The sequence below is a fragment of the Macrobrachium rosenbergii genome, chromosome 42 (assembly GCF_040412425.1).
Source record: "Macrobrachium rosenbergii isolate ZJJX-2024 chromosome 42, ASM4041242v1, whole genome shotgun sequence".
Taxonomy (NCBI): Eukaryota; Metazoa; Arthropoda; class Malacostraca; order Decapoda; family Palaemonidae; genus Macrobrachium; species Macrobrachium rosenbergii.
This window is the reverse complement of record NC_089782.1, coordinates 15,811,341-15,955,519: the sequence shown is the minus strand read 5'-3', so window position 1 is coordinate 15,955,519 and position 144,179 is coordinate 15,811,341. Positions and strand designations below refer to the sequence as shown.

The window sequence follows — 144,179 nt, the reverse complement described above, 5'->3', positions numbered from 1 at the left end:
AGGACTCCCACACTCCACAAAACCATTTCTAAGTGTTTATGAGTTAAGCAGTGTTACCAACCACTGGAACGGGTTTTTTTTAATTTTTTAAAATTTATATACAGTCAAACCCCACCTATTCACGGTTCAGCATTTGCGGCTTCAATTAATAGCAGATTTTTCTGTGGAACGTATCTCCAAATTATTCACGGAAAATTCGCCTATTTGCGGATTTTTCCAAGGAGCAATATTCACTTATTACTATATTTTCATATTTTCGTGACTAAATATACATTTTTATGATAAAATTTACAGTACTAATTTTCAAATATTAAGATTAATAAGATAAAATAATAATAATAATAATAATAATAATAATAATAATAATAATAATAATAATAATAATAATAATAATAATACTGTACCTGCAATAATAATAATAATAATAATAATAATAATAATAATAATAATAATAATAATAATAATAATAATAATATGATTAAATCACAGGTTACTCACCAGTGATGAGTGTTGATTAAAGATGATGATGAATTAGCTATGTAGTCTGACGAATGACAATGAATATATGGCTGCACAGCAAAGCAGAGGAGTTACATCTCCTCTAGGGGTGCCCCTTCCCCTTCTTCAGGCACTTCTTCAGGGGTTTTGGGAGGCAGCATCATGTTGATGTTTTTCCTCATGATGACTAACAGTTTATTATAGGGCTCCATGGCAGCATTAAGGGCATTAGAAAAATTAGTGGAGCATTCCATATAAGGATCCCATTCCTCTACCATCTGCTGAAGCTGCCTGCCTTTCCTTATAATTCCATACAGACATTCCATATCTTCCAAATCCTGGTCCATGGGGGGTGGGGTAGGGTCAAAGAGTAAATGAATGAGGGTAGCAACTTCTTCTCCACCAAGGGGCCCCGCAAGGATTCTCCCCTTCTGTATTCCTTCTCGATGAAGTAGATGGTGCTCTTGTTCAGGCCATAATGGGCTACTTCGTCATAATTTTTCCCCTTCACTCAACATTATGATAACTTCTACCTTCTCTTGGTGTGTCACAACCTTCCTCTAGCACTTAGACTCTTGTCCAGATGCCGTAGAAGAGGCAGGGCATTTAGGAGGCATCTTAGGGCACAATTCAAAAAGATATACACTGATTAAAACTACGCAGCGAAACGAACAGTAGCAGCCTACACAGTGAAGCTGGGTCATTTGAGCGCCGTATACTTTGTGCACCATGTACGGCGCATACTGTACATTTTATTGAAATTTTGCTGTGTTGTAAGATGATTTTGAAATGATATCAAAGTGTTTTAGGATGATAGTAGAGCATATCTATAATACGTGGGTAGTTTGTAGAATGATGGGACTACCTCCAAATGAAACGTTAGGTTTGTTTACTTCTGCCGAACCTGTCACGTCGTTCTACAATATTTTAATTCTACCATATTTTCGTGACTACATTTTTTATGATAAATAAATTATTTATGTACTAATTTTCAAATATAACAGTAATATTAATGTAAACACAGCAAAATATCCATTTTTTTTTAAATTATTCACCCCAAGCTAAACACAAAGCTTGTGAACCAAACATGCCTCTTGGGTAGGTTAAATACTTATATGCAATGCTACTTGACACACTATTGGCTGGCTTTTGCAAAGCTGCCAATCCAGGAGCACCAATCATTTTGCTCGGCATTCTTGTGGCAATGTACTGCATGATCCTGCATCTCTACCAGTTCAGCGCGCATCCTTATGCTGTTCAGTGATTCACGTATTTGTTCGCTATTTTCATCTGTCCAACTGGCGAGGATGCTTGATGGAGAGGGCTTCAATAAGATCACCCTGGATGAAGTTGGCTCCCTCACTGATGCCTGCTCTGACCCCAAGATGGACAAGGATTTGGAAGAGCTAAAGAAGTCTGCCAGCGAGGAAGAAGACACGGCAGGTTCAGGGGACGAGCAGGAGGAGGAGGATGAGATCCTGTCTTTGGAACATCTGTCCAGACTTTTGAGGACACTCAAGGTGGTGCAGGAGAATTCTTTGGCATGGGATCCTTATATGGAATGCCCCCTAAGGTTTAATAGTAATGGCCTTGATGGATTAATGAGGCCTTATAACAGTCAGCATAAAGATGCAGCAACAGCAGTTGCCTATCACCATGTATTTCGTGGTGGTGAAGGACCCTCGAAAGCCTCTCAAAACCCCTGAAGAAGTATCTGAAGAAGTGCCTGAAGAAGCACCTGAAGTAGGGGAAGAGGCACCCCCAGAGGAGATGTAACTCCTCTGCTTTGCTGTGCAGTCATATATATCTTCAATGTTATTCATCAGAATGCACAGCTAATTCATCGTCATCACCTTTAAACATTCATCACTGGTGAGTACCCATACGATTTAATCATAATCTTAAACTTTGAAATGATATTACAGGCAGTCCCCAGTTAACCCTTAAACACCGACTGGACGTATCGTAAGTCGACTAAAATTGTCTGTCGGGTGACGAGCAGACGTACCGTACGTCGACTACAAAAATTCAACCTTCAGTCAACTTTGACACGACCGAAATGGTCGAAAAGTGCAATTGTAAGCTAAAACTCTTACATTCTAGTAATATTCAATCATTTACCTTCATTTTGCAACAAATTGGAAGTCTCTAGCACAATATTTTGATTTATGGTGAATTTTTGAAAAAAACTTTTTCCTTACGCCCGCGCGGTAACTCGGCCGAAAATTTTAGAAATTCTTTCGTCATTTTGTCGTAATTTTTCCACCGTTTTATATTAGCCGTTACATAAAGTTTTATATATGAAAATGTGTGCAATTTCATTTAAAATCCAACAAGAAACAACCCATGGTTGTAGCTTTTATCAGTTTGGAAATATTTTCATATAAATCACAATAAGTGCCAAAATTTCAACCTTCGGTCAACTTTGACTCGACAGAAATGGTTGAAAAACGCAATTGTAAGGTAAAACTCTTACATTCTAGTAATATTCAATCATTTACTTCATTTTGCAACAAATTGGATGTCTCTAGCACAACATTTCGATTTATGGTGAATTTTTGAAAAAAAACTTTTTCCTTATGTCCGCTCGCAGTAACTCGGCCGAACATCTCAGAAATTCTTTCGTCACTTTGTTGTAATTTTTGCACCATTTTATATTAGTTGTTACATAAAGTTTTATATATGAAAATGTGCACAATTTCATGTAGAATACAACAAAAAATAACTCATGGTGTTAGCTTTTATCAGTTTTGAAATATTTTCATATAATTCACAATAAATATAAAAAATTCGACTTTCGGTCAACTTTAACTCGACCGAAATGGTTGAAAACTGCAATTGTAAGCTAAAACACTTACAGTCTAGTAATATTCAATCAATTACCTTCATTTTGCAACAAACGAGAAGTCTCTAGCACAATATTTCGAGTTATGGTGAATTTTTGAGAAAAACTTTTTTTACGTTCGTGTGTTACGAATTCATGAATCATTTTGTGATAATATTTTCTCTGTGTTGCTTTGATCGTTTTACAATTTGTTATATACCAAAATCATCGCAATTTAGCGTACAATACAAAGAAAAAAAAATAACCCATTAGCTTTAACTGTTTTGCTCACAGCGCGATTTGTATACAATTATATATGAAATATTTTTTTCGCGCTGTCATATATTTCAATATTTATATATGATAATGATATTTTTTGTCATTTCTGATGGTTGCATACTAAACTTCAGGCAATGTCAAAAAAGGAGCCAAAAATGAACTCTTAATCTTAAAAACTAAGCGTACTGTGATTTTTTTAAAAAAACTTTTTTTCCGCTTCAGCGCTAACTCCCAAACGCCACCGGCATACGGCAGACACTTTCGTAAATAGAAGCTCGGCGTTTAAGGGTTAATGGCGGGCTCGCTTAACAGCGATCCAGTTTAATGGCGCTTGTCTAGCGACAAAAATTGGCAATTTTCAGCGCCAAAAATCGCCGATTTCCGCTTTTCGGCGCCAATAATTGGGTATTGGCGATACATACCTAAAAGAGGTGCCGATAACCAAAAATCAACGCTTTTTGGCACCAATAACCTCTGAAAATCACTGAAAAAGCGCCGAAATCGCCGATTTTCGGTTAGCGGCAATTTTCGGTTATCACCACATCCTCAGAAACGGAACCCCGCCGATAACCGGGGAATACCTGTAAAGTGTTTTAGGGTAACAGTTTAAGGTATATTTTTGTTTGAACTATTAAAATAGACAGTTGTAAGCATTTTAGTTTAGGTATACTGTAAGTACTGTTGTTTGGTGTTTGAACTATTAAAATAGGCAGTTATAAGCGTTTTAAGAAGAGGTCTCAAGTATTCGCGGATTTTTGGCATTCATGGGTGGTTGTGGTCCCTAACCCCCATAAATACCAGGGTTCTACTGTTCTATCAAATATTTCTGGGGCCTTGGTCCTTGGTCCTTGGTCCGGGTGTGTGTTGGATAACAAGTTCCGGATAATGGCGACTCGGATAGCTGAAGGATTACTATACCAATTAATCGCATTCAGTTTTATTTCCAAGTTGATAACCTTTCTTGTGGTTTTGGCTGGCTGAAGTGTTGACGATGGTCTTCTTGTCAACATACTGCAGCTTAGTACAAACTTTTTTTAAATACTCAATGAAGTATATATGAAAGCTATACAGCTATTATTCTCAGGACTTACTGTAGTGTTGAGAGAGAGAGAGAGAGAGAGAGAGAGAGAGAGAGAGAGAGAGAGAGAGAGAGAGAGAGAGAGATCAGATGTTTGTATGGTCACACATTATGCTCACTACCAGGACCACTACTAGTGACTGCTGCCCGCTGTACATGTAAACTTTTTTAGAATTTTTGTTTTATCTTTAATTTCTTTATTTTTGGCTACTGTTGTCAGTGTGGATTGTCATAGATTGCATGTCTTGTAAGACGATGCTAAGCTGTAAGCACAACAGTTCACCAAATCAGGGTCCTCTTAACCCTAAAACGCCGACTGGACGTATCATACATCGACTAAAATTGTCTGTTGGGTGCCAAGTGGACGTACCGTACGTCGACTACAAAAAATTTCAACCTTCGGTCAACTTTGACTCGACCAAAATGGTCGAAAAACACAATTGTAAGCTAAAACTCTTACATTCTAGTAATATTCAATCATTTACCTTCATTTTGCAACAAATTGGAAGTCTCTAGCACAATATTTTGATTTATGGTGAATTTTTTAAAAAAACTTTTTCCTTACGCCCGCTGTAACTTCGGCCGAAAATTTCAGAAATTCTTTCATTTTGTCGTAAGTTTTGCACTGTTTTATATTAGCCGTTACATAAAGTTTTATATATGAAAATGTGTGCAATTTCATGTAAAATACAGCAAAATACAACCCATGGTTGTAGCTTTTATCAGTTTTGAAATATTTTCATATAAACCAGGATAACTGCAAAATTTCAACCTTCTTCAACTTTGACTCAACGAAATGGTCAAAAAACGCAATTGTAAGCTAAAACTCTTGCATTATAGTAATATTCAATCATTTACCTTCATTTTGCAACAAATTGGAAGTCTCTAGCACAATATTTCGATTTATGGTGAATTTTTGAAAAAACTTTTTCCTTATGTCCGCGCCAGAAATTCTTTCGTCACATTGTCGTAATGTTTGCACCGTTTTATATTAGTCGTTACATAAAGTTTTATATATGGAAATGTGCGCAATTTCATGTACAATACAAAAAAAATAACTCATGGCTGTAGCTTTTATCAGTTTTGAAATATTTTCATATAAATCACGATAACTGCCAAAATTTCAACCTTCGGTCAACTTTAACTCGACCGAAATGGTAAAAAAACGCAATTAAAAGCTAAAACTCTTAAATTCTAGTAATATTCAATCATGTACCTTCATTTTGCAACAAACTGGAAGTCTCTAGCACAATATTTCGATTTATGGTGAATTTCTGAAAATAAAAAAACTTTTTTCCTTACGTCTGCGCTGCTGTAACTTTCGGCCGAACATCTCAGAAATTCTTTTCGTCATGTTGTCGTAATGTTTGCATCATTTTGAATTAGTCGTTACATAAACTTTTATATATGAAAATGTGCGCAATTTCATGTAGAATACAACAGAAAAGAGCTCATGGTTGTAGCTTTTATCAGTTTTGAAATATTTTCACATAAATCACGATAAGTGCAAAATTTCAACCTTCTGTCAACTTTAACTCTTCGAAATGGTTGAAAAAACGCAATTGTAAGCTAAAACTCTTATATTCTAGTAATATTCAATAATTTACCTTCATTTTGCAATAAATTGGAAGTCTCTAGCACAATATTTCGATTTATGGTCAATTTTGAAAAAACATTTTCCTTATGTCCACGCTGGTAACTTCGGCGAACATCTCAGAAATTCTTTAAATCACGTTATCGTAATGTTTGCACCGTTTTACATTTAGTCGTTACATAAACTTTTATATATGAAAATGTGCGCAATTTCATGTAGAATACAACAGAAAATAACTCATGGTTGTAGCTTTTATCAGTTTTGAAATATTTTCATATAAATCACAATAAATAGAAAAAATTCGACTTTCGGTCAACTTTAACTCGACCGAAATGGTCGGAAACTGCAATTGTAAGCTAAAACACTTACAGTCTAGTAATATTCAATCAATTACCTTCATTTTTCAACAAACGGGAAGTCTCTAGCACAATATTTCGATTTATGGTGAATTTTTGAAAAAAACATTTTTTTACGTCCATGGCGTTAAAATTCATGCATCATTTTGTGATAATATTTTCGCTGTGTTGCTTTGATTGTTTTACAATTTGTTATATACCAAAATCATCGCAATTTAGTGTACAATACAAAAAAAAAAAAATAACCCTTTAGCTTTAACCGTTTTGCTCACAGCGCGATTTGTATAAAATTATATATGAAAATTTTTTTGTGCTGTCATATATTTCAATATTTATATATAATATTTTTTCATTTCTGATGGTTGCATACTAAACTTCAGGCAATGACAAAAAGGAGCCAAAAATGAACTCTTAATCTTAAAAACTAAGCGTGCTGTGATTTTTGAAAAAAAACTTTTTTAAACAGCGCTAACTCCCGAACGCCGCCGGCATGTGGGAGACGTTTTTGTAAATAGAGGCTCGGCGTTTAAGGGTTAACTTCTGTTTGATTTACAAGGAACCTTAAGATTTCAGCTATCCAAAGAGTAGGGACATGGAAGTGTCCGTCTACATTTACTATCCTCTACCTAAGAGATGTTACACATAAATATTTATGTGTACAGTACTCGTTCAGGAATCTAGTCGCAGCAAGACAGATGGAAGAAGTGGTGCACTCTTCATTCTTCTCCTCATTTTAATCTCTTCATCCTTCATCCATCTTGGAGAAGCTGATTTCTGAATTAAAAGTACTGTAGTTATGTCTCACTTGAATGATATTCCATTTTTCTGCATTTGTTGAAGTATTCATGATATAAGCCAATTCTACACTTGAAAGCTGTTTTGGGACAACTTTGTTTCTGACCTTTTTCTGTCCCCACATGATCCTGAAACATCTGAATCTCACTATAACTTGGAATAATTTTCTCTTGCCTTCCCACGTAAATAGTACTTCAATTATGGCTGATGGGTTTGTAAGAAACACTGAAGTGTTTAGAAAATAAAACCAACATTTCTAATAGAAACCCTCCTCCCAGTCACATAATTCTGGCTGTTTTATAAGTTGCACAAGAAAGAGTGAGGCAGGCTATTTCTCACTACAGGTAGGTCAAAGATGCACAGGCTCATGTCACTCAGTGGTTGCTTTTCTAACTATTCTTCTCCATCTTCAAGAGTTCAGAAGCTACATGTCCAAAGAATTCAACACTGCTAATTTAATGCTAAGGATAAGTGATGTGTTTGCACAGAAAAATTCTGTTCAATTTTATAAAGGCTGCAAATGCATGCTAAGTTCATGAATGCAAACATAGCTATGCATGAGAAGTTATTGTTGAGGCCTTAAATAGGATACAGTATAGACACACTACGATTACCAAAGAAGTTGAAATCTTTCAATTAAGGCTAAGCAAGAGCAAAAATTCCTCTAAACAGCCATACAAAAAAGCAACAGAACAATCAAGCAAAAGATACAAATGGAATTAAGAGTAAAAGAAGAACTTATGAATACCCAAAGAGAAATTTCAAATACTGTATTCACAAAAGCATGTAAACAATGGGATGTCATTGACAAAGTGCAAAAAACACATATAAAACCATAAAATTATTCAAGTTAACTATGTAAGAACACAGGTGGATACAAATACGCACATAAGATGAAATGTATGACACAACATTCATTTCATCTTGGAAAGCACAGCACTCACTGACTATGGAGTCAAATAGAAGAAAGAGACACACTGATTCCTAGCATCTGGCTCATGGTCAGTTGAATGTTACCTGGGCAAGCATAATAAGACTTTTCTTTCGACCCTAAATCAGTATAACTAGGTCTGTTTTACATGGAGTGAAGACTAAATATGACTGATGGGTTCATATAACAATCAGTATTGCACATTATCTTCTTCAATCTCCAAACGCTTTATCATTTGTAATCAAAATCACCAAACAATATTATACAAGATATTACAAAATTAATACCACATACAGTTCAAAGGAATCTGTCGGGCACAGTGATCAAAGAACTTAGTATTTGAGCTGTATATTCCTCCACAGTTTGGGCATCCAACACGTTTCTCCTGAGTATGACTTCTTACGTGGTCAGACAGCCTTGTAGGGTTCTTGAATGTGCAGGAACAGCCTGCAAACAACATTTTCTTAATCAAAATATGTTTCTAATAAATCTAAAGTCTGCCATAAGCAGCATAATGCACTCATCTGCATTACTATTATAAACTAACCTAATCAAACCCTAAGACAAAAATTATATTTTCATAATAAAATTAAGTTTCATATATACTTACCAAGTGATTACATAGCCATAGTTCCTAACTTGCACGCCAGCCTTTTATTTTAAAAATCGCAGTAGCACTTTGATTGTTTAGCGTCAGTGACACACTCCACCCACTAACAGGAGGACTGGAAACGACTTAGCAGATAACCTCATTCTGTTTGCGCCCTTATGTCCATCAGAGGGGAGGAGGGCGGGCTCTGATTCCGTAATTATTTGGTAAGTATATATGAAACTTAATTTTATTATGAAAATATCATTCTCATATTAGTAACTTACCAAGTAATTACATAGCTGAATCCCACACTAAATAAGGGGTGAGATACATGGACATATTCTACTTCAAAACATTAAGACATGGTAATACCTTTGAAAAAGAAAAAATGGCTAGCTTTGAAACAATGCTTGTCATTTCCTTACCTGGTAAGAGAGCTACTGCAGGTGAATACTACCTCTGGCTGGTACTCATCTTAAACTGTAGTGGCATGGCAGTTGAGCCGTGGGTCACTCATACATAAGTGGGAGCCTTGCAGCAGAGGATAGGCCTGATTGCTGACAAGGCATACACAAGCCCCCTTGCCCTGGCTGCAGTACCAATATAAAAAACAACCAGACAATGCTGTCACCTACACTGAAAAAACCACAACCCATCCACTGACTGATGGGTACTTCAGGTACATTGTACCCCCTGGCTCCCCAAAACTCAACACCTTACTTCAAGGCAGAGAGATCAGAGAAATTCCTATGCTTCCTCCCCTAATACCATGCAAGCCACTGATAATGGCCCCAAGGTACTGCAATTTCAAACGCTGTTTCAACTTTTTTTTAAGTAGTGAGACACAAAGATCAATTTGCATTTCCAGTAGGTCGATTAAAGAATGGAAGGGACATATTGTGCCTGAAAGCTAATGAGGTAGAGATTGCCCTGACATCATGAGCTTTCACTTTAAAAGTAAGCAAAACGTCCTCCTGAATCTGACAATGCACCTCAGAAATTAAGTCCCTCAGGAAGAAGGACAATGCATTCTTAGTCAAAGGGCAAGACGGGCTCTTGACAGAACACCAGAGGTTACTGGAAGGCCCTTTGATCTTCTTGGTCCTGCTCACGTTATACCTGAAAGCCCTAATAGGACAAAGAACTCTCCCATCTACCTCAGAGCCAAGGATGTCTGTTAATCTCTTAATGGAGTAAGAATGGGCCCAGGGCTTGGATGGATGCTCGTCCTTGGCTAAAAAAATCCAAGGGTGAAGGAGCAAACCGCATCTCCTTGTGAATAACCTACCCTTTAATCCATGGCTTGGATCTCGCTAATACGTTCAGCAGTAGCCAAGGCCACAAGGGAGAGAGTCTTCCACGCACGGTTTTTCAGAAAAGAAGAACGTAGGGATTCAAAAGCGGGACCTATCAGCCACTTCAACACTACGTCCAGGTTCCAGGAGACCAGATCTTCCTTCCTTTGCTTGGACATACCAAAGGACTTCATGAGGTCATTAAGATTTGGGTTTAACGAAAGATTTAGGTCCCTGTGCTTAAACACTGAGCTAAGCATAGCTCGATACCCCTTAATGGCGGAGGATGAGAGATTTCTAGATCTCCTCAGATAAAGGAGGAAATCCACAATTAGGGTCACAGATGTCTCAGAAGAAGAGACATTGTGTCTGTGACACCAGCTTCAGAAAATTGCCGACTTAGCCTGGTAGATGCAGCTAGCAGACTGACACCTGCATCTTGCAATAGCCTCTGCAGCACGTCTAGAAAAAACTTTTGCTCTGACAAGCTTCCAGACAGCCTTAAGCCTTTCCAGGCAAGAGCAAACCACCCTTGATGGTATCTCTAGAAGTGAGGTTGTCTGAGTAGACCTGGCTTTTTGGGGAATGAGTCTCAGAGAGTCCACCAACAACTGTAGCAGGTCCAGGAACCATTCTTTCACAGGTCAGAACAGAACTATGAGGGTCATCATACCAATGCAATGAGCCTGAAACTTGTTCAGCACTTCCCTGACCATGTTGAAATGCAGAAAGGCGTAGAGGTCCAAGTTGGACCAATCTTGCAGCATGGCGTTTGTTACCCATGCTAGAGGGTCCAGGACCAGAGAACAAAAGAGGAAGGCAATGGTTACTTGAGGTGGCAAACAAGTCCAATGTCAGCCTGCCCCATAGATTCCACAGATTTCGACAGACCAGGGTATCCAAGGTCCACTCAGTGGGAAGGACCTGCTTCCAACAGTTTAGTTCGTCTGCCAGAACCTTTAGTTTGCCCTGAATAAATCGAGTGACTAGAATCACTCGATTTTGATCTGCCCACAGTTGAAGGTCTCTTGGTGTCTGGCAGAGAAAGTGAGTGAGTGCCTCCTTGCTTTCATATGTACATTAAGGCTGTGGTACTGTCTGAATGGACTACCACAGTCTTGTTATGAACTAGTGTCGAGAAGCACTGAAGCCCTACATGAATCGCTCTCAACTCTCTGATGTTGATGTGAAGGTACTGTTCTTCCAGGGACCACATCCCAGAAACTCCCCAGTTCCCCTAGAGGGCTCCCCAACCTAGATCTGAGGAGTCTGAGTAGAGGTCTAGGTCTGGGCTCAGTGGATGAAGGGACTTTCCTTCCGAAAGTCTTTGTTCGGATAGCCACCACTGCAGGTCCGACTTGATCTCTGAGGTTATGGGAAACACGTAAGTAACTGGCTGTGTTTTCCTGTCCCAGTTGGCCTTGAGGTAGAATTGCAAAACTCTCATATGAAGTCTGCCTAACTTGATGAATGTCTCAATGGATGACAGAGTCCCCAGTAGGCTCATCCACTGATGGGCTGAGCAAGATGAAAGGGCTAGAAACTTGTGGACCGCCTGAAGGCACCTGGCGATTCCCTTGGCAGACAGAAAATCCAAAAAAATTCCGAGAGTTGAGACTGATCCCCAAACAGAGGCTCTCTTGCGACATGGTCAACTGGGACTTCTGAAGATTGGCGATAATGCCCAGTTCCTGAGTGAAAAGAAGAATTGTTCTAGTCACACTTTTCATTAAAAGGTGACCAAAGAAGTCCAGATATAGACTGATGTTTATGCCTATTAAATGAAGCCATTTTGCTAGGGGAGCAAGGACTCAAGTGAAAACTTGAGGTGCCGTAGAGAGGTCAAAACAATGAGCCCGAAACTGGAAGATTTTGTTCTGGAGGAGGAATTTTGGATACCTCCTGGAGTTTGCACTGATGGGGATATGAAGTATGCATCCTGCATATCCAAGGTTATCATCCAATCACCCTGGTGAATGGATAATGGGACTGCCTTGTTCATCTCCATTTTGAACTTCGTCTTCCGGACAAACAGATTGAGGGTGCTTCCATCGAGGACTGGTCTCCAACTCCCCAATGTTTTGGGGACCAAAAAGAGACAATTGTAGAAGCCCTCTGAGCTGGTGTCCTCGACCTCTTCTATGGCTCTCTTTTGGATGAGGGAGGATACTTCCCCCAAAGTGCCGAATGTTTCTATGAGCCTCTTGAGTAGGCTGTCAAGGCAATGGGAGAAGTAACCAAAGGAGGGCTCTTCACGAACGGGATGGCAAAGCCCTCCTTCAGAACCTTGACAATCCATGGCTCTGCCCCTCAAATCCTCCACCTCTCCTAAAACTCGAGGGGCCTGGCTCCTATTGGCGCACGAAGGACTTCCTTCTCATTTCTTAGGCAAGGACTTGATTGAACCATTTTTGATGGCTCTGGAAGAGAGTGGATATAAGAGCGGGTTCTAGGCTGTGACCTTGGTTTACTTCCTCGAAAGGGCTGCTGCTGAAGAGGAGAGGGTGTCTTGGGCACAAACGCAGAAGAATCATTAGGGCATTTGGAAGGCTGTGACAGTAGATCCTGAGTGGACTTCTTTTGGAGGTCCGAAGCAATTTCCTTCAGTGTCATGCGGGAAAGGTGATGGGGCCAAAGGCAAAAACAAAAGGGCCGATTTCTGGGTCTGTGTAACCCTTTTAGTTGTAAAGGAGTACCATAACTCCCTCTTCTTCAACATTCCCGAGGAGAAAAGAGCCGCAAGCTCAACAGAGCCATCCCTGATGGCCTTGTCTGCTCAAGACAATACTCCTAGCCAGTCTGAGGCAATGTCTTTCTCTAACCCCTTGAAACCCTCAGTTTTCTTGGCCAGAGCTCTGACTGTCCAGTCCAAGAAACTGAAGACCTCAAACACCTTGAAATGGTCCTTAACAAGGCGGTCAAGTTCAGCCAACGGAAACATAACCTTCGCTGACAAAAACGCAGAGCGTCGGGGAGTTGATGAGGCCGGAGAAGTCCCCTTCGGAGGGGGCAGCGACTCCCAAAGAAGGAACTTCCCAGGTGACAAAATACAACAGATACCTCCTACGGACTAAGTGCGAGGGAGGAATGGCAAAGGACTCTTTATCTTGCTCCCTCTTAACCGGAAGCCAATCATCAACTTCCTTCAGAACTTTCTTGGGTGACAAAGAGAGCACCATCTTGGAGGGAATTTTCTTGAGAAATCCCATAATTTCAGCTAACTGCTGTTTAATGGGTGCCAAGGATGGCTCATCATGGTCTAAAAGGGGAGACCCACATCTGGAAGCAGGAGCCTGAAGCTCAGAAGACAGAGGCAGGTACTGAAGAGCTGGTGTAAGGTGCTCAGGAGCTGGAGCTGGGCGTTTGGGAGCTGGAGCTGGTGCCAGGTGCTCGGGAGCTGGAGCCAGATGCTTGGGGGCTGGCGTCAGGTGCTCGGAAGCTGGCACCAGGTGCTCGGGAAGCAGCACCAGGCACTCAGGAAGCAGCGCCGAGTGCTTGAATGATAACGATGGGTGCCTGAGAGGGTTTGTTGGGCACTTTGGGGCCAAGTAAGGGCACTCAAGAGAGGTCCTCGGGCTGCCCAATGTACCTTACTCCCCGAAGCGTAGTGCTGGACAAAAGCAGAGACAGAGGGATCCACAGCGAAGCTGAAGGAAGGCTGTGGGATGCAGCTAGCCTCCTTATAATGCTTGACAAGAAGCAGAGAACGGCAACCATCATCTGCGTGTATTTTCAATGGCCATGAAGAATCAAGAAAGCATTTAAAGAGCCTCCTGTCTGTGCCAGAATCCTGGGAACTGGATGATAACTGGTGCACATCCATCAAGATGCCTTTTTCAGTGGCTGTCTGTCAATACCCATGAACGTGCAACGGGCTCGGCTGTGGGGGCAACTACCCAGGGGCCAACCCCATTAGCCTCCCTTGGACTTCTAGTATGTTTCCTCCCAGGTTTAGGGGAGTATGACAGTGACTTTGATCTAAGAGAACCAATGGGCCAGATAGTCACCTCCTTCACTTGCACAACACTTTCACCTGCTACGAGGTTGATTTCCCTGTCAACCCACACCAAAGACTAGCAATGGCATCAGGATTTATTTCTGGTGATAGAAATTCATTTCTCGCTTTAATGTGGTTCAGATTCCACAATAAGCTGTAGGTCCTGTTGCTAAGTAACCAATTGGTTCTTAGCCACATAAAATAAGTCTAATCCTTCGGGCCAGCCCTAGGAGAGCTGTTAATCAGCTCAGTGGTCTGGTAAAACTAAGGTATACTTAAACTTTTGGAAGCAAGGGAGCCAGGCACAGGAGAAGGTGGATTAAAAGTAGGAGGGCTAGTAGCAGGAGAGAAAGAGGAATGAGGGAAGAGTTGGCACCGGGTGCTCGGGAGCTGCTGCCGTGCTCGGAGCACGTTTCTCAGCTCTAGAGGCCGCATACTTCTTCTTATTTTTACTCTTCCCAATCATTACATTCAGCACAGGTTCTCTCCTTCCTACATTCCTGCCTTTACACTTACTGCAAATTGTATGAGAGTCATATGAAGTTTTGATCAATCTGGTTTTGCAACCTTCGCTACAGTAGCAAAAACTAGATGAACTTGAATCAGACATAATAATACCAAAAACTAGAAAAACTGATTCAGAAAGCTATCAGAGCTTGAAGGCTACTAGAAATAAGCAATAATATTTCACTGAAATCCAGTTATTCAACCAAAAACCAATGGACAAAAGCTGCCGCAAACACCCAATGTTTACTCGAAAGCCGGCAGAAACAGAATGAGGTTATCTGCTAAGTTGTTTCCAGTACTCCAGTTAGTGGGCGGTGCTTGTCACCTACACTAAACTATCGAAGTGCTACCGCAATTTTTTAAATAAACGGATGGTGCACAAGTTAGAAACTATAGCTATGTAATTCCTTGGTAAGTTACTTATATGAAACCCTTAAATCTCATGCAGCTAATCCCAATGAATTCCTTTTTCCAGTGGTAAATCTTACCACTGAAATGATGTAACCAATTATTGCCCTACCTCAAATTTCAATATTTACTATAAATTCAGTGAAGTAAAGAGGGTACCAGAAAATATCAGGAACATGTCAACAGTGAAACAGTGATTACTGCGTTCTCCAAAGAGGAAAACGAAATGCCTTACCTTGCCAGTAACACAAATACTGTTTATTGTCATCTGGATCAACACATAGAATGTGACTCTGGACATGCCAGTAAAACACTTGGGCAGAAGCAAATCTTTCATCACACTCAACCCACATGCACTGGAATGGCTCAGGAATCTCGGGAATCATGTTGCGCCCTGATGAATCTACAACACACTGAAATGGCCCAAGAGTAATCACTGTCTCAACATGGCTGTAATAATTCGTTATTACTTTATTTTCAAACATTTTCTCATTTAATTTGCTACATTGCTCTGTAACTTAGCTTGTGCAAACTGAATAAACATCCAAAACTAGCAATAATAATACAAACAAACCTTGCACTAACAGACAAAACATAGTTTGAGGCAAATATACATTTTTGACAATAAGCTTCTTCTGCTGTACTTTGAGAAAAAAATGAAGAATGAATGAATGGGTGAATCATTAAACTTTGGCTACAAAACTAAGCAACTTCACCCATTCAGTGCTAAAAATGCCAAAATTAAGGAATTGCCATAGTTAGGCAGCAAGATACAGTTAACTAAAACAAATGAGATGAAACAACAAAACAAAGGAGACAAAGTAAAATGGATCTAAAGGTGGCTATGGGAGAAAATCCCACATCTGCACGATCATTGGATGTCTAATCTGATAGTAACAACCTGATATACAAAATTCAGTCACAACGATAGCATTATTCCTTGCACACTAATGCGTAAAATTTTGTTTATTTGACTCGAGATGGCTTCTTTTACAAACACTGAAACTATTTGATGTACTAACTCCAATTTTTGGTATTTCCTCTTCCTGGTTACACATGCAAAATGAAAAATTTAAATAATTTGTATTTTTCCTAATATACAAACCTGAGGTCTTCACATATAAGATTAACTTTCAGCGAGCTGGAAGTCTGGCCGTTAAACTTTTTGCAAGGTGGTTATGGTAACAGTTACCAAAGGTAGGAGTGGAAGTACCGCACATCTAATCAGAGTACACTCAAATCTACGCAGTTTACCTTTTGGCCCAGGTAAGAAAATGTGGCGTGGTAAGAGGTGGACCCTTTATGTAAAGACCTCAGGCTTGTATGTTAGGAAAACTACAAATTACTTTCAAAATCTGTCATTTGTTCCTACACGAATACAAACTCTCGGTCTTTAAATATGGGAAACTTACTTTTGGAGGGAGGATTCTGAGTAAATCTCTGAACTGACTGGTAGTTTGGCTCACCTGGGTACTCTCTTCCTGGTCATGAAAGAGCAAAGGAAGGAGACCGTACCTCTGATCTATTGAACAAGAGATGTTCAATCGTCAGACTTCTGGGCATTTTGAATTAAGGAAATGTAATATTCTTGATTCAAAGAGGTTTGGATGAACCCACAGTGTCGGAGAATATAAAGTTAAGAATAACCTACTGGCTTGCTCATAGTTAGTCTCTCTCTCCCCTTGCTAGAGAGGATTAAGGATCTGAATCTATTAATCCACATAGAACTACATTATAGATAGAAACTCAGTCATCTAGGTCACCTACATGCACACCAGTCCAGCACGTGACAGCTCGTTCACTGTTCCTCTGTCACTGGAAGAGGAAGGAAGACAGGAGAAAAGGAGGGGGTCAGTCCCACAGAAACCTTCTTCTTGCAGCCGCAAACCTTAGGTGAGATGCAACCTGTCCCTCATGAGCTGGGTGAACTAAACGGCTGAGTATCCACCATAGGATCCAAGGGAAAGGAGTCCACGGACCTATGGGCAAAGTCCCAAGGTAAAAGGAGATGAATGTGATCTGCATGATCACATTCCACCCTAGTACTTGACCAACAGATTCTTCCTGAGTGCGATGGACAGGTGGATGATCCTGGCCTCAAGAGATCTTGTCCAAAATGTACTGATGTCCACCAGAAAGTTGTGGGGTACACTTGTTTGATCATCTCACAGGTCTGAGAAATGACAATCTGTACACCATTCCTCGGGCAACTCGGACCTAAAAAACGAATAATTGGCATTGGGGTGAAAGACTAGTTTATGGAGACAACACAGATGTCATACTGTCATTGGTGCCAAAGAACCATAGAAGGAGAATGATCCATCTCACTGGTCACCATCAAAACATGTAGAACGAGTGGGCAGATCAGACCAAAGCCAACTTCAGGGAGTCGGAAAAAAACGACTATGACCAAGCTTCTTCAGAAGTTGACTGAATTTCCAGAAGTCAAGGTGCCAAGATCAACTGTCCTTATCTCCTGACCACATAGAAAAGTTGTTGTAATTACATCGATCTTGCTTGTGATGTCTGGTTGACTACTGTACTGACTGTACTTCTGTCTGCTCATGTCCTTGCATTGCCATAGAGTACAATATGTCGGCCGTAATCACGTTAAGCAAAAATCCACGTTACGAATTAGGATAATAATTTTTTAGTTGCTAAAAGAAACGAATCAAGTCAATATTCGAATGTGAACAATGAAACAAGAGATTTCTTCCTACCTGAAAAGAGTTGAAGTCTCTGACTGAACACAATGGAAAGACTGTCAATTCCTGTAATGAAGGCCGTATGGGTCTGATTGAACAAATTCATTTGATCATGAGAAAGACCCCGTCAACTTACATTATGAAGGATGTAAAAGTTGGCAGAACAATCCCGTTCACGTGTATGTAGATGATAAGGAAAGGTCCGTTGGCTCTTACCTATGTGATTGGAAGGCATTGCACAGACGTGTTGTTGATGACTTGCACATGCTTGTCACCACCTCACTGTTTCTGCTTCACATTCTCCTAGGAGAAACCGCGACCACCAATCGAATACAGGCGGCCCGAACAAGACTCGGACAGCCATGGATGTGACTCACACGGCCGTGGTCATGACCTGCAGGGCCATGTGAGTGACTCTCAAGGTCGTGGACAATATGTGCATAGCTGTGGGCGTGATTTGGATGACTGTGGGCGTGATTTGGATGACTGTGGACGTGACTCGGGGGGCCTGGGTGTGATTCAGTGCCATTCTCTATGTCCACTGAAATTCTATCAATGCTCTTCGCTCGACAGAATGAACGAGGCAGTGATCGGAGGGGAATTGATGCTTCAACGTGGCATGGCCGTAGGCCATCCCATTCTCTTTTCAACCCTTCAAATGTGTGAGGTCAATGGTCCATCCCAAGACACACCATCTTGAAACAACTTCAACACCCCACTCTGCGATGGCTGTGTCAATACACGGGTGTACGTCCATGCTGTCACGTCCAGGCCGTATGAACTTAAACGACGAACCCAATATCTCCAATGAGAGCAAGAACGTGAGAGACCAAGTGACTGGGATGAACTAACTGCAAGTACATGCGAGTCTTCACGGACTGGGATGTGCAACAGGACACAGTCTTGAAAGCTGGAATGATGATCAGAGGGCCTTCTGAAAGAGCATGAACAGGAAGGAGTTCTGGAGAGACGGTGACTAATGTCACGGATGTGTAAGCGACGAAGCAACATGAGCCTAGGTTGGAAACACATCCGCTGTCATGCAGAATCTCTCATGTCTGTCATATGAATGTGGGACCCCAAAGAAATCGGCTGAACTTCCAAAGCCTTCATTAACCCAGACTCTAACAGAAGCCTTGCCATCCTTCTCATGAACACGAACAGGGGAATTGGGGGAAGATGACGCTGCTGTAGATTTTCCAATCACCGATCTCTGCTTGAAGTGAAATACCAATGGACGAGAAATGGCTGGATGTGACACCCCCTCCTCAGCAAGATGGCAGCGCTGAAGCAGGAGAGCCACTGGCGTGGTTGGACGCAGGGAAGATGATGGAGAAGAAGACAGAGACAAAGATCTGCGACGCTTCTTCTTCACAACACAGGTAATCTCTCTAGAAAAACAGTGTTGACTCTATCATACACTGTTTCACGATAGCCTCAGAAGACGGAATGTGAGGCCACCATTTCAGAAGGGGCTCCAAAGCTCTGAGATGGATACTCTGTCGACAGAGCGGGAGAAAAAGCCACCACCACGGAAGGGGTACCAAAGATCTGAGAGGGATATGCTTCCAATGGAACAGGGGTAGAAGCAAGGCCACTGAAGAGGTTCCAAAGCTGTGAGAGGTATACGCTGCAGCCATTGACTCCACCACGGAAGGGGTTCCAAAGCTCTGTGAGGTATATACTGCCGACAGAGCAGGGGTAGAGGCGAGACCACTAAAGAGGTTCCAAGCTGTGAGAAGTATACGCTGCAGCCATCAACTCACACTGGTCAGGGTACACCATAAACTGAAGTGATAACCAGGAACAGCCAAGGGGAGAGGAGAAAGGCTGGCACCTGTCGAGGTGGACGACATAGTAAGCGAGAGGACAGGAAATGAACTAAAAGGCCACCGAAGGTTGGTACTCCTGGAAGGCCTAGGTAAGTCCAGATGCCAGCCAACTTTTGAGTCTTCAAAACTGAAATAGAACAAGGTGACACTGCCTCTTCCCTCACAGGGGGAGGGGAAGAAACTCCCCACCCTGAGAGAGCAGGGGTACCCAGAAAGAAAATATCTCCTGATCCCTCTCCCAAAACCTCCAAAGTTGAAGCTATGGAAGAATGGGAAGGGGTAAAAACTTCCAAGAAAGAAGAAGCAAATGGAGGAAGAATGTATAAAAGGAAACAGAAGGAGACTGAGAAGTGGCCATCAAAGGAGGAGAAAACCCCTTCCAAGATGGCACCTTCTCAATCCTCTGACATTTCCTCCTGCCAAAAAACCTCCACTACTCAGGAGTCCAAGAATGACAATCTGAGAGGGGAGGGGAGTGAGCTATTGACTTAAACCTCCCCCCCCCCCAAACTCAAGGTAGGGCAAGAAAGAAGACAGGAACTGTAGACAGGAACTCCCACTAGTCCTAGCGAGCAAGTCGGGATTAACGCACTGTCAAAGATCTTGCAATATGAACTTCTGTGTCGAGGGAGAGGGGTAAAAACTTGCTAATCAAAGCAAGAAGTATCTTTGTACATACGAAATCCTCTCCTGGAAACATGAAAAACCCATCTTATGTTGATCTTCTCCATCTACACCACATCTAAAAGACTAAAACATTACAACATTCCAAGAAATTGTGTACTCTAAAATAAAAAAACATTGTATGTTCAAGAAAATAGAAGACACAAATCAAGTTAAAATGATATATAAGGAGAAAGGCTCCAAAACTTATGCAAGAATAAGTGAATATATCACTAAAGAGACAGAAAAACATGTTGAAATGTTTTAATATATCAATATACGCAAAGTATAAACAACAAAATCCAAACACAGAAGAGAAAGCCAAGTGGCAGGACAGAGAAGGAACACAAATCTACTCATTGAGACTGCAGCCAAAAGTAAAACTGCATAGATTTAAGTGCACTCCAACTAGGTGGGTGGAACTTCCACCCTACCTTCAGTAACTGTTACCATAACCACCTTGCAAAAAGTTTAACGGCCAAACTTCCAGCTCACTGAAAGTTAATCCCATATGTAAAGACCGAGGGTTTGTATATGTGTAGGAACAAATATTAGCTTACCTATCTGGTGATGCATGTTATGGATATTATTATTATTATTATTATTATTAGAAGGAAGTAGACCCTCTCTTATACATGTCCTGTTAAAAAGGATGGCCGCATCATTCAAGTTAACTTTACTGTCGTTCAAAGTCAATCGTCATCATCATCAAATACATTAACATTTTTCACTGGATTTCACATTTACATAGTTGGAAATGAAAAGAGCACTTTATTTTTCCTGCCTTCTGTTTTTTGCCCTTTCTACTGGCCTAAAACTTCATTTATACCCTTATTCCAAGATGTTCAGGGCCTTCTACTTGATCTTTATCCTTACACTTCCATATTAGCAACTTTTCTGACAAACTATTACTAGCTCATTCATGCCCATCACATGCCCAAACCATTTAAAGCTTTAGATCTCAATCTTGTTTCTTGCTCCAGGGTATCACATCTTCCTGAACTTTCTTCATTCATAACATTCAGTCACAAAGCTATTAATAATCCTCATGCACAGATATACGCTCCAATTTTACTTAGCCCATTAACTTACCTCTCCTGAATTATGCTTCAAGAGGACACTGCCAATTGCCTTGAGTTTAGTGTGAAAAGCATGGAAACAAACATGACGATTAAGCTCTTCTTTCGAGTCACAGAAATAGCCACACTCCCTCCAGATGCACAGATAGCCGTCTTCTGTAATTGCTCCTGTGGGATAAAATAAAAATGGTGTCTAAGCATCGCCATAACAAGAGAACTATAGGGACTCACCAAATAAAACATTTTAAATGGCAGTAACCCCTGCTACCCAACTGGTTGACTGACTTGACAATACAAAGCATACTAATACTGTAGCACATTGTCAAATACTTTTCCCGCTGACTCTGAAAAATAGTACGTAGAGTAGATACAAAAGCCTTCCAAAAACCAATGAGAAAACACAAGAAACTGTGAAGACAGATCTTATACAAAGACCTGGACCAGATGGGAATTTCTGTGAACAAGACAGACTCATGTCTAATCCTATACAGGAAAACCTGATGTAAAAATGTTAATAATGATGATAACTTTGGTGGTATTTCAATTTCCAAGAAGCTGCATCAACCCATTAGAATCTGACATAATACAAACCCAGTAGAGCATTCTTATACAGGTTGACCATCACTAATCCGGCATCATTGGGACCTGGAGGGTGCCGGATTAGCCATTTATTAGGCTAGAATACAAGAAACCCAGTAGCTAAGCACCTCATCTTAGAATTTAAATATCCCATAAATCAGTACAAGTTGGTTAATAAAGAAAAGACAATTATCAAATACAGGTAGTGCTCGAGTTACGATAATTCGACATACGATATTTCGAGTTTCCGATGGGGTTAGCCATTAATACCGGTACGAAAATATTTAGGAAATATTTTTAGTTTTCACGCAGGCAGCGAGGGAGACCAACTCACAATAGAAAAACTTCTTTTCCTCCATCTCTTTATTCCATCTGCTAGTTAAAAAAGTAAAAGAGAATGATAAAAGTATTGTTAGTAACGTTATACTCTTGCGTAAATGCGTACAACCATAAACAACCGAATGGGAAACTGTTGTTTTGCTAATAATCATATCGGATAACAACCGTTTTGCTTGTATTTCAACTATCGTACGGTAATACACAATTACTGTAGTTGTGTTACAAATGACGTTAAGTACTGTACAATAGGACTGATATATTTTTTACACTATACCCTTATTCGTTTTGGAGAAAAGATTGGCAGGGAAATATACTGCTACAGTAACTTTAAGCTGCAAGTTGTAGCTGAAGCTGAGAAAACAATGTTCAAGCTGCTAATGACTATAAATTATCGTGCATCGGCAACATGGATGAAACTCGACCGTAAATAAAACTGGTGAGAATGTATTTTAATCAAAACTACTGGGCATAAAAGAATACAAATTACTACTGTTTTCACGCCGATAAAAGATAACTACGTAAAGCTTGTATTATGATGAAATCAAGAAAAATAGCGAACGGAATCTTGATTTTTACACAAAACAAACATGCCCCAAAAAGGCCAGCCACGATTCCATAAACGTCATATATTAACGAAAAAACAGCTAAATTAATTTCACAACGAGATGTATTTAAGTTATATTTCAACTTAATAACACTTCGTATAACGAAAAATATCCTTGTCCCAAATAAATAAAGTATCCATATTCATTTACGCTAACTAGAAGCAAGAAAAGCGCTTTGAACTTAGTTAAATGCAGCGAAATAAACACCGCGATATCGATTCCCAAAACAAAACATTGACCGCAATTTATTAAATGCGGCGAAATAAACACCGCGATATCGATTCCCAAAACAAAACATTGATCGCAATTTATAATACAAAGGCAATATGAGAATATACGCAATTGGAAACAATGTAGTAAAGCATAACTTGTTAAAAGATCCATGAAAAAGATGCACATTGGTTATGTTGATATTTGTATAATACTGTTAATATGTGAAGAGTTCAGTATAATGTAGGCTAGGCTACCAGTTTGTTGATGCAGCACACTGCGCCACCAAATTGAAGCGGCCGGCAAGCGAGTTATCGCAGCAATCCGGGGAATTTGAAAATTAGTGCGGAAACATGAGAAATTACTCTTGCCGAAATTAGTGCCGGATTACTGATTGTTCCAGACTACTGATTGCCGGATTAGTGATGGTCAACCTGTACATACATGTAATACAGTGGACACCCCTCATATCATGGTTCAGCATTCGCGGCTTCAGTTAAGCATGGATTTTTCTGTGGAACATATTTCCACTAATTTGCAGATTTTTTCGTAGAGTAACATTCACTAATTACTGTATTTTCATGTTATTTTCGTGACTAAATATATTTTTATAATAAAAATAATGATTTACTAATTTTCAAATATTAACACTGTACCAATGTAAACACAGCAAAATATCAATTCATTAAGGAATATAGTGTAAATTAGGTAAGATTTTAGCACAATTCTTTGCTTGTCCCAGTCTTTTACTGTTACATAGTCTCCCACTTAGGGGCAGGGGTGTAAGCCTGACTGTTAATCATCTTGACATACTGACCGTGTGAAGGGTACCACCTGGGCAAACAGACACACACACACTCTCTCTCTCTCTCTCTCTCTCTCTCTCTCTCTCTCTCTCTCTCTCAGTATACATATCCTTTAATGAAAAAACACTGGAAAATATCAATAAAATGTTATTTCACTTACAGAATTCATTTACACTACCATTATAATGATCTATTATCATCGTAATGTATACAAAGAAACTGATCATCCCGAGATTTGTCATTTTTTTTACCGATGTAAACATAATATCAGTTCTCTCTCTCTCTCTCTCTCTCTCCATGACAACATGCTATAGGCTGGAAGGGTTGGAAGTAGCCAATCGCACTGCAGGGTACCAGCTTTTCTCGATGCTTGGCATGTAGCACAATACGCTATTGGCTGGAAGGGTTGGAAGTTGTTGTTGTGGTTCCCCAGACTCTGTTATGCCAGGAAGCCTGCACCGCGCAAGAAGGACACCATGCTTACTGGATCTGACCATAACCGTGTGGTAGTGTGGATGTTGTGTTGTTGTCTAAGGCTGCCAAGTTAGGGCAATCTACTAAGAGATGTGTAATTGTGTGGGGACTAACTTGGCAGAGTGGACATATGTCTGTTTGGGTGTTGTCTATCTCGGTGTTTGTAGGTGTTTAGTGATTGGTGATGACCACAGCGAAGTCGAAGTCAGGTGTACTCTCTCCAATCTTGAGAGCTGTGTTTCTGTGCTGCTTATGTTGGGTGGGGGGTGCCGAGTATTTTGTTGTTGGGAAGGTTATTAAGTGCTTGTCTGGTGAGGTGAGTATGGATGTGCTTTTTGTTTTGTGTAATGTTTGTGGGTGGTGGTATAGAATTCAAGATATTTGTATAGTGTCTGTGTGGTGTATTCGCTATTTGCCTGTGTGTTGGAGGGTGGTCATGAAGGTAATAGCATGGGCTGTTTGTGTTGTTTATGACCGATGCCAAGAATTGTGTGCCTCTCATGTCTAAGTGTTGCCTGATGGTGAGAATCTTGGTTTCGGCGTGTAAGTGTTCTATTGGTGTGGATTGTGTACTGCTAAGGATGATTCTAAGAGCTGTGTTTTGTATTATTTGTAGTTTGTTTAGTTGTGTGTTGGATATGGCAGGGTGCCAGGCTGGGCTGGCGTAGTTTATTATGGAGCGGATGTATTGTTTGTATACTGTGATGAGCGTTTCTTTTTGTTGTCCAAATGTTGTGCCTGTTAGTGATCTTAGTGCATTTAGTATAGGTCTGCATTTCTTGATGATGTTACTGACATGTGGAGCAAATGACACTGAAGTGTTGTATGTGACTCCTAGGATTTTTGTTTCGTGTGTGTGGAATTGTGGTGTTGTTCAGCGTTGCTGTGGGTCTGTACTGATGTTCTTTGTTGTAACTAGTGAGTAGTGTACTTGTGGATTTTGTTGGTGCTACCTGTAATCTGCTTTGTGTGAGCCAGTTTTCAAGTTGTGTTATGTAAGTCTGTGCTTGTGTGGAGTATACGTTTTTGTCTGCATGTATTGATATGATTGTTAGATCGTCTGCATATGAGGAGATGTATATGTTGTTAGGTGGTGTTGGTATGTCATGCATGAATAGGTTAAAAAGTGTTGGGCTTAGGACGGAGCCTTGTGGGGCGCCGTTCGGGAAGTTTCTGATTTTGGATGACTCGCCATTGTAGTGTACAAATGCTTGTCTGTCTGTTAAGTAATTGGCGAGCCAGCGTTTGGTGTTGTTGTGTAGTGTGGTGTTGTAAACTTTGTTGATGAGAAGTGGTCTAGAGATGGCGTCAAAGGCTTTACTAATGTCTATTGTGATTAGCAGTGTTCTTTGTGGTGGGCGTCTGGAGTTAATGCCATCTTGTATTTTTTGTGTAAGGTTGGTGAGTAGTGGTGTTGTGGAGTGGTGTGGTCTGTAGCCATGTTGAGTGGGTGACAGTGGTATGTGTGATGTGGTTTTGCGTAAGATGAAGCGTTCTACTACTTTTGATGGTGTGCAGAGTAAAGTTATAGGTCTGTATGAAGCTGCTTGTGTAGGTGTTTTGTTTGGTTTTAGAAGTGCTATTATTTTCCCCAGTTTCCAAATGTGTGGTATAATGCAGTGTGCGTATGTATGAATAATTGGCTATGTTTGACAGTGTTTGTGTGCCATGGGGACCTAGATGTTTTAAATGAATGTTTGAAATGTTATCGATGCCCATGGCTGCAGAGTTTTTAAGTTGTTTAATGATTCTAGCAGTGTCTTCGGATGTGACTAGTATTACTGTGTAATCTAATGGGAACTGTTGTTTGCGTCTGTAGATGTGTCTGTCTTCTTTGTATTTGCGTAGGTGGCTGATTTTTGCGTAGTGGTTTATTAAGATGTTGGCTTGTTGTTTGCGTGAAGGGATCTTGTCAGATGTGGTGATTGAGGCGTAACTTTGAGTGTTCCCACTGTTTGAATTGATGAGACTGTTGATAGTTTTGTGTAGTTTGGATGGGTTGGTTCTGTAGTCTAGTGTACCTTGAAAGGTTTGCCAGTTCTCTGTCTGTTTTTGAGTTAATTTGGTGTTTATTTCTGTGTTTAAATCATGTATGCGATTTGTTGTGATTTGTGTGTGTGGGGTTCATGTATTTCTTAAATTGTTTCGTTCTGTTATGAGTCTGTTTATGTCAGGCGTGAAGTTTGGGTTGTAGTGTTTTCTGTTGCCTTTAGGAACGTTTCTTTTGTCTGCATTGTTTATTATGTCGTTGAATTGTATTGTTGTATTGTTTAGTGTCTGTGATGATGTTATGTGTGTGTGGTTTAACTCCTGGAAATGAGCCTCAGTGGTTTCCAAGTACTCATCCCAGGCAGCGCGCTTGTAGTTAGGGATGGTGTGTCTTGTATGTGAGAAAGTGTCATGTGTGGTTCGGAGTGTTATTAAAATAGGAAGGTGGTCTGATGATAGGTCTGTTTGTGTTTTCCATGTGATTGATGGAAGTAGCCAAAAATATAGGGGTAATCTGATTAGTTTTCACAGGGGTAACTTTATTAGTTTTCACATATAGCTGTAAGCCATATATTTTTAATGATAATGTTATAAGATGACTTTGAAATGATATGTTATTTTCATAATAAAATAAATTTTTGAACATACTTACCTGGTAGTTATATATATAGCTTAAGTTCCTGACGTGACGGCAGAATTTCAAAAACTCGCGGCAATCGCCGATTGGGTAGTCAGGTGGTCCACCTGTGCGCCCTCTACCCAGGTAACTGGAACCATTCTACATTTTCCTCAGATCTTCCATGCCCCTAGTCTCTAGAGGGGAGGAGGGAGGGAATTTAATTATATATAACTACCAGGTAAGTATGTTCAAAAATTTATTTTATTATGAAAATAACATTTTCAAACATCTAACTGACCTGGTAGTTATATATATATAACTGATTGACACCTTTGGTGGAGGGTCAGAGACAGCCAACATCGTTGGAATTGAAATACTAAAACTTTGCAAAACCAACTAAAGGTTCCTACCTGTTAAGGAAGCTGACTTCATTGTTTTCCTGCCTCATTATGTCTGCATTCCTTAAGAGATCCAGCGATCCACCCAGGGGCTGAAAAAATCTCTAGGGGCTGTCAACCGTGTATAACCTCTATGTGACTAGACCTCCTTTTAATACCCTTATTCCGGGCGCTACCAAGGAACAAATGACCACCTGACTAAGAGAACTGAAGTAAATGATATTATTTAAAAAACTGTCTGCTAATGATTGCGGAAGACTGCGTCCAGACTTCGCAAACAACCAAAAACAACATCTTAGTTCCAAGGGATAAAAGAAAAAGGGTATTGGGTTATGGGACTGTAGGGGTAGCTATTTTCTCACTACTGAATTTGCAGCTACAAAAGGACCCAGCGTGTAACAGTCTTCATAAACAGTCTGTACTTGTTTAAGGTAATGTGAGGCAAAAACAGACTTGCTCCTCCAGAAGGTCGTATCCAAGATACTCTGGAGGGACCTATTTTGTTTAAAAGCCACAGAGGTTGCTACCGCTCTGACCTCGTGTGCTTTAACTTTTAGAATATTGTGTTCTGATTCCCTACATCCCACATGAGCATCTTTTATTAATTGTCTGATAAAAAAGGACAGAGCATTCTTAGACATTTGTACAGAGGGTTTTTTGACAGAGCACCAAAGCCCTTCTGAATCCCCAGTAAATCTTTTGTCTTTTCTAGATAATATTTTAGAGCTCTTACTGGACACAGAGTTCTTTCTATTTCCTCACCTGTGACATCCGTCAGGTTAGGAATCTCGAATGCTTTGGGCCAAGGTTGAGATGGACGTTCATTTTTTGCCAGAAAATCTAGTCGAAGTGAGCAAACTGCTTTGCCTTGTCTAAAACCTATAGCTTTGTTAAAGGCATGAATTTCACTTACTCGTTTTGCAGTAGCTAAACTGACTAGAAAAAGCGTTTTCATAGTGAGATCTTTTAAGGATGCCTTTTGTAAAGGTTCGAATCTATCACTCGTGAGGAACCTTAGGACCACATCTAGGTTCCAAGCCGGTGATTCTTGTACCCTCTCCTTAGATGTATCGAAGGATCTGAGAAGGTCTTGGAGGTCCTTATTGTTAGAAAGGTCTAAGTTTCTGTGTCTAAAGACCGATGCTAACATACTTCTATAACCTTTAATGGTTGAAGTTGAAAATTTAAGGTTATTCCTAAGATGAAGAAGGAAGTCTGCTACCTGAGTCACAGAGGTACTGGTAGAGGATACAGAGTTGTTTCTACACCATCCTCTAAAAATTTCCCACTTGGATTGGTATACCTTAATGGTGGAAGACCTCCTTGCTCTTGCGATCGCGCTAGCTGCCTCCTTCGAAAAGCCTCTAGCTCTTGCGAGTTTTTCGATAGTCTGAAGGCAGTCATGTGTAGCGCTTGGAGGTTTTGGTGATACCTTTCCAAGTGGGGTTGTTTGAGTAGATCTACTCTTAGCGGAAGTTCTCTCGGAGTGTCTACTATCCATTCCAGTACCTCTGTGAACCAATCTCTTGTTGGCCAGTAGGGAGCGACTAGAGTCATTCTGGTACCCTCTCGTGCGACCACGAACTTCTGTATTACTTTGTGGATAATTTTGAAAGGTGGGAATGCGTAAACGTCCAAGTTTGACCAGTCCATGAGAAACGCATCTATGTAAGCAGCCTCTGGATCCGGAATGGGGGAACAATAAGTTTCTATCCTTTTCGTCCGTGCTGTGGCAAAAAGATCTATGCACGGTCGCCCCCAAATCAGCCACATGCTCTTGCAGACGTCCTGATGTAGCATCCATTCTGTGGACAGGACTTGATTCTTCCTGCTCAGCATGTCCGCTCTTACATTTCTCTGCCCTTGAATAAAGCGGGTTAGTAGTCTCACATTCTTTGCCTTCGCCCAGAGAAGAAGCTTTCTTGTTGTCTCGTATAGAGATTTGGAGTGAGTGCCCCCTTGTTTGCTGATGTAGGCCAGCGCTGTTGTGTTGTCGGAGTTGACCTGCACCACTTTGTTCTTTACTACCTGTTCGTATTCTTTGAGAGCTAGAAGGATCGCTGTTAGTTCCTTCTGATTGATATGCCAAGACTCTTGCTGTTTGGTCCAAGAGCCTGAAACTTCGTTGATTCCCAGAGTCGCTCCCCATCCTGAGTCCGATGCGTCGGAGAACAACACTAGGTCTGGGTTCCTCTGTTTTAGGGAAAGGCCCTCTTGTAGCTTGATGGGGTCGTTCCACCATTTTAGATATTGCCTCACGGGACTCGAGATGGGGATACACTTCGTCTCCAATTCTTTTCCCTTGTCCCAGTTCCGATTGAGATGGAACTGTAACGGGCGAAGATTCAGTCTCCCAAGGAGACAAACTGCTCTAGAGAGGAAAGGGTCCCTAGCAGACTCATCCATTCCCTTACCGAGCAAGTCTTCCTCCCTAAGAAGCTCTGAATCTTTTCTAAGGCTTGTTCCATTCTTGACAACAACGGAAAAGCCCGAAAAGTCTGACTCTGAATCCTCATCCCAAGGTATAGAATCTCTTGGGATGGGATCAGTTGTGATTTTTTCTTGTTTATAAGTAGGCCCAGTTCTTCTGATAACTGGACTGTCGTCTGAAGATCCTTCAGGCAGCGTGTGTGGGAAGGGGCTCTGAGAAGCCAGTCGTCTAGGTATAAGGAGATTCTGATGCCTCTCGTGTGCAACATTCCTGCTACATTGTTCATCAATCTCGTGAAAACTTGAGGAGCGGTGCTTAGGCCGAAACAAAGAGCTCGAAATTGGAACACTTCTTCCTCGTGGACGAATCTCAGATATTTCTTGGAGCTTGGGTGGATAGGGATGTGGAAATAAGCATCCTGCAGATCCAATGATACCATCCAGTCGTTCTGTCTGACCGCTGCTAGGACAGACTTCGTAGTCTCCATTGTGAACTTTGTCTTTTGAATAAAAACGTTGAGAGCACTCACGTCCAACACTGGTCTCCATCCCCCCGAGTTCTTGGGAACCAGGAATAAGCGATTGTAAAATCCTGGGGAATCCACTTCTTGAACTCTTTCTATGGCTTTCTTTTGCAACAGAAGAGAAATTTGTTGTTGCAGAGCCTCCGCCTTCGTTTTCTTCTTGTATTTGGCCGAAAGGTCTATTGGTCTTGATGCCAGAGGGGGTTTCCTGAGGAAAGGGATCTTGTACCCCTCTTTGATCAACTGGATGGACCAAGGATCCGATCCTCTCCTTTCCCACACTTGCCAGAAATTGTTCAGTCTGGCTCCTACCGCTGTCTGAAGGAGACTCCCATCAGACTCTGTGTCTTCCTTGTCTGTAACCTCTTTTCGTTGATCTTCTCCCAGCAGATCTTGAGTTCCCTCTACTGAGGGATTTGAAACGAAAGGGCTGAGAGACAGGAGCTTCTCCCCTATTCTTTTAGTGTGTAAGCTCGTTGGCATTACTTTTTAGCTGATTTCAGTAATCAAGTCCTGCGTAGCTTTTTGTGATAAGGCCGCTGTGACTTCTTTTACTAGCTCTTGAGGAAACAGGTGAGCAGAACGAGGAGCATAAAGGAGTTCTGATTTTTGAGTAGTGGTTACTCCAGCAGACAGAAAAGAGCAAAGATGTGCCCTTTTCTTTAAGATCCCTGCAGAAAAAAGCGCCGCCAGCTCGTTGGCACCGTCTCTGAGAGCCTTATCCATGCAAGCCATTATGTGCACCAGGTCCTCTGTGTCTGCATTCTTGCTGGCTTCCATCTTCTTACCCAAGGCTCCCAGGGTCCAGTCAAGGAAATTAAAAACCTCAAAGGCCCTAAAAATTCCTTTGAGAAGATGGTCCATTTCAGAAGCGGACCAAAACACCTTTGACTTCATCATAGCTGTGCGGCGGGAAGCCTCTACTAGTCTCGAGAAATCCCCCTGGGAAGAAGAGGGAACTCCTATGCCAAGAGATTCTCCGGTTTCATACCACACGCTAGATCTAGAAGCTAGCTTGGCTGGGGGAAAGGAGAACACCGTCCGGCCCAGATCTCTCTTAGTATTCATCCACTCTTCCATCAATTTTAAAGCCCGTTTGGATGAGCGAGACATAACCATTTTCATAAAGAAGTTCGTTGAAGACGTCTTTCTTAAAGTAAATTCCGATGGAGGAGAACGAGGAGAGGCTGGAATGAAGTTATCAGGAAAAAGTTCCGTGAAAACTTTCATTAATTTCTTTAAGTCCGAAGAGGGACGTTGGTCTTTTCGCTCTTCCTCGTCCGATATGTCATCCACCGGATTGTCTAGTGAGTGAGGAAGATCGTCTTCCACGCATCCAACTGTTGTTCTGTTATCGGTCGGTAAAGTCCTCCCTTGTATAATGGAATTCAGTTTCATGTATGCCATCTTGACGTTTGGCGTCCTGGCGTCCTGTTAGAGTATATTGACGTACAGTTTCTTGAGGCCTGATGTCTTGTGGGTTATCTTCCAAAAGATTAACTTCCCGTGGTACAGTATCATGACGCTTGACGTCCGGGCGTCCAAATTCTTGACGCCTGGCGTCATGTAGCCCAATCTCTTGACGCCTAGCGTCTTGGAGTTCACCTTCTAAATGACTAGCCTCTTGATATTCAGTCTCATGACGTCTGACGTCCTGGCGTCCAACCTCTTGGCCGCCGGCGTCCTGTTGACCAGTCTGCAGACGCCTAGAGTCTTGGAGTCTCTCCTCTAAGAAATTAACTTCTTGGCGTCCAGTTTCATGACGCTTGGAGTCCTGGCGCCGAACTCCTTGACGCCTGGTGTCCTGACGCCTGGCGTCCTGACTCCTGTCTTCCTGTAGATCAACATCTTTGCGTCCAGCCAAATGACGCTTGGCCCCTTGTTGTTCAACTTCTTGGGCGTCCTGGCGTCCAGCTTTCTGGCGTTCACTATCCCGCCAAACCTTGAGGTCACTTGAGAACTGGCCGCCTGTGCGACATCTGTCAAAAGCTTCCTCAGGTTGACGTACAGCGATAGTAACTTTTTGAGCAGGACCAATCTTCTTTCTGCGTTCGCTGTACTGCCGATCCTTTAAGTCACTTGAGAACTGGCCGCCCGTGCGACATCTGTCCCGATTAACTTCCGGATGGCCAACAGCAATCGGAAGAACAGTATCCTTCTTTCCTGCAGGCTGCAAGACTTGAACTAAGGACGAGAGTTTCTGCTGCATGTCTTTAATTAATTGTAATTGTGGAGGTCCCTGCTGCTGGGGACAGACCGGGGAAGACACAACTTTCTCTGTTGACTTTTTCTCAACGTCCCGTAAGGATTGTGGAGAGTGTTCTGGGGACGAATACCAATCCGAGGGAAGGGGAGGGGCATGTACAGAGGGTAGTAATGCGTCCACCTTTTTGCTGTCAGGCGTCGTTATCGAACCTGCCAGTTTACGTCTATTCTTGGCGGGTGAGCTGCCTTCGGAGTTGGAAGGAAAACGCTCTGGACTGCTCCAGTGGCTACACCCTGGAGCTTGACTTGTATCTCTATGACGCCCTTCACCATCGGGAAGTTTTCTCTTCAAAGGTCTCGATTCTGATTTAAGACGCCAGCCCCGTCTGGGGACTGCATCGTCCGAAGACGAAGAACACGAATTAACCTCGCCTTTTCTATGTCGAGGGTGAGCGTCCTGGGAAGCGTCAACAGGTACGCTCGAGGGGACGACCGCTCGGTAACTAAAGCCTCTCGCCTCCCTTCGTCTTTCGACATTCCTTCTCACAGGGGTTGGTGAGCTTGGAAGAGGTCCAGGACTAGGAGCGCAACAGGACCGAGCGGCCGCACCCTCCACTGCACTTGCACTAACTTTTTCACTTTTTAGATCTCTAAAATCGGACCATAATTTTTCCCTGTCTTCTGCAAGGGATTCTACCCGTTTTCCTAGGGTTTGAATGGCCGCCATCATATCCTGAAGAGTTGGTTCTTTATTACCTGTATTAGAAGGGGAGTTAGAAATTACCGCTACTGCGGAAGGGTCAATTGGGTTGTTAGAACGAGGCAATGAAATATCTAACCCTTGACTGTCCCTTGAAGAGTGAGATATAGAACTCTTGGCTCTTCTGAGCCGGTCTCTTTCAAGTTTTCTCACATACCTGTTGTAGTCTAACCATTCTCTTTCAGACAGACCAAAACATTCCTCACATCTATCGTCCAATTCACAACTCTTACCTCTACATTTTACACATATTTGATGGGGATCAATGAGGCTTTAGGAAGTCTAGTCTTACATCCCCCACACACATTCTTACACTCGATGAAGAGTCAGACATGTTGAAAAATCAAAGAGAGATCCAAAAACAAGCAGAGGTTCAAACCAATCAGTATCTAAAAGGTCTAAGAATAATCCAAAAGAAAAATCCAAAAAGCGGCGAAAGCCAAAGCCAAAAAGTGTACTTCACCAAAAAACTTGAAAAACACAGGCTGCGAAAGAAATTCTAACGATGTCACCGTTATGGCGGCAGGGAAGATCTGAGGAAAATGTAGAATGGTTCCAGTTACCTGGGTAGAGGGCGCACAGGTGGACCACCTGACTACCCGATCGGCGATTGCCGCGAGTTTTGAAATTCTGCCGTCACGTCAGGGACTTAAGCTATATATATAACTACCAGGTCAGTTAGATGTTTGAAAATTAAAGTGTTTTAGGATGATAATTTAAGGTATCCAGTATTTGCTGTCTGAACTACTAAAATAGGCAGTGAACTATTAAAATAGGCAGTTATAACCATTTTATTTTAAGGTATATTTGGTATTTGAACATATTAAAATAGACAGTTGTAAGTGTTTTTAGAGGGGAGGGGTACCAACTTATCGCGGGTTTTCACTTATTGCTGGTGGTTGTGGTCCCTAACTCCCACAAATACTGGGGGTTCACTGTACCAAGCTAACCCCACTACCCACAATACACAAGGAAAACTGAGTAGCATCCAGACCCTTGATTGGACAACATACACTAAATCCTGACTGGAAAATCATTTACCATCAGAACTCTCTTTTCATAAACAAAAGTGCAATATTTTTTTACACAAAATCAATGATAGGTCACCATGACAGTAGTTACTCTTGATAGTAATGAACATGCAACAAAGATATTATGAGGATGCTTTTAACTTGTCTCAGTTCTCTTAAAATGTATAAAAAAAAGGGAGCCGTAGATAAAACTAGGGAAAACTTAAGACTTACTGCTATCAGCTGACAAATGCTCGTCGACATGCTGACAAAATGTCTCCACCTTCTTGAATGTGTCTGTGCATTCATTCCACTCACATTCCAGGGTAATCAGCTTCATACAATCCTCAAACTTGAGATTTTTCCTCTTTGATGAAGTTCCCCGTGAACTGCTTGAACCCTCATTCTTTAAAAAAAAAAAAAAATTTCTAAAAAACAAAAATGCAAGACATTATATTAATGGGTAATATTTGAAGGTGTGCAAAACTTCCTCAGAATAATTTTATTATTTGAATTAATTTATGTTTACAATATATTACTACACTATTGATGGTTAACATTTTATTTTTTAAAACTGTTTTATATAAATGCGTTACCCTCTTGATGGTTGCTCGGATAATCTAGCATGACAGATATTCCTCACTTAACAACAACCTATCTAACAACCACAAGGACTTCAAATCAGCTCTCAAGGCAGTTGGCTGACAAAGACAAGCATGCTAATGTCATAAAGAAAAAAACTGTGGAACAGTTAACGAGCTTAGTTTGTATGTTGAGGTGGAACATATTGAGAAATTGGTGGAATATGTTGAGGGATCTACCTAAAAGCAATTTAACAGATTAGGATGTGCAGCAGCACTTGGAAGAGGAAGAAGAGAAAAGAATCGAAGAAGTAGAAAAGTTCACTGTAAAGGAGTTAGCTACTCATGAGTCCTCCCTATCTCACTTTCCTCCATCTCTTCCTCCTTTGATCTCCGACAGTGACAAATTTATCACTACTACATTTAAATTTGCAAACAAAATGAAAACAAAAAGCAATACTGTAGCTTAAAATATAAGAAATTATTTAAAAATTGTAAAACAGAATGAGATCCCGGATAAGTTTAATTAAATACAGTTGCATAAATGATTGTTTTTGTTGTTTAAAGTCAATGTGTAATCCTAGCCTATATGCAAGCCTGCATGTGCATAGGGGCATGTTTGCATCACATTAAGGTAAACTGTTCATTTACTGTGATGCCCATCTCTCTCTCTCTCTCTCTCTCTCTCTCTCTCTCTCTCTCTCTCTCTCTCTCTCTCTCTCTCTCTCTCTCTCTCTAGGTTATTCTATTAAAAAATATTCAAATTATACCCTGTAATACATCAATGTGTGTGTCTGTTATCTGCCAGACTGATATATCATTTTAGTAAAACTGTGAAAATGGGTACAGTACTGTTTAATGGTAATGAATGACAAAATGACAATTCAAGATACATGTATGGCATTTTAGGACATCTCCATTGCAATCAGCAAATTCAAATAACCAGCAACCCTTTGGCTTCCTCAATTCAATTTGTTACAATATACAGCACACTACTGTTTAAGCACTTAAAAATATGATTAAAAAGCTATAAACAGTACAAAGGTGACATTAATATTAAGGTTGAGAGAAACCCACTACCAGTAAATAATTTAAGAACAGCGATTCCAGGATGAAAACCCATGAGAATGTGCAGAACTGAATTTGAAATGACTTCTGCAGAAAGAATTCTTTGCCAGTAACAGTACAAAGATCTTGAGTGATTAGGGAGCTATGATTAGTAGAGTGCTTGATATGTATTTCCTTATCCATGAATAACTAAAAACTTTCATTTTAAAATATGTACATATTCTAAAATGAAAGTTTTTTGTTATTAATAGATAATCATAGCTCCCTAATCACTCAATATCTTTGTACCGTTACTGGCTAAGAATTCTTTCTGCAGAGTTCACTTCAAACTCAATTCTGCCCATTCTCATGGGTTGTCATCCTGGAATCGCTTAGACCCATAACCACTCAAGATCTTTCCACTGTTACTGGCCAAGAATTCTCTCTACAGAGTTCAGTTCAAACTCATCAAGTTGGAGAGTTGCGACTTTCCATTACCCCCTAGAGCAACACTGAACATCTGTCACTGGAAAACCATTTATATTGTTGGTACTCAATTCTGCACCTTCTCAAGGGTTGTCAGCCTGTAATCACTGTTCTGAAATCATGGATTAAATGTTAGCTTAAAGGATTTAGTCAACAGACCCCTGTAAGAACTGCAGGCAGGAGTATCTCCATGGCTACTAAATATCTAAGTTAAGGAAGGTCTTCTGCTATGCACCACAGACTAGAATCAGGAAGTAGACTAACATGAGGGACTGCTTGATTTTTCAGAAACTAGCTTGTTAATATGTTTTCTGTAATCCTCGTGATTACGACAGTTGAGTTTCAAATGCAACCTCTCTACATGTATACTTTTGTTTCAAATACAACCTTTCTACATGTGTATTTTTCATGTTTGGTTTCTGTAATACCCATTTTCATGTGCCTTCCTAGCTCTTCAGCAATTTCAGGAGAGGGTGATGGGCCAGTCTGTGGTGCTCATGCCAAACAACACCACGGTGGTGGCCTATGTAATATGAACAAGAAGGGGGGGGGCTGGTGTCACACCAACTACACTCCCTGACAGCGCTCCTTCATCAATGGGCAACAGATTATTCAGTGGATCTCTCTGCCAGGTATATCCCGGGCAGGAGGAACGTAGTGGTGGACAATATGAGTCATCGAAGTCAGATCATAGGAACAGAGCGGTCTCTGCACCAGGACATTGCAAACAGGCCCTTTCATTTGTGGGGAAGATCCTCAATGGACCTGTTCACAACGAGGTTCATCAGAAAAATAGAGGTCTTCTGTTCTGTGGTTCCAGATCCATTTGGAGTGGCAGAGAATGCCCTGCAACATTTCTGGGACAATCTAGAGGTCTATGCCTTCCCTCCATTTTGCCTAATCCATTAAGTTCTGAACAGGGTAATAACCTCTCAGAACCTCAAATTGACCCTAGTTGCTCCCATGTGGCCCCAAGTGGAATGGTTCCCGATCTACTAACCCTGCTGTCAGAAGCTCCAAGAGAGATTCCTCCGTGGCACAACCTTCTGTGTCAACCCAACTTCCAGAGATTCCACCAATAGGTATAGAGTCCCCATCTCTTCACGGCTGGAGACTATCCAGTATCTCCTCCGAGCGAGAGGTTTTTCTTGCAGAGCAACATCGGAGATGTCTGGCTATCTCAGATCTTCCTCAGCTGTGTAAAAAGGCAAGTGGGCTATTTTCTGTGATTGGTGTCATTAATGGGGTATCTCTCCAATCGGAACTTCTGTTCAGCAGGTAGCAGACTTCCTTCTTTTTCTCTGCAGAGAGAAACAACTTTCTGTGTCTTTCATCAAGGGCTACAGAGTTTCCTGAGTGCAGTTTTGCATATGAAGGATGTCAATCTTTCTTCTTCATGGATGATCTCGATGCTCCTCAAGAGATTTGAGCAGTCTTGTCCTCCAAAAGAGTTTAGACCACCCAGTTGGGATCTGACTTTGGTACTGGGCAGCCTCACCTGTGCCCCATTTGAGCCTCTACGTCGTAAGTCAGATAAGAACCTGACTCTTAAGACGGTTTTCCTGCTGGCCCTGGCTCCTCAAAGGGGGTTAGTGAACTCAATGGCCTACCCTATGATGTCAAGCATACAAGGGGTTGAATGTTCATAGCCTTCGAATCTGTCCCGGAATTTGTGGCTAAGACCCAAAACACCACTTGTCATGACAACAGATTTGATTCCTTCTCCATTCCGTCTCTTAATGACCTTGTTGATAACAATCCTTAGCACAGGTCAGAACAAGAAAGAAGTGTCCAAGTATACAATCTCCTTTTGGCTAAGTAAGACTATCAGACAAGCCTATGGTTCGATCAAGTTTTATAGGGTCTTATCGTCCCCCTAAACAATTTGAGCCTTTTCACTCAAAAGTTAAATTCAAACATCGCAAAGGAGACAGCTTGTCCCTCGTCCAACCATTCATTCAAGCCTCCAATTAAAAGACTACTGACTATGCTACCTTATGCTTCAAATTATGCCTTGGACCCTTTAAATAAATCAGTGGGCAGGCTAGACTTTATAACTAATTCACACAGACATGTTTTTGATAAACAGGCGGAGACAAAATTTGCTGAACTTCCTTCTAAGCGCATCTCAAACTATTTAAAAAATAAATAACACTCAAAAATAAAAATTAACTTCAATTTTACTTATATAAACATTTTAACTGCCACTTAATCAATAAATGACATTTCCCGCGTAAGACTATCAGACAAGCCTATGGTTCGACTTCATGCTCCAATCCTAACAGTGTATGCAAGACCACATGATGTTAGGGAGCTAGGCCATTCTTAGGCATTTAGAAAGAACTTGTCTGTCCAAAGCATTTTGAAGGCTAGCCATAGCTTCGTCAGACCACCTTCACTTCCTTCGATCTGCGGGACGTTACCCACAGGTCCTTGGATACTTTTTCCTTGGGTCCAGTGGTGGCTGCTCCGCAGGTTGTTTAACTCATCCAGTGCCCTAAGCAGGACAGTTTGTATCTTACCTAAGATGATGGTATGAAAGTGAGAATGAATGGGATGACTGGTCTCTTTCAGTTTCCTTTCTTTTCTTCTCTACCTGGTGGATGAAGAAATCATTCCATCATGTGCTCGATCAGGTTTGACACAGGTGAGACTGCGGCCTTTTTGTTTGCGTTTTGCTTATTCCTAAATGAATATAAAACTTTCGCAAAACCAATTCCATCCTCTCTCTAGCAAGGGCAGAGAGGATTGATGACAAACTATTGGTGGCTATGAAAGTTTGTTATCTACAGATACAGTTCTTCAACTTCTTCCTTCATGGTCTTGTCACATTGTACAAAATCCCAGAAGTCTCACTGTTAAATAATCATCACTTATTTATTATGTCAGAGGCTTTGGTTCCCTTCCACAGGCTTCTATAAACCAGGAAGAGTTACCAGGTGTGCTGAACCTCCAGTCAGCTCCAGACTTTCTTTCCTCCCTCCAAAAGTGAGTCTAACCATAAGTTAAGACCCAGCTTTGTTCTGCATATGAACAAATGACAAATATTTTAATCAATTTGTATTTTTCATAGCTAACAAACCTGTAGTCTTAACTTATAAGGCCCACCTCTAGCCATCCATCAATCAAGTTTCCTGGGATGGAAGAAACCAAGGCATCATTCCTTCCCTGCATGTGTGAAGGAACTTGACAGTTGCCACCTAGGCCTATCAGCCTAACTTGTTGCCACCAATTCCTTGTTTGTTACTTTTACTGGTTTCCAGCTGGTGCTACCACTAGAAGAATTATCCACGAGTTAAGACCCAGGTTTGTTCCACATATGAACAAATCTTAATTCAAACTTATTGCTTCTCTTGTTAAGACAATTCCTATTCTTGTGTCCTTTTTGTACGAGTTTCGTCCTTTTTAGTACAAGGCCATTAACTGATATTTCTGTTATAAAACATACTGCATTTCAGGTGTGATAAAATTTGTGCAAAAAAGTACATTGCATTCTGGCATTTTTTTACGTCCATTTTTCTTTGAGCAGCCGAGGCTATTTAGTCCAAGTATCAGGATAGTCAAAAAAGTCATACAGCAAGAGCCCACTAATATTTTAGGATAGACTACATTTTCAGTTTTAAGAATTACTTATGCTAATTGTAAATTTAAAGTACACCATACTGTAATTATAATTACTGTTGTGTTTTTGCTTTGAGTTTGTCTTGATTTTTATACTTTGTGTTTGAAATTCCTGAACAGTGGGTACTACATGTCAGCTGCACTATTTCATTCCAAGATACAAATGCACTCATATGCCATGCAAGGTTAAGACAAACACGTCAAAATAAAAATTTCTTGGAATCAGTGGCTTACTGAATTCATCTCAAAAAAAGCTTATTTTTCCCCTACAATTATCCTTTAAACATACCTGTAATCCATTATTGCTATTCAGGAAGTAAGAATCATTTTCCAATCTGTAGCAATGATAACCCTGTGAATTATTATTACCAAGGAATAGTTTAACCAGTGGCTGAACATCATTGTTATTAATAATTCAGTAAAATATTCTAGAAATGGCTGTGTCCATGACTACATCAAAAAACACCCTCCATTTTTTCATGGAAAGCTTCATGGCACCTGGGATTAGTTAATGCATTGTGATAGTTTCCTATTTTTTGTTTGCAAGCTTTTCTCCCATTACTGTTTTCTAATATTTGTCTAATTTTTAAGGAATGTTGCTGTGATGTTTGCTTAAAAGTTTTGGAAGATTTTTGTGAAGCTGATTGATGAACTTGAGCTGTTATATTTACATACATGTCTGATAAAAGTGACAAGTAGATCCTATATAATTTTTAAGTGTAGTTTTGGGAATTGCTGGTCTTGTGGCTTTGAATTTGTGACTTTTGAAATGCAAATCATGGTGATAGTGGTTACCATTTATTATCATTAGTTTAGCCTGACCACTACCTACTCGCCCAGTTCTCCTCGCTGCTGGGAGAAAGGGAGCTGGGGATTTGGTAACATGTACACATTCGCTACCGGGGTCTAAGCGATGTCAGGCAGGGTAGCCGATCGAGGCTACGGCCTACCCAACCGCCAAATCAAAGTCCTTCAAAAGAAGGCATTGTGCTTACCCCATATAATAATGGGAAAAATGCACGTTAAAGACGAAGAAAAAAAAGAAGTTTAGCCTGACCACTGAGCTAATTTATTTAGCTCTCACAGGGCTGGCCTGAAGGATTTGTCTGTATTTATGATAAAGTTTGGATTGTATTTTTTAAATAATAGTGCTTTAAAAATTTTATAAAGTACTGTAATTGGGTTAAATGAAAATGATAGAGAATATGACAATCTATTTAAGTGACTTGCTTCCAAAGCTTGACATTTGTTGTTGATTACAATCTGAACATTCAAAACAAAAAATATTCAACTGTTACCAACTTTACAATTATAGTGTATAGAATCTACTGGTCACTGACCAATTCTATGACAAGTCAAAATTATTTGTGCACCTCGTTCCATTTGACATGATGAATTCCAACAGTGGGCTTGATCTCTTTTAATTTATTATTATTGTGTTCTTTATTCCACATCTCCTGCCATTTACTGATTAAAATCAGTTTTAAGGATGTTATTTACTTTAACCACTAATGAGAATATCAACATGTGATCTTGTCAGTATTCAAAGCCATGGCCGTTTCATTGCCTCCTCCATTTCCTTGAATGCCTACATGAAAATGAATCCAGCATATTTCTACATTTTCACCATAATTATAAAATTTGTGAATTTAAAATTTAATTTGTTATGCAACAGTGTTTTTGGATTATAATTCTGAATGGTTCCTAGAGCATTTCTATGAGCTACTATAAATTACAAATTTTTTCAATGGTACATCTAACAAGTGCAATGGCTGATACTATTGCACACAATTCTGATGTGAAAACAGAAGCATCATTTGGGAAAGAAAATTGGCTTGTTCTTCTGGGTAAAATGGCCAAAAATCCCACACCTAAGAAAGATTTGGACCCATCAGCGTAAACTGCACAGTGTGAACCTTTACGTTTTATATGTTCTATTGCATGTTTTTATGATGTTCTGGGGTATATGTAAAGTTTTTACATAAATGTTTCAAACATATGGACTCAAAGGGCCTCTTGGCTCTAACTGGAAAGATTGTGAGTGATTTTTTAAAAATTTAACTCTTTAATTTAACATTTTTTGTTGGTGAATCACTTGCCTGTACTTTATTGCACAAGTCATCAATAAGTCATGATGAAGGGTTAGAGGCAGTTTACCACTTTTCAACTTTGATAGAAGAGTTTGGGAGATTTAAAAGCTCCAGTGCATATTCTGAGTCCCTCTTATAAACTGTATCTAAACTTTCCAAATTTGTATCAGAGGCTGTATTGTACTTCTGACATCCTTTTCTAGCAATGTCAGGGTTGGTCTGTCAACTCCCAATTTGTGTGAGGTATATAACTTCTCTACCAAATATAATGCATTTTTGCACTGAAATGATTGCAGCTATTGGTGATTAAATGTTGGCATCCTGTTAGGACATAAGACCTTCTACACAACCCATGTGAAATCATCCTACTCATGTGAAATAACTTAGTTGTAACTAATGCATTTTCATATTCTGTTAGCCAAAGACTGTGATATGCTTCAGATAAACTCTTGTTAACAAGGAGTGTTGTGCCCTTCCTAATACACTGTCTTGGAAATGACAAGTCAGAAGATATTCTAGCAAGTGAATATACCTTAGTGCATTGATATGACATCCCTTAAGATTACAAAAACATGACTGATCTTGATGTGTCTCTCTCTCTCTCTCTCTCTCTCTCTCTCTCTCTCTCTCTCTCTCTCTCTCTCTCTCTCTCTCTCTCTCTCTCTCTCTCTCTCAAAAGTGTGAATTCTAATTGAAAGCTGAAACATTCTTTAAAGGTAGCATTTTTTTTATGCAACATTATTTGTTTCATTATTAAACACCTTGATAATATGTAGCTAGTACAGTATAGGTTAAGTTTTGTGTTATGTTAGTTACAAGTAAATGTATATGAATGTCACAAGTGTGTTTATATTTATTTTTATGAATAAAAACGATAAGGGTGAAGCCTGACAAATATTAGGTATCCAATGCTGCACAGGTTCTTAAAAAAATGGTGTTTTCATGATAAAATTAAACTTACCAAGTAATTACAGATCTATACTTTTCTACTCGTGTGGCAGCAAGAATTTTAAATTCGCAGGGATTCATTTGTTTTTAGTGTAGGTAAATGCCCCACCCTCTACTGGGGAACAATTGGCACAACAAAACAGAGAAAGTCACTTAAATGTCCATTAGAGGGGAGGAGGGAGGGCTCTGATTTGTAATAACTTGGTAAGTATATGTGAAAATGACATTTTTATAATAAAAAAAGTATACTGGTATCTTAGTTTAACCAGACCACTGAGCTGGTTAATAGCTCTCCTAGGCCTGGCCCGAAGGATTAGATTTATTTTATGCGGCTAAGAACCAACTGGTTACCTAGCAACGGGACCTACAGCTTATTGTGGAATCCGAACCACATTATGACGAGAAATGAATTTCTGTCACCAGAAATAAATTCCTCTAATTCTTCATTGGTAAAAAATAAAGTTTTATACATACTTACCAAGTAATTACATAGCTACTAGTTTCTATTAGCCTGCAGCTAGAATTTCGAAATTCACGGTAGTGCTACTTTTGTTTTGGCTAGGAGAGTGACCCCACCCACTTTCAGGGTAAGAGAGGAACCAGCTCAGCAAACGAGATCAATATGTTTATGCCTTCCTAACCATGCAAGGGAAGGAGGGAGGGCTCTAATTATGTAATTACTTGGTAAGTATACATAGAACTTTATTTTATACAAGCTACTTACCAAGTAATTACAGAGCTAAATCCCACACTGCAGGAGGTGGGATGCATGGATTATCTACTCCAATTCATTAAAAATTGTAATGTAAAAAATTGTAATGTACAAGAAATAGAAGTATTGCTAACATTGGTAAAATGCTTGCTGGTTCCTTACCTGTTGAGAAACCTGCTACAGGAAAGTACTGCCTCTGGATGGCACTCATCGCAACACGTATAGCCAGTGTCGCCTACTACACCAGTGGGATTCTTTGTTCCTCATTGGGCGGGTGGGTACCGTTCTCAGCTAGCACTCTGCTGGCCCCCCATTCGATTGTCCGACCGGCTGATAGAAATTCATTTCTCGCTACAATGTGGTTCGGATTCCACAACAAGCTGTAGGTCCCATTGCTAGGTAACCAATTGGTTCTTAGCCACGTAAAATAAATCTACTCCTTCGGGCCAGCCCTAGGAGAGCTGATAATCAGCTCAGTGGTCTGGTTAAACTAAGGTATACTTAACTTAGTGGGATTCTTTGCAAAGGTGTATCCGATTGCACGCAAAGAATTTGTAAACAAAGTTGCCCCTGCCCTGGGCATAGTACCATATAACAAAGTCAGAGAATAAAAAACAGTTGTCTATTGCCAAAAGTTAAAAAGCACCATTATCCAACCAATAAAAGATAAAACTGGTGAGCACTCTAAATACATGGTACCCCCAGGCTCCCCTACAACTGGAAACCATTAATCAAGGCGAAAAAATAGGAAGGATTGAAGGAAGACTTCCTACACTCCTTCTCCCAACACCATACCAACAACCGAAATAAGACCCTAGGTACTGCAATTTTCATAACCAGTCTCAACTTCACGCAAATAATGAGACGCAAACACCAATTTGCATTTCCAAAACGTTGTTTGGATAATAGAGGTAACAGATTAATTACCGTATGTATGAAAGCCTGGGATGTGGCTACCACCCTCACTTAATGCACTTTTACCTTCACTAAAGGTAATGCATCCTCCTCAATCCGTGAGTGAGCCTCTAGAATAAGATCTCTCATAAAAAATGCCAAAGCATTTTTTGAAAGAGGGTGAGAGGGATTCTTTCCTGAGAACCAAAGGTTGCTCGAAGCCCCACATATCTTCTCTGTTCTAAGTAAATAGTATTTCAATGCCCTTACAGAGCAAAGAGTCCTTTCTACGTCCTCAGGACCTAGAATATCTACCAAACTTTTAATAATGAATGAGCAAGGCCAGGGGCTGGAAGGGTCGCATTTTTAGCTAAGAATCCTAGGGTAAATGAGCAAATCGTGTTACCCTGAGAGAATCCAATCTTCTTGTCAATAGCGTGCTTACCTGCTTGGCAGTAGCTAACGGAGTCTTCCTAGTGAGGTCCCTCAAAGAGATAGATTGCAGAGGTTCAAAACGTGGTTGCGACAGCCACTTAAGAAACACGTCTAGATTCCAGGCTACTAGTCTCTCTTCTTTCTGTTTAGTCATGTCGAACGACTTGATGAGATCAGATAGATATTTATTGGAAGAGAGATCTATACCTTAATGTCTAAAAACAGAGCTCAACATTGCTCTGTAGCCTTTAATAGTTGAGGTAGACAGATTCCAGGAAGATTTTATGTAGAGCAGGAAATCACCTATCTCCGCTACAGATATCTTAGAAGATGAGATGTTGCGTCTCTTGCACCAGTCACGGAAGACTGTACATTTGGCCTGATATACTTTGCTCAAGGACTGCTTTATCTGCACAGGATAACACACCTAGCCAATCCAATGACAAGTCAGTCGCTAACGTTTTGTATTCTTCAATCTCCCTGGCTAGTGCTCCGATAGTCCAATCAAGAAAGCTAAAAACTTCTAGGACTTTAAATAAGTGTAACACCTTTGCTGACGAAAAAGCTGAAAGTCGAGTTGAGTCTATCAAACCTGAGAAGTTACCTTGGGAAGAGGCAGTACCTCCCATGGATGGAGCTTCTCCTGTCAAGTAAGAGAGATATCTCCTGGCTGTCAGTCTTGCTGGAGGAAGGCACTGGCAGCCTTCCTTTGCTCCCTTTCACGGACAACCAATCCTCCACTTCATGGACAACCAATCCTACACCTCCTTCAATGCCTTCCTAGCAGAGGATGAGAGAACCATCTTTGGAAGACGATTGCTTGAATCGGGCTGGTTTCTCATGAGAAATGTAGAAGCAGGCAAAACTTGAGCTGCTGGCTGGAAGTGTGAGGGGATGGATGCTAAAAAATACTTTAAAAAAGAAGAATACACTGAAAGAGTAGGCTCCTGGACGACTTCTTCCTCTGCTGAAGAGACAGGAGACACTGAACCATGACGAGACGGCTTAGGCAAAGGGAGAGCCTTCTGTAGCAGGCCCAGTACATCATCTAATTGCTTCTTGATACGAGCAAAAGAGGGATCCTCCGACACGAGTGCAGGCGAAGAAGTAAAAGGCGGGCGCTGGGTTGGTGCTGGGTGCTCAGATGGCACCAAGCGCTTAGAAGTTGGCACCAAACTGGGCTGAGGCAGGTGCTCAAGAGAATGAGACGGGCTGGGCGCTCTAGAGCCCAAGACGGGTGCTCTGGAGTCCAAGACGGGCGCTCAGGAGTCTGCAACAGGTGCTCAGAGACTGGATGGTGCCCTGGCGAATAATCTGGTAGCTCATGTGGGTGCCCAGAAGATGAGCATTTCCTAGAGGAGCGCTTAGGTGCTGAAGACTGACATTCTGTATGGGAATGCTCGGGCGAATGACAAACCAGGCTGTGCCACATAATGCAACTTAGTTGCGGGTTGAGTGAAGGGTCTCTAGTACGATTCGCAGAAATGGGAGAGGCTTCTCTACCATGACGTCTCTTTAAAGGACGAGGTTCTCCTGGAAAACACCAAAAATGTCTCCTATCTGGGCTGGAGAGATGAGAGTCAGATGATAACTGGTGAGCACTCACAGTTACACCTTTCCAATGGCTGTCAGAACCACAAACCATTGAATCTGATGAGGGGGTGACTACCCATGGGCAAACCCCGCTGACCTCCTTTGGACCTTCAATATGTCTACTCCCAGGTTCAGGGGAGTGTGACAGTGACCTTCATCTAGGAGAATCAGCGGGACGGACCGCCACCTCCTCCACTGGCACTGACATTAGCACTGGCACTTGCTTAACACTATGCACTTCATCCATAAGGACCTTAAGCAATTCACCTAATTTGGACACAATGTTGACCACAAGATCAAATTTACGGTCAAACTTACAGTCGAGGCTGGCTACGGCATTGTCTTCTGAAGCATGGGAGCTAGCAACAGGAGTTGATGGCAAAAAATTTGGAGGACTAAGGATGGGGGATAATGCAAGGGCAGGAGAAGAAGGAATATTACAATCCATGACTGGAATATTAGTGATAGGTTCTGATCTCTGAGCCCTACCTTTGGCTCTAGCAGCCACCTTCCTCTTCCTATCTCTATCCAATTTATCCAAATGAGACCTCAAAACTTTCCATTGCTTCTCATCCCATCCAACACATTCAGCACAAGAAAGAGCTTACAAACACTCTTGTCCTCTACACTTTGAACAGATCGTATGACTATCGTAGGTCACTTTCATCATCCGGGTCTTGCAACCCTCCCTACAATACCTAATACTTGATGAACTAGAATCAGACATCATGAATCATAAACTGTCAGTAATCCTGACTAAACTGAGCTGAAAAAATACCAAAACAATCAGTACATCACCAAATCCTTTGAAAAAGTGATGAAAAAACTTCAGACCAAACCACCAAAACATTTGATGTTGTGTTTGAACGCCAGCAGAAAAGAAGTGACTTTCCTGTTTTGTTGTACCTATTGTTCCGCAATAGAGGGCGGGGTAGTTACCTACACTAAAAATAAATGAATCGCTACCGTGAACTTCAAATTTTTACGGCTGCACAAGTAGAAAAGTACATATCTGTAATACTTGGTAAGTTACTTACATGAAATGAAGAAATAGAGATAGGTACAGACAACATATCATACTTAGTTCTAGAAGCTTATGTCAAAAGTGGCATCATGAATAGGAGACACTTTCTACTAAGTGTTACTCAAGGTTGATGACCCCATTATCTGCCAACACCTCACTGCTCTATTCAGTACAGCACTGTATGGACACATAAACCTTACCTCGGGAGAAGAATCTTCCTGTATTTGGAGGTCACATTCTTTTATTTCCAGTGGGTCAGTTTCAGTTGTTATCTCAGATTTCTCTGAAAATACTTCCATGTGATCATTCTCTTCAGGTTTTGGGTTCTCGTTGGCATACACTTCTTCCCATTTCCTCTTCAGCATCTTGCAATTACACTTACTGCATTCCCTGAAACAGCAACCAAGTCTAAGCACTTGAAAATGTAAAAAGCTCTTCTATCACACCAAAAACTCTTAATTGCACAAGCACTGCAATACTGAACCATCCCCAGTACTGAACATTAACAAAATGAACGACCTACAATAAGAAATATGATTTTTCATAATAAAATTAAGTTTCCTATATACTTACCAAGTAATTACACAGCTGTAGTTTTAACCTCGCGCGGCAGCCTTTTGTTTAAAAATCGCGGTAGCACTCCAATAGTTAGTGTAGATGACAAGCCCCACCTACTTAACGGGAGTGATGGAACGACTTAGCCAGCAGCATCATTCTGTTTGTGCCCTTATGAACAAGGGTGTTAGCCTATCCTTCATTGCCATGTGCCCTGGCAGTGACTTTTCCTCTTGGGTGATACAGATCCTGTTTGGCATTCTCTTCCAAAACAGGCCAGTCTCACGACAATTAGACACTTGTTGGGGAACTAAAACTTCAGCCTTTACATAGTGCTAGAACTCTTTATATAATTTTTAGCATCATCTTTGTCAGCCCTGGCAGCCTTCTCATGCCTCAGCATAGTGTGCATGCCACTTCTCTTGAATTTCTAAAAAACCCATGGTTGGCTATGAACTCTTGAATGCTGCCTTTATCAGCACCCATTCCAGGAATGGTTTACAAGAGATCAGCATGCAATTGTCTTGCCTTTTCAAAAAAGATGGCCTCAGAAACACTACAAGCTGTTTTCCCTTGATCCAAATTAACAAAAATTTCCCAACCTCTTCAACTGTCTGATAACTTGTTTCATAACAAATTTCCCTCCCTTAGCAATGTTAGCTCCTCTGATGGCCTCTTTACGTTTTCCCAGTGTAGATTTTGTTTATTTGGCCATTACATACTCCTTCATCAGACCAACAACTTGGACACCGTTAACCAAATTGTCTGTTAAGCGAGGAATCCACTAACCAAGGAATAAACCAAGATATGACTATTTCCGGCAAATACATTTCTAGGTTTCTCTTTCCATATAAATTTCCTGAGGACCAGCTCCTACACCATTTTTTCATATTACTAAGTCAGCTGTACCCTCCTCTGTCTGAGACTCAGCAGCCTTCAATGCCCAGTTAATAACAAGGCCAGTGTGAAGATGTTAATCCCAATGATAATTCTAATTCTCATTTACGCGAGTTTATGAAATGTTTTGAAAGTAATAACGGGCACTAGGGTAAGGGCCTAGCACCCTAAATTAGGTTAGGTTTGGTACAGTTGGTTTGGTCACATCCCTATTATTTTTATTTCATAGTGTCCCAAATTAGGTTAGGTGAAGGGTTCTTGTGGGAAAAGCCCTCCCTTTGGCTAGGTAAGGACCTGGCACCCTGTGTTAGATTAAGTTAGTTATAGAGCCCAATGAGGCAAAACCTCTGGCTAGGTAAAGACCCAGCCTCCCAGGTTAGGTTAGGCGAGGAGGCCCAGAAGGGCAAAGCTCCAAGCTAGATAAGGACCTAGTGCCCTGGGTTAAGTTATTATGGAGGTGTGGTGGCATTTAGAAGTTTGGGTTTATGTGGGTTTATGTTTTTTTTTTCTTTATGTTTTCGTTTGAAAATGCTTGAAGGGTTTAAGTTCATTTTTTTTTTTTTTTTACTGGCAGTTTGCTCAGTGTGTAAAATGTGCAGAAGCTGATGGTGGATTTACTCAGAGAACAAGGGATTAGATTATTATAAATGAGGACAATTACTGTACAGAGTGACAGAGCTGGAACATAGGTGGAGATCCAAGAGCCCTTCAACCCAACGTGTATCCCACTGTTGACGGTGACACAAAACTTGTTGATCTTGAGAAGTTAGGATACTTCCTTAACAGAAGCTATTTGGGAGTACTTATCTACTGACTGGAACTGGTGAACAGTCTGTGTTGGAGTGTTGTTGGCCTACCTCGTGGCTGTAGCATCTGATGAAACAATAAAATGTGCAGAAGCTGATGCAGTGGATTTACTTCAGAGAACAAGGGATTAGATTATTATAAATGAGGACAATTACTGTAGAAGAGCTGTTGCAAACAGAGGAGGGGATAAAACAGAGAAGAGATAAGGAACATAGGTGGAGAATGGTATGGTCACATACAACATTGTGTCTAAGACTGATAAAAAGAAAAGAAGAGAAATATTGAGCAACTAATCTATGCCAGATGGCAGAAACAAAAACACTTGGTCAATATATAACGTATACAACACTAAATCCCAAAAGGTGCTGATCTCGACACACCTGCAGCAAATAAAGTTTGACAGCAGTTGGACAGTGACAAAACTAGGTGTTGATCTCTCCAGTAGGAAGAAGGATAGCAATAAAATCCTAAACTGGCTGATGTCGAGCAAGCTAACTCCCAATCTGAAGGAAAAGTCTCAGAGACCACACTGTAGTTGGGGGAACATTATAGTATTAAGATTTATTGACAGTGAGGTTCAAATATGTTAAGGTTCTTTTGATAGTGGAGGAGGGGGACATAGGATTAAGACTGAGTAAAATAAGGTTTGATGAATTATAGTATTACGTTAGGCATAGGAGGATAAGTTTATCAGATTAAGGTTTTTTTGATGACCATTGTAGTATTAAGGTAATAAATTAGGTTAAGGAAAGAATGTCAAGTTACCTCTTTTGTTTAATAACTTTGTTTTTCTAAATCTGTTGGCATCACATCATACTGCCCCAAAAGCACACATTCCTGTACAATAAACCTAGCCCGATCATTCATCCAGCCCCTCCGGGTACAGGGGATACTGCCCCTGGCTAGGTAAAGACCCAGCCTCCTAGGTTAGGTTAGATGGGAGGTTGGCAACACTGAGTTACACAGGTGGGGGTGTGCAGACATACACTCTTTACATTTATTAATTTTCCTTCAAAATTGATGAGTTAAAGACACCCAGGCTAAAACCACAGAAACCAAGATCCATGCTTAAAACGAAAGATCCCACACCCTAGGTTAGGGTCAGATAGGGAGTCCAGCAAGGGCAAAGTCTCCCAGGCTAGATAAGGACCTGGACCCCTAGGTTAAGGTTAGGTGGGAGGGCCCAGGGGAGACTAAGCCCCAACAGCTAGGTAAGGAACTTGCCACTATGGTTACGTCAGGTTAAATCCATCCTTGTACTTCACATATTTTGTATTTTCCCCCACCCGAAAATTTGGTTTTCCCACTTTCATCTCCCAAATTTTAGGATATGGGGGGGTCCAGAGTCTCTTAACCTACTCATTAGCTAATGAAATAAATTTTAGAGAAGTTCAAAGCACATATTAAAGCATATGAAAAGCATATTTTCAACTCTGGAATGTGATTATAGTATAAAGTACAAAACATTTTTTATGAACTTGGGAGTGGGGCTCTTCACTAGATTTTTTACTTCCTTGTGCACTGAGGGTACAGATGGCTAGCATATTTTCGACATCTTTGTTATTTTCATCTGGAAATCTGGGTATGTGGATAAATACTGAATCCTGATTGGTTCTTTTGATGTAAGTTTGACCAATTACTGTAATTGGAATTTTCAAATTCACTTGTTCATGTAAAAAACTTCAATTCTTAGTCATGGCTCCTTAGGTGCAGATATGTAACTCAGTTAGGCTATTTCAGCAGTAAAGCAAAATTTCAGAAGAAATTTTTTGATGTTATATATGTTTTGAACATTTCTGACACTCATTATGGTAGTGAATTAGAACTTTATCTTACAATTTGACGGACCACAGTGGTATACCAGGTTTTTCATTAGGGAAAATACAAAATGAGTGAATACAGGGATGTATTCTAATATTTCTATGATAGTTCTGAAAGTTCAGATTCTGATCAGGTAAGGTTCATTGATCATTTTCAAAGTGACACCATGCACTGGATGATAATGACCTGATGACCTAGTTTATGTTAGGTATGGGGGGGGGGTGAACTTGGTCTAGTAAGGACATGGCATCCTAGGTTAGGTGTGGTTGAGTTGGGCTGCCACTATAGGCTAACTGTTTTTACCCTAGCTAGGTTAGTTGGGGGAGGTCTGAGAGGAGGTCTAAAGCCCACTTCCTGACCATGTTAGGACCCAGCGCCCTAAGTTACATTACAATAGAATACATTGTGACTCACCATAACTGTAGGGCCTGAAGGGGTTCATTAGGCTATCCCCAAAACTGCTGACTTGCTACCAAAACTAGCCTAATGTCAAACATTCAAAAGACACAAAAAATTAGGAAGATCATACTTTCAACAGTAAAAGTTCATTTCCAGTCCAAACTCCAGTTCCACATGACAAACATTTTTTTTCAACAGTTTTCTTGCTGTTTCCAATTGTCCTATTCAAAATTTCAACCGGAAATCATTTGTTGTAAGGTTTCCAAACCTCAGGCCATGAGCACAGTAATGTGCAAAATGGGCCCTGTGTTTGGTACCAGCCCCTTGGGGATGTACATAAAACATAAAATAATGACATTAAATACCATAAACATAACAGTAAATACCATAAACATAACGTCTTACGTTATTTTGGATGTTACAGCCTATATGACCAGAACTGGAGTACTTGACGGTACAGAGTACTTGACAGAGTACTTGACGGAAGTTCAGCCCGTAAACGAACATTATCCCTTTCAGTAAAACTTTACTCTAGTTGCGTGGCCTGATTCCCGCCAGTCACCAACCAGGACAGGTTACCGCCTTTTTGGGCTTCATTAACAAAATGAGCCATAGGAAACTGCCATATGAACTAAAATAAGCATGTGAAGTCCTCATAAAATATATGTTGAAGGCAATTTGGTATCCAATATGGTATCCCCAAAATACTGTGACAAAATGAATGGTGACTGGACACTTCCTTCCCAGCACTCATTTAACAGTGCACTGAACACTAATTGCGTATATATGTAATGTTTATAGATATTACTCAAGATTTTAGCTGTAGTCAGCATGATAAAACAACATTTTGTTGCCTATATTGGTGAAAATATGAGACATGGAATTCAGGTCTGTCATGTGGTTGAAATGAAATGCATTTTTACCTTTAATCCGTACTTTTATCGCTACTGACATCACAACTGAAGCTCCACAGTGCTTATTTGATTGTAATTACACACATTTTGTTCTTAATTCACTCAAAATACCACTTAAAATATGTGAGAATGTTTGTTTACAGTACTTTGCTCCATCAAAGTAGCGAAACTGTGGTGGGAACAATTTTCCAGTGTTATTGTACCTGGCTGCCACAAACATCTGAGAGCGGACGACGCATGTGAATTGTTTACGATAAAAATGTAGTATTTTGTTGTTAGGGCTTTTCATTTATTTAAGTCCATATTACTATGTATACTTCTGAGACATGTAATGTGTGCATATGAATGTTACCACACTGGCAAAAACGTAAGAAAGTTGAGTATGACAATTTATCTACAATTGGTTGGAGAGTCAAGATGCCATGTTAAAATACAGGACTGAAATAAAGGTTTTAAATCCAAATTTATTACTTAAAACAGCACTATATTTGGCAAAACATACAGTGTATGTGATGTATATATATTACACTGTATGTAATATATAATAAATAAAAAAAACCGATAGGAAAATGCAAAAAATAGCTACATCATAATGTTCACAAGTGTTTAAATTTGTCTCAGGAATCTGGTTTGTTCCAAGAATGAATACTTTCAAATAATTATAATGAACATGTAATACATTTACTCAATTTATAACCTTATTTTGGTGTTTAGCTACCTAATTATTTAAATATTATCTAGAACTCTGGCGTCCTGAAAATTTGCTAGAGTTCCCCATCCAATCCCCAAAGGCGGCAGTGTTTACCACTGATGTTAAGGAAATGGTGTCAGCATCTATGGGTACAAATATTTTGCAGATTTAACCCAGGTAATGGGCAGTTTGTTTACACAAGTGACTGCAAATATCGAGATGGCGTCACTCGTCCACTTTTAAGAGTTTTAAGTAAAAGTTTCGAGTGTCATGGCCGGTAAGTTAGCACCGCGCACACCTATCTTAACAGACCTCTGTTTAATCGGAAATATGCCATTATTTCGTAATTTGAGAGAAAACTGTTATTTTGATAGGAATGTAGAGGTCTCAGCATGTTGTGGAGAGGGGGGGGGCCACAAGTCTCACTGATACTGATGGGGGCACGTTCAAATGCATTTTCTGGAAGTGTCCAAACAACAGAGGGGTGACACATTGTGCCACGGCTCGAGTGTTTACCCTAGGCTATAAGAAAGGTTATGTCTATTTATGTATGAGGAACCTGTCCCTGTCGACGACTGACGGGAATCAGGCCGCGCAACTAAAGTAAAGTTTTACCTCCCTTTCAACTCCAGAATACGATAATGGGTTTGCCTAAAGTAAAAATTTAATAGAGCTTCAACACGACGTCTCATCCAACCAAGACCGAAGGTGTAAGCCTGGGCTGACGCAATCTAGTCAAACACCAGCAGTTAACCACCTTGTTAAGTTTTCACCACAGATTCCAGATCGTGCTGTGAAATACTCCTACTGTAACCTACATAAAAGGCGATGATTTGTGTTCCTACCGAACTAAAACCAGACCACCAAGTCAGTCCGGAATAACCTATATGAAAGGCGATGATTTGTGTTGCTACCGGACTAAAACCAGAACACCAAGTTAGTCCGGAATAACCAATACGATACAGTTCACATAGGTTATTTTGCTAGGAATTAAACTGTTATGGTATTACAGTGAGTTGCCATATACCTATCATCCCGTTATGCATCAGTTTAACTGCATAAGAGTCAATTAACTGTTGCCGCACTTACCATACAACGACTACAATGAATTGATGTCAGGACTTTGTTGTTACCTGACAACAGATTATAGAAAACAGACTTTAATATCTAGAGTGCATACTTTTTTGTTCTCAATTTCTCTCACCCATTAACATGGAATTTAATTCCCTTGTTTCATAAGAATATCATTAGACTCACTATTATTAGCTAAATGAAATTATAACGGGCGATTTGATATACATTGAAACGAGTAAGGAAGGAATGAAAGAATAAACGAAAGGGTTTTCTGGCACTTTTTCTGATGGTAGAGACTGCTTAATCCTTGCATCTTAAGTAGTGTATTTATGATTTCGCAAATATATTTAAAAATTTATCGTGGGCTAATGAGGAATAGCTTTTATTTACTAGTCCTGCTCTCTCTCTCTCTCTCTCTCTCTCTCTCTCTCTCTCTCTCTCTCTCTCTCTCTCTCTCTCTCTCTCTCTCTCTCTCTCTCTCTCCCGTGCTCAAGATTACTGGGCGAAACAGAGAAATTGCCAACATGCATTTTTGTTTTACATGATCATGACAGTTTTTTTTGTGATTCTAATGGTTTGTTAAGTAAAGGGTCCACTATTTTTTGTAATGAAATAAAGAGGCGTCTTTTATAATTTTTTTTTATATTTCTAATCATTTACATATCACAGATGTAAAAAAAAAAATTTTGTTGATCAAGCCCTTAGCTTTCGCGAAGCACTCCCAACTTGAAAGTGGGTTTGGTGGTTGCCTGAGATTGAGTATAGGCTTTGTGCCACACCGGCCTTTTCCTACAGTATTTAAAAGGATATGACTTATGAGCACCTCAGGACTTCTTTTACCAACAGAGACTATATCTGTGATATTAATCCTGTTGATCATAGAGCCACCATGACCAGCCTTCAAGAATGCAGAGGTCAACATCAGATCTCTTATCACATTCTAATTTTTAATTAAAAGTTGCAAAATATACTTGGTAACGCTGCAAGACTAATGACTGTCCCAGTAGTGTTTGAGGCAGACTCGCTGACTAACAAAACTAAAATAATGTTAAAACATGTTATAACTCATCAAGCAATCAAAATTGGATGTTCATAGTTTTAAAAGGTGTATTGTGCATAATACAGCCAACGAAGTTTCAACACAGATGTCTACTCTTCAAGTTACCCGAGCCAAGATGCTGTCCGAATGTTAGTTTGAAGGTCTTTTGCCGCCATAAAATCGTACAATAAGCTCCCACTTTCTATTAGGAGGACTGAGGATATTGTCGTTCACGAAAAAATTAAAACTTTCCAATTTTCTGAGTTTTATGATAGTGTGGCTTTGACCATTCAAATGGAGCAGACCTCGGCGAATGAAAATACGGAGACCATAGAGCAGGTTTAGTGTGGTGGCGTGATTCTCAATTTTGTTTAAGATTAGGCTGGCTTTAGGCAATCATGAGTTCTTGCTCATAGAGAACCCGTAAAAGTCGTTCTGATGATATGGACATGAATGAGGTTTTTATAAATGGGCGTGAAGGTGATGGCTATGGTCATACGAGTAAGTGAAATTTTGAACAGGCAAGACTGCAATTTCTTTTAATGCGAAGGTACCCGATAGCGGGCGATAGAGATGTATAGCGGCGAATAATCCTGGTAGTGACCAAGGTTGAAACACGACAATTAGTTGAACGAACATGCAAAGGGAAAATAACTGTGTGACGTATAAGTCACGTGCCTGTGAGGTCGCATCGTTTTTGGCTGCAGGATCTGGAGGCTCAAGGTCTATATAGAGAGTATACTCTCTAGACCTTGTGGAGGCTAAACCTGGACTCGACAACGAAGCTTCAGTGCTTTACAGTTGGAACAGCAAGGGATCTAAGTATGGAAGGTCAGTGGACATTATGAGAGAGTTTCTGGAAAAAGATTAGTCACAACATAAAAAAAATAAAAGGGTTTCTCTTTATACGTTGTGAAAAAGAAAAAAAAGTCTGTATTTTGCTTCGTTATTGTTATTATACTATACTGGAAAGTGTTATTATTAGCTCTCCTTCTCTAATGTAGATGACTTGAAATGAAAGGATCCTGGGGTTTGGTGATGAATTCCACTAAATATTTTTGTTTCCTTCATGCTATTGTTGAAATTCTAGCGTTAATCTAACGGCCAAAGTCTTGTAAGAGCCCCGACGCTGTCTCTTCCAAACACGTGTGTGTTCGTCAATCGTCATCATCGGAATGGACACGATAAAACAGGAGCGTCTCGTTTTCTTTCTCCACAGGAACGCGATTTCAACCATACAATATTTCCGTCTGTTTCTCCCTAAGCATTGTTGTCTTAATGTATGTACAATCACCACTACTTGCATTGCCATGCAAGCATTCTAATCATGTACTCATAATGTTCCAACGAATCTTCTGTATCAAACTGTATGTGTGTTTCTGTTTGTGAAGACGCCAAATGTCTCTCCATTTCACATATACAGTATTATGCTACTGCATTGTATCCATTAATCTGTCTTGAATCTCAAGCAATTGGCCATATGTAGAATTTCCTGGCCTTTCCACTGATGTATGTTTCATCACTGTATGTTAATCATGTCTCTTGATGTCGCCATCTGTTTGTCTGCCGACAAACACAGATGTCTGAACCTTTTATCTCTGTTTTACCTGTCTGCGTGTAGACGCTACATTACCGCCCGCACGCGTCAATAACATCTTCGAGTAAACGGGCTGCTCTAGGAGCAAGAGCCCGTGCTGGCACAAGGCCAGCTAAATCTAGAACAACAACAATGTACATCTCTCAGTAAGGAACAACCAATAAACCAGTTAACACCCAGACAGTATGTCGCTCAGTCCCCAGTCTTTACAGTCTAAGCGTTTTCCTCTGGCTCCTGAAACTATGGCAGCTAGAGCTAGGTCCCTATCTTCAGTCTTCATTGCTATGACTTACAACCCCCAGTTGGTTAAAAAAATAAAAGTCACGTTTTTTACGTCTGTGAAGCCAATGATTCTTGCAGTCACTGTTATTTACATTTATTTTCATGAGAGTGAAATAAAATATTTATCATAATTGATGACTTCCAAATTCCCGTATGCTGAAAAAGTAGCACATCCACTTGCGTAAAAACAAGAGTAGCTGTTTGTTTTGAAAGTGAAATTACTGTGTTAAAAAAGAAAATACGATAATCATATCTTAGAGAGACATTGTTGTAAGTAGAATGACCATTGTTAAAAAATAAAGTGATCGTATACATGAAAAATAGAATACCTGTATATGAAAAAATAAAATGTCCTCATGAAAAATTGTCCATCTGTATATTAGCTCAATTGAATGACCGTATTTAAAAAAAAAAAAGCCTTTACGTTAAAAAAATAATGGCTGTCTATCTTAAACAACAGAATGTCTGTAATTTGAAGAAAAAGATTGTCTGTTAGTTAAAAAAAGAAAAAAATAGTTACCACATGTTAACAATAAAATGACCTTATGTTAAAAAAAAAATAGAATGTTGTATATTAAGAAGACCACATGTAAGGAATAGAAATAATGAAAAACGAAATTTAGGAATAGAGATAGAATAAAGAACAGAAATTAAATAAAAGATAGAGAATGGCCATGCCTAAAACAATAGAAAGGATAATGTTAAAAAACAGAATGGGTTCGTGCAGAAATAGAGTGGTTCTATGTTTAAAAGAATAGTCTACCGTGTTAAATAAAATGCTTGCTTGTAAAAGAAAACTAGAAATACCTTATGCTAAAAATGTAAAATCTATATATAAAAAAACAGAAAAAATGTAATATCTATATATAAAAAACAGAATTCCCATATGTTAAAATCTATAATGTCTGTATTTAAAATGAGAGAGATCGCTTACGCTAAAAATAGAATGCTCACATATTACAAGCACAATGCTCTCGTGCCTCTATTTCCACAGCAGAATGATCTTAAGTTTTATCTGAAAAGATGAAAAAGTTCTCACAAGTTTTTCATTTTCAGTGACTCTAGAAGTGCCATGGAAAGATTTTTGGCCTTGCGCTTTATTATAACTGCCAACTACCGTGGTGGTTGATTAGACCGAACTGGATTCCTGGTCACGTGACTATTAAGGGGAACTGAGGTGCAGATAACGTTGGGCAATACGCTACTGCTACTATCACGTGACTTCGCTAAATCTCATTACAACGAATGAACGAGAGGATTTTGTTATTCCGTCTGAAAACTGGGCATGCCCTTGCCCGTGGGAGCATAACGTACAAGGAATTATTGACAAGGATACATTAGAAGGTCCAGTCTGCGTATGTGTTAGATTGCTGTGCTCTGTTTTCTTGTACACGTATCTTCATCACACCATCTAAGGCAGCATAAGGTCACTGTTTAGTTTTATCTTCAGCCCAACTTTGTTGAAACGAGTGAGAAAAAGCAACAACTTTCTTAATTTTCAATTGATTTTGTCCATTGCATATATTACAAGGAAAAATCATATTCGTTTATATAAATACGTTTAAAAAGACCACACTTCCTTCGATGGTATGATTAGTTTGCACGTATGCCTGAAAATTTAGCATACGGTCATTTGGCTAATCGAACTGTCTTTTACACTTACTAATGCATATGTGTCCGGTATCCTTAAGAAGTGTACATGTAGACGGAAACTGTCATCGAAGCTGATGAATTTTAATTATAATTATTAGGAAGTAATGAAGAAAAAACATATTTTATTAAATTAAGGGCAAAATGCAAAAAAAAAAAAAAAGAGTAGGTAAAGTTGTAAAGTCCCGGCTCAACGCGTTCTCTGTAGAGAACATCCTATTTTCTGCGGTGCTTTCACATCGACCTAAGGTTGATCGGAATATATATTTATCATCATAATTGTAAATTGTATATATGTTGTCTTTCTAAACAATCATGCTTTATGTACAAGTAACGAGTTATTTATGTTATGTGTCAGACATTATTGATCACTATGTTTTCTGTATGAACTTGTCCTGTTTTTGTAAGAAATTAGTTTGACCTCAGGTCACCTGTAAATCTTTGTACCAGCGGTCTCTGCGAGCTACGCACACGTCCACATCCCGTTTTATAAGCAGCTCGCTTTCATCAGTAAATTAACGGGCTGCTCTAGGAGCAAGAGCCCGTGCTGGCACAAGGCCAGCTAAATCTAAAACAACAACAACATCAGTAAACCAGCAGTACTTGTCTTCCTGCTCATTATTTTGCACCTCTCTCACAGTGGTGACCCCCGGAGTGGTTCCTGGAAGCCACTAAAGGACCCAAACGGCGACTAAGTCTTGGCCCAATGAACCTAATCCACGCCCTTAATGGACTAACTACAGTGCTCTAACAAAGCATTCGGGAGTTAACTGACCCTTGTCGGCAGGTCCCCAGCATCATTAGCGGACCCAGTACCAACACGGCATGCTCCCCCAGCGTGTATTGGCACGAGTATTCCCTCACATTCAAAGTGAGAGCACGAAATGAGCATGGACACAGACATTCCCAACCACGTACAAATTACCGCGTACCTCTCGGAGGCAGACACCTCCCTCTCGCAACCCCCTCCCGCACACACCTCCACACCAGTACGACCGCCCCACACAATGACCCTCCTGATGGACCAACCAAAGCCGGTCCTTAACATAAGGCTGCTGCCATTCGCCAGGGAGAATGCAGTGTCTTGGTTCTACAGGGTCGAGGGGCAATTTAGAATAGCAGGCCTGACAGACGAGGTGTTGAAGGCGGACATTGCCATTAACACCCTCCTGGAGGAGATATATAAGTAGATCGCCCCTTGGTTGATGATGACGACGTCGGGCCCTGCCACCTTCCAAGAACTGAAATCCACTCTTTTCGAGACCTGCTCCTTACCGGTCTCCAAGAGAGCTGCCCGTGCCCTCGACCTCGCCCTCAACCCCCGACTGGAGGGAAATCTCTTGGAAGGGTGGCACGACCTCCAGGACCTCCTCCTCCTCCTCCCCGAGACTGACAGCAGAGGCAGGCGCAAAGAAATCAGTCTGTCGAGGGAGATCTTCCTGCGGCAGCTACTGCCAGAGGTCCATGGGCAGATCACGGGCACTTACACCCTGCAGGTCGAGGACCTAATCAGGTTGGCATAGCAGCTGACAGACTCCACGAAGGTGACCAATTGGGCGACCACGCCCACACACTCCGCCAACTGCCTCCTGCCGGAGGACCCCACTGCAGAGCCCGTCAACTCCATCGAGCAGAAAAGGCCATCCCACCAGCAGAAGAGGGAGGGGCCGGGGCTGTGTTCTTCCACCGGAGGTTTGGGAGAGCTGCCCGGAGGTGCGAAGCCCCCTGCCCTTTCTTCCCTTCAAAGAACGGAGGAGGCGGTGGCCAACCCCACAGGCCGCCGTGGCAGCAGCAACAAAAACACCCAGGGGACCACTACCATTAGGGTTCTACTTCCGCGACGCGATCTCCGGCAGGATGATGTTGGTCAACACTGGAGCATGCGTTTGGTGTTTCCGCCTTCAGGGGAGGATCGCAGATGCCCGCCGGACCCAATTGGCTGCCTGACAGCCGCAAACAGGTCCCCCATCCTCTCCTACGGCACCAAGCTCTTGTCAATCTCCATCCTTGGCTGGAGTTCAGCATCATCGCAGACGTCAGGACTCTACTCCTGGGGGTGGATTTCCTTGCCCACTTCAGTCTAGCAGTCGACATCAGCCACAAACGCCTGCTGGATACTGCCTCCTGCCAGTTCCTGCCTTTGTAGCCAGGCCCAAGGAGCCCGCCATCTGTTCCATCGCGCCCCACCAATACTGTTCCCTCCTGAAGGAGTATCCGGCGGTCTTCAAACCCGAGTTCCGCCAAATGCCCGGGACTCCTGCCAAACACGGGATATACCACTATAGCAAAATGAAAGGCCTCCGACGCACGTGAAGTTCTGACAGCTTCCCCGCAGCGCCTTCAGGAGGCCAAAAAGGCCTTCGCAGAGATGGAAAGGATGGGCATATGCAAAAAGGCTCCCAGACTGTGGGCCTCCCCTCTTCACGTGGTGCAGAAAGCGGATGGCACCTGGAGGCCCTGCGGTGACTACAGGCGGCTGAACCTGATAACAGAGCCGGACCACTACCCCCTGCCGAACATGCAGGACCTGATGGCCTCTTTCCACGGGGCCAGGATATTCTCAAAAATGGACCTACTAAAGTCTTATTTTCAGGTCCCAGTAGCACTGGAGGACATCCCCAAAACCACCGTCATCACGCCCTTCGGGTCCTACGCCTTTGCCTTCTCCACCTTCAGCCTGAGGAAGGCGGGCGCGACCTTCCAGAGATTGATGGACAGCATCCTGGTGGACCTGAACTTCTGCGTCTGCTATGTCAACGATATCCTAATCTTTTCCAGATCCCGGGAGGAACACCTGCGACACATCTGGAAGGTCCTGCAGCACCTGCAGGAGAGTGGCCTCATTGTCAGGTTTGACAAAATGCACCTTCGGCGTCGAGAAGGTGGAGTTCCTGGGCCCTGAGATATCCCCCAAAGGGGTTCGCCCAATGTTGTCGAAGGTTGAAGCTGTCGAGACATTCCCCACCCCTACCTCCATCAGGGCCATACAATAATTCCTCAGGATGGTCAACTACTACAGAAGATTCATCCCGGGGATTGCTCACACCATGGGCCCCCCTGACAGAGGTCCTGAAGGGACGTCCAAAGACCTTAGTGGGGGGCCCTGACCAGTAGAAGGCTTTCCTCCTGATGAAGGCCGCCCTCGCCAAAGCAACATCTTTGGCCCACCAGGACCCCAGCGCTCCCCTCCAGCTGACGACGGACGCCAGCAACGTCGTCTGCAGAGCAGTTCTGGAGCAGGTCATCAGAGGGACCCCTCAGCCCATCACCTTCTTCAATAGGAGGCTAAAACCTGCCGAGTCCTGCTACAGCACCTTTGACCGGGAACTCTTCGCAGCATACCAGGTGATATGGCACTTCAAGTTCCTCCTGGAGGGGACACCCTTCACAATTTGCACTGACCACCAGCCGCTGGTCCATGCCTTCACGAAGCTGGGGGACGCATGGTCCTCTAGGCAGCAACGGCACCTCGCAGCCATCGCAGAGTTCGCCTGCACCATCAAATACTTCCCAGGCAGGAAGAACCTGGTAGCTGACCCCCTCTCGAGGATCGAGATCAATTCCGTACAGCTCGGGATTGACTACGAGGACCTCACCCACCAACAAGCTGCTGACCCTTAGACCCCAGCCTACCGTACAGCCGTCACGTCACTGAAGTGGAAGGACGTGGCCTTCGGCTCAGGAGGATCAACATTCCTAAGCGATGTCAGTACCAGACGCCCCCACGCCTGGTACCCGCCTCCAGACGTCGGCTGGTCTTCAACGTCATCCACGGCCTATCCCACCCCTCCGTAAGAACAACAGCCAGACTGCTGATGGAGAAGTTCGTCTGGCATTGCATACGGAAAGACCCGATGGCCTGGGCAAGACAGTGTAAACAGTGTCAGGCAAGCAAAGTGGGATGACACACCGAATCGGGAGTGGGCGAAGTCCCTCAGCCAAAGAGATGCTTTGGGCACATCCACGTCGACGTAGTAGGTCCTCTTCCCCCATCAGGAGGAGCCAGATACCTTCTGACAGTCGTTGACCGCTCCACCAGGTGGCCCGAAGCTACGCCCATGGAAGAAGCCACCTCTAGTATATGTGCAGAAGCCCTCCTCTCCAGTTGGATCAGCCGGTTCAGTGTCCCAGACGACATAACAACAGACAGGGGACCCGCTTTCCTGTCCGAGCTGTGGACCGCCCTGGCATGCCTAATGGGGACCACTCACCACAGCACCACCGCCTACAACTCTGCAGCCAACGGAATGGTGGAAAGGTTCCACAGGTCTCTGAAGGCGTCCCTCATGGCTTGTTACTCCTCCAAAAATTGGAAGTGCCAGCTGCCCTGGGTTCTCTCCAGGTTGAGGACTGCCCCCAGAGCCAACAGCGACCCCTCCTCAGCGGAAAAAGTCTACAGGGAGACTCTGGTAGTCCCAGGGGAACTCGTCGCAGAGGACAGGGATGACATAGGGACGCAGAGGCTCTGTGACAGGGTTGGAAAGTTCGTCCCCTGCCAAAAGACATTCACCAACAGAACGTCCCCCTTCATGCCCTCTAGGCTGTCCTTCGCCACCCACGTCTTCATCAGGGACAACACCATACGCCCACCCTTGACTAGACCCTACAGAGGACTTTTCCTTGTACTGGAAAGGAACAAGAAGGCAATCCGAATAGATTGTCTCAAACCTGCATTCCTGGAGGAGGGCAGTGGAGGTGGACCCCAAGACCTCCCGCAGGATGCGGCAGCCCCTCACACAACCCAGGTCGCAGGAAGAAGGCATGGGCGTCCCCCGGAAAACCCAGAAACTGGGCAGAAAGGCACCCCAACAAACCAACAAACCACTGCAGAGGACACCGGGGAAGGTGACCACCCTCTCCAGTTGACATCGAGAAAGCAAGGCCCCTTTGTCGCCCCAGCAGATACCTGGTTTAATCAGACATTGCTTCCGTCTTGGGGAGGGGGGGGTAAGTATTGTAAAGTCCCCGCTCAACGTGTTCTCTGTAGAGAACATCCCATTTTCTGCAGTGCCTTTGTAAAGTCTCTGCTGAGCGAGTTTTCTATGGTGACGTCCCATTTTCTTTGCCTCTGCAATTTGTCACACCTGGCGTGACGGGTCACGCTGATCCAATCATTTGAATTATGTATATAATTATTTACCTGTCTCCAATTTGTATATCATGTATTCTTCTTTCTCAGGTATCAGATTGTATTCAACTCCATTTCTGTCCATTTGTATGATTCAAAGTGTATTCGTTCACTGTATTTATTGTTAATTATTATCGACCTCAGGTCACCCTTGTTCTCATTGTGTTCCACAGCTTGACATCAGTCTGCCGCTATATAAACCGCCTGGGTCACCAGTAAATCAGCAGTAAATTTTTCCTGCTCGTTTCTTTTGCACCTCTTATAGTGGTGACCCTGGAGTGGTTCCCGGAGCCATTAGCGAACTCACACGGTGACTCAGTCTTGGCTCCAGGAGCTACCCACGCCCCTAACGGTCTCGCTACGGCGCAGTAACCAGCGTTCGGGCATGCTGACTCTCGTCGGCAAATCACCAGCATCATTAGCGGACTCACACGGCAGGCTTCTAAGTGCATTTTGATGCGAGTATCCCACTACAATTAAGAGGGCAAGAGCGAGCATGGACGTGGACATCCCCTCCCTCGTTCAGTTAACCGCTAACCTCGCGGATTCGGATGTCTACCTCCCGCCCATATCACCTGCACCCGCGCCCACGCCGAGGCTCCCGCGCTCCTCCACACCCCTGCCCGTGCCCCGCACCCTCCCCTGCCCAGGGCCCTGTCCGGCAGGACAAGCAAAGGCCACCCCGACCGTAAAGCTGCCGCCTTTCACGCAGGGGAACCCATCGGCGGGGCTGTACAGGGTTGAGAGTCAATTCAGGCTGGCGGAACTCAATGACAAGGTGCTACAAGCAGACACAGTACTCAATGCCCTGCCGGAGGAGATCTACAGGAAACTCATCCCGTGGATGTCCACCGCACGCCCCCTCACCTACAGCCTCCTGAAGAAGTCCCTCCTCGAGACATGCTCCCTGCCGGTCGCCGAGCGGGCTGCCCACGCCCTCGACCTCGCCGTCAGCCCGCGTCAGGATCAGAGCGTCATGGAGTCATGGGGCATGATACAGGACCTCATCACCCTCTCCAACACCGACGGCAGTGGAAAACAACTCAAAATAAGCCTGTTGCGGGAGCTCCTCCTCCATCAGCTCCTCCCGGAGGTCCGCACTCAAATCCCTGAGACCTACGCCATGCCCCTCGAGGTCCTGATCCGCATGACGCAGCACCTAACAGACTCCGTGAAGGCAACGAAGCGGGCACCAGCACCCGCACTCCCCGTCAGCGCCATCCAGCAGGAGGAGGGCGCAGAGGAGGGGGTAAACACCGTCACCAGGAGGCGCCCAACACCTCACAGCAGGTGGAATCCCCCGGGTCCTTGCCACTACCACAGGTGGTTCGGCAGGGACGCCCGGAACTGCCAGCCGCCGTGCTCATTCGCCTGTCAAAAAAACGGGGGAGGCAGCAGCCAGCAGGACAGGCCGGCATGGCAACAGAAGAACCCAGGGACCCAGAGCCAGTAGGCTTCTACGTCCGTGACACCGTCTCCGGCAGGATGATGTTGGTTGACACGGGGGCCGTTAGATCAATCTTCCCGCTGTCCAGAGAGGACCGCAAGCGTGCACCGGACCCGGCTGCCCTCCTGACGGCCGCCAACAGGTCCCCCTCTCCTACGGCACCAGGCTCCTGTCGATCTCCATCCTTGGCCGGAGGTATTCCTGGGACTTCGTCATCGCGGATGTAAGGACCCCGCTCCTGGGTGCGGATTTCCTTGCCCACTTCAGGCTGGAAGTCGATGTTGGTCGGCAGCGCCTCCTCGACACCGACTCCTGCCAGTCCCTCCCGTTAGCAATGGGACCCAAGGCGCCCACCATCTGCTCCGTCGCCCCCCACCAGTACTCACAGCTGCTGAAGGAGTTCCCTGACGTGTTCAGGCCTGAGCTCCGCCAGGTACCCGGGTCCCCAGCTAAACATGGCATCTACCGTCACATAAAAACAAAGGGGCCCCCCTGCACATGCAAGGTTCTGGAGGCTTCCCCCTCGGCGCCTTCAGGAGGCCAAGAACGCCTTCGCCGAAATGGAACTGATGGGAATATGCAAGAAGGCCTCCAGCCCATGGACCTCCCCTCTCCACATGGTGCAGAAACCGGACGGCTCCTGGAGACCCTGCGGCAACTACAGGCGGCTCAACCTCGCAACGGAACCTGACCATTACCCCCTGCCAAACATGCAGGATCTCACGGCCTCCTTCCACGGGGCCAAAATATTTTCTAAGTTGGAGCTCTTGAAATCTTATTTCCAGGTACCAGTTGTGCCAGTGGACGTCCCGAAGACCGCCATCATCACGCCTTTCGGGTCCTACGTCTTTGCCTTCTCCACCTTCGGCCTGAGGAACGCGGGGGCGACTTTCCAGCGGCTCATGGATAGCATCCTGGTGGACCTGAAGTTCTGCGTCTGCTACGTGGATGATATCCTTATATTTTCCAGGTCCCACAAGTAGCACCAGAGGCACATCTGGGCAGTCCTGCAGTGCCTGCAGGAGAACGGCCTCATCGTAAGGTTCGACTAGTACACCTTCAGCGTCCAGAAAGCTGACTTCCTAGGCCACGAGATATCCCCGGATGGTGTCCGCCCGCTCACATCTAAAGTCGCGGCCATCACCAGGTTTCCCGTCCCCACTCCCGTCAAGGCCGCCCAGGAGTTCCTCGGGATGGTCAACTACTACAGGAGGCTCATCCCCGGGATCACACACACCATGGCCCCCCTGACGGAAACCCTGAGAGGCCAACCAAAATCCTTAGTGTGGGGACCCAGCCAGCAGCAGGCCTTCTCCCTGACAAAGGCCGCCCTCGCCGAGGCAACCGCCTTGTCCCACCAGGACCCCACCGCTCCTCTCCAGCTGACGACAGACGCCAGCAGCGTCGCCTGTGGAGCTGTCCTAGAGCAGGTCGTCGCCGGCGGCCCCCAGCCCATCACCTTCTTCAGCAAGAGGTTCAACCCCACAGAGGCCTGCTACAGCACCTTCGACAGGGAACTCTGCGCAGTATACCAGGCAGTCCGGCACTTCAAGTTCCTCCTGGAGGGCACACCCTTCACAATCTATACGGACCACCAGCCGCTGGTCCATGCCTTCACCAAGCAGGGCGATGCATGGTCTTCCAGGCAGCAGCGACACCTAGCGGCCATCGCAGAGTTCACCTGCTCCGTCAAGTACCTCCCCGGCAGGAAGAACCCTGTGGCAGACGCCCTCTCCAAAGTCGAGCTTAACGCAGTGCAGCTCGGGATCAACTACAAGGACCTCGCCAGGGAGCAGGCTGCCGACCCAGAGACCCCAGCTTACCACACCGCCATCACGTCCCTGAAGTGGAGGGACATGCCCCTCGCCCCCGGGGTCCCAAATCTCTTCTGTGACGTCAGTACCGGCCAGCCCCGCCCTCTGGTGCCTGCCTCCCACCGCCACCAGGTATTCGACGTCATCCACGGGCTGTCCCACCCCTCCAGCAGGACGACGGCCAAGCTGCTGGCAGCGAAGTTCGTCTGGCATGGAGTGCAGAAGGACACGAGGACCTGGGCGAGGCAGTGCCTGCAGTGCCAAACCAGCAAAGTAGGGCATCACAAAGTCTGGAATTGGCGAGTTTCCGCAGCCTGGGCGGCCGTTCGGTCATGTTCACATCGACATCGTCGGGCCCCTTCCCCTGTCAGGCGGGGCCAAATGTCTCCTGACGGTGGTCAACTGCTCAACAAGGTGGCCCGAAGCCACGCCCATGCAAGAAGCCACCGCCAGAATGTGCGCCGAGGCCCTACTCTCCAGTTGGATCAGCCGCTTTGGTGTCCCTGACCACATTACAACCGAATTGTGATCCACCCTGGCATGACTGCTGGGGACAGCTCATCACACCACCACGGCCTACAACCCCACAGCCAACGGCTTGGTCGAGCGGTTTCACAGGTCCCTGAAGGTCTCCCTCATGCCCACTGCACCACTGAGGATTGGAAATACCAGCTGCCATGGGTTCTCCTTGGGCTGAGAACCGCCCCCAGGGCCGACAGCGCCCGTCTGCAACTGAGAGAACCTACGGCGAGCCCCTCGTAGTCCCAGGCGAGCTAGTTACAGAGGACCACCACAACCCATCTGTCCAGAGGCTTTGCAACATAGTCGGCAAGTTCGCCCCCTGCAAGCAGACATATACCGACAGTTTGGTCACCTTCACGCCGCCCGGCTTGTCCTCTGCAACCCACGTCTTCGTCAGGGATGATGCCGTCTGCCCGCCACTGACCAGGCCCTACAGGGGGCCCTTCCGCATGCTGGAGAGGAACAGCAAGGCGTTCCTGTTCACCCTTCACAGGAAGAACGACTGGGTGTCGGTAGACCGCATCAGGCCCGCCCTCCTGGAGGAGGACACAGACGTCACCACACCGCACCCTCCACCTGGACAGTCGTCGCCGCAACCGGCCCCCCCCCCCGTAAGAAGCGGACACGCGGCTGCCCCCGGAAACACCCGCCCATGCCAGCAGCCAGCCGCCCCCACACACAGGGTGTTTCCCCAATGTCCTCACGTAACCGTGGCACCCTTCAGCGCCCCAGCAGATACGCCGACTAATCAGACGTTACCCATGTCTTGGGGAGGGAGTATTTGTAAAGTCTCTGCTGAACGAGTTTTTTATGGTGACGTCCCATTTTCTTTGCCTCTACAATTCGTCACACCTGGCATGACAGGTCATGCCGATCCAATCATTTGAATTATGTATATAATTATTTACCTGTCTCCAATTTTTATATCATGTATTCTTCTTTCGCAGGCATCAGATTGTATTCAACTCCGTTTCTGTCCATTTGTATGATTCAAAGTGTATTCGTTCACTATATTTATTGTTAACTATTATCGACCTCAGGTCACCCTTGTTCTCATTGTGTTCCACAGCTTGACGTCAGTCTGCCGCTATATAAACCGCCTGGGTCACCAATAAATCAGCAGTAAATTTTTCCTGCTCGTTTCTTTTGCACCTCTTATACCTTCACATCGACCTAAGGTTGATCGGAATATATATTTATCATCATAATTGTAAATTGTATATATGTTGTCTTTCTAAACAATCATGCTTTATGTACAAGTAACGAGTTATTTATGTTATGTGTCAGACATTATTGATCACTATGTTTTCTGTATGAACTTGTCATGTTTTTGTAAGAAATTAGTTTGACCTCAGGTCACCTGTAAATCTTTGTAAGCGGTCTCTGCGAACTACACAGACGTCCGCATCCCGTTTTATAAGCAGCTTGCTTTCATCAATAAACCAGCAGTACTTGTCTTCCTGCTCATTATTTTGCACCTCTCACAAAGTGGTTAATAAATAAAACAGATGAAATAAATAAGACTAGAAATACCATGATATAGTCTAGTCTATGGCACTTCCAGATTTCGTTGTAGGGTCAACATCCGATGTATTGTAATATTTGTAGCACCATATATGAAACAGGAAAGAGTGAAATAGAACAATGGAATACAGTATAGTAAAATAAACGAGCATTACAGTACCATTATGAAACTAGAAAACCCATGATGATGATGATGATGGTGATTATTATTCTCTGTAAAAGAAAACTATTGTGCCGGCTTTGTCTGTCCCTCAGCACTTTTTCTGTCCGCCCTCAGATCTTAAAACCTAGTGAGGCCAGAGGGCTGCAAATTAGAATGTTAATCATCCATCCTCCAATCATCAAACATACCAGATTGTAGCCGTCCAGCCTTAGTAGTTTTGATCTAATTTAAGGTTAAAGTTAACCATAATCGCGTTTCTGGCAACGATATAGGCCAGGCCACCACCGGGCCGTGGTTAAAGCTTCATGGGCCGCGGCTCATACAGCATTATACCAAGACCACCGAAAGATAGCTCTATTTTCGGTGGTCTTGCTTATACGCTGCAGCGGCTGTACAGAAAACTCAACTGACCGAAGAAACTTAAACGCATTTTTTACTTTTTTTTTGTCGCAAGGCGTGCTGCATCATTTCCATACAGGTTTTGCTCTTAATGAATGGAAATCTGGTGTTCCTATTTCACATCAGTCTGTAGAATTCAGTCAGCGAAGATAGAGGTAATTATCCTTCATTCTGTGATAATTCCGTACTTTTATGGTATAACCTTGAGTTCACAGCAGCCGATTCCGAATGACTAATAACGCTGCCTACACAACAAACAGACCAGCCCGCGCCCAGGGCAGCAGGAATTCCTAGAGATAAAATGATGATTCATAGTAAGTAAAATTCATCGCAGGTATTTTGTTGCTGACCTGTACGCAAAAAAAGAAGGCTCTAGGTTGTTTCAGACAGATTTTCATCGTCTTATAACAACTGAATATTAAAGAAAATTAAAATATTACGTAGGCAGTTTCTAGATCTGTGGATGTGCTATCACTTCCCAGCGTCACTGGAAGTTTTCAAGTTTTTGCTCTTTCGAAAGACGGTTGTTTCTATGGGGATTATTCCGTTTTTATTTTCTTTGAGTTTATCTATTTATAATATATCTTAAGATTTATATAAGAATTTACCATCGCCATTCCCTAAAAAACTTTAATAATTTTGGGTAACCAACCATAAGTTTTAACACAATTATCATAACTTCAACGTCAAAGAGACTCAGCAGTGTTACAAACGGCTACAAATATATAGCCTGAGCTGTCACATCGGGACCGGATGTGCTAGCAAAGTAATTCTCTCTCTCTCTCTCTCTCTCTCTCTCTCTCTCTCTCTCTCTCTCTCTCTCTCTCTCTCTCTCTCTCTCTCTCTCATAAATATGCTCCAATTAGTTAACAAGCGAATCTTATATTTTCGATTAATAAATTCATGGTATTGAAATAATATAGAACTTACAACCAGATGACGACTAAAAACTTAAAATATCTGAGCCTCATAAAGTTTTAGGGTAGGTCAATATACATACACACACACACACACACACACACACACACACATATACATATATATATATATATATATATATATATATATATATATATATATATATATATCTGTATGTATTTATACATATACAGAAAGTCTTCTGAGATGAGGTTCATCAGCAGCACGTCTGAGTTCCCTATATCATAGTTACCAGGGTCCTGTGGTGCAATGGTTAGGACACTTATTTCACCGATGAGAAGTTCGATTTCCGAACGAACAGGAGTGCGACAGCTATGAATTATGTACTTGACAGTTGGTAGACCGTGGGTAGATGCAACTCACGGAGATAAAGAGAGGGAGTTAAAATGTACCTCGCGAGAGGCTAGGTTATCAGATGGCGTTCCCTTTCAGCCTGTGAGTCTAGCGTCAATAGACGATATACAGAGCGTCCAGAGGGTACATGGTGGAATAATCCCTGTAAGAAACATTAGGCTTAATATCATTATAAGTGCATCTAACGTGGGTGACAAATAATAATAATGAAGACTATGAAAAACAATCATGTTCTTTAAAGATGAAGATAAAAGAAGACTTTTCTTGTGCGTTTAATCTTGGTCAAAGGGGATACTGTAATGCATAAGACGGTGCTTCGTCCTTTTATGGACTTGTTGAGATTTGGATGAATTTTGCTTCGCCTGCAGGACATGTAATCCGTTGTTACAGTGTTGACATCAAGATCGTCCTGGTACCGTTTGTCAATTTCAGACCCATTGAAATTAATACCCTTGGTGTTTTCCAAACTCCGTTTGGTTCTGATGAAATAATTTCTATTTGGTTTTGTGTATCATTACAATGTCTAGAATTTCAATTTTTTGACAACTCGTACGTTTTACATAGGGTTTTGTGCCACTTCACCATCCTTTAAAAAAAGGAGGCAGTCCCGTTATTGGGTTAATGGAGTCTCTAATTTTAACGAATTGCCTTGTTTAGCAGCAATCACTATATATAGACATAATATATGGCTGAGCCTTCTCCCCTTCACGTGTGTTGCTTCACTATTACCCAAAACTGACTCTGTGTGTTCTCAGTGCACGATACGTGTGAATAAAATCCTACTAACGTCGTTGGTTCTTCATATATAAAATCTGGAAATTTGTTTGTTTGTGTGTGAAAGTGTATCTTCTTCAACAGTTTTTCAAGTAAAGGCCTACGGTATGGTGACTCACCTACCTCGCGTAGGCCTAATCAGAAGGGTGAAAAAGAATCGGTCGTAACATGGGAGAATATGAAAGGTTGCCTCTCAAAAGAAGATGAAAGTCCCATATTTTTTCAAGAGGTCGACACAATGGCCATGCGCTCGGTTGGTTCAATGGGAAAATGAACAGAGTTCTATAGTACGAAAATTTGGGAGATTGTCATGACGATACGTGGTCTTGGTCACCTGTTGTTATGAGCTGTCTTTATATGGCGAATATTAATTTGGATCAGATTAACAACTCATATCGGTAGGCTACACTTATTTCATAATCAGTTTCATTCTACTAAAGATTTTAGACTGGGACTCTAATGATCAGACTATCTTCCCTGTTACTTAAAAAAAATTCGGACTTCCACTTATAACGCCCCCCCTCCTCTCTCTCTCTCTCTCTCTCTCTCTCTCTCTCTCTCTCTCTCTCTCTCTCTCTCTCTCTCTCACCAGTAGTATTGAAGTTTTGTAGATTATCATTCATAAATCTGACAGCTCACAAATGAGAGAGAGAGAGAGAGAGAGAGAGAGAGAGAGAGAGAGAGAGAGAGAGAGAGAGAGAGAGATCGTATTTTCAAAAATAGTTTGAATACCGTCGACATACAGTAGCGTCACAAAGACTACAGAAACGATCGCACAGTTGTATGAAATGATTGATCAAAAGCTTTCTTCGTCTGTCATTCAACATTTCCGGCCACTTGGTATATTATGAAATGGCGAAATTTATCAGTAAATGTACCGTATGAATTTATATATACAATAATGCTTGACAAAAATTCCTTAGCTAAAACCCCTTGCTAGAATCTAGCCCGAATGAAACTAGCCAGCCGCTGGCAACACTTATGCAGCCAACGTGAGCGCTCGCATTCGTAAAAACGTCGCAGTCGTCGCTGTGCCGACTCGAGTGTGTTGAGGTGTCCTGTTACGCAAAGACCTTCCCGACAATCGCCCCTCTCCGGCATATTTTTCTGTTGATATTCTCCCTGTCAGCCCGAAGTCATGGACCCTGCCTTCGAAGGAGCTGGTGCCGAGCCAGGACTGCAGATATGGAGGATAGAGGTAAGTTTTCAGAGGCGTTTTTAGCGAAAATATATACCACCACGCCCCTCTTCAATGCTGTCTGTGTTTCTCTCTCTCTCTCGCGCGCGCGATCGGACCGAGCATGCCGGCGCTGAGGAGTTTTTCTTTTATTATTTGTTCGTCATTTCCGTTTTCGGCATCTGTTGTTTTGGTCCCTCGGGTGTCCCGTCTGTTTGTAAATTAAAATTTGAATGTTTCGCTGGATAGTTTAACGTAAATGCCCCCTTGCGCGTTGGAATGTAGAATCCATCAGTTCGTAGGAGGCGAGTTCTTAATGCCTGCGGCATTGCAGGACTTCAAAGGTTGATGCACCTCATTGTGGCTGCCACAGAATGGTGCCCTTTGCGCATTTCACGCTGTAATGAAGAAAAACACAATGAACGTCTTATCCTTCATAGATAATGAAGCTCTTGTTATTTTCAAACAAAATCTTAGCTTTCTTTATTGATGCAAAGCTACGAAGAGCAAGATTCAAACGTTTTGAATTTTTTTGTAATTATTAAGAATTAGATATAAATTTTTATAAGGAAAAAACATTGTTCGGGACCCCTTTCGATATGGAAATCAATTTGTTGAAGTGAAAGAAAGTAACCATTATTATTTCTTGCAGTGTGCTTGAGTGTCCCGTTCTAGACATTTGACAAATGATATTTTTAATTTTTTTTTTTCGTTCACCGTTCTTCAGTCCTCTGTTTACCAGAACTGGCGTTGCAAGAACTGTGGTCGAAATAATAGCTGTCCTCACTATTTACTTGTCAAGTTTAACGAACCAGGCGTTTGGCATTACTTGTCCTTTGTAAACTTGCTAACTTTTCAATTTGATATTCTGTAAGTACCACAAGTTTCGGTATATACATGTATATACATAATATATATAATTATATATATTTATATATATTTAAATATATATATTATATATAAATATATATACAGGTATATTATATATACAAATATATATAAATATATATATAGGTATATATATATATATATAATATATATATATATATACATAAATATAATATATGTATATATATATTTATATATCTATATATATGTATATTTATATATATATATATATATATATATATATATATATATATATATATATATATATATATATATATATATATATATATACAGTGTGTGTGCGCGTATGTGTGTGTAGGCTGTAAATAAATGTTTTATTTCGTGCGTGCACAGTAATGCGTTCGTATCCGGCCGCAGTGGACATGCCAACGGATATGACTGTTAGGGTTTTTATTATACTCGAGCAGTTTCCGTGTGGTCTGGGCCCTGTTGTATATACCTGATTGGAGTGGTTTGATCAGGGTGGCTACTTTACCTGTCCTCCCTCCCTCCCTTTAATTGATCTCGTAATTGGGTGGATAGCTCATGCTTTTTATGGTGACATACTTTTGTCATGTTGCATATTGTGCAATGCCATTTGTATGTTGAATGTAATGCTCTCGTGGGTTTGGGCTACAGGAGGGATGTTGGTTTCAAAATTCTTTTGATTAAAAATGCGCTCTCTCTCTCTCTCTCTCTCTCTCTCTCTCTCTGACTGCATGTGGCGAGATTTAAAGAAAGTTTTGTAAATTGTTCACATGCTGAATTTAAAAAAAATTGTTTCTTACCATAGAGCGGTGTTTCACTTCTAGGTCACATAAAATATAGACCTGTGATTTGTTGTGTACTGTTTCTTTGAATTTAACCGCGGCTACTACATTGATTTTCATTTGTTAATGTCCCAAGTTGAAATTTTTGGCCTGGTAACCCGGAAATATTTTATGGAGTTCGTTGTTACGTAACTACTGCCGCCGGTGTCCGAAGCCGATGCTGTAGGCCTTCATGTAAAAAATCACCGCTGTGATATTATTTTTCATGAATTTTTTGGTTTTCGTTCGTAATTTCCTGAAGCTACATAGAAATGCTTTCAAAAACTGGAAGCTCTTAATACTTCATATATTTTTAACAACTGCTTGTGACAAATAAGAAGTCTGGTATCCTAGTAGGTCTGATATGACGTCATAGTGTTGCTATGCCTCAATCGATGGCGTCATGCTCTCTCTCTCTCTCTCTCTCTCTCTCTCTCTCTCTCTCTCTCTCTCTCTCTCTCTCTCTGCTCCGGATGATATTTTCAAAAGGTCGGTTTTTTTTTAACCTTCACAGCTACTACAGCTTAGAAGTGATCTCACATCAACGGCATTTTAAAAGTTTCCCTAGAACTGGTGCGTCATCCATGACGTCACATGTTGCCACTATTATAGTGAATCAGTTTTTGTTACTTTCAATTGCTTTAGGTGCTTCTGGGTAAAGTCAAAAATCATTTCAATATTTTAAGGATAAATTAGTCACAAAAATTATTATACGACGCTGGCAATTTTAAATCTCTAAGTGGTTTATATATGAAATTCCATAGCAGGAGGATTATGGGAATGTCCTTCTTGCTGGTGACCTTTTCCACCGAAAAGTGTGGGTGGCTTAAAATGATCTCTGACCAATGCGACCTTTATTGTAAGTGATAGTATGAAGAGTTGTGGTAAAGATTCGAAATAGAATACTAGAGTGGGCAGAGTATTATTATTGGTATTAACACAATCTCTGGGTGCGGTTATAAACTGTGACATCAGTATCATTTGATTATAGGTCTTAAATTCCGAAGTAATGAACCCCGCCCACCCCACCCCACCCCAACACTCTCTCTCTCTCTCTCTCTCTCAAGACTACTTGTTTTTTATGACTCTTTGGGTGAGATGGAGTCTTGAGTGTATTTTGCATTCCGTGCAAGAGATGTTGCTTAAATGCCACGTTCGCCCAGAGACACTTGCTCTTGTCGAATGCATTGCAAACAACGATATATATATATATATATATATATATATATATATATATATATATATATATATATATATATATATATATATATATATATATATAATATATAATTATATATATGTATATCGCTAAGATAAAAGTTAATGTATACCTTAGTTTAACCAGACCACTGAGCTAATTAACAGCTCTCCTAGGGCTGGCTCGACGGTTTACATTTATTTTACGTGGCCAAGAACCAATTGGTTACCTATCAACGGGACCTACAGCTTATTGTGGAATCCGAACCACATTATAACGAGAAATGAATTTCTATCACCAGAAATAAATTTCTCTAATTCTTCATTGGCCGGTCGGAGAATCGAACGCGGGCCCAGCAGAGTGCTAGCCGAGAACGATACCAACCTGTCCAGTGAGGAAAACACTGTTTATCGCTGTTTGCAATACATTCGAGAAGCACAAGTGTCTGGGCGAACGTGACATTTAAGCAACATCTCTCGCACGGAATGCAAAATACACTCAAGTCTCCAATTAACTTTTCCCCTGAAATGAGGGTGACTTCAGAGGTACTAGACTTAAGGTTCTCAGCCTGGATACGATCCACCAGTGTCTTCTGAATACCTGGTATGGTACAGTACCTTGTTTACTGCTTGGGTGGACAGAGGTACTGAGAAATCTAAGGGAATTAGCCTTGAGTGACTGCTCTTGATCTGAAATCGAAGCCCGGATCTTTAGTGGGTGATTTGAGCATTTTGACCACAGAGAACATGTCAACGGGACTAGAATTCTGAAATTTATCATTACTTTATAGATAATGTATGTTCGCTCGCCCGCGAGCTCGTGTGCTTCAGCCAACTTAATTGCACTGTTATAATGCCTAGTATCTTTGTTCGTTTTATAGTTCTCTCTCTCTCTCTCTCTCTCTCTCTCTCTCTCTCTCTCTCTCTCTCTCTCTCTCTCTCTCTCTCTCTCTCTCTCTTTGTGCGTGCTCTTGAATCATTTCATTTATTCTCGCATTCGTTTTATGGTTTTTCAGTTCCCTTTCATCAATCCATCTGCTGCTTCTATTGTCTTCGCCCAGTGAAAGACAGATGTGTAAAGAAATGAATAACGGCATGAGAGAGGAAAAGAATAGCGAAAAGCGAATAATGGAGTAGAAATAATGCATGACGGTTGAGAGAGAGAGAGAGAGAGATCCTGTTGTATTTGAAGCTGCTTGCAAGTTTTGGGGGAGGAAGGCTAGGGGAGCGGGGGAGTGTTTTGGGGATTATTAGGCCGCGCATCCCGTGGAAGCAACAGCTGCACACACGTGTTTCTCTCTACCGGTTTCGTTGGGTAGCTTACTTGGATGTATGATGCAGTGGTCACAGAGTTTGTTACATTTTAAGAATCTTGATGTATAAATCAGTATACTGTATACATTTCTTTCTTAAATTCCCAACCCACATCGATTTTTATGTGACGTTGCCAGTATAACTGGCAAGCGATTGCAACAAGTTTTCATATCGTGTTGGATATAGACCATTTTTACCCGACTTTGTTTTAGTGAAGGTGCCAAAATAATGGCTTTAGGGCCTGTCGCTGCCAAAGCAGTCAGGTTTTCCCGGTTTTTCCTTTTTTTTTTTTAGTTTTTCCATTTTTCCATTTGGCGTGATGATTTTGACAAGACGGCGACACTTCGGAGAACTGCAATTGTTTTGGATGTGTCTATGTGGATACTTAGAGTGGTATTTATTAAAAGCTTAGGTTACTCAAAATCGGAAATAATTAAGGTTGTTACTGGCAATCCTTTAATTACAATGAACTATGATTTTCTCTGATTTTGCTACCCGAATGGAATTCTCCTACCGCTTTTTTTTCCTGACTTTTGATCCTTCTTCGTTGGCCTTGCTTTAAAAGGTCAGTCTTGGCGCGTCTTCTAAAAACCCGGGTTTATCTCGAATTTTAAAGGCTACTTTGTATTTCTTCCACAATAACTTACTAGATTTTTTCCGACTTTTGACCCCTAACTCTTGAAACTCGATAAAAACTCAGAACTCCAGTTCTCCCACTTGGAAATTGCCAGTCGCTACAAAGAGACTGAGAAGGATTTACAAAATATTACGTGATGAGAGAGAGAGAGAGAGAGAGAGAGAGAGAGAGAGAGAGAGAGAGAGAGAGAGAGAGAGGGGATGAATAAATTTGTGACTGTTGCTGCCAGGGAGAATTATCCCCAAACTTGGTAAGCGAACCGGGTAGGGAGGGATAACGGGCATGTTCCCCAAAATCCAGCCTGCTTCTGTTGACGTAAGGAGTGAATTGTATATATAGCTGTTAGTCGAATTTGTGTATAGCAGCTATAGGGGAGAGAGAGAGAGAGAGAGAGAGAGAGAGAGAGAGAGAGAGAGAGAGAAGACCATTCGTATGTACATCATGGCTTTGTGACTCTACTATAACAACCAGTACCTTCGTAAGGGTCAGCTTTGACTAAAATGGGTTTGTTGCATTTACCTTTTACAGAACCATTTTCACTAGTTGTAAGCGCAGATAATCAAAATGCTTGCTGCCTCTTATTAAAGCAAAAATGGTCAAGACTTCGGTAGCTGAGATCAAAAGAATGAGTTCCTTAGAAAGGTTAGAGATCCGTGCTTGCAGTAGAATAGCACAGCTCAGTGATATCCCTGTTTGTCACGGAGCCATATCTAATTCGAATAAATAAATTCTGGGTTTTCCAAGCGAGAAATCTTTGCGGCGCTTGTGCATAATTGTTTCGCAAAAAAAAAAAAAACCCGTATTATGTAAATATTCATAGCCCGGTCTGCGTTTATCCTAGAGAAATTAGCACGAGTTTTGTAACTGAATATAGATCTGACAATTCATGTGATATTTTAGATGTTTTGTACATAAACTACTGGCCGCTCCAGACATCATATAGCCCAAGGTCTAAAATCGGCGTCTTCAGTGGAAGGGTGACCTCTGAAGGAGAACTCTGGCCTGGAAGTTGACCATTGTCTTGGTTTGTTGAGGGAATCTTTGAAGTTGCCAAGTAGTCTTTTCTTCTCCGTCATTTCCTTATACACAAGATTACTTGCCAAAAGGGGTTGTGCCGATGGTATTTCTTGATCTAGGTGGTCACTTGTCTGTGCGCCGACCTGAACAACATTGCTAAATCTGTGGCTTGAACAATTTATGGAGCTTAAAATCTTTTTAACGGCAATTAGTGTCGTGAAATTTTAAAAACCTATAATCTTTCCCCCCAGCAACAGCGTCTTGAAGTAAGGCTGTGCATGATACGTCTGCTGGGCGACTGAAGGGGAGAATTATGTTGTTGTGGCCTTGAGAGAGAGAGAGAGGGCGGAATTTCCTGCCAGGAGTAGACTACAGAATTTTTCCCTCAAAGGAGTTAGCGAGACATAACTGGGGAGGAAAGTTGAGGCTCGTGGAAAAAGTTGAAACTGAGGCCTTGGTTGAAAGCGGTCAGTATTGCAGTATCGTGGAATATGAAGCTTGGTACGTGCTTTTCATGCTTAGAACATATTCATATGTTTCTAGGGATGGTTCGTCTGGGTAATGAGAACGGAAACATTGAAGTATTGTAAAGCGCGGGGGCTAGCCTAGGAAACTTTGGTGTCTGAGGTTGAGCGATGTGTGTTTCTGGGGGGAAAAGGGCGGCAAGGGGGCTTGGGAATTGGAGGGAAACCAGCAGCCACCGATGAGTCACTCCCTCCTCCTCCCCCTAGATCCCCCCATCCCCAATCCGTTTCTTCTGAAGCCGTCAAGGCAACGGGAAGAATTCGCTCTGTTTAGTCAGTCTTGTGTTTGAAGGGAAATGGTTGTATTCACGAATTATGTAGCCTTTTATTGTTTAGGTTCGATAGATAAGGTAGCTTCAAACAGAACTAGCTCTCTCTCTCTCTCTCTCTCTCTCTCTCTCTCTCTCTCTCTCTCTCTGGCGATATAAGACTGAGTTGCAGTAGTGAGCAAACATTCATGACAAGAATCAGTTTTATGACGCGCAGACTAATAACTCGCTATTAAGAATCGTTTCGACCTTGACTGCTTTCCAAGTTAGTGAAAGCTTCATGGGTTATGGCACTAGGGTCCTTATATGTTAAATCCAAATTGTTACCCTTGTGTTAACCCGTCCACGACTCTCACACCCGCGCGCGCTCGCAATAAGATAGTCCAAGCAGTAGTTTCTTGCCGAAGAAAAGACTGTGGTGGGGCATGATCACAGTGTAGGGCATGGGTCTAGAAACTTCACCCTGATTGAATTACTTAGAACCTTCTGGAGCTATAATCTCGATTGATTGATTGATTTATGGCCATTAAAACTGGCGTCCCCATCTTTTCGAAAAGAAAAAGGACCAGTCAGTTTTTAACGAAGGCTATGTTTGCTTGTCATATATAGTTACTGTTTATAATTGGTTGATGCAACTAATGTCATTCCGCTCTTGTTGCGCTCACATTTGACTAGGTAGTCATAATTATGTATTGCTTAATCTCATATTTTAATTCTTTGTCATAACCTCTCTCTCTCTCTCTCTCTCTCTCTCTCTCTCTCTCTCTCTCTCTCTCTCTCTCTCTCTCTCTCAATCAATTTGTCTCGGGGTGATAGGGTCTAGCGCTAGCGTGCAGAGTTTTCTCCGCCAGCGTTGACACAGGAAGTTTAATGGGTTCAAGTTGGAATGGAGGTCAGCTGTTTCAGAAATTCACTGACCTTTTGGTGGTTGACTTGCTCTCTCTCTCTCTCTCTCTCTCTCTCTCTCTCTCTCTCTCTCTCTCTCTCTCTCTCTGAATTTTCATATATTATACACAATGTTAGCTAAGCGTTTAAATATCCACTTATCTGACTGCACACACATTATATATATATATATATATATATATATATATATATATATATATATATATATATATATATATATATATATATATATATAAATATAAATAATGGTCTGGTTAAACTATTTTAATTTATATACATACATACATACATACATACATACATACATACTTATATGTAGTAATACTTAGTCACTGAAAACAGGCGTGTATTTCACAACCCATTCAATTCCCACTCAAAGAATTCCTGAGAAGCAGCAAAGCCAATAGCGCCAATCATCTCGAAATATCTCCCTGGAGAGGAGGGCCATTCAATCTGTAAAGTCAAGTTTGCATTTAGTGGTCAATGATCGGTCTCGATATGGAGGAGGTTGTCGGACAGTGGAGACCTGTCATTTTTGGTAATTGGGTAAGTGTGGGGTTAGTGTATCGAGAGAGGTTTATGTGGTCGTGTCGAGTGAGAGTACTTTGGCATGTTATGATTATATTTCTTGGTGCTACTTTGGCTTATCTACTTGTCACCTACTCCGAAGTGCTAGAACTAAACACTGTATAGTAAATGTAAAGCAGACGGCCGCACGCAGATATCGTTTATTAATATGATGATTTGTCAACCATACAACATATAAATGGGTGTATATAATACTTTGATCCCCGAGGGGCTATAGTACTAAACACGGCGTCCCAGAGAGCTTCCGCCATGTTTAGTACTAGCACCTCGGAGTAGGTGACTCGTAGATAAGCCAAAGTGACACCCATTTTTTCCTGGCTTACTCTCCATGAAATTTGTGGCTGGTTGGACAGAAGTGTATTTTGATTTTTTTTTTTTTTTTTTTTTTTTTTTGTCGTTATGTGTCAGGAACGATTGGGCAGAACTAGATGGAAGTTGTTGGGTGACGTGTATGAACTGACCTCCTTTAGATTCAACTTTCTACAATGAGTTACAACAGTTTCCAGCAAAAGCTATTACACCTATATGAAGACGAACGTTATCAGCGGTTCAAATACCTAGCCGGTTACCAGTTAGAGAGTATCATGTTCATACGCAAATAGTAATTTATTCTTCAGTGGTTATTGCCCATACATAGGTCATGCATACTTTCATTGGGTAATTAGTTTACATGCCTAATTATTTTTATATGATTTTGATTTTACGGGTTGAGTGCACTCGAAAGTTGTTATAGGGATTAATGCCACGTTGAAGTGTTTTGAACACTTGCCATTATGATTGCCAAGTGTTTATGTAATTGCCAAGTGTTTATGTCGTTTGAAAGTCTGATATTAATAAATGTGGTAATAAATTTTACTGTACATTACCTTTGCTTTTCAAATATGAATTTAATCTAGATGCTTGAGAGCACGCCCACGTTTTTTTTTTATTGTTCCATACAAATCTGGTCAGGTAATCTTCAAGTCCATTTCGATGGCCATACCAATTGAATCTTGCGGTGCCTCCGTCAGTGCCTCCTTCAGTAAGTGGCACAGATAGCTTTCACTGCAGGGCGTGGTTAGGTTACATTGATTTTGGGGTTGGAGAGTGACTCGTACGTTTAATTGATCGTAATTGACTTTTCGAGATTTTTACTTGATTTTGAAGAGAACAATTAGGTTTGCGTGTATTTGCATGGACAAGGTCGTATCTGCGCCTGCGCATGGTAAGGAATCGTCATAAGATTTTGTCATTAATCGTTGTATACGGCATATAAGATTTTGTCATTAATAATATATAAAATTGTATACATATACATATAAAAAACATTGTGTATGCATGTATATAAATATGAATGCATATGGTATATATATATATACAGTATATATATATATATATATATATATATATATATATATATATATATATATATATATATATATATATACATATATATAAAACAGTATATTATGTATATGCATGTATATAAATATGAATGCATGTATGTATATATATACAGTATTTATATATATATACAGTATATATATATATATATATATATATATATATATATATATATATAATATATATATATATGTATGTATATAAGAAATAGGTAGACCAGTGCTTGAGGAACCATTCTTTATTGCGACTAGTTTCGAGGTTCTAACATACCCCATCATCAGGCATCTAAAAATAACAAATAAATACAATGAAAAGAAAAAACACTAAAATAAAATAAAATTAAACACATCACAACTAACTACCAAGAATTAAAATTGAACAGTACCGTTTAACCTATAAAAGCAAGAGTCAAGAGAGGAACACAAGGCAAATACAAAGATAGTTACAGGAGATAGACACAGAATTAAAAACAAAGCAACTCAACTGACCGTTCATTATTACAGAGTGATGTTTTTTCTCTGATGGAATAATGTTTCAATTGTGGTTAGCTCCACATCACTAGACCGACTGGCTATACTCAGAGGATGGTCATGCTCATGGCAGTGCTCACGAATGGCACTAAATGCTTGTTTGTTAAGTGGCCTGTTTGTTCTAATTGATCGGCCTAGGAGTTCAAAGGCACGGACCCGAAACTGGCGCTTGATTTACCAATATATATTGGTAAATCACAACGCCAGTTTCGGGTCCGTGCCTTTGAACTCCTAGGCCGATCAATTAGAACAAACAGGCCACTTAACAAACAAGCATTTAGTGCCATTCGTGAGCATTGCCATGAGCATGACCATCCTTTGAGTATAGCCAGTCGGTCTAGTGATGTGGAGCTAACCACAATTGAAACATTATTCCATCAGAGAAAAACCACCACTCTCTGATAATGAACGGTCAGTTGGGTTGCTTTGTTTTTAAATCTGTCTCTATCTCCTGTAACTATCCTTGTATTTGCCTTGTATTCCTCTCTTGACTCTTGCTTTTCTAGGTTAAACGGTACTGTTCAATTTTAATTATTGGTAGTTAGTTGTGATGTGTTTAATTTTATTTTATTTTAGTGAGTGTTTTTTCCTTCCATTGTATTTATTTGTTTTTTTTTTTTTTAGATGCCTGATGATGGGATATGTTAGAACCTCGAAACTAGTCGCAATAAAGAATGTTTCCTCAAGCACTGGTCTACCTATTCCTTATTCGACTCCGCTTTCGACGGAAGTCTTCTGTTGCATATGTATATATATATATATATATATATATATATATATATATATATATATATATATATATATATATACTGTATATATATTCATATATATATATATATATACATATATTTGTGTGTATGTATGCATGCAGTATGCCGAACGTTCCCGTGGTGTCATCAACCCTTATACAACTTTCACCAATGATAAAATCTTTTCTGGAGGGATCTAGTCGAGTTCACCTTGATCAAGGCGAAGCAGGGTTGACGGGGGTAAAGGAACCCTCATTTGAATTTTATATCAATGTGAGGAAGCGTTTGCTTTTCCACGGTCATAAAAACAGTCGGTTATTCTAACCGTAATACATTTCAGTAATGCAGAATTTTGAGTCAACGAAAATTTAGTGCTTTTATATGGATGCATTGTATTGATTTTATTCGAATAGCTAATTACTGAACTGTAAAGGCGTGACATCAGGTAGTTTTTGAGATATATCCGTTCAAAGCTTTTTTCCTATGAGATAATTCTATGTTAGACCATTTTAATATTTAAATGATCAATGGCGTAGGAAAGTTTGATGAAACAGGAGAATCTGCTTATAGCACTTTAGCATTTTTTAATTTAACAAATTTTTAAATAGATCTTAGATGATTTCATTGCTTTCTTGATTGTGTTAAGTTGAACCGATCAGTGAATTTAAGTTCGTTGGTAATTATATTATATATATATATATATATATATATATATATATATATATATATATATATATATATATATATATATATATATATATATATATATATATATATATATATATCTAAATGTATATATATACATATATATATATATATCTAAATCTATATATATACTATATATATATATATCTATCTATATATATATATATATATATATATATATATATATATATATATATATATATATATATATATATATATATAAATAATTTCGAACGAACTTAAATTCATCGATTGGGTCAACTTAACACAATCAAGGAAGCAATGAGATCATCTAAAATTTATTTTAAAATTTGTTAAAAAAATGCTAAAGTGCTATAAGTAGATTCTTCTGTTTTAACAAACTTTCCTACATACATTGATCATAAATATATATATATATATATATATATATATATATATATATATATATATATATATATATACATATATATATATATATACATACATATATACACACACACATACATACACGCACATCACGTGGGCTATGACCTCAATTAAAGATAATGATCTTGAGACCACCAATGATGGTAACGCGCATTATTGAAATTTATACGGCAAATTATTATGAGGGGAATTATAATCATAATCTTAATTTCGCGAGCAAGGTTGCAATCATCTTGCTTATTGCAATGTTCTTTTTGACGCTGTTACTATTACAATTTTTGTAGGATACACTTCGGTATGACCTAATAATAATAAGTGGTTTCATTGATTAGAAATGTAATAATTTATAAATTAAAATGTTATATTTTAATGTACTTGTGAGATTTTCATGTTCTGACGCTTATAATTGCGATACTGTAGTAAACATGGCGATTATGGGAATATTCTAATGTAAATTTCGTAAATGTTGCTACAATAATACCCTGTCGTAATAATAATAATAATAATAATAATAATAATAATCATTCTCTCAAAATATAAATACGTGTTTCATAATAACTAAAGTTATATTAAATCCAGGTATGATAATGTTAGGTATCCTCTATATAATCATCATAATGGTGTTGACACCGTCTTCCTCACCCGCCCTTGACAAAGCTACATTAGAACCCACATAATTTCTGAATTTAACGGCCCGCGAAGGTGTGGACCGTCGCTCGCGCACAAAGTCAAGCTGTTTCTGCTTTGGCATTTCCCTCTTTGCGCTTGCAGTGTGAACAGTTCTTTTGTTTTGATTTTATCCTCAAGTTACTGTAGTAGTAGTAGTAGTGTTAGCGTTCGCATTGCAACGGCTCTCCTTGTTTTACTTTTCTGTAAAAGAAAACCATTGAGATGGCTTAGTCTGTCCGTCTCAGATCTTGAAAACTACTGAGGCTAGGGGGTTGCAAGTTGGTATGTTGATCATCCACCCTCCAATCATCAAACATACCAAATTGCAGCCCTCTAGCCTCAGTAGTTTTTATTTGATTCAAGATTAAAGTTAGCCATGATCGTGCGTATAGGACGGGCCACCACCACCGGCTCGTGGCTGAAGGTGTCATGGGCCTTGGCTCATACAAGTTGTGTTCTTTCCAATTATTATTATTATTCAGAATATGAACCCTGTTCATAGGGAACAAGCCCACAGGGGCCGTTCACTTGAAATTCAAGCTTCCAAAGAATATGATGCTGTTTAGAAGATAGGAGAAGGTAAAGGGAAATACTGAAAAAAGATATCTCACTAAAGAGAAAAAATAAATAAATAAATAGATCAGTTGAAGATGAAAATTTCTCTCTCTCTCTCTCTCTCTCTCTCTCTCTCTCTCTCTCTCTCTCTCTCTCTCTCTCCCAGGTGTTGCTTTATCTAATCATCTTGACAACTCGTGGATAGCCTTATCAATCCACAACGCCCCTCAAGTCAATGATAAGAACAAGTGTTACCCAAAGTGACCGCTTGAACACTTAAAGAGAACCTTTTATAAAATACGAACACTTTAAACACCTAAACCATACCACTTCTGAATGCAGACAGCGAATCCATGGTTTACTAAGCGTTTGGAACCTCGAAAGTGCAAGCGAAGATGCAATGATTTACCACCCTATTACTACACTTGTTCTTATCATTGACTTGAGGGGCGTTGTGGATTGATAAGGCTATCCACGAGTTGGCAAGATGATTAGATAAAGCAACACCTGGGAGAAGAGAGAGAGAGAGAGAGAGAGAAATTTTCATCTTCAACTGATCCTCACACAGACTTTGGAAGTTAAAGTCATGAACTGAAGTGTTTTTATTCTCCTTTTGTTTTACATTTTCACAGACAACACAACGCTTGGTGTTATGATCCTGCTGTTTACCTCTCCAGAACATTTTTGTGTGCTCGTAGTATTGTTATTTTAAGACGAGCGACAATACATGTTTCGTTTACATTTCTCTCTCTCTCTCTCTCTCTCTCTCTCTCTCTCTCTCTCTCTCTCTCTCTCTCTCTCTCTCTCTCTCTCGTAGCATCGTAGCGCAGGTGATATGCTGATATGCTCCGTGCTCACAACCACAAAACCTGTGTTCGATGCCCGACCTATCTAGGAAAATAGTAGTGCGGGGCGAGTCCGTTGTGCCTCTGTTACCGTAAACAGTGAGTGAGAGAGAGAGAGAGAGAGAGAGAGAGACAGAGACAGAGACAGAGACAGAGAGAGAGAGAATGGTAGGATATATGCCCTCGTATAAAAAAATGAAGGCCCTCGACGAAGTACTCCTCATCCCATCGGAGTATAAACATTCTCTCTCTCTCTCTCTCTCTCTCTCTCTCTCTCTCTCTCTCTCTCTCTCTCTCTCTCTCTCTCTCTCTCAAAATAGTTTTCCCCTGTCGGGACAGACAGTGAGGAGCGTGCGAGACCTTGGCCTTAACATGCCGGGGCCAGGGTGCTAGGCTTGCCTGCTCCTGTGTTCAGTTTAGCTGCCAAAAAGGCTGTTTCGCTGGACAACAAACTATGCACTTCCGCGAACCTCTCTCTCTCTCTCTCTCTCTCTCTCTCTCTCTCTCTCTCTCTCTCTCTCTCTCTCTCTCTCCATCATGGTGAACAAGAATTTCTTTTTCTAAAGTCACTGAAACTTAAGCTCGGATACACATTTTTCTCTGGTGCCGTCAAAAGAAAATGATTGTATGAGCAGCAATGGCATATTTCACGTCTTGTAAGAACAGGCACTAGCAAGTTTGTATCGAGCATGTCTAAATACACCTGCGCACCCACACAAAACTATTATGAGACCAGGAAATTGCAACAAGATGACGTATCTTGGAACCCATCTCTAGAGATTTGAGGGAGGCAACTACACTTTTTTTTTGTTTTGCTTCGCTATTTTTCTTTTTTACCTCTGCCAACACTCCATCCTCAGGCGACGACACCGCACCCGCTTTAATGTGAACGGCAGCAAAACTAAAATTGCCTTTTTAATTATTTACAGAAAAAACAAACCAGTGTGGTATGCTTATGGTTTGTATGTACGTGGTTTGGCACGGATAGGAAAACCAATTCAAAGTATTGGATGAAATCTTTTTGAAAATATTCAGCAGATGACCCCTTCCATATGGCAACTTTTGATTATTATTATTATTATTATTATTATTTTTATTATTATTATTATTCAGAAAATGAACCCTATTCATATGGAATAAGCCCCTAGGGGCCATTGACTTGAAATTCAAGCGTCCGAAGAATATGGTATTCATTAGGAAGTAGGAAGAGGAGCTAATGGGAAATACAGAAAGAAGAGATCTCACTTCTCAAAAAGAGAAAAAAAAATAAATATATTAATATAGATAAAAAATGTATTAGAATGCAAGGAGAATAACGTTAGGGTAGAAATGCATTGCATCTTCCCTTGAACTTCTGAAGTTCCAACTGCACGACATCCTCTGGGAGGCTGTTCCACAGTCCAACGGTGTGAGGAATAAAGACCCTCTGGAACTGAGAAGTTCGACAGCGAGGCTAAATATTCACTGCATAGTGGTGCTGGTGTTCAGCGAATCTGGTTTTGCTCTCTCTCTCTCTCTCTCTCTCTCTCTCTCTCTCGGCAGATAAAGGGGATCAGTTTGCTTACTTAGAAACCAATTAAGGGAGTTTGATGAAACCTTATGGGGATGGAGGTCCAGGGAAGAAGAAGAAGAGGGAGACCAAGAAAGAGATGGAGGGACTGTGTGAGGGCAGATCTGCGTGAGAAGGGAATTGACGAGGCAGAAGCACAGCATAGAAATAGATGGAAACGGCTCATCCGAAACGTCGACCCCATATAAAAATGGGAACAAGACTGGGAAGAAGAAGTTGAAATCTTATGAAAAAGAGACCCATTCTTCGACCCCTGAAGTCGATCAACATTTGATGGATATCAGTGTTTTGATTTTTGTTTCAGGACAAGCAAATGCTCTGTGAATAATAATAAAAATAACTGGCCCATCTCTTGTTTGGTGTCCTTTTTGTAGTTGTGTGGAAGTATTCTGCACAGAGAGTTCATCGATTATGAAGTGTAAAGGATAAAAGGGGCATTAATTTTTTTCTGGAGTCACCTTCTACTAGAAGAAATTGTTTTATGCATACTTGTATATAGTTTATATATATATATATATATATATATATATATATATATATATATATATATATATATATATATATATATATATATATATATATATATATATATATATATATATATATATATATATATGTTTGTATATATAATATATATACAATTATATATATATATATATATATATATATATATATATATATATATATATATATTTATATACAATATATATATATATATATATATATATATATATATATATATATATATATATATATATATATATATATACTGTACATTATACACACACATATGTGTATATATATATATATGTATATATTTATGTATAAGCTTATTTTGATAATGAATAACTCCTGTGGAGTGCTGGGTAAGATTATGTAAACAGAAAACAAATTTGAGTTAAAAATACCTCGAGTTTAGTGAGGCTGAGATATCTGACACCTCTTCAAGACATTACAACACTCACTTGAGATCGCTTGAATTTCTCTCTCTCTCTCTCTCTCTCTCTCTCTCTCTCTCTCTCTCTCTCTCTCTCTCTCTCTCTCTCTCTCTCAAAGAATTGTAAGGTTGAGCGGATTATAAAAATGGCAATAAACAAGTGATTATTGCTTGTGACATACCGGACTGAATCTGGTAGTTGCCCTGTTAGTGGGCAGTGAATGAATAATAGTGACGTCACAATACCTTTTGCCTTCGGCATAAATTGATCACGTCACGTGGAAAGGCTGTTGAGAAATGATATTGCTTTATGACCCTGTTGACTTGCCAGATTTGGTCATAAAAGCGAATTCTCGATTAGCTGGGGGAGGATTTGCAAGTTTAAGTCGAAGTGACCCCATTCTGCAAGTATTAGAGAAACTCCACTTACGGGTTATGTAAATAACAATGGCCCAAGCTAACCCAACCTCCTATTTCTTTCCCCGCAGGGAGGGTCGTGCAGGAGGCACTGCAGGCATTACTTAAGGATCTGCGCAGCGTCCCTGCGGCCCCTAGCTGCAACCTCTTTCATTCCATTTACTGTACCTCCGTTCATATTCTCTTTCTTCCATCTGATTTTCCATCCTCTCTGACAATTACTTCATCGTGCAACTGCGAGGTATTACTCCTGTTACACCTTCTTACTGTTAGTTTACCTTTCAGCACTGAGTGGCCTTATAGGTCCCAGCGCTTAGCCTTTGGCCTAAATTCTACATTCTGTTCTAACCTCCGTTCAATGACAGCAGTTTTTCAGGCTTCACCCAGGGGTATAGTTGCTCTTTTTGACTAACATTTTACAGAAGTTAGACTTCAATTTACAAGAGCTCATTGTAGGTCATAATATAATCGCCTTTCGCTTTACATTATAATTTTGTTCATTTTTGAATTATTGATGAAAATGCCTACTTGTACTTATTTATTGATAATCATCATCATAATAAAATTGCAGTACTGCCATCCAGAATTACAATTCAGTCTCCATGAACTTTTCCTCCGCCTGGTTTTAGAAAGTGGAAATCTTGCTCCCAAATGCCACATGATTCCCTTTGCTCGCAGAAGAGTGGTTGGCTTAGTTTTTGACATTTGGGAATTAAATGTGTCATGAGTCAATGCTAATTTCGTATTCTCGTTTGAACACTAGCGGATCCAGGGAGGGCATCGGGGCACGTGCCCCACCCCCCGTGAAAGATTATGACAAAATAATAATATTGAAGATGTAGATAATATCTCATTCAGTGAGAAATATAAAAAAGGTGAAAAATTTAAAACCTATTATAGAAATAAAATTGAGAATATATATATATATATATATATATATATATATATATATATATATATATATATATATATATATATATATATATGTGTGTGTGTGTATAATATGAAAATTGGTGGCCCCCATGAAATTTTTCTGGATCCGCTAGTGGGTTTGAGTAGGCTTCTAGAGTCCTGTGTTGGTACAAATATTTTTTTTTTTTAAATATCCCATATCAAATAAATTTTAGAATTTCCTCGGGATATTTTGAAGTATTGTGGCGTTTTTATTCTCCGTTATTCGTCAGTCATTGTGTTGTAGTTTTACATCAAACAAGTTTTGTAGAATTGTTAAGTGTCATAATTGTTTAAAATTCACGCAGTTTTTGTTGCTGCCCCTAAATGGGTTTTGTAATATTTCCCAGTTAAAGATGTTTTGTGAAAATTTGTATTTTATTTTATTCTGCTCTTGTGAAAGGTTGTCAGGTAAGGTCTACGTTAAAAAGATGAAAAGCTTATTTTTTGTATCTGCTTTCCGGTTCTCATTCTCGAAAGTCGACATGAAAGTGGTTTTATTTGGACATGTCGAGAATGACAGTCGATTGTAAAAGAGGCCGGTTCTGCCATGAGCTGTCTATTTCGTAATTGTCAAATCTGTAGATTATTTCTTTCCTAGCAAACATATTGCTCGCCTTAAGTCTTGGAGAGAGAGAGAGGGAGGGAGGTATTAAAGAACAACTCCTCTATAACAAACAACACCAGCTTAAGGCCACGAAAACTTATCGTGGAGATGACATCATCGCGTCGGTCATTTTAACTCCGAGATAGCAGCGTTTTTGTTATCGGATGTTTTTCCGTGCTCTTCCTATCCCGCGCTTTTCTTCTTTTTAAGCGCTGTGTCTTCCTGCGCGGTTGTAGTCTTGAGTATTCGTGTAGTTTATATATTTCGGTTTGGATAATAACAATAATAATAATAATAATAATAATACTATAAAAAAAGGCGCTAATGAGACCGGCAAGACAGAACGTCCGGTCTCAGAGACGTTATGTACCGTCCCGAGCCCAAGATTAGGCATCTCCACTCTGCAGAGATAAATGAGTGCTAGCGTGAGCTGAGCGACTTGATTCGTCTTCTAAATGTAGCGGTATTCCCCGAAGAACGACAATTAAACACTGACAAAATAAAAATTAGATACACTTTGCATTTAGAACAGCAAGCTTGTTCAGGTTATGATTGAAATCAATTTCAAAAACAAGACTCAAATTCTCATACATGAAATTTTCTAACATAAAGGAACCCCTCCCTGTCCGACTTTCCCCTCCAATCACAGGCGGCTAGCAAGCTTACTGTAGATATCTAGAAGGTGACGACTAAACGTGAAAATGATTGATTATTGTTGAAGAGAACCGAAAACTATCCCATGAAGAACTAGGAGTATTTTATTTTATTTTATTTTATTTGTGAGAGTTGCCATGCTGATGTACTGTAGCATCAGAAAGGCCTTTGAATTCTGTGTTATATAATTTATCGTGAGTTGTAGTTTGAACGTGTTCGGGTGTCTAGCTTGATTTGGGCATGAATGATACTAGAGTATATAGTTAACCATGTAGCTGGGTGGTGATTATTTTGTCCACACACACACACACACACACACACACACACACACACACACACACACACACACACACACACACACACACAAAGTGCTTGGAGACTATAGCGAGAAAAGGATATTTCGAGGTAAGAGCTCTATACTTTAGGTATAACAAGAATATGCAGAACAAGCTCCGCATATGCTCAAGCAGTACACAAAATTGACTAGTTATTTTTCTATTTTTGGTGTCTAAAACTTTAAAAACTATTCTTCAGAATGTAGCTGAAACGCTCGTGCGCATACGCATACAGGAGCTAAGCCCGCACTCTTGAACGCATTAGTAAGTCGTGGGGGTGTGTTTTACGATGCCCTTAGACCAATGCGTATGGTAATCTCTGGCAGTTTGGTACTCGATGTGTTCGGTTGGCTACGTCAAACTATGTGGCAGAGTTAGGCAACTGAGGACAGCTGCTGAATATAGGCCTAGAACTATTAACTGTAAAAAAGAGAGAGTTGAATTGGCGTTTAAATTGTTTTGTTATAATTTGATGGGTAAGCAGCTTGAGAGAGAGAGAGAGAGAGAGAGAGAATGTGTCTAGTGGTTGTTGGTTACGTAAGCTACTCGTGAGTCTTACGGCAAGGAAGACTGTGGTCTGTGAACAAACGGAAAGATGATTCCTTTGTATTTAAATAGCTGGGATTTGCAAGTTACAGGGCTGATATGGGCCATTCAGTAGATTGTTCTACTGAATGTTCTTTGCCGTTTGGTTATTTCGCTACATTGTATGTTGTGCTTGGTTTTATGCCTTAGAGGTCTTCAATATCACATAAAGAGATTCCAAGTTTTTCCTCCACTGTGAGGTTCAATTTCTCAGATTTCTAGCTTTTTTTACTCCTGTTGTGACCAAATTATAAAATGATTCTGCCAGTGCTGTCATTAAATCGTTAGAGCTTGAGGAGTTCATACTCAGTACAAATGCTTTTTCATTGCGTAGGCAGACGTGTCTCACTTTGCAGTTTATTTGCTCTCAGTCTTTTTTTTTTTACACGATTTTTGTTTAGCTTTTATATTTTACGCTGTTTATTTTCTGTTCTCAACGTCGTCCTCTTTATTTGGCTGCTTTCTTTGGCACCATTCTCATTCATTCTTGAATTTGAAATTTGTCCTTCATATTTCCTCCTTTAAAGCGGTTACTATTTTACCAAAAATAAGGCATTTTTATAATAATAAGTATTCTCAAAGAATTGTGGTGATGCTTTTAGGTATTTTCTACATAATTATAGATTTCTGTAACAGCTCAGAGTGATGCGGGGATTTTCATCGGCAGTTGTTTGTCTCTTTTTATGACTTCCGGTTGATGACGAAGAATGTCGGTTTTCTGAAGTCTTGAAATATAATATAATATGATACTGATAATGATAAGTGCAACGTAGTAAAAAATGTATATGAATTTTTAAAAAGATATTGCCACTGTCTGATTTCTAGACTGAATAAAATAGAAATATATATCCCTATATGAATAGTTAAAATTCTGTAATGTGGAAGCGGTTCACATGTAAATAAAAATTTCATCAGGATAATGTTAAATCTGATAATGTCCCAAAATCACCATGTCATTGGTTTCCGCGAGGAGGGTCAGAAGATTAAATTGTTCAGCGATTTTAAAAATAGGTGGTAAATAATAGTAACGAGGTAAATGATAGTAATGAAGTGAAATGTTAGGAATGTAGCACCAGATTAAGGACATGCATTGAGTATATTGCGTGCTCGCATGTAGTGTGTGTCGACCTGTAGGCAGGCCAAACGCTTAGGGATGTTCCTTTAAATGCAAGTGAGCTTGAAGCACTGAATTATGGCTGGGGGTTAGTAGACTGTGATGAGTTGCAACCAGGTTGGTGAATGGCATTCGATAGAGACATCATCCCTCCGCATCGAGAAGTAGACTTAAATTTTTTTATGTTTATGTACATTCGAAGCCCTTTGCTCGTTCTAGTGACCACCGGCAAAGGTAACTGAAATAAATTAATTTCTGTCACTGGTTTAGGATGTTTGTTGAGACTACTTCATGGGGAATCAGTCAACCGGTTATTGACTACTAGGTCCAGAGTTTGGCAGAAAGATGCCCAAAGTTTTATGCCTAAAAACGTGCTTTTGTGACACCGGCCTAAGGTTCTTGAGTGTAGTTAGACCTATGACATTCTCTCATCCTGGTTGGTTCCGACCACCGCAGACGACGAAATACCAAGTGTGATATATTGGCATTTAATGTTTCAGTGTTTTTGTGATAGCTGTGTTGGCCTCTTAAACTCCTAGGTTTCATCAAGCATTTTGGATATGCTTGCCACTACTGAGCATTAAATCCAAATGAAGACACTTTTTAATATATTCTAAGGATGTCGCACTTCTATGAACTCTCGCCTTTCCTTCTTGCATAAATATTCAGCATAGCTGCGCGTCCAAGAATTTTGTCACTGATCCTTGAGCCGACGCAAATTCCAATGTCTGTCACCTCTGAATACTAAGGGCAGGTACACTAATCTTCTACCTCCCACCAACATGTTCTCCACCTCTTGAAAAATTTGACAGCTTTCAAATCCTTCTCGGGAATTTGTCTGTGAAAATCCGACTAGTGAAGGAGAGGTTTAGGGAGAGAGAGAGAAACTGATATTGGAGAATGGGAGTTTGGTTTCAGATGATGGGGTATTTCGACTAGAAATTTAGGTCTTAAACTTAGTCCTTAATCATGTAACAGTTGTATATAATGCTTGAGGTTAATCTACTAAACAAGGAAATTCACCCAGCTTCTTTTTTTTTCCCCTCACAATAAAATATATAAATTTTGAGAAGGAATTCCGATAAACTGACGTTTTCGAGTTCAGCTGCGTGGCATTGGTCAGCCCTGGAGGATTTTTGTGGGTTTACGGTTGATCCGGATGAGTGCGGAGGTATAACTTTTGCTTTTTTTTTCCAGTTTTCTTACAGGTTTTACAGCGTGCAAACCGTCACATGATATTCATGTTTTATATATTTTTTACATGAATGTGTTTAATGTACATTCATATGCACACAACAACTCTTGACCACTGACAGTTGCTCTTTTTTAAATTTAAAAATGGGCATGTTACGTGGTTTACAAACATCCTGACGTTCATACATAAATACTTTTATTACACTGAATGTTAAAGATGGAGCATTTTATTTTGCACAAATTTAGATTTTTTCTTGTACTTTTGACCCTCAAAGAATACAATTATTGTCACAGCATATACTTACATTGTATTATAAAAGTTTTATATAGATAGTTTTTATACTTCATTTATATATTTCACTTAATGTCATTGTTGTTTCGACATAATACAGTTTTTGCCTCGACAACGCGCAGAAATGTATCCACAAAGAGACGCTCAATTTTATTTGGTATGTTTATCACATGTAACCTGTCACCTGTATCACTATTTCATAAAGATGTCTATAAACCATTTCCCTGTTGTTCTTGTGGATCTATTTCGTGTTGACATACTTCCAAATCGTACATCAACGGAGTTTTTGATACAACTCAGTCTTGACACCGGAACACAGTGTATTTCAGCAATAACTTTTTGAATAGTAATCATCATGCCTTAATATGACGGGATGATAGCCATTATCATATTTGTAATTAATTTCATTTCCAGTGCGAAAACCTGCCCTGGAAAAAGAACAGTTCATAACCAAACTTGTAATGATATCGTTATAGAAAGGTGTGAAAAACGGCTGTTGATGTTAGACTAATCGATAACTGTTCGTGAGCTGAATCGTTAGTGCTTTCTATGAGCACGTGTGTAGAATGTTCAGCGAAAGGAAAGTGTCACGTGTGTATTTGGAGAGAGAGAGAGAGAGAGAGAGAGAGAGAGAGAGAGAGAGAGAGAGAGAGTTTTAAACCAAGCCCTAATGGTAGTGTAAGCCTATTGAAACCATAAGCTGATATTTGGCATCTTAAGGGATTTTATTTAGTTTCACCTTTTGAGTTTTTCTTTAGTTGGTTAGTGATATGTTTGAGGCTTTTCATCGTTATATATGTATGTAACTAAGAGTAGTTAATACCCTACTTAATATTGTGCAGGTACCAGCATTGCTGTACGGTTTGTCATACTAGGTCAAACAAAAGCTAGGATTAATTTAAGACTGTGTATAGTCATTTATGTGCGTTTGTGTGTGTGCCTGTATTCATGCAATACAATGATGTCCATTGTCTCGGCAGAACAATAACTTCACTTGTATATTTTATGCTTGATGTATTTGCCAGACCGAAATGTATGCAGCCACATTATGGCTTAGGAGGAAGTATACTCACTTGTTAAAATTAGTCATAGAGACAAATTAAATATAGAACTTGAGGAAGATGTAGGTGCCGTTAGAAGATAAAGCTATTTTATTAGCTACCGTTGTGGAAACCAGGATGTAGGATGTATATGTTTTGTACTAGTAATTTTAGTTAGAGAGAGAGAGAGAGATTCCAAGGTCATGCGTCTCATCGGATTGCATGATTTGCTTGCATATTGTCATATTTTTACTTATGAAACCGTTAAGCTTGTTGATAGTATCTCTCTCCCTCTGTGTTAATGAAGCTTGAATTTAGTCGACTGTGACACCTGCTCAAATTTTAAATGCCATGCAATGACTTTCCAACAGACGTGAGTTCGCATTAAGTTGGTGTGTGTTGAGGTTGCGAGTATTAGGAAGAAATGTTATTGTATGTAAAATTCATATTGGAAAGTTTTAGGCCCTAGGCCTAAGTACTTCCCACGACCACAGAGACCTCGACTATAGGCCTATAAGCTCATGGCACGTAGCCTTGGGGAAGACGGTTTAAAGCAGTCTGTTCAAGCTTACTCTGTAGACCAGGAGTTGGAAGAAGGTATTGGTGGATTTTGAATCCAAATGATATTGATAAGTCTTGCTCCCTATGTTTTGACAGTATTATTACTCCCAGTCGTATTTTTTTGCCCTCATCAAATTCGTGTCTCACCCGTTGTATCGCCTCTCACAACATTCCCCTCCTCCCCTCCAGTCCTTCCTCCCCCTCAACCCTCCTCGTTCCTCATTATTGTGCGAGCGAGTTCCTTCTCTTTCCCCAACCATGAAGTGGTTCTGTTGGTGTTACCGGAAATGAGTCATACCGATGATCGTTTGTATATCTGTGTGTACATCTCTCTCTCTCTCTCTCTCTCTCTCTCTCTCTCTCTCTCTCTCTCTCTCTCTCTCTCTCTCTCTCTCTCTATATATATATATATATATATATATATATATATATATATATATATATATATATATATATATATATATATATATATATTTGTACGTAAACTTATAGATATTTTTACGATCTTAATTACTCATGAAATGAAAATTCACCTCGATAGTTTAAGTAGCTATAATGCGTATACAGGTATGTACAGTAGGCTATATATATATATATATATATATATATATATATATATATATATATATATATATATATATATATATATATGTGTGTGTGTGTGTGTGTGTATATATATATGTATATATATATTAACTTTATCACGTACACAGTTGTTCTGTGCATTAGTAGAATTACTAAAAAGGGCCTCATTCAAACCGGATGGTATCTAATGAAGTATTTATTCAGAAAAAAGATACTTGATAATGTGGACTGTTTGTCCAAGAAAGCTTATAACTTTTTCTGAATAAATTCTCCATTAGATACCATCCAGTTTGAATGAGATCCTTTTAGTAATATAAATATATATATATATATATATATATATATATATATATATATATATATATATATATATATACTGTGCAATGCACTTTTATATAAAATAATCAGTTCCATTGAATTTTTATTCTGAAGTATGTCCACAGTTTCTTTATGCACACAAGGTGCCATATCTATGTAAATAACAGGACGAAACCAGAAATTATTGACTGACTTGGCAGATTCATATATTTTGTGATTCCCCACAGTCTGTCACTATTCATGACTTGTAAATGTTTCGCATAGTTAAAATAACGCCCCCTTCGTATTTTTATGCACTTATGGAATGTTAATACTCCCTTGCTTTTCAACTTTGCTTTTATCTGCGTTGTGGATCGATTTTTTAAGGTATCAGAAATTTTTCTGAAATTCTTAATGTTGTCAGCGAGTACAGTTTGGTGTTTAGAATTATATAAAGTACCTGAAAATTTCCATTAAACGTTAATTAATAATAGTAAGTAAAGTTTTCTGATTTAATGATGTGCAAGTACAGTATCAGTTAGGAATCTCTCGTGTTATCCTTAATACTGACCCTTAGCCGGTAAAAACTGGTTGTGTGTGTTCGCAAATTACGCGGTACTAATTAATACGTCCATTTTCAGTCCTCCCAAGTGTCATCGCATTGCGATAAATTTCCCTGGTGTGTTTATTATCGTAAATCATCGTGAGCATTGCATTATTGTAGCGCGAGCTAGTACTAGCAGCAGCATAATACCTGCAATGTGGTGTTTTATTTCCATCTCATGACTTACATTTGTAAACAGCAGTGAGTGTTTTGTGACAGGAGAGAGAGAGAGAGAGAGAGAGAGAGAGAGAGAGAGAGAAACCAATGCTTGCAGGATACGGGATTGTGACTTGATATGAGATAGCTACGAACCGATTTCCTTTCCTTCAGAATCTTGCATAACTTTGCTCCTTGCTCCGTCAGGGCTGCTACTTAAAATCGGAGCATGATTTAAAAAAAAAATGGATGAACTTACGTCAGCTCTCACTATAACTGGTTACGGGGACATAATAATTTTGACAATTTTTACTTCATTCGAAACAACTTGTCCGTAAATGAAAAGTGACACAATGGAGCAAAACCTTTTTGTCCTGAATAAGAAATGGAGAACAGCTTCTTTTGACGATGGGATTAGACTCAGATTTGGTGTGAATCCCGTCTTGAAGTATTTTCAGTTAGTTTTTAACTTGATTCTAGGTTCAAAAGAAGAAAACTTCAAGTCGTAGTACAAAAGATAATACAAATGTTTAGTAATCCTGAACACGCTCATAATAACTATCTCTATCAGAATTCGAAAGCTACAGGAAATATAACCTCAGATAAAAGACAGAAAACGCTCTACCAAGCTGACTGTTGAGAGAGAGGGAGAGGGTGGGGGTCGTTGGGGGGATAGGTCGATGGAGAGGAACTTGTTCATAATGACAGAGGGCCTGTTGGTGGGGTGGGGGTGGGGGGGACAGCGGAGTAACGAATAACAGCTCTTCGTTCCCACATTTAAAAATTCTCTCTCTCCCCTCTTCGGCGTCGGTGACCCTGGTAGTTGTGACGCCAGATAACCCACAATTAACCAGTAATCTCTCTCTCTCTCCCCTTGCTCTTTCGCTTTCATTTTATATTTGCTTAAACTCTCTCTCATGTATTTGCAAAAATTCTCTCTCTCTCTCTCTCTCTCTCACTTTTTTTATATGCATAAAATGTCTCTCATCATGATGATATCTAGTAAAATTATATTTCTCATAAATATGTATGCTTAAAGTCTCTTTTTATTTAATTTTCAAAAATGTTTATACTTCCTCTTCTCCTTCATCTCACTTGTTTTTATATTTGGTAAATTCTACAGGTACTGTTCAGAAATTAGATAGTGTTAAACGATGTAGACCTATTTATTACCAGATTTAAAAAATAGTGTTTCCCTGTTTCTCTTTCTTGCAGAACTTCGAAGTGGTTCCCTACCCAAAGGAGAAGTATGGCCAGTTCTACCAAGGCGATTCATACATCGTCCTCTTTGTAAGTCACTCGAGAGGTACTCGAGGAAAATTACCATCACTTAAGAATTCATCGCTTGAAGCTGTTAAACAAAGACTTTGGCCAATTGCTTTCATGATGTCCTTTAATGAATTTATAAAGTTATTCGTATAAGTGGTCACAGACGTTTACTTAATCATGGAGCATATTTAAGGAGGGGTTGCATTCTATAATTTCATAGTTGCTTTTTACCACCTGGAGAAAGAAAAAGTTTTGGCATGTTTATATTGTTTTTTTTCGAGTTGCCGATGCAGTAAATTCCTTTCAAAATTAACCCGAATGCGGCAACAGCCTTAAGTGGAATAGAGATTTATTTTTTAAAATGATCCAGACTTTTATACTTTTTATAAACCATTGTTTAAGACAGAAAAAAACCATTACTGTTGGAAAAACAGACGAGTTCTAAATTGATACTGGACACTGCTTTAATAAGCTTTGTGTATGGCTGCAGTTACAAGATTTTAAAAAAACTTATTTTGCTGATTTTTTTGGAATTTAAGCTTTCATTTTCCTTTCAGACCAAAGATGATGGAGGTAACAAGTCATACGACCTCCACTTCTGGCTGGGATCAGAGTCCTCACAGGTGGGAGACACTTTTTTTCACGACAATGAATAGAATTTTAAAGTGAGAGAAAAAGTATTTCTTGAATAGGTTTTGTGAAATGAAAATAATTTGTAATCTGTTCCATTTACAGTTAGAACGTTTCTTAGTTTTGCAGAATATTTTCCAAAAACCTTATGAATACACGTACAAAGGCTATTTTAGAATGACGAAATTCATGAAATAAAAATAAATAAAAATACTGCAGGACGAGGCAGGAGCTGCTGCGATCAAGACCGTGGAACTTGATGAGCAACTGGGCGGTGTTCCTGTCCAGCACAGAGAGGTGGAAAATCACGAATCCTCACTGTTCCTCTCAAGGTTGGTTCCATTTCACTGGCAAGGCCTGGTTCCTTGCAGGCAAAGGAAGTTTGTTTTTGCTTGCACCCCTAGAATGTTTTGAATTCAACTTAGTAGTTGTTTTTATTCAGCTTTTACCCACAACCCTTTCTTCACGTAATTTAATTAAAGCTTGCTGTGTTTCCCTGGGACGCCACCAGTGAAACTTCATCTCGATAAAGTTGACAGTCTACTGATTTCTGTTGAATGGTTGGTTTTCCTTCACACATGAGGAGTGACGTCATGAAACCAGTGGCACTCATATAGTACGAAGGAAATATTTTTTTTTTTTAGATGGAACGAATATATGTAGATATCGACATTGTTCTAATTATTTGGGTCTTAAACATAATTATTCGAATGTAATAGTAAAAGTAAATGCTCAGTTATTGAGATTTTGAAGATTAACATGCTCCGTACTTCAGTTCTGTAATTTCAACAAACGGTAGTTTTAGTTTTCAAAATGTTTCATTAAATTTTGTTAATTCACATTATTTGTTCTGCCGATTTTTTATATATGTTGTTTGTATGCTTATTAATCTTATTAAGATTGTAAAGTTTGGTTTCTATGTGATTTGAAACAAAAAAATCTTCTGGTGAACAAAATTCACTGAAAAGTCTGCCAGAACTTTCTAGGGCATTTGTAAAAGAATATTTACATTTTTAATCAGTAGCTAGATCAGCTATAATTCATAGTTCGAATAACATTTTGTGGAAGCAGAGTATGATACTGGAATTGACGGCAATTGGTAAACACAGGCCATATTTATTAGCTTTACATCAGGATGTGATTATATAACGTGCCCTCAGACCTACAGTAGGTCTCTAAAGAGATGAATTCTAACTAATTTTTCCCTTCTTTTCAACAAATAGCCTCTTTACGACTCCCCTAAATTAGACTAGCTTTTTGTACAAGAATGAACGTACATCATGACCAGTATAATGTTTAGTTAATTTTTTGTGCCAATCAAAAATCTATATGATAAATCATAACTCTTACCCCTGTGTTATTTTAAAGGACATCATCAATACAACGTGGATAACTTCAAATCAAATTGGCAACAGTGATGTGACATCTTGGCCAAGTCAGCCCACCTATCAGAGTGGGCAATCAGTCAAAATTACCCTCGTCTTGAATGTCAGCTGGACTTGTGTAGATTTAACGCTGCTTATTACCCATAAGGAGAATACTTTTCCCATTTTTTCCCCTCTGTAATTTATGAATGATGAGATTATAGACTTAATCATAATAAACCAAGATGTTTCTGTACAGTAAATAGACTTAGTCCGGTATTAGTATGTTAAGGATTTCCCAAAAATACGATTAGCCTGCTGAAATGTTCTGTACAATAGTGTATACAGTACATAGTAATTCTAATACAGTAATTGGATGAATATGCATACAGATGCCTTATTAACTGGGTTTAAAAGTAACTTGTAATAAAGAAAGGATGAGTTAATATATGCTTATCGTCACGATTTAGTCATAGCGGCGTTGATTACACCCTAGTTAAATTTCTAGACTGGCATTTTGAACATGAAGCAGAAAAATGTAATTTGATTTTCATAGTCCATGCTCTTCACTTGTAATTTGATTGAAAAGACTGTTGAGTTTACATAACTTTTATGCTTACTTCTTATTCACCTTAAAAACTGATTACTTAAGAGAAGCTTGACTCCGCCAATTATAAGAGTAGGTTTGGAAATGGGAATTAAGGATAATGCATGGTTCAAAGATCGGATAAGGTGTTTTGACCGCATGACCCTGCAATTATCAATCATGTTATCGGCGGTGGGCCGAGCCTTTGACCAAACAATTCTATCTGCAAGGCAACAGCTGTCCCTTTAGTGGCCTTTTATGACACAGACCTGGTGTCGTATAAGTCTATGGGAACTGCAATATGTAGGTCTGATGATTACAGCAGACAGAAGAAAATTGCAAAGAGGAGTACGAGAGTGGCAGGAATCTTTTGCATGGAGTGGGTTGAAGGTAAATGCAAGTGAAAGTGAGTATATGGTGTCCAATGAGGGAGATAGGTTTATTATACAAGATAGAAGAGACCTAGATTTAAAACAGGATCTGCTTTAAGCCAGGAGGGAAGATGTGACGCTGAAGTTGTGATCAGGATAAAGCAGCTTGGGGAAGTAGAGGAGGGTGGTAGGGTTAGTTTATAATAAAAGAATTTCAAATAAACTTAGATCTTTTATACTATAATTAGACCTGTAATAATATATTTGCATGAGAAGGAAGGAGTGAACAGAGATGGGAATCATGAGGTGGATTTTGAGGATCTCATTGTGTGAAAGGCTAGAAAAAAGCATAAGTGCACGAGTGTGGTAAAGATTACTGATGATAGGAGAGTTTAGATTGAGTTGCTTTGGGCATGTGGTAAGGATGAGAGAGGATGGAGTGAGTGAAGAGGGCTTGAATAGAAGCTGTTAGAGGATTAGATGGTGTGATAAAAGTAATGGAGGATTTGGAGAAGGGTTTAGCAGAGGAAGGTGCTTGTGACAGGATGCATCAAGGTAAATGACCCCTTAGCTAAGGGATAGTAGTGAGAGGAAGAATTAAGGGTAATAGACAAGAAATTATGAAGTGAGGGACAGACAGGCTAACTCACTGCAGTTTTTTCAAGTCATGTCATCACTGCTTATGGGAAATTTTTCTTCTTAGGTTTAAAAATGGTATCAGATATCTGAAAGGAGGTGTGGCTTCAGGGTTCCATCATGTTGATCCAGATGAAGCTTACCCTGCCCGTCTCTTCCATGTCAAGGGTCGCAGAAATGTTCGTGTCAGGCAGGTGAGTACATTAGCTTTTTTGTCCAGGTTTATCTTCGGAGCGTAAGTCTTCTTTTTGTGAGTATCAACTGTAATAAACTTGCGTCTCCTTTGTGCCATATTTCAGTTTGTAATGGATGTTTCAAAAGTTAGCTATTTGGTTGGATGACAGGAAGATATACTGCATTGGTGTTAGCAAATTGTCACACTGATTTGATAGGTCCTAAGCCTTGTGATAACTTTTTCTGTTGAGTTCATTTCCTTGTATGGTGGGTAAATCCTGTTAACGTTGACAGATCTAGTAGTTGTGTGTCTGATGAAGGTATGTTTTGGTACACTGTGGAGCAACAAACATTAGAATCTGATTTGCCTCGAATGTAGTTTTTAGATTTATCTTAATTTTTTATCAGTAATGATAATATTTAACAAGTAACCTTAGCCTTGTAACTTATGACTGCATTAGTTTGTGCAATCGGTGAAAGATTGAAAAAGGCAGTTTTAATCCCTGTTGTAGTTATCGTGAATAGTTGCAGTGCATTAAATGGCCAATATTTATTTCTTATGATTGCGTGGCATTCCATGAGTCAAGGGAAAAGAAGATGCTTAGTGTTTAGGGGGCAGAGTAATAATGTAAAATAATAATACAGTATACTGTAGATGTAAACAAAAACAATTTTCAATACAAGGATATATTGTGTACAGTATGTAGATTAAAAATTGTTCCTTGCATATACACTTATGAACTTTACCATATACTGTACATACTTTGTTTTCGTAAACCTTGCTACTGTTTAACATAGCATATATAGAAATTAATTTTTGCCTGTGCGTGAGTTGCTATGTGAAGTTGTACAATACAGGGAGAATTTCAATATACTGTGTGCCTAATTGTCTCATCTCTTGTTACTTACATGAGCTTTTGATTGGAGTTAGGGAAGATTTCATCAGTGTATACATATAGTAATTATTGCAACATCCTTTAACTGAGTATTTAGTTTAGCATTTAGAGATTATTATTACAGTACTGCATTATTTTGATAAATTTAACAAGACAACAGACATTCTTAAAGATCACCTAAAGGATTTATTCCAAAATTATAGATGAAAGTTGGAATAAAGAGGTGGGACAGCTACATATTAAGAGACCAGTTTTGCTCCCCAGAAATAGCCAGTTAGAATTTTTTGATGCATTCTCAGTGATGCTGTAGCCTTTGTAGATCTTTCTCCATTTGAAATGAAATAACAGGGATTGAGGTCTTTCTTATTATACACAGTACAGTATTTTATTTAAATACTGCAGTTATCAAAATATACATATTGGTTTCATCTTAATGTTTTGCATTACTGTATGCTGTTATTCTTTACTGTTCATAAGTGCTGTATTTTTAGGTTATGAGTATGCTATATGTGGTCTTCTTGAATTTTGCTGCTCTTGTTCTTACCTGGTGATTAATGCGCTCATCAAACTTGTGTCCAGGTGGAGGCCAGTGTTGGTGCCATGAACAAGGGTGACTGCTTCATCCTTGACTGCAGGGACAAGGTCTACGTTTACGCGGGACCAAGCAGCAGAAGAATGGAGAGACTGAAGGCTATTCACGCTGCCAATGCCATCCGTGATGACGATCATGCTGGCAAGTCGAAGGTCATCATCATTGGTGAGTAGTTGTGACAAAGTTGGAGACTATGAGAGGATGCTTTTTAATGGTTAGAAGTTAATAATCCATTAGGGGAATAAGCAACCATGTTGAAAAGGTAGGAAAAAGTTTTATAATAATGCCTATTTGGAGAATCTTAACAATGTTGGTCAGATCCAGCTAAAATTTCCCAGATTCATTGCACTTAGAGAAATAGTTTAGAAGGGCAATTATGAACTTTTTATATTACTGAAGAAAACTTTGATTGCACTTTACTGGATTTGTACCAGAGTTTTAAGTTGAATGATGAACCAAAGGTAAAAATGAAGGTAAATTGCACGATTTTTCTTGGAGGGAATTTTGGCACTACTTTACAGTCTTAATTATTTACTAGGAAGATTTCCTGAAGTGTTAGCTGGGAGTGATAACCCATGCTTTATTAAAGAAAAATGTATCAGAGTATCTGCTAGTTGTGAAGCTCCTAAAAGTCATGATGAAGCTGTAAGGGTAAAAGTGAAGATTTCTGAAAGATAGGGAATGATATACAGTAATTATATTAAGGTCCTTTTCATTTTTTATTTAATTTTTTAGAATGCTATGTATGCTTACTAAATATCTGTTTTCGTTGACTGTAAATTCTGATGGTCATTGAAACTGAAACTTCTGATATTCTTTATAGATGAGACAGCCACAGGTAATGAAGTAGGAGAGTTCTTTGAGAGCCTTGGTGGTGGGTCTCCTGATGACATTGCCGAAGAAGACACAGCGATGGACGACTCTGAATTTGAACGACATGAATCTGTAAGTACTGCAAAGAAATTCATTTTTCAAATTTCTTTTGGATCAGAGGTATCGTCAGTATAAAGCTCTTGAATTAAACCAGACAGTTGATTAATTGTCATAAGTATCAAGTTGTTACTCTGACATATGAAGTTTATAATACTGTACTGTATATATGACATATGAAGTTTATAATACTGTATATATTAATATTACTTCATCTTGCAATTTAAAACATCGTTTATAAGTGTTTGGTAATTAATTTGAAAGTCTTTGTATTACCATATAGTACATGTATTTGGTAATTAAGTTTTGAAAGATTTTTTATAATAATCATTGTAGAGTAAGTTAATAGGCTTTGGGCGATTTAGGCAACTAGTGAAGTAGTGATTGCTGAATGGAATAATTTACTTGCTGTATAGGTAACTGATTACTATTCACTAGACAATTTAAGTGATTATATATAATATGAATCACTGATTCATAACTACTGAAGTATGCTGTAAATCTTGCTGTAAAAATTGTTACTGTAGTTTTTGCCCTAACATTGACATTGCTGTATATAATAAATAGGCTTTTGAACAAAATGGAAAATACTAAGCTAGTTTGGTGTTGATACAGTAGCTGTATTTGTTGTATTTTGTAATGTGAACATTTGAGTATGTGCAGAGAGAAAGCTCTAGAGGGAAAGGAACCAGAACCTTAACAAAGCAGATGGAAGGAAGAAAAAGGCTGAAACGCCCAAGTGGATGAGGGTTGGAAAGATATGAAAGATGTAAAAGGGGGAAAGCATCCAAGAAGTAAAGAAGTAGATAATGGACGTTTTAAGAGCTGAAAATCGACAATAAAAATGAGTTAGCACATTGGAAATCAACTTAATTTGAGAGTAATTTATAGGCTAGCTAAGGGATTTTGACATAAAAGCAGGATCATATGAAAATGAGATATCTGGAAAGATGGAAAATGGAGATGTGTAAGCATTCATTGAAGTCATGACCAGCATACTGTATATGAAAGCATGATAAAGAAAGAGTATAAAAATATTATTACATCAGTGTACAGTGAGAAAAGTCATTACTTTCTGCTTCTTTTGAAATTATTTTGTTATAAAACCACCTGTGTAGTTAATTTCATGCCCAGTTAGATGGGTAATGTGAACATTACCAGAATGAACCCAAGAGACTCATTTGTAAGTGATAGTATTGTAGAGTACTATAATTATAACACTAATGTAGAGTAAAGGTAGTGGCTAGTAAATATGCTAAACTAATGAAAGCATCTAAAGAATACTGAAAGGAAAGTCACTGGACCCTGCAATGTGCATATGACATGGAAGAATCAGAGGAATCTATTACAAAGTGTTTAAGATGGATTAGTAAGAAGGAGGACAAAAAATTGAGTACTAGTTGAAATAAATCCAAGATTATGATGTGACTAGTAAGGAAATGAAGTGGAAGGTCCATTCAGGAAAGAAAACCATGTGGATGATATGGCACATACGTTAAATTAATGCAGTAGCTCCACATTAAGTGTAACAGTGTCACAGAAGATGGTCAAGTTCAAAAAGTACAAAAAGAATTAAGAAATTTTCATTGCCTAAAATGTACAAGATACTGGTCGAGCCAGACAGGAAATGTCTATGCTGTGATGGAAAGGCGTATTTGGAGGAGGTGGATAATTTATCTTACTTGGCAGTACAAGGGATTCTCAAGCTGGTATTAAGAAGGCAAGAGGAATTTCAGCAACTATCATGGGTGAAGTGTTGGATTTGGCAGATGGGTAGCCCATTAGTAAATAGCAAAGTTTGTGATAAAATAATGTACTGTACAGTATAAGGCATTTGCTGCTGTATTTAGCAGATGTGGATATTGATATAGAAATGGTATGATATTTTTTAAAAGAAGTGATTTCAAATTTTGAGTCATGGTTAGTGTGTTTTGTAGAGAGGTTTTGTTTCCATAGGCTGAAAAATACACACATCTCAGATTTAAATATTTTGAGTATGTCATGGGAAGGGAAGAAGAGCAGGTGTTAAGAACAGTTAAATATATGTTCAGAAGAGATAGATATATGGTCATACTGTAGTAAGAAAAGTCCAGGAGAAAGATCTGGAAAAACCCTGCTGAAAAGTTAGGGATGAAGATCTGGACTTAATCAGTGTGGTTCAATGAGAGACTGTAGGATTCTAGTTTATAATTGTTGCATTTATGCATTGTTTACAAGGAAATTCCTTTGTAGCTGTAAAACATACTTATACTTAGTTACACCTGCATGAGAAAATTTTGATTCACTCTGCAAATGCATTTGTCATACTTGTGCATCATACTAATTACTTTCACCCTACCACCCACAGAAAGTAGTGACCTTGCACCATATCTTTGAAGACAGCTCTGGCGCAATGCAAACAAAAATGATTGGTGAGAAGCCGCTGTTGCAGTCTATGCTGGATTCAGGCGTAAGTATTGGTAGTTTGTAATAACTGGGATGAAGAACTGGAAGAAACGATAAGATTATTGCATGAGATTATGATGATCGAAATTCCCCCTTTTGTTATAGTTTTGATTAATTATGTGTGCCTTATTTTTACAAGCATTCAGTTTAGTTTCAGACCCTTTAAGGATTTTAGGGTGATCCTTAACTTCAGGGTTTTGAAGGTGATCCTTAATCTCCCACTTACGTTTTCCACCCTGCAAGACTTGATTGGTAAATATGTATATATTGGAAAGTTTTATTTTTTCAGCTATATTTTTCAGACTGATAATAATTTTTTATTTTTTTCTTAATATTCCTTTTGATTTTACAGAATTTGCTTAGCATTGGATTATCTTGATGCATAATGAGACAATGGTTAACTTGTTGCAAAGTGTGACAAATTTTAGTTTTGTTGGACTGGAACTTTGTAAATGGTAGCTAATGACTATTACAGTATTTGCCATAAGCTGAATGTGGCTGTGGGATACAGTTACTGAAAGATTTTGTTGGAACTGAATTGCAATACTGTATTGGTTATTAATGAAAGTTTTTAGGTCAGGATGGTGCCCTCCTTCCTCAATTAGCTCCTGACCCAGAAATCTTTGTTAATATGAGTCTGGGAATAGCTGTTCTAAAGGTTTTTGAAGGTATCTGCTATTGAAAAGGTAACTTTCAACAAAAATCAGATGTGTATTTTGCGTGAAAAAAGTAATCCCCAAACAGTAGATCAAATGGAGAATCTTTGATGTGAGATTATTTTTGAGAAATAGGTTTGTTGATTGAATGTTTTTTTCTTGACTGCTTTGGCTGAACTACTGTATATTGCAGGATTCTTTGAGCTTAAGGGTTCACTTCTTTGTGGTGAGACAATTTGTTTCATCTGTTGCTGATTTTGGTTCAGTGTTGATAGTGAATCTTTTGTCCAAGTCTGAGGAAAAAAGGAAGGTCTTGTTGAAGGAAAATTTAGTCAGCTGAAATGCCTAAAAAATTTTATTTTGCTTCAGCAGGATGTCTGGGTTTTGCCTTTCTGTTGAATGCTGTTTTAAAGTATCAATGTTTAGATTATTTGGAATTACAGTATACCTATTTTCATTTAACATCTAAAATATTATGGTTTTTATTTGTTCTGGTATGCATTTTTATCCAGCATATTTGAGTGGATTGTTGAGAATTGCAGTGATTTTGTTTTATGTTCATGTAAAAGGTAGTTGGTGTGTTTTTTGTTGAATGATAAAGAAATTTTAAAGGAATCTTTACTAACACTGTAGTGACAACAGGAGAAGTCCAAAGGCAGACTCCATTACCTGTTTACCGTCCTGTTCAGAAAGGTATTGTAGCTCAGCTTTCAAATCACTATTTAAAGTTTGAGAATGATTGATGTTGCATTTGCAATAGACTGTTACCATTACACACATTAACACTTGTCAACTTCATTGTAAACTGTAGCACTGCATTTGAAGAATGTTAGAAAGTTGTCAGCACTAAATATTCGGAAGCGTTTGGATGAAACAAATGAAAAATTAAGAATTGGATAGTACTTACAAGTTTGTAAACATAATAAAGCTGATGTCATAAACATAATAAAGCTGATGTCATAAACCTGCAGTGTGAAGAGCAGTACAGTATTCTTGAATGTGCTTTGTTTTTAGCGCTTGTTTAAAAAGAACCATATTATGTAGTCTCAAGTAAGGTGAGAACATTCACAAATTATGTGTTGATATTGCACAGAATGGTTCAACATACACAGTACAACTATTGCTATTGATGGGTGAAGAAAATCTGCAATTCTATTATATACTGTACTTAATATTCTCTCTGTTAAAGAAAGCTTTTGCTAACTTGAGCTGTTGGCCTCTTCAACCATGATAAATAAAAAGAATTATTGATAGATTTAAGAAAACATGTTGGGAGAGAATGACAAAAGAAGTAATAATGACAAGACAGCTTGTTTTCTGTACATGTAATTGCAAAATCACTCGTTAATCTATTGGAGACTCTGAGATATTTGTAGCATGATGGGGTCTGGCATATGGATTTTTGTCTTGCCAATTGCATGGTAACCAAAATTGTTGATCATGGTGGTTGTTTGAGACCCATCAAACAACTGCCAAGATCAACAGTTTTGGATACCGAGCAGTTAGCAAGGTAAATGACCTTTATGCCAACTTCCATTTTGCTATGGCAATCTTGGAGACTTGCCAGCAGAATAAGAGTGATTCTGCAGTTGGATAAAAAGATGAAAGGCTGTGTTGTAATTGTTTCTTCTTTTTTTTTTTTTTTGCTTTCCCTCAAAATTTTTACTCAAATCTCCAAAATTCTTGTGTTTATTAAACCTTGAGAGGCCAACTTATCAAGTTATGAAACCTTTCTTTAACATAGAGAATAAAGTACATACATATAACTGTGGATTGTCTTCATCTATTCTGAGACCATGAGAGAGTGATGATATTTATCATTGTTTTTGTTAGCGAACTTAAGCTCTTAAGGCTTAATCTAAAGAACAGGAGCTTATGCTGCTACAAGGCTAGCTTAATGGCTCAATGTTGGTAAACCTGAGAATTTTCCAATGCTTATGGATATAACTGAGGTAGCGGGTATTTGCAGCAGCCATTTATTAAAATAAAAAGCTTCAATATGTAACTTTTGAGTGGTAAAATTTCATTTTGGTATTTTGATGAATAAGTTCGGATATAAGTATTGTAGATTGTTTAATCAGAGCAGACAGCGTAAGTTATTAGCTTTCACACAGGAGGCAAAGTGAGCTTTGTACAACTATAATAAATAGCAAGTTTATAATATATTTTTGAAGCACAGAGTGGTGATATGCCGTAATTGTATCCTAAGGAGCAAATTGGAACCCTTATACAGTTATGATAATGTTTGGGATCAGTGGTAAGAGTAATCTTACTTTTTTGCTTCTCCTTTAAAGATAATGATTTTGGGATTTGTTAATCATTTGTAGATAAATTGCTACCCAGCTGCTAAAGACCAGTTTTGACCGTGCATGCCTCATGGTGTCTTGTTCTAAGTGTTTTGGCTAATCCATTGGATGCATGTTGTAAATCAAAGGCAAGAAGTTGCTTTAATAGTTCCACTGGCACTGGATGGATTATGCACAGGAATTGGTGTTCTAGTCCAGTTGACTACATTAGACTTGCAGATTGCATTGGGTTTGATGTGAAGTTGACATGATAGAAAGGAATATTTGCTTTCTGCTGTTTGGATTGTTTAAATTTAAAATTTTCTTTTGGGTTTTTAATAATGCACAAGTACTTGCATATTTCAGTATGTTTTAAGTATTTGCACTACTTTCTTTATTAAAACTCTTAAGATTTTTAGCTAAATTTCATACACTTTCTATTTTTAACTGGTATTTTAAAGAGTTGAGAATTTGATGAAACTCTGGGTACTACAAGTAAAAGTATTTTCTTTAAAAAAAGCTTGCGCTCTGTTTTTAACTTATTCTGTTGTCTCCAAAGTGATGCATAGGATCTAATGAACACTTGTTGAATATGTATTACTGAATATGCTATGCTTTAAGTCTACAAGCTGTACAGTATATGAATATAGGGTAGTTTTGAATTGACACTAAAAGTTCCTTGGGTATCTTGGCAACTTTACTTTTGAATCCATCATCCAACCAACCAGCATTGTGTTTTATTTCCAAATAGTGATGATAATTTGTCTGCATTTTGAGAATGTTTTGGTTGCATTTTCAATAAATAGCATAGATGTTTTCCTTAAATGTTTGTCTGCTCATTTGGCTTCTTCATTGGAAACTTTCATTATCTTTTAAGAGATTTAAGTTTTCAAGAGTCAGGATTTAGGAATTTTGGTTTTGAATTCTTTCTTTTCGTGTGTGAATTTTAGATTGTTTAAAATTTTCGACTCATTTTTTGTTTCAAAATATGCCTTTTTCAGACCAATGGAAGGAACTAAACAATGGCTAAGAAATGCTGAGTTACTTGTATATAGTGATGTATGTGCTAGGAACAATGATAGCATAAGAACAGTCTTATTTTTAAAGTGTGGTTATTTAATACTCTGAAATTGATTCAACAGTTATAATTTTTTGCGATGCTTTTTTGTGATGTGTACAGTATTTAGAATCTGAAGGTTTGTTATTGCCACATTTATACAGTATAAATGTAGCATAACCCAGGCAGTATCATTACTTGATTGTTTACAAAATTATACAAAATTCTTTTGAAGTTTCTCTAAACTATTATATGATGGATTAAATGTGGCATTTTTGTCTTTGTAAAGATAGAAAAAATTAATGCCAAAGCCTTAAATAAGCATCATCTGGAAATATCAGGGGAAATGTTGTATGATGCTATATGTGAAATAGGTAGTTTTAGGAAGACCATTAAATCTTATTAAATACAGAGGTCCATAACGTGGGCAGCCAATTTCCTTTAGCTAAACCAGATAATGAGGTGATTGTAATTGTCACACAGTTATTGTTACTGTTGTAATACCAAGTAGGGATTTATTAATGAGAAGAAAAACCTTACCTCTGTGTAGATAGGAATATACTGGGGTCAAACCACGTTTTTAAAATTTAATGATCCTGGAAGTAAGTATTCTGGTATGACAGAAATATATACAGTATATAATATATATATATATATATATATATATATATATATATATATATATATATATATATATATATATATATATATATATATATATATATATATATATATATATATATATATATATATATATATATATATATATACTGTATATATAATATATATATATATACAGTATAATATATATGTAATTAATTAATTAATTAATAAACATCTCTTTTAGGTCTTAAGACATTTTGATTAGCAGATAACATGATGGTTGGTAAAGTTCTGTACAGAATTCTTCCTTTGGCCAAAGCTGCGTCACATTCTCTCTTATACAAATCACTTCTTTCCTTTTGCCTTTTCTGCATCGTTTTATAGATTCTTACACTTTACCTTGCATTAATTTGCACTTCTTGTGAGCCTTATGAGTCTAGAAGTGGGGTTTAGGTATCTCATTGTTTGCTTTTGTTCAGATCCTAAAGGGGTTTTATTAGACCTGTATGAGGATGCAGGAATCTTGGAAAAAAGATAGATGAGGAAAGTTTAGGCAGAAGTTAAAAAAATTTACAAAGATTGGAAAAGCCTCATTGCACATCTAACCCTCTCAGGCAAAAGCAGATATGAAAACTATCACAGTGATGATGAATATACTATTGTCGTATCTAGTATTTTTTTCTGTTTTGAATTAGGCCAGTTTTGTCTTGCATTCACTGAAATCAAGTAATGCCATACATAATTGATGCTGATATTTTGATGATGATGCTTGTATGCCAAGTTCAAGTTACATTGATTGAAATTGTGTTGTAGTGTTTCTTCAACCAGGTTTGTAATAAATTTATCCATCACTGAAATACAGTTTAAAGCCAAATAGTATTACTGTAATGTTAAAATATTTAATTGATATTAAAATACAGTAACTCAAAAATACTACGTATAACAGGAAAAATACAAGGCTGTATAAAGTTCAAAATTACTGCAGCATACTGTAGATATAACTTATTCTTGGTAAATTTAGTGTATTGTACACTCTTCATTGGTACATGAACATGGTTGAAGGAAGATATGATTTTGATTTTTGTTTTGCAAAATCCTTTAAATGGCCCCTATATTTATCTTGGCTTATGCCTTTCTTCACAAAACAGGAGAACGAGCAGGTAAATATGATCATCACACATTATTGTATGTTGCACTTTGCTTCCGCAGTAAAAACATAGCTGTTGCTCTTGTTTTAAAGATTCTTTCTTTCATGAACTACATTATATCTACTGGATGCAGACATTCATTCTATTCCTTGGGGTAATATTGTATGTTTTCTTTTTAAGGTTAGATACCAGATGTAGTAACTTGTGATGTCACTAACAGAGATGTATAAAGATAGAGAGGGTCATTACATAGAAATGCAGAATCTAAGGCTTGTTTTTAGATAGGATGTAATATAATATTCAGCTTTGTAAAGTCTTCCAAAAAGCCCTTTTAGAAAACTTTTTCGATAGTTCTTTTGTGATTTTGGTTGAGTCTAACTATTGCTGGGTATCGTTGAAGCTGCACTGATTATGCAGGTTAGTATTTTCCATCTCCTGCAATGGAGGGAGTAATAAGTAGTTGTAGTTTAAGTGATATTCAGTGTACATTTGCTTATAGAAAACTGAAGTAGCTAGTTGTTCTAGAGTTAGCAAAAATGTGGAGATTGGTTAAATCTTGGGGACTACCTGATTTAGATAATTTTTATGATTCTTATGTATACTATATAGTAGTGATGTAAAAGTCATCCTTGGTTACAGTCACAAATGCACTTGATGCCAGAGCACACATTTGGGGGAAATGGTAGATTTTGTACAGCATTATGCTTATAATTACTTGCTACTTTTCCGACATATATAGTGTCAAAATTTTTATCTGAAATGTCAGTAGCTTCAGCAAAAAGAATTCTACACAGTAATCTGATTTCTAACAGATCCTGTGTTCTTGAATTGTTAGCATGTTCATTACTGCATACACTGCACAGATAATTTACTCACACTTTTTGTAATTACTAAAAGCACCTCTGCTAAGCAGTACAAACCAATATATATTTTAAGAAATTTCATTATTTGACGGTGCTGCAAAGCTGGTAATGCACTTAGAAAAAGTACAGTAAAGTATTAAATTTTTTAAATTTATATTTAAAAAGCATAACTTGATTTGAAAAAAAAAAAGAGACATACTTGCTGTTTCCTTTCTTTACAAATTGAAGAAATTCAGAAGATTTCTAATTAACTGCACAGCTAGTAAAGGGTCATCTGGTTATGTACACACACTTTTGTGACACTGCTTAAGGCATTGCACTTTTGAAAAACTCTTGTTGCCCTGGTTTATTATTGTAATTTTTGGGGGGGATAATAGCTTCAGTGATAACTTAGTAGTGCTTTGCATTTCAGGAAAAGGTATTGCTTTTGGTTAGTAGTTTTGCACATTGCTTTTAAGTTTACAAGTGAAATGGATATTTTTGTATGTGCATGAGAAAAAGTATACTATTATGCTGCAGTTTGTGTTAGCATTACAGTACTGTACTGTACTACACAATCTGGCTGAGAGTTATTAATCTGCATTCTTACTATAACTGAGCTTAAATGCTAACCCAGTCCTGGGTATGGTATTAGTGGTGGGAAATGATTTTTGCATTTTAAAGAAAAATATGAAACCAATTTGAATATTTGAGAAGCATTGTAGGTTGGGTGACTGCCTTGTAATAAGAATAGTACATACATGGATGTATATGTAAACTGGAATCTTCAGTTTGGTGCTTAAAATCTATGGTAACGACTTCAGGAAACCTGTAGTATTAAGTTTCAGGCAATGGTTTGTAGACATAACAAAAATAAGACAGTAATTGTTTCCCCAGGGAGTATAGTAGAGACATCCAAGTACAGTAGTTAAATCTTTTAACTTGAATATGCTAGTTGTCCTTTCTTTCAGTTAGTGCAGTACAGGGTATGACCTTTGCCTATTAACCTCATCAGCCTGATTATTAACCTTAATAACATAAGTTAAGTCTCCTGGGTTAAGGGTATATATGTTAACTTTTATTTTTTACTAACATATAACCTTGTAGAATCTTGAAAGATGGTTGTATGGCTTCTGCTGAGAGCATGAGAGAACTTTAATCAGTTTTATTTGTATTAATGGGATTTTTCATTTAAGCAATATCTAATTTTAGTTCACAAATCTTTGGATTATTCTTTGATACAAAGAAAGTGACAGAAGCCAAAGTACTCCACTGTGATTAAGACTCTGTGCTCTGTTTTAACCCAATGGCTGCCATGGTCTAGTTAACTTCAGCTTGAGAATTGGTACCCTTGTACCCGTATGTAAATTTGGTGTCTCATAGAGCCATAGTTTTTCAAAACTTGAAATCTTTACTCACACTTTTAGTTGTACATGTGTCTGGACTAGTTTTGGGGTTTGGAAAGTCTTGGGTCTTGATCTCTGTGATTCATCAAATGAATAAGCCCAACAATTGCAGTTTTAAAACTGAATATTTTTGAACCAGAAGAATTCAACAACATTTTGGTTTAATTCATGAGTTATGTATTCTTTATGGGCCCATTTGATTGATTATGAGATTATTGAGCTGTGAAAGTTTTACTGTTAAAGTATTGCAGTTATTTTAATTTTCTTAAATGTTAAATATTACTTGCATCATGGTGAAGGTTAGGCACAGGAATGCTATAAGTCTTGACAATTGTGAAATATTTGTTGCATTAGAGACTAATATTAAGTTATTTTGTTCATTATCTAATTAAGATATTGTTAAAAGGATTACTTAGAATAAAGTTTAGTGTTCTATAGTGAAGTCAGGAATTGAATAATACTGAATTTAAAATTACTGTTGAATAGTTAAGTGTTCAAATGCATAAATTTACTTGTAGATATGATGATTTTTTCTCACTCAAGATATTCCACTTTAGGATTGCTTCCTCCTGGACACTGGAAACAGCGTGTATGTCTGGATTGGCCGTGGATCCAGCAAAAATGAGAAAGTCAAGAGCATGGAAATGGGATGTAAGTCAAGGTTCAACAAGAACATTTCTTGTAAATTTGTCAGGTACTTAGTTTAAAAGTAGGACAAATCCAGTTTAAAAAGTAGGACAAAATGTTGGAAGGTCCAGGAAATCATGGGAAAAGAGTATAAATGAAGACCTAGACCTGATAGGATTTCAGGAAGAATGAGGTATAGGTCAGAACAGAGACAGGATAACTCATTTCAAATTTAACCTCATGAAGTGTAAAAAAAAAAAATTGACATACTGTAGTTTATGATACTGATGATGATAAAGTATGTTGAAGTTTTTCAAAATGTATGATATCTGTGCTTCCTACATTTAGTGTCTTCTGGCTAATGAATATTTGAAGACTTTTTTGCACATATGAAAAGTATGATATTTTTTCTTGTAGTAAGATAATAAAATGCCAGTACAAAGTACAGTACAGTATTTATGATGTAAAATCTAAATACAGTGCTGTTTGGTAAATTATATATTTGATTGGGTAGTACAGTAATTAAGTAAATTATTTGAATGCATGTAGAATACGTTAGAGATTTTGGCATACCTTATGTTTACAAAACTGTGAAAGTACTGTGCTCTTAGATAGTTTTCATTTTAACAGACAGTGGCAAAATTTCAACATGCTATACACAGGTGTCTACAACTGCATTTTATAATACTGGAATACTGTATTTTATACTGTTCATAGCATTCTTTTACATTTTAATTTTTATGTGTGGTCAACATATTTTTTTGTGCAGCCTCATATGTGGAACAAAAGGGTTATCCGAAGTGGATGGGGGTTCAGAGGGTGGTGGAAGGAGCAGAACCAGCTGTCTTCAAGTCTTACTTCAAGACCTGGAAGGAACCTGAAGAGCAAGTTGGCCTTGGACGTGTGTTCACCAAGCGACAAATTTCCACTGGTTGGTAACAATGGCTTGAGTTTACAGATTTTCACACATGGATATTATTTAATGTTAATGCTAAAAATTTGTTCAATCCCTTGTAAGTTCTTAAGATGTATTGCCAGTAATGTTTGCAAGCACAAGTAGTAGATTTTACTGTTGTAATAAGTTGAAAATATAGGAAAAGAATCTATTTTTAACTTACTACTTAGAATTGCTGTTCAGTCTTCTTTGCTGCATGTCAGATTTGAATGAAAAGACTCATCATTCAAGAGAATGAATATAAGCTGTATGGAGATTATTTTTTTGTTGGTACAGTTTATGGTACCTTATAGTATATGATGGTCACAATAGTGCTTTTTGACAAGTAAGAGGGTAACATTTCCTCCATTTCCAACTGTTTGTTCTTACAGCCCTAGCACAATTAAAGTTTTCCATTCTCCATTTCAGTGTCTGCTGCTGATGTAGATTTTGATGTCAGTTCATTACATGCTGAGAAAAGGCGCCTTTTGCGGAAAAATGCTGGTCCTGCATTTGGCTTCATGCCAGATGATGGCTCAGGAAAGGTCAGTTTTCTGGAAAATTAAATGGTTTTTTGTCTGCAATTTGTGATCAAGATACAAACAGTTTTTAGACCAAACTTGGTTTTCAGCACAAGATATTTTCATGAAATTCTCCAGATCACCCCCTGAAAGATTAACTGAGTACTGTATTTGAAATTGTAAACATTTTTTTTTAGATGAAAAACAGTTTTTTCAGTGTCATTAGTGAAGCTAGATTTATTTGATGTGTCTCTGGAGGATGTGTTCATTTGCTTTAGTATGATTTTCTTATCTAAGCCTAATTTTGGGGAATTTCCCCATACATTTATGTGGTGTTTTGTACCCACGATATGTTTATTATAAAAATTTGCTAATACAGTATATACTCTGAAACTCAAATATGTAAAAAGTATTCTTGGGCCAGTTGTAAGTGCTGTGAATCTGGATGAGTTGGATAAATTTTGGAGCAATAAATATCTTTGATGTCCTAAACAGATCGAGATTTGGCGGGTGGAGGACTTTGAGCTGCAGCCTGTTGATGAGAGCACACATGGCTTCTTCTTTGGTGGAGATTCTTACGTTATGAAGTACACTTACGAGATTGAAGGCAGAGAGCGTTATATCATTTACTTCTGGCAAGTCAGTATTATCCCACGCCTGACCTATTTCTTATGCAAGTGTAAATACACTGTTAAAATAGTTAAAATGCTTTGAGGTAATAGTACACTTTGACTGTACTAATGTAGTATAATGTAGTACTGTATAGAGAGTTTTCAGAGCTTCAATTTTTAGGGCTTGGGTTTCTTTATGCATGGTGTAGAATAATTTGTGGTTTACCAGTGTATAGTATGAATAAGTTTCCATTATTATGGCTTGCCTACAAACTTCATGAGAATCTCAGATTTTCTTTATTTTTTATTGAAAGGGTGTTGCAAGTAGCCAGGATGAGAGAGCAGCCTCTGCAATTCATGCTGTTCGCCTGGATAATGAACTGAACGGTAAAGCTGTCCAAGTGCGTGTTGTTCAGGGGTATGAGCCTGCACACTTCCTAAGGATCTTTAAGGGTGAGTTACCTAAGAAAGTACTGTATCATGTAAATAACTATACTTTGAAGATTAGATGTTACTCACAGTACTTACGGTATTGATTAAATATCCTTAACCCTTTAAAGAAGTTTGTTTTTATGCATGCAGGAAAAACCTAGCTGTTTCATCACAAAACTAGCCATCCTTATAGATCCCTCATCACTCTTCATATCTTCAATGAGTGCTCCATATAACTGATGTTTTTTGTTATGAAAGCAGATTTTTTCATTGCCTCGTCAGATTTTTGAAGAAGGTAACAAAACTGAATAACATTCATATTACAGTATTATAGAATGAGACATTGCATGCTTCATTACACCCCTTGTGACAAAACTCATTTCTCTTCATTATTGAAATTTCTGTCGATGATATTTTTTTAAGGTAGAGGTACAGAGTATTTAACAATAAAACTGTGTACTGTATGCAATTCGTTTTGGTATTAAGAACCAGTCACTTTACTACTGTCTTCTGGAGCATGAGGTCCCTTTCCACCCACCCTCCAAAAATGGAAAATCCAGCTTGCCATCTGCACATCCAGGCTCAAGCAGAAAATGGTCACATCAGATGTGTATTTTGGTCAGAGCAAACCTGTCAGTTTGGTCCCCAGTTCTTGCTTTTCCCTAATTGACTTTTGCTGTTTGTTTGTATTATCTTTCGTTTCCTTATCCTGATGATTTTACCATTTATGAAAGCTTAGGTTTGTATGTTAGGAAAAATACAAATTTCTTATTAATTTGGTATTTTGTGTGCCTTAGGCTTTAATAATTCTATTAAGTGGTGCTCTTATAACTTATCAGTATGTGTCTGTCTGTCTGTTACTGCTTCTGCATATTGTAAGTCTCCTTTGTTTTTTTAAATAGCCAGTCTGCCTAGTTTTAATTAGTTAGGAAATTAAAATTACTATGGATAGCTTCATCAGTTCTTTAATGTAGTGCTTAGAGAAGTTCAGTGATCTGTGCTATGCATAGCTTATTTGTTAGTTTTGTACCTGGATATTCGTATTATGTTCATGATTTTTCTTGTTTGCAATAATTAATTTAATTATGGTCCTTGTCCTCAGCCTATTGTAATTATTTCTTAATGGATTTATGGTTGCCATCAGGGTTTTTTTTTCTTACTTGCAAAGGTCATGTTATTTTACGGTGAAGATATAATACAGCATTTGGTGTCAATATGTAGTTAGTGATTCCAACCTCCTTACAGCTGTCACAAGGGTTTTTTTACCTGTTTAGGTCATGTTATATTGTGATGAAGATATATAATACAATATTTGGTGTCAAGATGTAGTTAGTGCTGTCACAAGGGTTTTTTTACCTGCTTATATCATGTTATTTGCAATGAAAATATAATACAGTGACTCCTCAGTATATGAATTTATTTAATTCCAAATTCCAGTTTGTATATTGAAATGTTCGTTATATCAATCCGAATATTCCCATAAGGAATAATGGGAGTTCAATTAATTTGTCCCACATTCATGAATTTCCCCATACCCACCCTTTGTACCCATTTTAATACAATTATTTTAAGCACAAGTACTATATAGTTTAGTGATAACCATATTCAATAAAACAAATAAAAGAATAAATCATTTCACAATAAAATTTAACATAAAAGATGAACAAAATCATATGTCACCGCTGTGATGCACAGCTAACTTGAGAGAGAGGGAGGGAGTGTTTTACTGTTGAGGAGAGAAGAAGAGTAAAAACATTACTGTATGTACATAAAAGCAGTAATAATTCACATAAAAAAATGAAAGAAGGGAATTTCACAAATTTAACAAAATAATACAATATATAAACAATGATATGCAGTAAAGAAACAATAAAAAATCGAAAGAGTCTCTTACTGGAGTGAGTGTTCGGGACTGCGCTGAGTCAGATGGCAGAGAGGAGAGGGAGGGGGTGGTGGTGGGTTGTTAGGTTTGAGAAGGGGGTTCACTTCCCACTGACTTCGGCTCGGATGATTTTTCACTACATGTTGCCCGTTTCTTTCACTTACACTTGATTCGCCCGAATCACTTCTTTTTGTTACGGTAAAATACTGTACCTATCAAGTGACACTTGCTTTCTACTATTTTTCAGCACAGTACAAGTAACTCATCCCCACATCATAAAACACACTGGCACCGCATTCAGCTTCTGTGCACCTTGAATTGTTTGTTTGAACGATTTCCTTGTGAAAAGTTACTTGATCTCTCTTTCTTTTTCTTACTTGCATTCTTTAATTATTACTTATTTGTTTGCAAAATCCTCATGTTTATTGGATTATAATTTTAAATTCGGCCATTTGCCAACAATAAGTTGATGTGTTGTGGCATAATTAATCTCCTTGCACTCAAGACCCAGGTGTGAAAAACACGTCAACAATCATATATGCGTGAGGGATTGTTTTCACAACTGCCGGACGCTGATTTCTCTCTCTCTCTCTCTCTCTCTCTCTCTCTCTCTCTCTCTCTCTCTCTCTCTCTCTCTCTCTCTCTCTCTCTCTCTCTCTCTCTGACACACATACATACACACACAATCGGACACACACTATTGATTCCTTTGATTATCCTTGCAAAATGTGAATAAAATTGATATTGTTATCAACCTTTGCCTACTGCAAACATTTCGGTTTCCTCAAGGGGATCCTGCCTCTCCTCCCTCAATCCTGGCTGGCTGCACACCATTTGCCACCAAACAGTTCATAAATTGAATATTTAGCTCATACATGGAAACAAAATTTTTTGAAAATTTTACTTCCTTTAACGAAAATACAAATAAATCATTCATGTGCTGAGGAACCACTGTCATCAAGGGTTTTTTTTTTTACCTGCTTAGGACATTATTTTGCAATGAAAATAAAATACAGTATTTGGTATTAAGATCTAGTTAGTGATTCCAGCCTTGTTAAAGCTGTCATCAAAGGTTTTTTATACCTGCTTAAGTCATCTTATTTTGCAACGAACATATAATACAGTATTTAGTGTTAAGATCTAGGTAGTGATTCCAGCCCTCTTAAAGCAATCAGGTGTATACTGTATTTGTTGAGAAATTAATTTTTCATATCAAAATTTTACGATGGTTTAGTGTATATGCATCAGCACCTCTTGTACATAGTAGTGAATAAAAGTTTTAGGTTAGTATCTCTTTCAGAATTAGTGTGTGCTTCCATTTTGCTGGATCCTTCGGCACTTTTCACTCAATATCAAACTAAGCCAGGTTGTATAAGACTACAGTACTACGTAATGTTCTCAAACCTGGGAACATGAAATTAGACGGTGGACATATACAGCCCACTTATATTGACACATATGGTACACATAGTAATGTAATGTGTTTTATCAGTTTTGCATCTCCTGGCTACTTTCAGCTTACCAGTACAGTACTGGACAGCTATGGATGTAACCAACAGTGCTCTTTCACAAATGTAAGAAAGTGAGTCTTCAATCTATACCTTTAGGAAAGCAGTGTTCTCTGGAAGGCCAGTGCTTATCATTTGGGAACACTGAGTTATAGTGAGTGCACTGTGTAGTGCTTCTCACACCCAGAGGGTATCACACTTGCAGCATGCTACCCATGATAGGTTCGTTACCCTTGCCGTCACCCATTTACACACAAACTAATTCTGCCACTGTTGATGAGTGTATCACTCCTTAGTTTAGGCTTGTCTTGATTGATATGCTCCTTTTTCACCTTTCCATCAACCTATTATGACTTCTGCTTTGACTTAGGCATGCTCCGAGTATTTTGTTGTTGGAATGCCTTGCAATCAGAGTGACTTGATTTTCGGTCATCTATAGGTTCTACCAGTACAGATAAAATGCGTAAGATACAATTAACACATGTATTTTCCTTAACAGTTACACAGGGCCCTGTTGCTAATATTACTCTACTTAATTATGCAATTATAGTCGGAAGGTACTCGGAGGTGACACGAGCCATCACTGTCTATCAGACGCGCTTGTTAGCCTGTCGACCGCTAAACCCTTACTGACGTGTAACTTTTCAAACTGAACTCGCTTAGGTCATAGACCTCAGCTGATTGGTCTCCTATAATGGAAAGGAACCAAGAAGGGTCTTCGATGTATGGCACTTATTTGAATAACCCACGCCAAACCTCAACAATCTTATGGCGTCGACGACTCGGCAATATCTATCTGCTCGTTACTCTCTGATCACAAAGACGTACAAATAACTAGCAGATTTTCTGTTACAACTAACATGAATTTCTGTATAATCAGTTCAAGAGTACATATTTCTTCTTCAGTGCTTTGTGTTGTATTGATAATACAGGCAGTCCCCGATAAGAGGCAATCAGCGCTGATAAGTGGTTATCAGTGATGAAAATCTGGTTATCGTCGTTGCTAGACAAGCGCCATAAAACCGGATCGCCGGTAACTGAGGCTGCTGATAACCAGGGACTGCCTGTACTAGCAGATCCTAACTGCTCCTGGTTGTTATTCAACCCTCAAAGAAGGTTGTTGTAAAGATGACTTTGTTAACAGGGGCTACGATAGCTCTTCAAGACTTGGTAATAAAGTAACCTTCTTTGGAGTCGTCTTCAGTTAAGCACTTGGTCTGCCTAGAAAAGGACACATTCTCAAGTAGTCTCAGCATTATAATAAATAACACCACACTTGTGATCTCAGAATGTGTGAAAGAAATCAACTTTAGTCTCAGCATTGCTACACAAGAATTGAAACATTATTCCTTTGCTACCTTAAAATCTGGAGATATGTCGACCTCTAAGAGGCAACATTTAAGAGAGAATATTGAGACTTGTGTTCTACCAGAAGGGAAGATTTTGAGATTTCTCTTCAGGATGAGATTTCTTTTAAGGAAGTCCCAGATTGGGTTTGAGAATTAGTGCATTTAATATAAACCCATCACTTTGAGTTGGTTTGCCATCCTGACCTCACAGAGCTTGAAGAGTGCGTCAGGGAGCTAACAAACCTGGGGGTAGATCTAAAGTGATGTGTTTCTACCAGAAAATCAATTTTACATTTAAAATAGTGTTGCCAGTGGGCTGGAGCAGTCTAGCAATTGTTATATCAAAACTTGATATATATAAATTTATTATTGCGGTTTAATCTTTTCCAGTTAATGAGATTGAAATTTTCTAAACATATGTCCTGTATAGAAATTCCACAGTTTTGATCAAAATTAAAAAATATTTAATTAACAATTAATGTACTTGAGATTGGAACTAAGTATCCTTGAGGCTGGTGATTACAAGGAATGTAGTTGACTTCTTGAGGATTTTGCTTGAGAGGGAAGTTTAGGTTGTAAACCATCCTGACTTTTGTGAAAAAAAAAAGAACAGCTTGAAGGGACAGGTAAGTTGCCACATAAATATGGTAAGCATTATGTATGAGGTAGATTAACTATTGCATAATTATAAAATTAACAAATGATAGGGAAGTTAATTCTCATCTGTGATTTTAAAGGTCGCATGGTGGTGTTCCTGGGTGGCAAAGCTTCTGGCTTCAAGAACGTTCATGACCATGACACCTATGATGTCGATGGTACACGCCTGTTTAGAGTAAGTTTTATTTTATCAAAATAAACAATAATTGGTAAGAAGAAACTAATTTTTAAATCAGTACTTATTTTTCCAAATTCTATTTAATTATTTTCAAAATAGGCTGTGGATTGTGGCTCATGAATTTACTTTGCTCACTGGAAATAACGGTGTCTATAATTGTAAGAATAGTGGATATAAAAGTATTGGTGATTATTTTCCAGGTTAGAGGAACTTGCGATCTTGATACAAGGGCTATCCAACAACCAGAGGAAGCATCTTCCCTGAACTCGGATGATGCCTTTGTCCTAGAAACCCCTAGTGCCACCTATCTCTGGATTGGAAAGGTCAGTGATTTGTGGATGTTTAGATGATGTAATAAATTATATTACAGTACTGTATTATTAGGCAAGCTGCAGCCATAGTTAAAGTAGCATGGTACAAGGATAAGGGCTCCAAGGGTGAATAAAATTTGTTTTCTATGTAACCATGATAGTTCTTGTAAATACTATGAAAATTTTCATAATTTTTAATTCTTGTTTATAAACAGGGAGCAAGTGAGGAAGAGAAGTCCATGGGTGAAAAAGTTGCCTCGTTGGTATCACCTGGACGTGATACTCAGGTAATGATGTGACTGATTTTAAAGAATACTCTAGCATAAAAGTATAGAAGTTAATGTTGAGTATTTATTTTATGTTTGATGACTTGTCTGAAGAACCATGTACAGTACAAAAATATACATCACTCTAGTGTTGTGTGACAATATTTTTCTGAAGTTACCCCATTGACAAAATCAGTTTTTCTGAGAGTCCCAGTATTCATTGGATGCCATTATCTGGAATTCAAGAAAGTTCATTGCAGCTTGAAAATGTTTGTACACTGTAGCTTCAAGATAATGTCAGTGTTATTATAGATAGAAGTTTTATGTTTCACTGTCAAAGCTTGTACAGTATTCAAATTTGAAAACTTATTGTCCACAGTGATCAAAAAACAGGTTAAGTTAAATGTGACAGATTACAATTTTAACTTTATTAAATCCTTGGAATTCAGACAATTAATGAAGGAAGTGAGGATGATGGATTCTGGAATGGACTGGGAGGAAAAGGAGACTACCAAACTGCACGTGATTTGGACCGTCCATTGTTGTACCCACGGCTGTTCCACTGCACAATTTCACCTGCTGGATGTCTTAGGGTCCATGAAGTTTCCAACTTCTCTCAAGAGGTATATGTGCTGCTTGAATTATCAGTTCTTTGTCAATTTCAAATTAAGATTGTGGGAAGGTAGGTTATTGTAGGTAGTCAGGATTTTAGGCTACATTCAAGTTTGTTCCTACAGGAATACAAACCTATGCTTTCATAAACGAAGTTTCTCGCACAAGGTGTCACTAACTAGAAGAAATAAAATCCTCTTGGGTAGGCCTATGGGTCATGCGACATAAGATGGCCTACTTTGTCCACTGTGTTCTCAGCCGTGTTCATAATGAGTTGTCACAGTGCTCTGCCGTTAGTATATGCTGAGACTTTCCTTTGTGTGTGCCATGTGTATGTGCTTCCTTTGTTTTTGGTGTGCAAGCCATGTGGTTGATCTCCTTAGTCTTTGGTGTTTGTGGTGTGTGCTCCACATTTTTCGACTTCTGTGTATGATCGGTGACTACAATGAAGGAAAGAAATCCAGAGTTCAGGTAATGCGTTGGCAAGGACAAACCTTGTAGTAAATTTATGTCCCTGATAGCAGTAGATCTGCAGTCAGTGTGCATCTCCTGTCCAAGGAGAGAATGTTTCAGCGAGGCCAAGTATGGTGAGTATTTTGGGTGGCAAACTCTCAGCAGGCCTTGTACAAGAGAAGGCATCATAAAAAGGGCATTAATTTATCAAGGGAAGTAATCCTCAGTCCTTGCTTTCCTCCTGTGGGTCCCCCCCCCCACCAAAACAACCTTGTACAGTGACTCCTCCAGCAGTTTTGACTCCTCCTTCAGGTGTTGCTGAGGAGCCTGTCTCAGAAGAAACAGTGAAGAAAGTGTCAAACTTTCTTGTCAAAAAGGGTCAGACTGAACAAGTTGCTATGTTAGGTGAACTTCCCAGCCTCCCATTCTGCCATCTTCAGCGTCATGTGAGACCAAAGGTTGCACCACCATCAACAAGAAATGATCTGTGTCTGACTCCACCGCCCCTGCCTTCCCACTTTAGAGGTGTCAGACTGGAGTGAGGTCTTTCAGCAGTGGCATTAGAGAGTGGTGAGGGGATGCTTAAGGGGCACTCTGATCTTTGAATTTCAAGGAATGATCAAAATTGAGTTATTGACAATTTTGGACTGTTTGATGTCTAAAACATATCCTGAAGTGTTATAGCTCAAAAAAAATTTTTAGTTGGGTTTATTGACAATTTTGTTCGTCATTTTAATCATCCTGTGAGCGACAAGTTTTTGTATAACTTGTGAATAGTTTTCTAATCCAGTTTAATTTGAAATCATTTATATACTTGCATTACCCACTAAAATATCTCCATTTCCTCTAGTGATGGCACCGAGGAATATGTGAGATCAGAGTAACTCACTCAAATTTTTCCATGCCTCTCAGCTTTCATCAGTGGCATTACACGTACTGCGCCAAACAATTTACATAAAATGTTGAATATTTCTTGACTTAATTTTACAGTTTTGTATTTCTTGACTTATTATTACAGTAAAATGACTGCGATATGCAAATCAACATGCTATATATAGATATACAGAAAAATGCAAATGAATATTCTTTCTCATCACTGTTCTTGTATATGAAATTTATGTTATCATAAGTGCAATAATTTACAAGTCAGTTTATTTAGTGCATTTCTGAGTACAGTACTGTACAATTTTTTTTGTCATAGGAGCAAAGAAGAGATGTACAGTATTATAAGAAAAATATATATAAACTACAGTATAGGCACTATGAGAATTGAGAAGACAAAAGAAATCAGAACAAGGCAAGATCTCCATTGGAGATGTCACAAATGTCCATCATTCAAGAGGAAACCAAGCAGGGAGCACGTTTCTTTTCATCTGATTCAGCTTGTAGCACAGACAGTCCCCGCTTATCGGCGGCATCAGTTAATGGCGTTTCGGTTTAATGACGTGGCTAACGATGTCGTTAACCAGATTTTTGGCGCCGGTAAGAGGTTTATTGGTGTTGATATGCGGTTTATTGGCGTCGGTAGGTGGTTTATTGGCATCGGTAAGCAATTTTCGGCGCCAGTTGTGGTTTATCAGCACTGATGGATGCTTGTGGCATCATAAATGCCATTTATTGCCATAATTACTGTGATGTTCCGGTTATCGGTGCTCAGCTGGGAACGGAACCCCCACTGTTAACCAGGGACTGCCTGTACTGTATAACTACTGTATATGTTTTTGGTCTTGAGTAGGACGTCATGAAGGTCCTTGCCAGTGTACACCACCCCTCATACAAGCCATTGCGGAAGGTTTCCAACAGGGATCTCATGTTGAAGACAGTGTTCCAAGTGTTCCTGCTAGACCTTGCCTCAGCCAGAAGGGTCAGAGAACTGCACAGGCTCTCCAACATCTCCTACCAGGAGGGGTGGTCCTCCTTGTCCTTGAAGTTTGTCCTGGACTTCATGGCTAAGATGCAGAACCCCCCAGTCCCATATCTGAGGGTTGAGAGGTTTTCAGTCCCTTCCCCGAAGGACTTTGTTGCAGATGACAAAGGTGGGATGTTGCTGAGTCTAGTCAGGGCCCAGAGATAGTACCTGTAGAGGAGAGCCCCCCACAGGCCTGCCTGTAGGAGGCTGTTTGTTAGTTTGGGAAAGAATAAGAAGGCGGTCTCAAAGAATACTATCTCCTTCTGGCTCAGGAAAGTAATCAAGACCCATGACATCAGAGGTATAGGTCCCTTCACTGCCTACTAGAAGAGCCACTTTTTCCTGCAGGTCCTGAAGGTGAGTGTCTGACAGAGAATCCTGGTTCATGTCCTACTGACAGGACTTGGTGCGTAAGTCCCTGGATACCTTCACCATGGACCCTGTAGTGGCAACTGAGCAGGTGGTGTAGGAGCATCAAGCCCCCAGAATAGGGTTTTGCTTGAGAATTTGACAGGGGCACCCCAAGAAGTACCCCAGGAATGTGGTGAGTACCTGTAACAACCCCCCCCCTTTCCTTGGGGAAGCAGGGGCAGCTTTAAGTGTAAGATGTGGCCTGAGATAGTGAGGCAACTCTGGCACCACCAGGGCACACCCACTTGTTCTGTCCTTTGGAAGATCAGTCTCCCTCGTAAAGGTAAGGCTCCTCTTATGAAAGGCTAGGTTTGCATTCCCGTAGGAATAAATAACATTAAAAAATTTTTTTTATCTTAGGATACAAACCTAGCCTTCATAAAGTTTACTCTCCTCTGCTGACCCTCACAGTTCCGATCTTTCCATTTTAGGGATTTCAGTGGTAGCAAATGGGTGAATCAAACAGTGGACAAGGTAGGCTGTGTCAGGTTGTTTGACTCATAGGCCTGCCCAATAGGATTTTGTTTTTCCTAGTTAGTCAGTGTCAACCAAAGAGTAGCTTGTATGAGCAACTCCATTTTTTAAAGGTATAGTTTGTATCTTAGGAAAAATACAAATTATTTTTAAAATTTGGTATTTTTTGCATCAATTAGTGTGTAGATCAAGGTAAGCTCATCTATGAAAGGGGATATTAAGTAAAATTTTTTAAGAGTGAAAAATGTTTCATAAAAATGATAGTGGCACTTTGTGAAAATTGGATCATAACCCAATTGAATTTAGTTATTAGTTATGTATTCCATTTCTCATTGTATACTTCCACAAGGGAACACTTTAACTATGCATGTTAAAGTACACTGATGATAAGTATACATTCCTTGCAAGGTTTTTATGAACTGGAGGATGTGAAGGGGATATGGGCTTTATTGCAAGTTACACAAGGAGACATTGAAGTGCTGCTAATTATGCCTTGAACATTGATGGAAATACAAGGATCATAGTTTTTCATATCCAGAAATTGGTTTATCCTTTAAGGGTGTTTCTGTTAGATTCAGTCAAGTTTTTTGTAGATTTTGAATAAACTAATTTTTGTGTACTTTATTTCACATTATGCAAAGAATTGTGTAAGCTTCGCTGACAACTCTTGGTGATCTGTACCATTACTTAGCTGGTCTTGTAGACTCCATGCAGCATTTCTGTTAAATGTGATTTCTTATTATATAGAAGAAGGAAAATATTTGTCTAATAAGAGATAGTAGTTCATTAACCTGTTTCTTCAATTCAGGATCTGAATGAGGATGATGTGATGGTCTTGGACTCTGGTGATGAGGTCTACATCTGGGTTGGCCAAGGCTCTGATGATCAGGAAAAAGAAAAGGCCTTCTCTATGGCAGAGGTGAGTGTTGAAGCTGAGGTCAGATTATATAACTTTCATTCTTCCAGGAATGCCAGATTAAACTGTATTTTTCAATTATGGTAGGTTGTCTCTGTTTTCAATACAGTATTTACTTATTATAAATTAAAAAAATATTTATCTATTGTAATTCAGAAGGTAGTACTGTACAGCATGTGTAAGGGTTTTGGCTCTTAATTCTCCAACCCGTCTTGATTTGTACAGTATATGCATATGCATGTGCCAAGTGACTGTACAGTATTTAGAATTGTATCTGATACTTCCAGAACTACATCAGGACAGACCCCACAGAACGTACCCTGAGCTCTACGGTGCTACTTCGTGTCAACCAGGGAGAGGAGCCTGCTGCATTTACCAGCATCTTCCCAGCTTGGAATCCTGATTTATGGCAGGTAGGTGTTTTTCTCAGTAGTGATGTACTGCAGGGACCTTACACATCTTAGTCCAAAAAGACATTATCTGAAATTGGTACTGTTGATAAAATATATCACTAGAACAACAGAGAATAACACTTACACCCTTGATACAACAGCCACTTCACAAGGTTTTCCATCAGAGGATTTAAACAGGTTATATTGTCATGGATTAATGATCCAATAGTGCCAAGTAAGTCGCTGTGCAGTAAATTGAATTGATCCTCTAAAAATAAATGCATTCTACATGAATATGCAGCAGCTGGATTATTCAGAGGAAACTGTGTAAAGGTATTCACTTGCAGTAAGGTTAGTCACAACATTTACTGGAGCTTCACAATTTTTGTACAAATATTTCTTTCACTCAGGCATTGTACAGTACTATTTACTGTATTAATTTTAGTATGTTATAATTTTCTGTTACTTTGCTGTACTTAACAAGCCATATGTAGTGCAAACTTTTTTAAAATTTCAAAATTTTTCCTCTTAGACATATGCACAGTAACTTGGGAGTGTCTTAATGGTAGAGGTTTGGCAGTTGTTTCCAGCTTTTACTGATGTTGGTTATTAACGTAGACTAGCTTTGCATAAATGTCTGTGTGAATTATTATACAATAATTTCAGTATTTTTGAGGATTTAAGCTCTTTATCTTTAACTTTTTGAATTTTGTAATTCCCATAGTTACCTTCTATTTTTGTGTATATTTTGTAAATCTGCAGGATTTTAGCAAGTTGTATAGAAGTAACAGTATCTTGTCAAACTGTTCTGTGGAGCTGTCAGTACTGCACCCCTGTTACTGTATTATTTTGTAGAGAAAAAGTATCCATAAACAATTTTTTAGACATGATTAAATAAATGCATTCACATCTTATTGAAAACATTGTATCCAGGCAAAGAATTGTTGGAAGACCATATGGAATACATTCCCTCCATCTTTCAGGATTTTTTGTATTTATGTTGATACTATCATTATTCCTAAATAGGGCTTAATCAACAACAAGCGAAGCAAGGGGTTCAAAGACAAAATGATAAAGTTGTTCAAACGTGTATGTTGCTGCTGTTCAAGAACTTAGGATCATCGTTGGTAAGGGTGTTGTGTCTGGGGACACTAGTTAATTCTCATGTCATGTCAATCTTATAATGCTGTACGATATTTCCTAGTTCAGCCTAGCGACATCCAGAGTAAGTCTTGTTGCTGTAATCTTTCATGAATTAACCCAGTTTGTACTAACCCAGGGAGATGAAGCATACATATCGCTAATACTCACTACTGTACTTCTGTTTGTTTCCCCAGAAACTTCACCCTTACTACTTTATGGCATTACATATTTCCAGGTGTAAAATAAAGTAGTGTACTGTACTTTGCCAGAGATTTTCAAGAGCTTCAGAATATATATATTTATATACACATACACACACACACACACACTTCCAAGTGGTCATTTATGGAAACTGGATTTTTTTAATCAATACTATACAGCAATTAGCTGAGAAAACAATTACAATGGGTATGTAAAGTTGCTGAAGCCTATAATTTAGAAGTACTTGTTGTGTCATAATTTTGCAGGTTTGGTTGAAATATCATGACTGTATGGATGTGCATCTTGAATGTATTTTGCGGTATGAATATTCCTGGATGAAAATGTGGAAGCATGAAATAATGAACTCTTGATTATACAGTGATTTAGTATGATGCAGTGCAGTTGTCTTCTGTTCATTTGTTAACATTTTTTTGATGCAGTTCAGTTGTCTTCTGTTCATTTGTTAAGATTTTTTTCCTAAGTCCAAAAAAAAGAAAGAAACTAGATTGAGATATAGCCATTGACTTTTTAACTTTTTTAAAATATACTTCATAGCAGCATTTTATTGCATTGTTTTTTTGAAAAATTATCATTGAATTCTGAGACAAAAATTAAATGAGCTATACAATTAACTTGTAATGTACAACAGGGGTAAGTTTAGTAATTTAAAATTGACTGGATATTGCTATATGATATGGTAATGCTTTAGGGATAAGAAACAGTGTTGAGCTGACCTTCATTTTCATCTGTGAAATTGTATCTTCCCTTATGTACATTAATTGGATCACATCCAAAAAACTAAAAGATCTACATAAAAAATAGAAGTTAAACATCAAGTTTCCATTAATGATTTTTAATAGTATCTTCTGAGTGTACTTCAAGCTGTTCCTTGTGCAATAATTATTTTCAATTTAAAATTGAAATGGGCTAGTGTTGCTTCACTTTTATGTTTTACAGAAACAAATCCTTTTAGGATATGCATGTCAAACTAAAGTTGCCAGAAATAAAGCTGTTGTTTCTTTACTATTTTGGTGTAAATTGCTATTAGATTTGTTCACAAGCTTTTATACTTCATGGAATATTTTGTTTAATGCAGCAAAATTTCTCATGCTTTACTGTCCAGTTCTCACAACATACCTGTTCTTGTTCCTTCATTTAAATATAGAGGCTGATATGTATTCTACAACTGGATTTTAAAAAAACTTTATCAGGGAATCCAGATATAAAATTCTTTGCTTGTTTCCCTTACAGAAGGTGGATTAGAGCGTTTCCTGTACTTTGATGTGCGTTTTTTAAATAGGTGGTATTGCTTTTTGCCTAAGATAATAAAAGCTGCCCTGCCTGTGTTGCATGATGCTGCAAGGGAATTATATTGGAGTAGAAGCTAGAGGCAGTTGTTTTGTAGTAGTAAGGGGTTTGGAAGATTGTTTTTTGTGCTAAATTTAGCATTTGAGTATTTTTACAGAGCTAATCTTTGGTTGAGTAGGTAAAAGCAAACCCCTTCAAATTAAGAAACTTCAGTAAGGCATTTATGGGGAGGAGGAGATTGGTCAGAACAGCATACTGTTTGAAATTACTGTATAGGTTAAATGCTTAGCTGCTGTAAACAAAGGCAAAATACAGTATACAGTACTGCCAGTAAAATGTGATCAGTCCCCTTTCAAAAGTAGGCAAATAATTTATATTGAAATTTAAGTGCTAATAGAACAGTATTATTTTACTGTTCTTCCTTATGAACACAGTACTCAGTTCTTGACAGTTAAGTCATTGCAGCAAAGCTCTGCAGTGCAGAAGTCCACCGCTAAGCCTCAAGCATCAGAAAGCAAAGTTCATATTGAAAAGACACCGTCCAAACCGCTAAAAGTAAAGTCAACTTCAGAATCAAAGGAAGCACAAGGAAGACAGTCAAGCTTGAATGAGAAGTCTCCAAAGCCTGAAGTTCCTCCAACAAAGTCTGTAGTATCTCCTCCAGAAACTGTAGAGGTGCCCTCCTCAAAACCTATTGAGGTTCCACCTTCAAAGCCAGAAGAGGTAGCAGAAAATTCTCCTGCAAAGCCTGTTGAGGGCTCTGAGGTCACACAACCAGACAATCTCAAAAAGGGGTCTGCCCCAAAATCAGAGCCAACAAAGTGGTGCTTTTGCCAGTGACAATGAAAGTAAGAAACAAGGCTTGTCCCTCCTCCAATGTGACTTCCCCTTCACCCATCCTCTCCTCTCCTCAATGATCCTGCAACTGAAGTGCATTTGGCGTCTTGATCTTGTTCTGGATACGTAGAACAAGTTTTTGATATTGGTTTATGATTAACCATTATTTTAGTGCGTGATCATTGTTTGTTAGTCATTACTGTACTAATTTCATGTAGCTGTTTATCAGATTGAAGGGATTTCTTTTATCTAGTGGGTCAGTAGACACAGCTTATGTTTATTGGTTCTTTTAACAGAACTGAAAAGTGAAGAAATATACAAGGTACAGGAATCGATAAACTGCAAAAAGGATGAGAATATCATAGGATTAAAGGTTTGCTTATCATAAGTTTCAAAATTAGCCAAACAGTATTTAAAAGTGGTATTTGTCCCCTGTTTTAGCATGCCCTTGACACTGATTAGACCATTGTTACTCGTTATTGGTGAATACATATTTTTTTATATTAAGTACTGAGGGTTTCATATTCTGGTGTAGTAGATAATTAAAATATGTTGTATTAAGGGTAAGTCATTTTTGTGGGAAGTGATAACGACTGCTTCGTTTAGAGAGGATTCAGTTTGCTTTGCATGACTATTTCTGCTGCATGCAGTCTTATTTTCTTGAACGTGAAGAATGTGAAACGGTGTACAGTCAAGGTAAGTCAAGAAATATTGGTTGTTGTTTACATACTCTTGTTATGTAGCTGAAGGTGGTTTTATTAAGAATAGCAAAATAGATTAGAGGAATGAAATGATTTTGTTGAATAAAATGCTAACTACTATGTGCATAATTTTAAGAATTTTTTTATTCTAACACTATTGACTTTGTTTGCTCCAGTTCATTTGGAAATTGCCAGATGTATATATTTTGTTAGTGTTGATGTATTCTTGTAAATGTGTGCCATACTTTTTTTTTAAACTTGGCAAGTAGTTTTATTCAGAAGCCTCAAGTTCATTACAAGTCATTAATTTTATGTACCTGAGATGTGGTGTGAATGTGCAGCCTTTGTGTAGCATGTACTGATCAAGAATTCCCCTCGTCCCTCTCCAATTACGCAGTATAGTTGATTGGGTAGTCAACTTTACCCATTACTAGTCCAACTTGCATGTTAATGGGTAAATCAAATGCATATATATATATATATATATATATATATATATATATATATATATATATATATATATATATATATATATATATATATATATATATATGTATATGTATGTATATGTATGTATATGTATGTATATGTATGTATATATATATATATATATATATATATATATATATATATATATATATATATATATATATATATATATATATATATATATATATATATATATATATATATATATATATATATATATATATATATATATATATATATATATATATATATATATATATATATATATATATATATATATATATGAAACTTAGAGAATGCACAATGTGTAAAGGAATACTCAGAGAATGCACAATTTGTAAAGAGATAATTTTCAAAGCTGTAATTTCACAGTTCTTCAGTAAGCTTGCATTCTGTCATGTGTAAAATATGGACTGGTCAATTTATTAATTTTCTAATTGTTGTCTTCACTGTGGTGTACTTCCAGGTTTAGAAGAAAAGCTTTCAGTATTACATGCACATTAATCTATGCATTTAGTCTTCATGCACACCTATAGTTTTGTAAAGAATGTTGCATAATATGCTATTTAGTTATTCACATTGCTCTTTCAAGTACCAACTGACTGTACTGAATGCAAAGTACAGTATTCAATGTTTATTGAAATGGAGGTATGGATATTTGGTATAATGAACTTGCTAAGACATGCAGGTTGTTGCCAGGTCTATTAGCACTGTAGTCACAGCACAATACCTTCAGAAGTCACAGCTTAATATCTTCAGATTCCACTCTGGGTAGATATGATTCTTGTAGATCTTGTTGTTTTCGACTGCTCTGTGAGTGAGAGGCAGCTGCAGTTTTTTCATACAGTGGACTTTCTTCAGGGCTATCTTCCACCTAACAGGTAATTGCTTTTAGGTGAATTGCAGTGTCTGTCAAGTTTTATTTCATAACCTGTCAACATCATATACAGTATCATGAAATTTAAGAATAAAAAATGGGAATTGCATACTTTGGGAAGCAGTCGAAGGAAAAAGGAATTGAAAATCACACAGTGCTATTAAAGTAAAGGTTTTTGTACACATGATATTGTTGCTAATTTCTAACACTGTTCAAATGTTTATACCCCAGTAAGGTCGTTTCTACCTACGGCATGTGGAAATTTTCACGAACATCTGTTTTTCCTAAATGTATTCTCAGTGGTTGAGCCTGTAAAATTGGATGTTCCATCTTCTGGATGTGAAAGGGTCTCTAAAGGAAATAATTAATCTGTATATTTACCTAGAATGGATTTCAAATTGTTAGTGGCAGTTTCATAATGTACAACTCAGGGACATAGCCTATTTTATGGACATTGCTATATGACGTACTGGTAAATACGGTCCTGTCACACGTATCCCTTGATTAGCTGCTGTCAAGAATAAAACAATAGATGTAGGTATTTCCATTTCACAATAGAGATTGGTGAACAAAAAGTGGTTCATAGGGTATGGCTAGGTGGTAATTTAGCTCGCCAAAGGAAGAGACGTGTAGCTGAGCTTGAAACAATACTTATAAACAGTAGTCTTTTTTTCCTATCTTTTGGACAAAATGGCAGAAATTTGAGAAAGATGGAATCTTGTAGATTTGCAATTTTAACAAGTTTTGTTTTGGGCAGCCACAAAAAGTACTTTGAGTTTCCAATAAAAAAAATTGGGAACTTAAATTATTAGAAAATATAAGTTATTAGAGATCTTAATTTCCACATTCCAAGCTGAAATGTGTTGTGTTGGAATATGTTCTTTGAATTCTGAATATGAGATACAGTACTGATTCCTAACCCATGGCACTTGCATACTTGGCTTGTGGTGGATGTTGTAGATTTTGCTTGAAAAATTATTATGCTTTTGCCTGTATAGTATGATAGATATTTCTCTTGATTTAATTTTAATCTAATTTGACTTTTAAGTTGCATTATTTGATGTTTAAAGCTTAGCTTTACCTTGTTATATTTATTAGTAAAATGAATTCCTTCATCACATGAATAGCATTTATATGTACCATAGAATTGAGCGAGTTCACTGTATACTGTAATTGACACTACTTTTAATACAGAGCACAGAGCACGAACAAACCTGATGTTCAGGGAGGTTCACAGCATCCATGAAAACTTATAACCATGTTTGTTCTTTTCAAATTATTGTGGGGCTTCTAATAGCAGTATTTTAATTTGTTGTTTACCCACCACAAACAGGAAAGACTGTAACTGCACCAACCCTGAATTCTCTGGTTTTGAAGTCAGTGGTCATTGTAGAATTTCTTCTTCTGTCCAGTACATAGTGCCTGTGCAATATTTGGAGAAAAATAGAAAAAATCAGTAATATACTGCAGTGCAATTAAATTAAAGTTGGTATACCAGTTTACTTTTAAGCTTGCTAAGCAAAAGTGTGCAGAGCTTTTGCAAAACTGTTGACATTTGTGGATAGCAGATTAAAGTTTGTCTAGTTCTTGATAAGCTTTGAAGCTCATGAGGTAGGACTCATGTTTGGAAACCAGCCTTTTTTACTTGAATAATGTAAGATCCAACCCTTCCATCTGTCATATTGACACATTTTAACATTTTGGCTTACAAATTTTAACCTACCCAGCAAGCTGTGTTGTCTACTGACAACATTTATCCAACCTTAAGGTAGCCACTATATCATATTATTAAATTAGACCATAGTGTTATGAAGGCAAAATATTATTAGTAATTTATAGAAGCACAGCAGGGATTGTTTTCTTTTAGTTGTAATTTTCTTTCTCTGCAGTCTTGGCTTGGTCATATGTTTTTATACCGTATAAGCTTTGTATATTTATTTTATATAATGGCTACTCAAGTGTGAAGGAATCTAGTACTTTGAAATTGGTGTTAATCTGACTTATTTACACACAGGAACTTCCAAGTTATGATGATGTGAAGGCGAAGTTGGCAGAGGCGAATGCTGCTCGGGAGTGAAGAAAACCAAAGATTAAAATGGAGAAATCTGAAGTTGTTGCTTTATATTCTTTTATTTAGGAATGCTATCTGTGTTCTGTAGCTTTGTGGTCTAAATTTTGTCATACCCAACATTGAAGTTTGAGATTTATATTAATGGAGCTTAGTATAGTATTTCAGAAAGTGATTAAATCAGCTTTCAGCCAGCTGACTTAGGTGTATTTAGTAGTATTAGGATTTAAGTTAATAATTTGATAACTTCTTTTTTCCATTGCTATTGACTATATTAAGACAGTGACTTAATTTAGAATCAAAGTGGTGCTTCATTGCATTGGTGCCTAGGGCATTGCTTAAGGAAGATTTGGGGCAACTGGTTTGTAAAAAAAGTGTTCATTAGAAATTTCAGGACTATAGTGCCTTAGACTGGGTAATGAAAAATAGTCACAAGGAACTTCATAAAATCACAGTTGATGCCTTCCTTGTTCTTGCCATAGAGGTATTGAGTGTAGACTTTAATACATAAGTAGAATGCTTAGATTCTGCTCCTAAATTTTGATATTCCTAAAAAATCATACTTTAGCGCTTAAGCACTGTGCGATATTTCTTTAATGGTGCATGCATAAATCTTAGATTTGCATGTGTGCAAGGTTTTATAAGATGTTGACTAAAGCTCTTATAAACTGAAGAATGCACTTAATGATAGGATTATTTTAGACCTAGAAATCAGGTTGTAATTTCAGCAAAAGAATGGAAAAAACTTGAAAGTATTCATATTTTAGTGAATTTGGCTCTGCTGATTATTAGTGGGCTAGGCTTCCAGTACTGTACTTAATTATTTTTAGAATAAAATTTACTTAGGCAGTAAGAATTCCTTTAGAGCAGGCACACACGCACAAAGAATAGTTCAGTTAATTATAGATATTTCTGTGTCAATTTGTTCATGGTTTTAAGCTAAAGCATTTTTAAGCTATTTTATTTTAAATCACTTTTGAAATTGTCCAGCGTTTACTTAAACTTTGATCTCTCTAGTCAACATTAGGTTTTCTCAAAATTCTTTCATGTATGCACAAAGTAAACTTTGAAAATTACACTGTTTATATCTGACCTTGAACTTCTGTCATATTGAAATAATGATGCTGTACAGTATTTGCAGATTGCAATATTGTAGACGCCTTATTCTGAAAACTTCCTGATGAAATGATTACTGTATACAGTCCTATGGGTCAAGTTGCTGCCTATTTTATAGTTGCTCTTCCTTCATCTATCCCACTGGGAAGCCTCACTTGTTTCGTTCTTAATTTTTAAGAATTATGAAAACTGCATTGATCATATCCAAACATCTGTGACATTATTTTTTTAATGTTTCTTTGAGCAACATTTTTCCTCCTTTCTTGAATTTTCTGTGATTCAAAGTTATATTTTTATGTGAATACAAATGTTTGCCCTTTACATGGATTAGCTTTGTGTAAGCTGGTCTGGTCATTGAAGCTTTGATAACAGGAAGTAAAGAAAAACTCTGTTGCTGTCTTCATAGGGGAATATGCTGTTGTTCTCATCTACTTCTCCCCCTACACTTAACCAGCTTTACTTTTTCTTTTGCCATTAGGATGGTGTATACTTGTTTTTTTGTCGCCAGTCTGAGGAAGGTACTTGTGGGTCAGTTGGTAATCCACTTGAGCTCTGCCAAAACCTCAGCTAGTGCAATGTTGGCTCCTTTAACCCCCCCTCACCTTTGCTCTGGTCCCTGCTTCTACTGCACTGGTGACTGTAAGGCATCCCCAGGAAGCAAAGGAATTGCTCAAGGCCCTGTGGCATCTTTGGGTCTTTTGGGAGATGCCTTCCTGTGCTTGTTCCTGGATCTTTTGTCTTCAGCATTAGGATTTTTGCCAGTATGTACAAGGACACTACTTCTGTACCTGCTGTTCCTGTTGTAGCTGCTCAGGTAGCTTCTGCTCTGGTCTGTTTGGGGATACCTGCTTTGACTCTGTTCCTGGCAGCAGTGGGAGAGGTTACATAGACTCCTGGTCATAGGAGGTCAAAAAGGCACCTCCTTGCTTTGCTTTCCTCTCATCCTTGTCATCCTCTTCTTCCTCCACCTCATTGATTTTCTCCTTGTATTCCCCATCTCCAGATTGACAGAAGCATTTGAAGAAGACCCATTAGGCAGCCCTTTGCAAGAAGTTTTAGAAGTCATCTCATGGCCATTGCTCATCTACCGAATGTCAGTTCACGAGTTCATTGGCAACTGATGACTTATGTAAATTTATACTATGTCCCTAGTGCACGACCCTGGTCATTCCCAGTCACATGCACAGCTTCTAGAGAGAGGGAGGCTGTTCTGACTTCCTGTGCTGGTGCTTCTTCAAAAAGCTTGGGAGGAAAGGTCTGCACATAACCCTGACTACTTGCCATTTTAATTCCTCTTAGCTCAGTTGTTACATCCTAGGATATTCTTATTGGTCTCCAGAATCACCAACATAGCTATACTCCCATGTTAGGTATTGGCCACAGCTGTGAGCATACACAGCCTGGAGTCAACTTTGTTGGTGCACGGCTTGCTACCGCCCCGCACAGGACAGTGTGCATTCCTGATTGCCTTAATCGGGTAGCTAAGACATCCTACCTGGTTCAGTTTCTGGCTTTGAAGCATGATGTTAGCAGAGGTGATCATGAGCACTTACCCTTAATGTCTTTAGAATATGACTCAATGTCTGGGTCAGGCCTCTGTTTTCTCTTCAGCTTCAGTACAGGATCATTCTTGGTCTACTCTGGTCCTTTGCTTGTCGAGCCAATGCAGGCCAATTTGGAGAGGTTTCTTACGAGATCATTGGGCTTATTTGTGGGTGGAATGAAATAGTTAGCAGTTAGATTTAGCCACCTAAGGATGTGACAGCAACCCAATTGAAAATCTTTTAGTGAATATGCTCAATACCATAGAGCCAGGAAGAAAAAGGATGGGCTTTTCTTCAACCACAACAACCCAGTGGGCATTCTTCCATGGTCAGGGACAGCTTTTATGGAATCTCGTCATGAGCGCGCCTGAAAGACTGTAAGCTGTATTGAAGAGGATAATTGGACTCGTTAAGATTAATTTTTCATTCATTGCAATTTTCTATTATAATCTATGATAAGATGATGATCTTTTAGTACAGTAACACATGCATATGTTTACAGACCTACTATGAGGAGTTTCTTTTTATTTTACTCCTGAAATATAAACCACTGAAAAAAACAATGGTGGCAAAAATTACTCTCAATTTGAATATTGTTAACACAATTTTTAAATTCATATGAATGGTGTGTAGTGTTCATATCTTGATACAAATATATAACTCCTTACCTGGATCTTACAGCCATGTGGCTCTGCTTATAAATACGGTGTGGTTCTTCCCTCTTTAATGTGGAAAGCTGATGATACCTATTTGTGTAAATACCTGTACATGACACACAAGAAGATAAGTAACGACTACCTCTGAATTTCTCAGCCTTCAGGTGAGACCAGAGTGTAGAATCTGATCACAGTAATGAGGTCTGCGGGTGGCGCGGTAGCGTTAATTGGTATAGCCTAATCATAATTGCCTGAATATTTTTTAACATGCACCACAATTATGTATCAAGTATAATTGCAGCTAAATTTACATGCAATCTCAATGTTTAATTCAAGTCTCGTCTAGACCAGATGTAGTACTAAGTTTTAAGCTGTTTAATTTGACTTAAGCTAAAGAATTTTTTTTAACCTCTGGATGTCAGTAGTTTATCACCCAGTCTGGAGATTTCTGGTGGCTTTTTGAAGATATCTGGCTCCCCTCCAAAAAATTTAAGGTAATTTCCTTACATTTTACAAATTCTAAAAATTGTTATAGTCAGAAAAAAACTTGATAAAAAATGTTTGTTGCCTTTGGTCAGTTGCAAGATTATGAAGAAGCTGACCTCGAATTTTTGTTCTGAGATCTTAGTTGGGAAAAGTACTGGTATCCTCGAAAGAATGGAAAGATTCTGTACTACTGGTGAACAAGAGTTATGTGTAGGGTAAGTGGCAAAACTTCATGGTGCATGTGTAAGACTTGCATATGCAGACATGGATACTGAATATTTAGGTTACGGGTAGACTGAAATTTCGCCTGAACTGAAAATAAAAGAAGAAAAATCATTTACTCAAGTGGTAGAGCAGAACTGAGAGATGCAGACTAATTGTAAGGTTTGGAATATGGTGAAAGGTAGAAAAAAGAATATTAAGCAGAATGGAGAAAACTCATGACAATTTTGATGTTACAACTGGAAAGCTGAATAAATTAAACTACTTTTTTAAAAATACAGTCTGCTTGTGTGCAACTGCTTTAATAGGGAAGACGGCATTGGAATGGAATGTAGAGTTTAGGCCAAAGGCCATGCACTGGGACCTACCAGGCCATTCAGCACTGGAAAGGAAACAGAGTAGGTAGGTTCGAAAGTGTAACAGGAGGAAAACCTCGCAGTTGCACTAAGAAGTAATTGTTAGGAGAGGGTGGATAGGAAGATGGAAGAAAGATAAGAATGGAGGTACAGTAGGAGGAGTGACAGGGG

The 144,179-nt window shown here is 39.2% G+C and overlaps 2 protein-coding genes across 16 annotated transcripts in view; one reads left to right on the top strand and one right to left on the bottom strand.

Annotated features, from left to right (window-relative positions):
- Window positions 1-55,051, bottom strand: part of LOC136827984 (histone H4 transcription factor-like) — a 204,569-nt gene extending 149,518 nt beyond the window's left edge. The window contains exons 1-6 of one of the 3 annotated variants that reach the window (XM_067085597.1): window positions 54,986-55,051; window positions 48,013-48,202; window positions 34,616-34,787; window positions 21,447-21,601; window positions 15,390-15,567; window positions 8,650-8,802 (exon numbers count right to left, since the gene is read on the bottom strand). In XM_067085597.1, coding sequence (XP_066941698.1) covers window positions 8,650-8,802; window positions 15,390-15,567; window positions 21,447-21,601; window positions 34,616-34,787; window positions 48,013-48,177 — 823 coding nt within the window. In that variant the 5' untranslated portion in view covers window positions 48,178-48,202; window positions 54,986-55,051. Of the gene's footprint in view, window positions 1-8,649; window positions 8,803-15,389; window positions 15,568-21,446; window positions 21,602-34,615; window positions 34,788-48,012; window positions 48,203-54,923 lie in introns of all 3 variants that reach the window. The other 2 variants (XM_067085599.1, XM_067085598.1) reach the window with 2 other exon arrangements.
- An 18,540-nt stretch (window positions 55,052-73,591) lies between these two features.
- On the top strand, window positions 73,592-140,704 carry Gel (Gelsolin). 13 transcript variants are annotated; one of them, XR_010849873.1, is made up of 22 exons: window positions 73,612-73,800; window positions 100,887-100,961; window positions 101,498-101,563; window positions 101,790-101,902; window positions 104,595-104,721; window positions 106,177-106,354; window positions 107,013-107,134; window positions 109,467-109,568; window positions 115,314-115,325; window positions 118,119-118,212; window positions 118,958-119,119; window positions 119,552-119,667; window positions 120,139-120,282; window positions 120,569-120,707; window positions 126,163-126,257; window positions 126,461-126,583; window positions 126,787-126,858; window positions 127,287-127,460; window positions 131,505-131,615; window positions 131,900-132,025; window positions 135,790-135,866; window positions 139,575-140,704. XR_010849873.1 is itself a non-coding variant. In XM_067085587.1 (22 exons), exons 1-21 carry the CDS (start codon window positions 73,741-73,743, stop codon window positions 135,494-135,496), a joined length of 2,586 nt encoding a protein of 861 aa, XP_066941688.1. In that variant the 5' UTR covers window positions 73,612-73,740; the 3' UTR covers window positions 135,497-135,504; window positions 139,575-140,704. The 13 variants fall into 13 exon arrangements, 9 of the variants coding, with proteins under 9 accessions (XP_066941693.1, XP_066941688.1, XP_066941694.1 ...); XR_010849872.1 differs by having other exon boundaries at window positions 134,600-135,866; XM_067085587.1 differs by lacking the exon at window positions 135,790-135,866 and adding an exon at window positions 135,122-135,504.
- Window positions 140,705-144,179: the final 3,475 nt, after the last annotated feature.

Coding starts and splice junctions, on each gene's coding strand:
- Gel (XM_067085587.1), top strand. CDS start 73,741: ATGGACCCTGCCTTCGAAGGAGCTGGTGCCGAGCCAGGACTGCAGATA. Junction 73,801..100,886: donor TGCAGATATGGAGGATAGAG/GTAAGTTTTCAG, acceptor TCTTTCTTGCAG/AACTTCGAAGTGGTTCCCTA. Junction 100,962..101,497: donor ATTCATACATCGTCCTCTTT/GTAAGTCACTCG, acceptor TTTTCCTTTCAG/ACCAAAGATGATGGAGGTAA.